The sequence below is a fragment of the Castanea sativa genome, chromosome 3, assembly GCF_040712315.1.
Source record: "Castanea sativa cultivar Marrone di Chiusa Pesio chromosome 3, ASM4071231v1".
Lineage (NCBI taxonomy): Eukaryota > Viridiplantae > Streptophyta > Magnoliopsida > Fagales > Fagaceae > Castanea > Castanea sativa.
The window spans coordinates 58,814,854-58,959,032 of NC_134015.1; the positions used below are offsets into that span (position 1 = coordinate 58,814,854).

Sequence of the window (144,179 nt, forward strand, 5' to 3'; positions counted from 1 at the left end):
CACCAAACAAAGTGGGAAAAATGAAAAATAATATTAATAATAATAATAAAAGCCTTATATGTACCACACATGCAGGAAAAAACTAATACAAATGTTTATTTAATTATTGCTACTTTCTCCAAAGTCAAAAAGATTAAGAGATGCAATCCACATGGGGTGATGATGTCTTGTTTCTCTGTTAATTAGTGGAAATCTCTAGTCATGGCACTCCAATGTTGGACTTTTGATGTTCTTGCACTCCATAACATTGCCAGAAAAGCAAATGAAAAAAAGAAAAAGAAAGACAAACAAACATTCCAGACTGTACATACAGCGAAAAAGCACTGCAAAAACTTTCAAAGAAGATAAGAGGAAAAAAAAGGAAGAAGCAGCAGCAAAATCTAGTAGATTTTCTTTCTCACAGCTTCTAAACATCAACAAGAAGTAAGAACCAAACAACAAGGGGGAAATATACAGTATATCATAGAGGACCATTGGAAATTGGTGCTCCTCTCTTGATGCTATCCATGTTGGTAGTTTCATAGACAGGCAAACCACTTGAGTAGTAACCCAAGTCATAGTTTTGCAACTCAAAAAGATCAGAGCTTGAATCACTTTCTGCACCATCATCTACCTCACTGAACTTCCTGAAGTCCTTTTCATCTGATGGACATTTTTCCAACCAAATCCTATCTTTCTGTGAAAACCCATTTCCAAGATTCTTGCATTTCTCTGAAATCCCATTGCTGAATTTGTATTTCTGATCATCCAAGACCTCATTGTGCAAGGATGTGGATCTTACCTGTCCATCATTATTGTACTTTGACAAAGAAACCACATGTTTATGATCTGAATAGCTTCTAAAATCCTTGTAGCTCTTAGTAGGAGTTTGTGCATATGGAGGAGGTGTTCTAAAACCTGAACTTGAAGAAGAGTATATGGACTTGGAATCCGTAGTACTTGAGCTTCTAAAATGACTAATGCTAATCCTCCTTTTCCTTCTTCCACCAGGGCTTTCCTCTTCATCTTTCATAGACTGTGTGGTTGATTTTGATTTCTTCTTCTTGGAAGCTGATTGACTGAAAAGTGAGTTCAAGAAACTAGCTAGCCTCCCACCTGGAGAGCTTGGTTGCTTGTACTTCTTTTCTTTCATGATCATTTGCTTTTCCAGTACTTGTACTCCATGATGAGATTGTTGAGGAAGAGAGTTTGAGTTTCTCATTGGCACATCTAAGCTCATTCTACCTCCTTTGTAACCTTGTAGCCTCTCATCTCTCATAATTTTCTGTGTAACAGCTGCACTGTTGTAGCCACCAACAGCTTCATTGTATCCAGAGAAGTACCTTGAAGCCTCAAACACATCAAGCTCACCAGAATCATTCCTTCGGTGGAAAGATTTCTTGTAAAACTTATCTGGGTCTGAAAGTGCTGTGACAGACATGGCTGAAAGTCTGAAACTTGAAACTTTTCTCTAATTGTTGATGGGATATGGAACTTGTTTGAAAGTTATGTCATAGGTGTTAAAGGTATTTAAGGGGAGGGAAGTGCGCTTATGGGATTCTATAAAGAGATAAATAAGTAAATATAGACAATAAATTTTACAATTTTTTTCACAGCTGTCGAGGTTGTAAGTTTTAATTGATATATAATAAAAGTGATGGCAATAGTGGCCTTATCTAAAAGTGATGCTACATTAATCTTAATTTGTAATCATCTTAGATGTTGTTAAAAAATAGTGAAATTTGTTGCCGTCTGTGGTACTGTTTTGAAAGAGCTTAAGGGGTTTGAAATGATTGAGTGTAGTGGGAAGGTAGCTTTGTAATAATAAATTGCTGTATCTACAATATTATATGATGAGGGTGTTTTTTATTTTTGGAGGTTTTTGGGAGAGACCCACATGATGTGAATTAGTTTTGCTTTAGTTATAGTTACAGAAGAGAAGTGGGGTACAAGGGAAACAAAGCTTTTTTCATCCTTTCCCATCCTCTGTGAAAACCAGAAGTGTGTGTTGGGCATGGTGGGGGACAAAGAGCTGTGTTTTCTTGGATTCTAGGATTTCTTGCCCATCACAGTGGGAATTTGCTTTCAAGTGCCTGTTGGCTATGGGAAGATTGGCATCTACTATTTTTACGTGTGTATTGCATAAACCACACACTAACAATCCTTTACAAAAGCCACTCAAATTCTCGAGTTTAGCGCACACAATTCCTAAATCCTAAAATATACTCAAATCATATCCAACTCACACTCAAATATCTTTCAACCCAAGGTTATTATAATACTTATACACATGCACAATGTAAGTATGGTCTTAATATAGTATAAATTAATTTATATAGGCCAATTTCATGTGTACATTTATGAGCTCCGATCATAAACACAAGACATAAAATTTGAATTGATTCCATGATGAACTCTATATTTACATCCATGGACAACACAAACAAAATTTCGCTATCAAAGCTAATGATTATAAACCCTAGCCTCAATTGATTCTCATGAACCACAAACGCAAATCAACCAAGCTCATAAGTATGACACTCTCTCAATCTCCAAATGGACATCTTCAACCCTAAAATCTATTACAAAACTCACGCATACATCTTTTAGCCTCAACATTAGGTATCTTGCCACCTCAAAAGCTTTCAAACTAGTACCTTCATACATAGGCCAAATCTTTTTTCTTAACTTTTATTTTATACATAATACATATACATATACATAATTTATTTTTAAATAACTAGAGTCTTTATGGTCTTATCTATATTTAAATCTTTGATTCCCATTACGTGTAGGATAAAAAAAAAAATACAAATTACTCTCTCAACAAGAAAAACATTTTCCTTACATAATAAGAAAATTCAAAAAAGTAATTAAGTGAAAATAACAATTTGAGTCAATGACCTAGGACTAGGAGCCCGGGGGTTTCAAGTTTCAACCAATATCATTCATGTTAGCAGTGTTGATTTTAGGCATTTTAGCACACTAAGCGATACATCTCGTAAAATTGAACAACAATAATGTTGACGTAGCGGGCTCCAAAACCATTCAAGAAGATAATACCAATCTACACTCAACAATAAGGTTCAAAGGTAGAGATAATTGATTTAGAGGATCAACATATTACGTTCCTTAATTGATTTTATATTTATTTAGTTTCCTGCTTAGTCTCCTACTTGAGTTTCAAATTAGGTTCTTAATTGATTTTCTTTCATAGTTTATCTTATCATTATCACTTTCCATTAATTAAAAATTTATGTAGATGACATTTTATTATGCAAATGGTGTAAGGGGTTTTGGAAAGAAATCATTCATTTGTTTCTTTAATCATTCATTTTATTTTGCAAATGCTCTAAAAATACTCTTTAATGTCATTCTTTTTATCTTGACCATAATAGCTTGACAATCCATAGACTAGAGGTGAATTATATGCATCATTCATTAGGAGTTGCTGTTGCGGGCCTTACTAACCCCACGTTAGACAATTTCTTTTTTTTTTTCTTTTTTTTTTGAGAGAAACGATAGAAACGTTAGAAAATTTCGAACACATAGAGATATAGAGAATTTTTGTGATAGATCCCACCTAGCTTCTTTTGAGAGCTTGTAAGTCACTCTTTATTTAATTTATTGGAATCTTTAACAAAATCAAAGTAATTTGTTTGCTAAGAAATCTTTGACTGCCATAAAATAACTATGGCCCAGTAATATTTGGCTGCCTCCTCTTTAAGGGAGATCTGGGGTCTGACCGTATTGGTGACTTAATTAGAGGCTGGTTTTCCAAACCCTACGGGTTTTACTTTGAGAGAAATCAAAAAATAACTTTGTGAGATATTGAGAATCTATAACATGAAAGAGGACAAAATTTAATTTAACAGAGCCTAATAAGGTTGCTTACAAAGTGAATGATTAACATGAATGATGATATAAACTTGGTACGAGATGACTCCTCTTAAAAGATCATTATTGTTGATTATGTAAATCAGCCTTTAATTGAACAATGAAGTCAAAAAATATATAAAAATATGAGGAAAAAATAAAAGTCACCCTTGCTTTTTTTTAACTCAAACATCATGTAACTGGAAACTGACAGTTTACAAAGTGATATCCCTCCTCAATTTACAGATATTTGAGGATCACATTGAACTTACAATGACTGCACAAAGTGTTATTTCTGTGCCATCTCTGTCTCTGGCCAGCCTATATATCATACTCTCTGAATGCACTTGAGTATAAGAAAAAACCAAATTTTATATAGGAGTACTATATAATCAATTGTAAAGCCCCACCAAAAGAAAAAAAGTAGTATTGTGGACTGTCCCTCTTTTGTATAAAGAACTAGACACATACCAAGTGAAAACAACTTTCTTTCTTCTTTCAAAGATATTGGGTTAGTCAATAGATTTGGCCCATTAAACAAAAACCCCAATTTTCAGTGTCTGAACCAATTATTTAGTATTCTAAAAATACCTTTGTTTCCTCCTGACACATAAGATTCTATGTTTTTAGAATATTGAATACTCAAAATCTATATATATATATATATATATATACCCATGAAGAAGAGCATGAAATTCTACCATTTGACACTCTATTTGATTAAAAATTTATTTAAATAATTTTTTTTAATTACTCAAGTGCCACATCAAAGATAAAAACTAATTAAAATTTAAAAAATAAAAACTCTTTATTTTTATAAATTCACTATATCAAAATATTCCACAAGTGCCACATTAGAAATAAAGACTAATTAAACTTTGAAAGATAAGGACTCTATGTTTTCTTAGGCTCATTGTTTCAATACTTTCCGCTCTCTCACAAAGCACAAAACTTTTTGTGTTTCCTCTCACCATTTTCATCTTTTGCATATCTATTACTTTATATACACGTACTCATAGCCTTTCATCTTGCCATAGGTTATGTGCCTTTTGATTTTGTTTTAGCCCTCATAATTTATAGGTTTTCTTTTAATTTTTTTACTAATATTTTGTGTGGTACTGGAATGAGCCTCGACCAAAAAAATAAAAAAAAATGATAATTATTTTGGAGTTTTCTTTGTTGTGAATCAAAATTATCTCAGCTTTAGTTGCAACTCCAAGTTTAGTTGCAGCTATTCATGAATAGTGTGCAAACGATATACATACTACAATCATATTGTTAGTTCTCTCCATCAAAGCTACAATTAAGTAGTTCTTCACATAAATTTTATGTTTTTTCTTATCTATTTTTCATGTACAATACTTATCCACATATATCTCTTTGATTACGTAGTTGTTTGTTCCGTTAATTATAGTTGTTTTGGGTTTTTAGGGTTAGTTTCAAATGATTTGATTTGTTGTTACGATTTTCATATATGATTGTAAGTCAATTAGTTCAATCTACTTCTCTATATGACGACAAAACTCATGTGTAAAATTAATAATACAAGATTAGTTCTCCCAATTTTAGCTTATACTTTTCTTGAATTTTAGCATTCTCTTTGTTTTTTTTTTTTTAAAGCATATAAAGGCACTATTAGAGGCAATTAAAAATTGATAAATGGAAGTATATTTAGCCTCTTTTTTTTTTTGATTACGTTCTCTTTATATTAGTACACAAATAATTTTGTTTAATTTAGAATATGAACAAAGTGTTTGACATTAGGGTCTTGGAATTTGGTGGTGAGAATGAAGTGTTTGATTTTAGAAATAAAGCCTACCTTTTATCTAGATGTTATTTTATTATTTTAAATATTTAATTTATAATATGGTATAAACTCCTAGAAATGTATAATAACTATGTAGTTCCAATCTCATATATATGTATATATATTAATTAATTAATTAGTAAAGAAAACTCACCCAATAGTTGGAAACTACTTCCAGCATAAGGAAGAATTATAAAATATGAATTGAGAAGATTAAGCTTCAAAACATTCAGCAATATTACATGAAATATCATAAATACTATACAACAAAACGAGTATTACATATGGGTCTTAAAAAAATAAAAATGATTTACAAAAGAAATTACCAATCATTTGCGTATCGTGCAGGATATTATCTAGCTAGTTACTTCTAACGTTAAGGTAGTAGTCATATTAATGAACATATCGAGTGTCAGCATGATGCCTAAGTAATGGATTCAAGCCAAAAAACTACACACATCAACTTGTATGTTGTCATTCTTGGGCTACCAACATGTGATGTATCTTCATCACCAAAAGAAAAAAGAAAAAAAAAAAACATGTGATGTATCAATTTGAAAGATCTTCCAAAGCCAGCTGAGTTAAATGATCATGACAGTTCAAATCATAGATATTGTGGTGTCTAGTCATTTTTTCCTCATTGATCATCATGTGAAAACATGATGGCCCCCTTTCTCTTTGCCTTCATCACCACCACAAATCCACCAACGAATCCACCCTTTGGCTCGTGAGAATCCAACTTCAAGCGTCACTATCTAAAAGAAAATTTATATGAGTCCTCCTGTTGCAAACTCCTTATAATTGATGCTTTCAAAATCACAATATCACATAGATATGCTAGTAGATAAGTTATAGTCAAATAGATATAGAATACAAGAAAGAAAAAAAAAATTCCCTCTCTTTCTTCTTCTTCTCTTTTCTCTCTCTTAAAAGATTGCTCTTAGAGCATCCACATCCCAAAATTCTATCCCATCTTATTTTACCATCCTAAAAGCCACTTTATCAATTGTACTATATCATTTTATAATACTTTCAGCATCCCAACTTTTATTTTCTAATACAACACATTAAAATAATATTTCTACACAATAAAATAATGTATCCCAAAATCCAAATAGAAACAAAAACCCAAAACCCAAAAACCCAGTGAGAGAGAGAGGAATTGATCAAGTAAGTGAATAAATTTTTAAATTTTTTTTTTTTTTAGAATTGTTAGAATTGCATTGTAGCACTATTGATTTTTTTTTTTTCTTTTTTGGGTTTTTACAAGTCTGGATGTGTAGGGGGTTTTGAACTTTTATGCTAAATTTTTCCTACATATGGCATACGCTATCCCAATGTGAATGCTAGCACCTGAACTCTGAACCTTAGAAAAAGTAATAAATTGTACTGTGATAACACTTTGGTCACTGTCACTCACTGGTAGGTATAAGAAGCATATATCAAACAAGCCAAGTCCGATACTCTGATCCACATGCTATGCCCATATAAAACAACAACAATCATTCAGTCCAAGTATTAGTTCAAAATTTTGAGAACTAATTCAAAGGTGTCATATTTGATGGATTCATCTTAAAATCAATATGTCTGTGATTTGTGAAGGCAACGACAGATGAATATTATCATTCTAGTAACTTCAAACTGTTCTTACCAAAAAAGTGTGTATATGGTCCACATTGCCCTTAAAGCTTATGACGATCATGCTTACATGATTTTTTTCATCCCAGTCCAATGGCTAGGTCATACAATAGGGTACCCTTGTAGTGCTAGGATTTTATATGAGGTAATAAATAAGTTTTCATAATATATAATTGAAAGGACTTTTATAGATTTACATTATATTGGCAATGTAAACTAAGAATTTTCCTAATTGAAAAAGAGATGATTCTTATATATCATTCTTGATAATTTTTAATTCAGGGGAGCCTAATAGAGTACCGCAAAGTTAATTAAACTCATGTATATATATGAATTATTATTGTGAGTATTATATACAACAACTATTTATTATATTGGATCATTTTCGGCGGTGACGCCACAAAGAAGTTATAATGCCTGTCACTCAAGTTTTCTTTTTTAATAACACATTTGTGTGTTATTGTGCCTTAGATTTTCTGTGGTTGTGTTAGTATTTATGTTAATCAATGCTTACAGATGTTAATTAGCTAATCATGTACGCAATCAAGCTTTAAATTGGTAGTAGCCGCAATTTTTACTTGGTCTAAATCATAATCAAGTTGAACTTGGTTGTTTTCATAAGGCCCAAAAGTCCACAAATGGGTCCCCCTCAAAGTGACAAAAGGCACCATCCATCTCTTCAATTGTGCTCTCCTCCCTTCCCCCTCCCCCGTTCTCCCTTTTAATAACACATTTGGGTGTTATTGTGCCTTAAATTTTCTGTGGTTGTGTTAGTATTTATGTTAATCAATGCTTACAAATGTTAATTAGCTAATCATGTATACAATCAAGCTTTAAATTGGTAGTAGCCGCAATTTTTACCTGGTCTAAATCATAATCAAGTTGAATTTGGTTGTTTTCATAAGGCCCAAAAGTCCACAAATGGGTCCCCCTCAGAGCGACAAAAGGCACTATCCATCTCTTCAATTGCGCTCTCCCCCCCTCCCCCTCCCCCCGTTCTCCCTTTTAGGGTTTGTTTGGTTAGAGTGAAACAGGGAGGATAGAAAATAAGGAAAAGAAAAGTGGAAAGAAAATTGATTTTATGGGTGTTTGATTGGAGATGAGAGGAAGATAGGAAATTGGGGTGGCCCATATGTTTTCTCCCTTGGCCCGCCAAAATTCTATCACTCCCATTTGGAGAAAAAATAAAGGAAAGATGAATAGTTGTAGTCAATAATTGAACTACTCCCTCTTGTTAGGTGGATTTTCTTGTTGCTTTTTCACTTCTTTCTATCTCTTTCCTTTTTTTTCTTTTTTTTTTTGGTTGTTGTTGCTTTCCTAGGCATGGACCTATTGGTTACTTCTGGACTTTTTTTTTCCCCTTTTTCTTGGGCGTAAAACAGTCATACAAGTTTTGTTCTTATTATTTTGTTCTCTTTTTTTTGGGTTTAACTATACATGTTTTTGTTTTACACTTTTTTTTTTGGGCATGACTTTTTTTTAATAATAAATTTGGGTGATTTTTTTTTTCCAGTTGTTTGACACTTTTTTGTTTTAATTGGGGGCATCATTTCTTAACAAGGTTTGTACGTTTTTAGACTTTTGTAAAACTAGATTGTTTAACTTATAATTAACCAAGTGAATACTTAGGTTTATTATTCAGATCTAGGTTAAAATAAAGCAGTCATATCATGCAAGACAGAGGAAATATAAAGAACACAATGATATGATGACCCAGGAAAACCACACGGTAAAAAACCTAAGGAGGATTTAACTTAGCTATCCATAAGGTAAAATTGAATCCACTATGAAAGAATTGAAGTTTGTACAATAGCGACTTAGACCACTAACATCCTATTGCTACCTCGAGTAGAAAACTTACTACCATAACCACGTGACAGCTCCGAGTTCACGAACTATTTCTTTCTTGGATTCTCAGCAAGCACAAGCACTCCCGTTTTTATCTTTAAGTTCTTACTGCAGCAACTGAATGATCATCCAGTTCTTGACATAGTCTTGATCCTTGATAATTCTAAGTATGTGTGAAGGCAAAATACCTCTAGGAATCACAGAAGATTCACACACACAACATTAACAACTACTGAAAATGTGGCTAGGGTTTTCTCTTTTATATCTAGGGCAAAACATAAAACCCTACACGTAAAACGGGCTTGGGCTGAGTTGGAAAAATCTGCAGAAAAACAATCTGCACGATTTTCGATCGGTCGAGTCTAATTCTCGATCGATCGAGCCAGGTAGAATTGTACAGTAAATTCTGTAGCAACTCGATTCCAACTTTATATAAAAGATACATACTTTGAGCAGTCTAACTAAGACTAAAACATTTTAATCATGGTTTGTCAACATTACAAATTAGTGTTCTAATATATTTAAACCTAATGGTCTTAGAACCTAACAAAGGTATATGAGTAAATTTACAAACTTATTTTTTTTCATCTTCCCACTTTTTCATCCTCCAACCAAACAGACTCTTAATGATCTGAGGATGCTAAAACTCATGTCCAAACAGCCCTCATAAAGAATTCTATAAATACCACCCTTCTTCTCATAAGGACTAAGGAGGGGGTCTCTTTCTAGGAAGGACAAAGTAGTAGAATTATATCCTATTCTGTTGTACCTTCCCTCCCTTTTGTTTCAAAAGATTAATTAATGGAATAAATTTAACTTTCTTTTTCTTTCTTTTCTTTAGTGTAATCTTTCGGGCTAAATCAGGAACTTGGTGTTCCAGAAATAAATTGTACCTTTTCACCCTTTGCAAAGAAGAAATGTTAGAGGATTCTTCAATTAATTACAATTTATTTTATTTTTTTTGGAAGAAATCTTATCTTTTATTTATATAAACAGTTCTTAACTTGATACTTTATTGCAATTGGATGCAATTAGATAAATACCCAAAAATGTTTTGTAAATAGAATTAACATTAAGTTTTCAGAAAATCTAAGTGGCTTCATCCTTGCTTTCCCTCACCATCATATACCTTAAAATGGGCCAACTTAGAAATAAACCACAAATCTCCTGCAGAAAGGGCCAAGCTTCAGTTACCATGTGTACTGTGTGCCCCTTATCAAAGGTCCTACATCAATGAAAACAGATGGACCTGATTGGAATGTGACCACACATGTTTGGGCCATTTGGCTTTACTTTTAGGGTCACAATGCTATTATGCCAATGGCCATCTAAGCGTTGTCGTGACTTGCACATTGCTAAGCTAACTAATAATGTCTTCATCCCCTCTAGCCAAGACCTCATAATCTTTGGTTAGATACATGTTTGTGATGTTTTGTTGCTTTCTTTGATTTTGCACCATTCATTCTAAAAGTCACCTTTCATGGACATGGTTTTCCTTTGAGTCCCATCTCTATCCCGGTACGTTTAAGTAGAACATCGAATCAAAATGAAACAAAGTTGGCTCAATTTGGATATATAGTGGTTAGTGGAGTACTTCTCTAAGATTTTAACTTATTACAAACCAAAGAAAGAGATAGAAATAGATCTTATCAAGGCTTTGTTAAGACACTGACCCAACACCATTATTTAGGCTAGTTTTGGCCCATTATAGGTTTAATTCAGGGTGAAGCAAAAGGCCCAATGGCTGGCCCCACAAGACCCTACTTTGTGTTTCCTACCCAGACAATAAGGGACATGACCCAAAGTTGTTCCCCAGACTCACCCACATAGTGGCCTGAACTCTGATTGCTGACATGCAATCTTCTCCAATGGGGTTGCATCAATTTGAGTTTAGCTTTAATTTGTATCCATAAAGTGTTCTTAGAGAAGAAGAAATGAGAGATGAGATAAGATAAGAAGATGATTTTGGATATATGGGGATAGGTGGAGATGTTCTCTAGTATGAAGTGCAATGCAATTTTTAATTAGGTACATTTTATAAAAAAGGAAACATCTTTGGATTATAAAAAATGTTTTGTCTCTACCATCTATATTACAAGAACCTAGTTCTTTAACTTTTGCATAGCTCAAAATAGACGTGGCAACTTTGGATACACATGTAGTGCTATATTACCAAATCCAAAAGTCTCTTGCAAGAATATCATTTTTAGGTTCCATAGAAGATGATCTAAGAAAGTTCAACATAAGATTTGTAATGATCATTTGGCATGTGATCTGCATCAATAATAAATCTTTCTTTTCTATCTTTCAAAAGAAGAATTAAATCTTATCCCCACAACGACATGTACTTATCTTGTATATTTTAATGATCACTTGTCTTGTATTTTTATCATGATTCAAAGAACCCCCAAGTGCTTTCCCACATTGGTTCTCTTGTGTTTTCTTATTTCTTGTAATAGGTGAAAAATATCTCTTGCATAAAGATGAAACACAAACTTTCAATGATTCATTCTTTTCTTTTTTCAGTTGCAAATAGCCATACATGCCAAATTTATAGAAAATTCTAGAAAATATTGTTATATATAAAAAGTGTAAGAGCTCAAATTATTTTTGTAATAATAGATTATTTTACTTAAGTATATGTAATAAAATTTGGAAATAATATAATATCTATAATTTGTTTTTTTTTTATTTAAGTCCAACTCTATTTAGATGCATAAATGGTTACTAGATGGTTTTAAATTGTTATAATTTAATCATTTTATGAGTATAACAAAAGTTGACATAGAATTTCATTTATGTGTATCAAATTATTAAAAATCATAGCATGATAATTATAAATAGAATTACATTTATGAAAAAATACAACATAAATTATTCATATATTAAAAAAATCCAAAAAATAAACTCAATGGAGTGGATATGCTATCTTTCTATAGGTCATTTAATATTCAAAATATTAATATGAGTGACATTTTATTGTCTATATTGACCTTAGACATAGGTAAGTATGTGTTAGTTATAAATTTTGCCCATCTAAACTAAAATACCTCTAGGGGTGTGTAGTCAACTCACCAACCCGGCAAAACCGATCTGACTTAACCCAATCAACTCAACTCATCGAGTTGGGTCAATTTTTAGGGTTTGGTGGGTTGGGTTGGGTTACAAAATTTTTTTTGATAGCAGTTGGGTTGGGTTTGGGTCATAAAATTCCAAACCCGCCAAACCCAACCTGACCCTTTATATAATTAATAATTTTTTTTAAATAACTAACTCTTCATATCCTATAAAAAAACCAATTAGTTCAAAAAAACCTTGGTAAATTACTATTGTTGTTTAGTCATTAATGTTGTTTGCTTTTAAAAAGTTACATTGATACTAATTTTTGAGTTTTTTTAATATATTTATATTTATATTTTTTATACTCAATTTAATAATAATAGTAATAAAAAAATTGTCCAACTCATGGGTTCAATTCGACCCATGTGGGTTGGGTTGGACTTATGTGATGGGTTGGGTTGGGTTGAGTTGAATTTTTTTAAACCCACTATGGTGGGTTGGGTCAAAAAATCCCCTTAACCGGACCTAATCCGACCCATTCACACCCTTAAATACCTCCACCAATAATTTTATGTTGGTAGATATATTTTAATCTGAGTGGGCAAAAAAAAACCACAAATTATTTTCTTGTCGGGTTCAATTATATAGCAATTGGGGCACCATAATAAAATTTAAGGGTTCTAGATTTTATTTATAATAAGAGAGGTAAAAGGAAACTCTTCAGTTGGAAACTTAAAAAATCTGTTGTGACTTTCCAAATTTAGCTGTTTGAACTTTTCCAAATTATTATTCAAATTGAATATTAGATTGTCCACATTGAATTATCCAAAAAAAAAAAAATTGTTCACATTAAAATGATAAATCTAAGCCATATTGAAATATTGGGCAAAACCTAATTTTTACGCCAAAAAAAGAAAATGTTGGGCATAAATCAAAGCTATATTATAAGTTGTACCGTCTAAATGATGATATTCATTATGATATCATCGCCACAGCCTTTGGGCCATATAACGAAAGGCCCTGTGCAGTTGTAACATTGTGACTTAAGGGCCAGCTACGTTGGAGCCCAAGAGCTCATAAGTAAAGATACCGACAAGTAAGTTAAGAGTCCATTGTAAATTAATTGTACGTTTTGCATGACATTAGATTTCTCAATAAAATTTAAATATATAACGGGTTTCATACTTCCTGTTAACTTATTTAGTAATGTTTTTTTATCGTCGAATAATAAATTTGACATTCAAATTCCGACTATACCAAGAACTAATTGATATCTCGACTTGATAATAAAAAGTAATCATCACTAACCGGATATCGTAGATTGAAATTTTATTGTTTTTATAGAAAAATACATTTTAAATACATGATTACATTGATCAATTTCCTTCTGTTAAGGAATTGTACCTAAATTTTATAATGCATTAAAATTTAAAAATAAGCAAAAACATTAACATTTTTTTGAGGGTTTTGTTTTTTGGGGTGGGGGTGTTTGATAATAATAATAAAAGTAGTCCTTCCTTTCATCTTTATCATGAGCTTTCAAATTGAAAATGACATTAAAAATTTGGGGTGGGGGGGGGGGGGGGGGGTTGATAAAAAAAGAAAAAGTAAAAAAAAAGCACGTAGTCCATTCCTTTCATCTTTATGAGCTTTCAAATTGGAAATGCAATGTTACATACAAAGTATAAAGCCATGCCCTATGATTAAGACCGAAAATATCACAAAAACACACTCCATGATCTTTATTTTATGTTTTGTTTTTGTTTTTATTTTGGCTAATATGATACATACATATTTATTCAATGAAAGAAAAGTGTTAATTTGTTTAGGCCCCCTTAAAAACAGATTAGTTTAACTTGATGAATTAGCCAAGTATTTATTTAAGTTAATTATGAGATCTAGGTTAAACATGTGCAAACATATTACTTAGTGCGGAAAAGTAAAGAAGATAGTTATATGATGTACCAAGAAAGCTAATGAAACCAACCATTTCAAGTAAAAATCTAGGGAGGATTTAACTTAACTATCTTTAAAGTGGTAAACAAATTCACTATGATAGATGGAAGATTACAATAAATTTAAACCCTAAATCTAAAGCTACCTCATGTAGAACTTACTAAAACGATCACGTGCAGCTTTGACTCTACGAATTCTTTTATCTTGGATTTGCTGAACACAAACTCCTCGTTTGTGACTTTAAGATCCACTCAAGGTTTCAGATTACCGTCAGTAGTAGATCTTTATGCAGCAACTTGTTTCCACCAATTATTGATTGTAGATCTCGTTCCAATAGACAGTTATAGAGTTAGAAGGTTACAGAAACCTCACAGATTTCACAAGAGTAATTCACAAGCCTTCCAAGAGCTTCTAAAATGTAATTAGAGCTTTCCTTTTATACCTTGTAATGTTGAATTGAAACCCTAAACGTTTTCGCAGGCTTAGGCCTGATTTAAAATCTGTAGAACACGATTTTCGATCGATCGAACCTATCTTTCAATTAATCGGTCGAGCTTCACAGAAACTGAACTCTTCTTTTTGCAGCTTACATGTTTTTGAATCTTGACTTGAACTAACATGAGTAATGTCTAACACCTAATCTAGACATGTTTTGATCTTGGTTTGCCAGCATACATAAATTTAGAAATCTAAATATTTAATCTTATATATTTAGAACCTAACAAAAAGTAAATAAAAGAGGGACCTTTATGAGTTCTATAAAACATGCATCAAAAGTTTCATAATCCATTTGGTTGCAAGAAAAACGGGGATAATGGAAATCTATGGAAGGAGAATGGGGGATGAAATGAGTTTTAATCTATTTGGTTGGGTTGAAATTTGGGTAGAAGGAAAGATAGTTTTCCGCATTCCACGTCCTAAGCCCACCAAAACATATCGTCTCAAATTGGAGGAATTGGAGGAAAATGACAAAAAAATATATGTTTTTTAAAAATAATTTTTTAAAGAAGGAAAAGTGGAAAACATTCATTTCGTTAACTAAAGTATCCACCAACATCAAGATTGAGTTGAGGTTGGAGAAATACCGGGACCTCCTCCAAATGCCCTATAATAATCGTGTTGTGCTTACTTTTATAATGTTTTAATTTAACCAATTCATCTAATCAAAAAAAAATTCCTTATAGTTAAAATGCACAGGTAAAGAAAAATAAATTAATATAATAAATGTGATATTTTCACTTTTATAATATGTCATATTCATTTATTAATTAAGTAATAAAATATTTTTATATCATAATGGAAAATTTTACTTCTTAGATACCAATAAAAATTAATTTTTATTTCAGGGGTCTATTATTAAATTTTGACAAATTACTTTTTTAAAAAAAAAATTTTAAACCAAATAAAAAAAAATTATATTTATAAATACAAATGATATATTCTTTTGCCTTTTAAGCGATAGAATATATAGAGCTATTTCATTTTCTAATTGATTTACCTTGCATAATATATATGCTATTTTTGCTTTTAATGTTAGTCAAGAAAGTCATCGATGACTTTTTCATAAGGGCAAGACAAGATCACAAAACTGCATTTACGTCTTCATGAAATGAAAGCACTTGGGTTTTTCTTTTCTCCCAACAAAATGAATTGAGAAAAAAGAAAAAACCAAGTGCTTTCATTTCATGAAGACTTAAATATGCAGTTTTGTGATCTTGTCTTCTCTTTTTTATGAAAGAGTCATCAATGGCTTTCTTGACTAACATTTAAAACAAAAATAGCATATATATTATGCAAGGTAAATTAATTAGAAAATGAAATAACTCTATATATTCTATTGCTTAAAAAGAAAAAGAATATATCATTTGTATTTATAAATATAAATTCTCGTTATTTGGTCTAAATTAAAAAAAAAAAAGTAATTTGTCAAAATTTAGTAATAGACCCCTGACATAAAAATTAATTTTTATTGGTATCTAAGAAGTAAAATTTTCAATTATGATATAAAAATATTTTATTACTTAATTAATAAATAAATATGACATATTATAAAAGTGAAAATATCACATTATTATATTAATTTATTTTTCTTTACCTATGCATTTTAACTATAAGGAATTTTTTTGATTAGATGAATTAGTAAATTAAAACATTATAAAAGTAAGCACAACACGATTATTATAGGGCATTTGGAGGAGGTTCCGGTATCACATTTGTGCCTTCCTTTTTCTCCCAACAAAATGAATTGACTCTCATAAAAAAAAGAAAAAAAAAAAAAGAATTGACAATGACTATAAGATAGTAGCTTGTGCAATGAAATGATTCTCGTGATCTTCATCGAATTGACAAAAAATTCCCTGAGGGGTTGACATTAAAAAAAAAAAAAAAAGTGCTAGAGTTGATGCATTGGCTAATTAACTGTTCCAACCACTGGGGCCTAATTAGGACCTCAACTTATATATATTTTTTGAGTCCTACAAAAAATTGACTGGCAATTTTAGGTTATGCAGTATATATATTCTTTCAATTCTGAGTCTCATTTCTCTTAAATGGAATATTATATATACTTGAAGCTTATTCCAATTATCTCTTTGAAGAGTAACATCATAGATTTCATTTTCATTGAATCCAAGAAAATTGATACTTATACAATATGATGGGTGCTAAAAGTTGGGTCAAAATATGTTACCCTGCTGGTCCACTCCATGCTGCTATTACATTATTTAGTTTAGTGTTTGGAATTTGGACCGCTATCTTTTAATGGTTGCAGTTTTTCTCTTTTCTTTTCATATGTTATTGAGTGACATTCATTCTCATTGGAACATGAAATGAATAGTTGCAGTACATTAATGCATGGCTATAAACCCTCCAAGCCTATATCTTCCTGTGTACTTGAGCCCTCCAAGCTCCAGCTAGTAACCAACTCCATGAGTCTTTTCTTCACCTAGCTTTCTGGTGTTACCACCATTGAGTTGCCAATAGAAAGCCACCAAAAGATTTGGATTTAGATATGGTTTCTCACATTTTTAATGCCATTCTCTTACTCACAAGGTCTGTTTTGTGGATGATGAATGAGTTTATAGAATCTCTATCAATGCAATGAAGGAGATGGAAAAGAGGGAATGGAAGTTATGGTTTTTCTCAAGGAAAAAACTCTCTTTTTTCATATAAAGGCTTGGCTTCAATATCTTCACTCTTCTCACATTTCTAGGGCTTATGCAACCCTTATTTAATTTGAAGCCCTTTGCCATGCCGCATAGCTATATGTGTGCTGGCAGATGACAGTGGATAGGTACAATACAGAATACATATATAGACGACTGCACTCTCATCCAAAATACTTGCCACATGGATCTCGGGGGCAAGCTAGGTAGCGAGATGGTCGCCTCTAGGCCATGAAATCTCTATTTGATGCTGCTTTCAATCTTCAAGTATGAAAACCCATGAAACAATACGTCAACATTACAAACAAACATTTGTCATTAAATTAAGCCAACAATAAAACATGACTTCTCAAAACTTGTTAGGAGGAGGGGCACACTTTATCTTCCAAAATTTATAATATAATATATATATATATATATATAATTGAATTTAAATTTTATTCATTCATTTAATAAGACAATTTTATATTTTCACATACAAATACAATCATAATAAATGCTTAATAATAACTATTCAAATTGTCAAATTTTATATTCAGACAAAAATAATTATTGTATATTAAAACTTTCTCATTCATAGCACAATTTATCCACTAGTTTTTAAAAAAGTCGAAATCTTTTAGAAACGTTTTTGTTAATACAAATTTATATTTATGTTAGTTAAAATTAAAAAATAAAAGTCAGGACTCATTCTTGAATAAGGAGCATAAGTACTTTTGATAATATTAAGCAACTCCATTTTAATTTATTTTTCCTTTTATTTTAGGGCCCTTATTTTGGAGGATTTTCGAAGTTTGAGGGTGGCTTCAAAGTTCAAATTAAAACTGAGATTTTAGAAGTTTCAATTACAATTTTGAACATTTTAAATTGTTTTAATTCATATTTATAGAGAATCACTGTAAAATACAAAGTAACAGAAAGTCAAATAAACAGCATTTGTTGAGATTTATATAGACGTTTTTTTTTCCTCGATAAAGTATACGGACATTAAATTACTCTTCACATGAGCATCAAATTGTAATTGTAATGTAAAAACTTATGAAATGATGGTATGTCTTCATTAAAATATACATTTTTGTTAGGAAATTTTTTATAATGGGTTAAATTCTTTATATTTTACTTTTAGATAATGTTAAGGAGATTCTTCTCAAGAAAAGATAATGTTGAGGAGATATATATCTATTGTGTGTCTACATACACATAGTAGAGCATAACATTGCCTTTAATCAACAACAGAGTTGTGATAAAAAAAAAAAAAAAAAAACAACAACAGAGTTACAAACATTCCTCACCAACACATTTTATATCAATTGGAGTAAAAATAGAAGAGAGAAAACCTAGGATGTACGGACACAGTACTTCATTTTAGGTGTCACATCTGTGTCGTAATGGTATCTTATATGCCCTATCATGTTATAATTTTTCAAAAATTGCTCGTATCACCATACCAAACTCATACTCGTACTTGTATCTACACATCTTAGGAGAAATCATAAAAATAATTACAACTGAAAAACCATTTAACTAGAAGTGGAGTTATAATGTTTTGTAAAAATTATAGTTTAGACTTTGTTAAATGCAGAATGTAGCTATTAATTAATTATCAATTTATTTCAAATATTTGATCAGCAAAATATTTTACCACCGCACACCCTTGGTGCGATGGTCACTCCACAAGTATAAATGCTTGTGGGGTGTGGGGGGGTAAGGGTCGGGGTTTAAGTCTCCAAGAGAGAGCTTCACACACATATACACTTATATTAGCGTAGAGTAGACTTTTTATTTTGTATAAAAAGAAAATTTATATTTCACCACACAATTTAGTATACATTTAATCATAAAGAAAAAATATATATATAAACAACACCACAAAATTTGGTGATGAAGTGAAAAATTGATGAAAAATGTCTGCGAAAAAAAAAATCACTTTGGATAATGTACCCTAACAAGGAATTTCACTATATAAGAAGTTTGCAAATACTCACAAAATCTTTGTGAATAGACTTTTCGATTGGACTACTCCTTGATGTCACCATAGCAATTTCAAAATCTCTTAAACTTCTTCCATATGCAGCCCTTTACAAAAGGCACATTCGCTTCACAAACCAAAACCTTTTGTGCACTTCATAGAACCTACTTGAAGAATTCTCTACAATGAACTCATTTAAAAAAAAAAATTTGTGATTTAAAACTCCTGAACATTTTGGATCACAAGCATAAATGAGGAACTACCAATGGTTTTCCAAACTCTCAGGTCGTTGGGCTCAAGTTTGTTGTTTAGAATGATGTGAAAACTGCAGTTTAAAAAGAGTTGTGAAAATACATATTTAAAATACTCATAATGCAAAAAATATGTTTAGTACCATTTTTCAAATAACATATTTTAAAATATGAAAAAACATAATCATGTGTTTGGTATGTGAATGTGTGTGTGTGTGTGTTTTTAAGTAATGAAAATAATGCTATTTTATTTAAGTAGAGATAAAAAGAAAAAAAAAAAAAAAGAGAGAAGGGCGAAGTGGTGGGCCTGTAGAAAAAAGAAAGAAAGAAAAAAAAAAGTGTTTAGTCTTGTCAATGGTTCCCACAATTTTCAACTTATTTACAAAAAAGAGCACTTAGTAACGTTCCTTGAAAACTAAAAAATGGTATGGTGAGCTTTCAAAATACATGTTTTAAATACCTTAAATTGAGAAATGTAACTCAAACAATCTTAATAAAAAAACTCCTACCAAACATAGTTTTTTTTTTGGTCTATAGTTTTCAGTGTTTAAACCTTAAACACTAAAAAATGTGTTTGAGATTGCATAAACAAGCCATCAATATTTGAAAAATCATGTTTAAGGTGCTTTTTAGAGGTGCTCTAAATATGGAATGTTATTTGAAAATTAAAAACCGGTATGGTAAATTTTCAAAATACATGTTTTAAACATCTTAAATTAAGAACTGTAACTCAAACATTTTTGATAAAAAAAAAAAAAAAAACTCCTACCAAATATAATTCTTTTTTAGGGTCCACAGTTTTCAGTGTTTAAATATTGAAAATTGTGTTTGAGATTGCATAAACAGGGCCTCAATATTTGAAAAGTCATGTTTAAGGTGCTTTATAGAGGTGCTCTAAATATGGTTTAAATGATGACTAGTAAAAGACATTATTTGTTTGTTTAGACTTCTGAACACTTAGATTGTTAATTAATTAATTAAGTTATTACGTAGGTTTATTATTTAGATCTAGGTTATACACAAATAATCATATCACATATAGCGGAATAACAAAGAAGACAAGTGATATGATGACCTGGAAAAACCAATGAAACCATCTAATTTCAAAGTAAAAAACTTGTGGAGGATTTAATCTAAACTATCCTCATGACAACAAATTCACTATGATAGAATGTAAGTTTTACACTAGATTTTCTCCTTAAAATTTAAAGCTACCTCTTTTAGTACTTGTTTACATGACCACGCGTAGCTCCGAATCAACGAACTCTTCTAACTGAATTTGTCACACACAAACACCCACGTTTGTGACTCTGAGATCTCACTTAAAACTTTAAATCATCAGTTATGAATGATCTTGTAGCAACAACTTCAGATCTACCAGTTCTAATAATATGAGATTTATTTCCGATAGTGACTTTGAAAGAAGAAGGCACAGTATCTTTTAGATCTCAAAAAAACACCTCCAAAGTCATAACAAAATGAGCTTTAGGATTTCCTTTAAATACTAGGAGAATTAGATTTGAAACCTTAATTACTTAATGGGCTTAACAGATTGTTGGGCTTTAATTAAATTCTGCTTAATATGATTCTCAATAAGTTGAACCTAGTTTGTTTTGAATTCTTGAACCTACGGCTTTTTTTTTTCTTATATTTTGACTTGTCGTACCTTGAGTATTGTCTAATAAATCCTATAGACTCTAAGATCTATATCAAGACAAGTTTATGTTTACGAATTACTAATTGTTCTAAATTTTACAACCTAACAGACATGATAGGGAAAACTAAATATGCGACTCTCGATTTAGTGAGCCTTGAGCAAGATCAAGCCAATTTATAGGTGTTTGATGACTCGCTCAACCATCGAAGACAAGCAAACTTAGTGTCTCGCACGAGCGAGAGTCGAGAAATTTTTTCCCAATTTTTACATTTTTAAACAATATTAGGCTTTTAGAGCATCCACATCAATACGTGCAAATTTTTTTCCATTTTGCATATCTAAAACTTACTTTTTCTATTTTAGATACTTATTTTTACAAAATACTCACATCAGTTTGTCTATTATACACATTTATTCAAATAAAATATTTATTTCTTTAATACTGTGAACAATAACTGTGAGAGTGAGGTGAGAAAGAAAATGAAAAAAAAAGAATAAAAAATTATTTACATGGTGAATAGTACCGTGTATGTATGCACGGTTACTATTCTTTTACAAGACCATTGTATATATTTAGATATTTTTATAAAAACTGATGTGAGATTTTTTGGATTAAAATGTACCAAACTAAATACTTTTTATATTTTAGAGAAGATTATTCATGAGCTGTGTGTTGCTTGCCATGATTCGTTCTTCAATAAATTATCAACATATTACAGACTATTTGCATATTACATTTTTCTAACGGATATTACCAGTCTAAATCCTATCAGTTTGTTAGTCTAGAAGAAGAAAACAAAACATCACTTCGAAGTTGGTTGGAAGACATCTCTCAATAGGGGCCCCAAGCTCACTATTTAGAGTCAAACTCCACAGTGAGTCTTCGGAGTTGTTGCCGCTATGCTAAGTACAGAGCCTATACCTGATGGGAAAGGCTTAGGCAATAATAGGGAAGCATAAAGGAATTTGCTTTGAAGCAGCTTTAAAACGTCTTCCTTCCCAAGTTTCAACAAAGAGAAATATGAATGGATGTGGTATTGGCTTATGAGATATTTTTAAAATTTTTTAGAAAAAAAAATTAATTTACATTTTTGATATTTTTATATTTTTCAATAAAAATAGTTTTAAAAGTTTTTAAAAATAATTTATTAATTGTTAAGTTCTAATAGTTTAGAATAATTGACAAATCGTTAGCACAAATTTGTCTAAATATAAATCTTAGAGTCTATAGGATTTATTAGACAATACTCAAGATGTTACAAGTCAGAACCCAAGAATATAACATGCTAGGTTCGACCGAGCGAGAGATAGGCTCGACTGTTTGAAACACAGGTCTACAGAATTTTAGTTAAGCTCATTAGTCTGTTAAGCCCATTAAGTGAATATGGTTTCATATCTATTTCACTAAGTATTTAAAGGAATACGTTTTGTAGAGATTTTGAAGGTACTCTTGTGAGATCTAAAATGTATTGCGCATTTCTCTTTCAAAGTCACTACCGAAAATCATTCTCATACCATTAAAACCAGTAGGTCTGAAATTGCTGCAATAAGATCATACATAACTAATGATGTAAATCTTCAAGGGTGATCTTGAAGTCACAAACTGGAGAGTTTGTGTTACTAAACTTTTGAGTGGGATCTCAAAGTTACAAGCGTGGGTGCTTGTGTGGCGCACATCCAAGAGAGAAGGAGTTCGTGGATCCGGAGTTTGCACGTGGTCATGTCAGTAAATTACCACTGGAGGTAGTAATAGATTTAGGGTTAAATCTTATTGTAAAAATTTCAATTCTCTATGGTGGCTTTTTTTTTCCCTTAAGGATAGGTCAAGTTAAATCATTCTCAAGTTTTTTACCTTGAAATTGTTGGTTTCATTGATTTTCCTAAGTTATCATATCATGTTGTTCTTTATTTTCCGTTGCTTGCATGATATGATTTATTATTGTTTAACCTAGATTTGATTAATAAACCTAAGTATTAACTTGGTTAATTAATTAAGTTAAACAATCTGAGTGTTCAAGGGTCTAAACAAATAAACATTAATAATTACCTTAACGTGACATTTTAATAAAAAGTAAAAATTATCACTCAAGGCTAGGCTGTCCATAATCATCCGAAGACCTGACTGGATCCAATCCAATGTCGGCTGACCTGACTACTCTAGTGGTCGACGATGGGTTTTCACCACCAGAAACCGATTCCGGTGGGTCGGTTTCAGTTTCCCTCCCCTAAAACCTGAACTGATCGAATGATACACAGATTCCAGCGAAAATTTCTAGATTCAGGTGAAAAATTTCTAGATTATGGTGAAAAAACCCAGATTCCAGTGATATTTCACTTAGATCTGGTGAGACCCGACCCAACTACTTCAGCGTGTAAGATTTTAAGAAAATTTTATATGGCCCACATTTAAATGATAAATGAAAACTCATGCCTTAAGGATTTTATTCATAAAAAATGTTATGGTGAATAACAATTTCTAATAAACTTTCAATTGGTATAACCCCTTTGGTTAATAAACACATTGAAGTTACAAGCTTTAAACTCCTTGATGGAAGGAGGTTATGGAACAAATCTTAATTTAAAAGGGTCCCTAGTCTAGCCTATATATATAGCCTGTCTCCATCAAAAGGAAATATGTAAAGTAAAGACCATAGACTAGAAGATACCTTTTATAAACATTATCATCATATAGTGAGTCTTCTTTTCTCCAAACACTTAAACAATTATAGCTAGATGCATATTTATGTTGTTTTGTTTCCACTGCACTCTAAATTTATCTTACATTTGGTATCAGAGCTGTCCTTTATGCTATGTTGTTTAGTGATTTTAGTTAGAGAAATCTCTATTATATCCAGTTGAAGTATATTTGTCTATTAAAAGTTTGTATGCACTAATTTAATTTTGGGATGAAATTTAATTTGTCCTGAATGTAAATATAGAGCATGTATACTTTAAATCCTAGATAACAAGTTTTGTTTTGCATCTTTATTGGTATTTGTGTAATGGATTACCATTGAGTTTTGAGATTGGAAGTATAAATTTGAAATCCACAAGATTTTTATCTATATAGAATTGGATAGGTTTAAAGGTGGATATGTTGTATCTATTTGTTTTTTTCATTACGTGTGTGACTCAAGGACTTTGTTTTCTCTAATCTTAAATTGTCCAGATATCGTATTTTACAATATACGAATGTGGACCAATGGGTAATTCGACTAAAATACATGCCAAGGCATTTAAAGTGTTCGTAAAATTTGATTTTGATTTTGTTATTCATCAAATGCTCGTTTGAGTATTTATGCTTTTTTCTTGGATTAAAAAAAAATTCTTCATTATTTGGAAAATAATTTGTGACAGTATGGTGGCTCATATGACAAACATGCCTCAATAATTTGTAAAAATTTCAATTGTAAATTGCTTTAGAGACTATTTTTATGGATCCATATATTTGGCATGATAACACAAATGATCCTTATATTTTGGAAACCATAACGTTTTACAATAAATTATTGGGATAAATGTGTTGCATGTAAGTTTGCAATTATTTTATAAAGTTTATTGTTACATATGAGATTTGGATCATTGACGTGAGGGATTTGTTTAATTTAGCGCATTTTAGGTTTCTTTGCACTTATCATGTATTGAATATTATTTATTGTCATTTTTAGTGCATATTGTCATGATCAATATTAGGATTGGTTGATCTTTATGGTGTTATTTGAAGTGGTGAATATCAAAATGACTTAGGAGTGGCCATAGCATCTTAAGCCATGATGATAATTGTGGGGGGTAACAGCACTTGAATAAATGTCTGGGCTTTGGGCCTGATTGATTGGTATAAGTCTGTTTGATTAGGGTCTCTAGGCCTATGGGTCAGTCCGCACTATGGTGGTCCGAGGAGTTGTCCGAGGAGTATCTCCTCGGACAGGCCCAGTGAGGGCCCTGGTACTTGCTAAACGGCTTAGAGGCAGAAATTTGGAAGGACTGGTGGGTAAAAGTGTGATCCAAGCACCCTTTAGAAGCAGGAATGTGTGAGAAATATCTGAGAAAAAAGCTACTACCACCACATTAAAGGCCCTGCATCTACCTCTCTGACCGCATTAATGGAGAAATGACCTCTGAAAGTAGAATTCAGCCTTCCTGCTATTGTTTGAAGACTTCAAGAAGGTGGTGGATGGGACAAGTATTTGAGAGGAAGATTTAAGTGACACGTGGATGAAACAGGGAAGAAGAAAAAGTATATAAGAAGACGAGAGAAGAAAGAGGAGGGGGACCTGCTTCTTGGTTTAAAAAGCTAAACCTTGTAATCTTTGGCATAGAAAAAAGAGAAATATTATATAAATTGTCTTTAGCTTACATTCGAGGAGGTTTCTTTGTTATATTTATTTATCACCTGCATAGATTGTGGCAATCTAGCCTGTTAATCAATTTCCAACATCCCTAAACATAGGTTTTAAACCCATACTCTACAAATTTTATTGTATAAGGCTTATTGGACCTGAGTCCATAACTTGTTTTTGGGTCCGGGTACAAATTGTGCATTTACAATAATCACATCAAGAAATTTTTACAAGACTTCATTAGGAATAAAGGCATCTAAATGGCAATTAATTCATGAAGATAATGACTTGGCCCCATAGGGAGGTTATTATTTTTATGATTTAATTGGAATAAGAAGGTGAATGTAGCATTAAGATGAGATTTTTCCTAGGCCCATAGGTATGGAAAATTTGATTCTTAGCGTTTATATTTATTAGTTTTATGAATAAAGTTTTATAGTAAATTCATTCATGATGCGCCTCTGCCCATAGGAATGTCAAATTTACTACTAAATTAACATTGGTTAATTTAGAATTAAAGTTTAAGTTTAATAGCATTAAGTTTATTGTCTTTGGGTTTGTGGATCTATGTTTTGGTACTCATGTGGATGAATCACCCATATCATTGAATAAAATATGTTAAAATGAGAAATTAAGTACGAGGGTGGGAGTGATCTAATTGCTCAAGAGTAAAAAATTAGGAATTTATTCCTTTAAGGTAAAGGTTTTGTGAAAGCTATTTATATTAGTTTACAAGATCCATTAAGGTTTGACTCCCAATAAAAGTTATACTTTGCAAAAGTTAGGCATATAGGCGTCCCACTAATAGTATATAAAGGTCCACCAACTTTGTTATGCCATTTGATTTTACTGGGCACATTGTTAATCGGTGTATATACCTTAAGATCAGTGGCAGTAAATGCATAGTTTTTACGCCTAAATATGAATGACATACTTCTTGGAAGAAGTGATTTGATTTTGTCATGTAAGATATCCTATTTGCTATGAAGCTATAAGACAAGCATTATGGATAGGTCTTAAGGTAGCTGATTTTATTATGAGACCTTTAAAGATTTTTTAAAGATAACTCGGCTATAATTTTCTTCTCTAAAGAAAATGATTGTGAAAGCTGAAATAAACATATCAACATAAAGTAACTTAGTATAAGAGAGAATTTTAAGAAACTGAAAGTGTCCATTGAGTTAAAATTATTGATCTAATATATATTAATTTTATAACTAAAGATTTGCCGGCAAAGCAGTATAAAAGTCTTTAGACGTATGGAATTTGTTAGCTCATTTGGTGTTTAATTTCTCTCTAATTATTCTATGTTTTGGACACATATTTGGTTATTTTTGGAGAAGAAAATATTTGATATTTATTTTGTGCACATAAAGTACATGAATTAAGTTAGATATATCTATGGAGATATATAAGGATGATATATCTGTGAGGATGTATAAAAGAGGACCCGAATGGCTAATAAGTAGTGAATGGCTAATAAGTAGTCAATTCATAAAGAATTAATGGCTCATAAAGTACTTATGTAAGGATTACCATGCATTATAATACATGGAAGGAAGTCCTCATTATAATTGAGCATATTATTGCCATGATTCATGTATTAGATTCTTTATTTGAAAATGAGCATTTCACAACTAGTTGACATGAGTAACCTTGTTAAAGTTAATATCATTTATCTTGTAATTTAATGTCAAGTGGGCCAAGTGGGGGAATGTAAGGTTTTAAGAAAATTTTATATGGCCCACATTTAAATGATAAATGAAAACTCATGTCTTAAGGATTTTATTTGTAAAAGACGTTATATATGGTGAATAACAATTTCTAAGTAACTTTCAATTGGTATAACTGCTTTGGTTAATAAACACAGTGAAGTTACAAGCTTTAAACTCCTTGATGGAAGGATGTTATGGAACATATCTTAATTTAAAAGGGTCCCTAGTCTAGCCTATATATATAGTCTGTCTCCATCAAAAGGAAATATGTAAAGTAAATGCTATAGACTAGAAGACACCTTTTATAACTACTATCATCATATAGTGGGTCTTCTTTTCTCCAAACACTTAAACAATTATAGCTAGAGGCATGTTTATGTTTTTTTGTTTCCATTGCACTCTAAATTTATCTTACACGACAGTTAACAGTGGGTGCAATTTTCTGCCACCCGATTCCGGCGAGTCAGTTTTGGGTTGGGCACAAACTCGACCCATGGATAGCCCTACCCAAGCTAGTGTTCAAAGCTCAAACACAACATCATCATTGATCTTTTAGAATCCTTATTCTGGTCTTAACTATGATATGGGGCTTGCTTCCCTTTAATTGTGCGCATAAACTGTTTTTTGAAATTTTAAAAAGCTGTATATAAAAATTAAAAGTTAAACAAAAAAAATTATCTGCAATCTGGCTCTAAAAGTTGACCCAAAAATATTTATATAAAAAAAAATGAAACTTTAAAAAAATTATATATAGAAAATAAATTAATGGAAAAAAAAGAAGATATAGAGACGTAGTACTCTTGTCCAGAGTCCCTCCTCTCATTAATGGGACATACTATTCATATTACAAGAAAAAGTGGGAGGACGTGGCCCCTCCTGCCCTATTGACTTAAATTACTGTCTCTTGTTTTTGAGTGTCTCAAAATTCAACAAAGTGTGTACGTATTTGCAGGGCTTAGGTCGAGCATAGGAAACTTTAACCTTGGGCCATAGCAAGCCAATAAAGAAAGAAGAAAAGGAAGCTACAGCATGCATGCTGACCAACCATTATTCGACACGCCCTTGGTGCTTCCTGTGATGGAGTGGTCTTCTTCGGAAGCGACTGCTTTCTTTTCTTTTACCTTTAATTAAGTGGTCTTAGGATAAGGGCACTTAAGAATCAATCCAAGTTCTTTGGGCTATGAGAGAGAAGATCTTCTTGATTTTTCTCTAATTTCTTAATTAATATATATATATATATATATATATATATATATATATATATATATATATACATCTATTTTTACTGAAAAGATAGAATTAATATATATCTGAAATGCCTTGAATATCGTTACTTTGGGACAAAAAGAATAACAATGAATTTAAGTATGCTTTGAGTACCTATACTTTTACTTAGATTCATTACAAACATAACTTTGATTATATATCACAACACATCTGTTGTGTAAAAAATATCGTTGTCCTAAATTTGTTATTTACTTTTTGGCACAAAATACTCTTAAAGTCCATGAACAAATCTGAAATCCACCTAACTTGATGACATTAATTAGTAGAGTCGTTTTTCTTTAGATGGTTTTTTTCGCAATATTATTCTTAGAAAACTTTAACACTTTGTTTCAACTTCTTTGCGCCAACAATAGGTAGCTAGGTTTTTCAAAATGAATGAAACAATTCACGTACATACATCTTCTACAAATTTAGCTATAGTGCTTACAAATTGCGGTCACTTACCTCTAATGGCATGGTAGCTAATCTGTTTTTAGGAGTGTATCCAAACATCATTTATGTCATGAAAGAGATAAATGTGAAAGTGCACGCGTGAACTAGAGCAGCTTTAAAGGGAAAATGGCCACTAGGCATCTTCAATAACTGGGATCTTTTGCTAAGCTAGTGGATTGCACACAGGGTTTCAAGTGAGAAACGCACTATAATATACATTTTGCCGAGCAATCATGGTAGATGAGGAAAATATACTTAGTTATATGCGGAAAATGTGATACAATGACGTTCATATATTATGAGGACGTGAAAATTTGGGTCTATCACAAGCGTTTTTCGTCTCTATAATGAAAGCAAATTTGTAAAAGAAAATGTTAACAATTTGACTACAATACGTAACATGGAAGGTGTGAACAAATTTTATAAAGTTAGACATGACAATTTTCTTTAAAAAAAAAAGAAAAAAAAGAAACAAACAAACAAACAGACATGACAAGATCAAATTGTGATATTCCTTGAAAGTCCTTGCCTAGTCATTTCAGTTTTTAAGGAACACAAATAAAAGAGCATAGAAAAGTATTTTTAAAGTGTAATGCATATATTTATATTATTCATTTTGTGAGATCTATACAATTCCTATATAAATCTCATCCAAATAATTACAAGTACGAATATGGTTCACATATGTATTCACAATTAATTATAGAGAATATACTTTGCATACATTTCTCCCTACTTCTCACCACCACATAATATTTCAATCGGGGATATAAACGGTTATAGAATCGAATTTTCTAAGATAGACACAGGTTTAATTTACATGATTTTCCACATAACATGATTCAAATTACAAGATCACACTATGCTAATTGTAGAGAATATAATTTTATCTGCATGCCTCCTAATTGTTACATACCATTTAGACAAAATCATTAGAAGTTTCGGAAAATCTTAATAAACTTTTACTATACTTATTTATGAAAAAGAACATTTTGTATATGATCAAGTGAACCAATAGTATAAGTTTGAATACACACAAAAAAAAAAAAAAAAAAAAAATCTTTAGAGAAATCTCTAATAATTACCTAGGAAAAAAAAACTAGGATACATCCAATGATAATTGATACCTATCTATGAAGAAATCAAATAATCCTCTTTTTGATTTTGACCAGATTAAGACTTTAGAACCGATTCCATTTATGTTCACGTGGTCACCAATGCAGACAAGTACTTCACATAGAGCTAGCTACACTCTTTAATACGGCATGGTGGTGACCCATTATCACTATCAAACAGAACACATAGTACTCAAGTTCTCCATTGGCTTTTCGACACGTAAAACCCCTAAAGACAGGATTGCCTAATTTTGATAGGGATGCGACACAATGCAATGCAGTCATTTCAATTGGGAAAAGTGATATTTAAGACTAGCTACTTTAAAAAGACCTCATATCACTAAGTCTGTAACCTAGTACCTAAAAATATAATTTAAAATTGTTACTAAGAACAAAAAAATATATATATTATCACATATACAGAGTCACCCCATGTCTTTATGCAGACCCTTTTCACTTCCTTTCAAGTACAAAACCAAACCTAATACCTACTCAAAGAGAGACGGTTCTTAACATAAAGATGAAGGAGATGAAACCTAAAAGCCTAAAAGGAGCAAGTTGAGGAAAGGAAAAAAAAAAAATCAAACTCTACACACACACACACATATATACACACACACAGTGCAGTTTTATAGATTTTTATTTATTTATTTGTTATTATTTAGAAAAATATAATAAAAAAAATGGGAAGGGGGAGAGTGGAGCTAAAGAGGATTGAGAACAAAATAAATCGGCAAGTAACATTTGCAAAGAGAAGGACTGGACTGCTAAAGAAGGCTTATGAGCTCTCAGTTCTATGTGATGCAGAAGTTGCCCTCATCATCTTCTCCAACCGTGGAAAGCTCTATGAGTTTTGCAGCAGCCCTAGGTACATAAATATATTATCCCTATATTTTAATCTTTATGTGTATTATCCCTATATTTATGTCTTTATTGTCTGTGTGTATATATAGATATATACATCTTCTATAGGTTCTTTTGTTAATGTTTAATGTTGTTTCTTTTGGGGGGGTTATTAATTTGGATGATGAGCTTGAAACTGTAGTAATTGTTGTGTGTTGTGTAATACATGTTGGCAGGTTTGGTCATTGATGGTGATTTGTGTAGTTGAAAGGTATAGATGGGTCATGTAGGGGTAATTTGTTTGGTCCCGAGTTTATGTTGCCAAATTTTTATCTGGGTTTTTTCCAGTTTGCGTGAGATCTGAGTCATATAAGTGAAGTCCTTTTCATGATATTATCATTGAAAAATTATGGTTTTCAATTTCGATGGTAAGTCCTCTTTTATTTATTTATCTTTTTGTAGCTTTTAATTATTATTATGGATAACGAACGTATCATTACCATATTTTGAGATTTGGATTTAATTTAATAAAGGAAATTGTCAAAAACCTTATAGTTGAATGACATAAACCGTTTTCTTTTATTAGGAGAAACAGTTCTCCACAATCTAATGATTTTAAAAAATCTACATAATTTTTGAATTATTTATTTAACTCTCTTTCTCTATAATAAGAAACTGATTCGACTCATATTTAAAGCTAACTTACATATATTCAAAAGGTAACCAAAAAAAGAAAAGGTCATCAATTTTTGTCAGGCCGAAAGGATAGGTTTCCAAGAAATATGAAGAAATAAGGACTTAGAGCCTTGGATGCAAATGTTAATCTCTCTTAATGATTGTGCTATATGTATTCATTAATTAGTTGAAAACTCCTGCAATGCGCGGTCAAGTTTATCTATATATATAATTTTTTTTTTGTTACATCATTAGACTAAAACATCAATCAGTTTTTAGTGTAGGCGGAGATTAAATTTCAGATCTCTTATTCAACTATAAATTTTTTTACCTGTTATTTACATATGAAATTTGATAATTATGATTCTTATTATTTTTTGAATGTATTATTATTGTTATTAATAGACATTTATTATGATTATGTTTATATATGAAACTATATATTTTAATATTAGACAATTTTTAAGATAGTGTTTATATATGAAATTATATATTATATAGTAAACTGGGATTTTGATGGAGAGCTATTTTTTCTTTGAGACTAAATATCACACCCAAAGGAGAGATTAAATATAGAATATAGTTTAATTTCAATTTAAAAATATTAAACTAATGACGTTTAAAATTGTGATGCTTCCAAAGTTTTATGTGGCACAAACTCATGAATTTAATAAAAAATTAAGCGCTTTTGATTTTATTATAGATATATATTAGAACAATAGCATGTGAAATTGTTAGGTTTTTAAAGCCTATGTGGCACAAATTCATGAGTTCAACCAAAAATCAAACGTCTTTTATATATAATATTATAAATATCTCCCACTAATGATTACCACAATATGGTTGCAAGTTCTTTCTTGAAAACCTAATGTTGAGCTCTCTAAATTTGATAAAAAAAATATGGGCACTAAATTTTTTTTATATCAATCTCTACCTCCATTGAGAGAGAGAGAGAGAGAGAGAGCAATGCTAGGATTTACAAAGATAATTATCTTTGCTTGTTCAAATTATCTTTGTTAGGATTTGCATAGATAATTTGAACAAGTACAATGCTAGGAATACAATTTTTTACAATGTTTTTTAACTTACTAAGATTTCAAATTTGGTTCGAAGTGACCTGATTTTGTGTGAGTCCACTAATGATATAACTTTTATTATATACTAATCATAATTTGTGGAAATAAAAAATAAAAAATTATGTGACTAAATTCATAGTTTGAACAGCCACATTTTTATAATTGTTTTGGAAGCTCTTACATTTGTCAATTGAAGTTTGTTATACAACTAAAAAAGAACATCCCTCTAATGAATATCTCTGAAATTCTTTATGCAAATGAAATTTCTCGTGTGATTTATGACGTTTAAATTTTTTATACAATTTTGGCAGGAATGCCAGAAAATTTTCTAAGTTAACATTTCTTTCATAAATATATCATAGTATAAGATGAAGTTCCTTGAATTTTATCTCTTGAACAAAGGGCACTCAAAAGAACCTTTTAACTAAATGACGTACTATATCTATATATTCATCTCTGAACAAAATATTTCTTAGAGTTTATATGCATAATTATATCTATATATGGTCTCTTTTTCTATTTCTAATTTATCTCATTGTCATGTACTAATGAATAATATTTCCAAGTTCAACTTTCCTCAGTTCTTCAAAATTTTGTCTTTTCTCTTCTCCATTGGCACACTATCCAACACAGTTATGGCGTTTCATTTTCATCATATTTTGTTGTCTCAAAAAGCGACATTCTTGTCATGTAAAACTGTGCTTTGGTTATATTCCATCATAGTGCATGAATGGCCAAAACAAAGCAATATTTTTCGGAGAGTGTTTGACCAAGTCACCCTCAAACATCCAATAGTTTGGCAAGTCCAAGATGTTAAAGGTCTGAAAGAATAATGATTAAATGATTCGTTCAAAACAGTTTTCGAGGACAAGTAGTAATTTGTTATGGGAGCACAGAGGTGGTTGTAAAACCACTAAACAACTATGTTTAGCACTTTAAACATAAAAATACAGCTTATATTAAAGGTGTTAAAGCTAAAAGACAACAGGCTATAGTGATTTGCTACTGTAGCAAACTACTGTAAAGCTAAAAGACAACAGGCTATAGTGATTCGGTACTGTAGCAGATTACTGTAGCATGCTGCTAGTATTATTTAATTCATTTATTTTTAAAGGTTGGAAAGGAGGAGAGAAACATTATAGAGAAATTAATATGTTGGATTATTTATATTATTTTAATAAATTGTATGTAAGAATAGAAGATTTCATGTATGGTTATTCTAAAGTAGGGTGTTAAAATAAATAAAATAGTTTTTTGAGTAAAAAAAAACTAAATTTTTTACTAGATTTGATGTGAATGTTCTATTAAGAATTTTTTTGTACTAGAGGTCTGTGCAGTTTTGAATGATATTGTAAAGTTTAAACAAATAAAAAAGAATCTCATTTTTACAGTTTATTATAAAATTGCTTCAATCATTATTAGTTTTCTTGTAATCTGTTGTGACTTGTGAGTGTCTAACCATTGCATGCAGACTTGGAAAAGAATGATAAGTGGAACAAAAAAACCAACCCATGACAATCGCTTACGTTGCAATTGCAGTCATTAACTGGTAGATTTGGGTGCAAACAAAGTCCCTTGTCCCCAAGAGGAGGGTTATTTGCATGGCTCAACAGTTCATTGTATTTATTTAGGAAAATTATTCATTATTCCTTTAAACTATACATTTTTTTACATTTACCCCATAAATTATGGTAGTGCAAACTTACTTTTAAACTATTACTTGTGTAACACTATGTACTTCATTCTATGAGTAATAGTTTGGAGAAGTAAATGTACATTCTCATAATTTATGAGAATAAGTGTAAAATGGGTCATAATTTAGAGAAATGTTATGTCAACAATATTTTCACAACAAATTCTAAGTGGCGGATTGTTATAAGTTGAAATTGTTGGGACAAATGGTAAGTTCAAATTAGAATCAATAACAACTAAAAACCTATGATTTGTTGTGAAAATATTGTGAACATAGCACTTCTCTATATTTTAAGAATGTAAATATAAAATGGGTCATAATTTAGGGGGGTAAAGCATGTATTCTCATGGTTTAACGGGTAAATATAGAAGGGAGTATAATTTAGCTAGGGGTAAAGTGTACATTCTCATAGTTTAGAAGGGTAAGTGTAAAAAGATATTGTTTAGAGGATAAAGTATAATTTCTGCTATTTATTCGTAAATTCCACAAGCTTCTCAACCAATCATTGCTTTCTAGTTTCTCCACAAGTACGGATTCAGAAAATTATGTTGGGCGGCCAAATTGAATGCAGCATTTCCTATATAATGGAATATATAAAAGATTTTTATGGTTGGGGAAGGGGATATAATATTTTTGGTAAATTACATTTAAACCACATAATTTATTGTTCATTTTAAATTAAATTACACACTTTTAAAAGTTTCAAGTTAACCTCTGTATTTTCAAATATGTTTTAATTCAGATCATAAACCCATTATGGGTAATGTTGCTAATGAAAATTCCTAAAACAAAATGACTCCGTATTAAATGAGTTGAAGTGAAATAATATTCTTAGTTTCATATATACCACTTTAGGCATTTTCATTACCAGTATAAGATTTATCAAAATTTTTGAAAGTCTTAGATGATACCTCTAAATTTTGGAGTTTAAAGTGTAATTTATTATGGTTTGAAATGAATCTTGTTTTTTATTGGATGATTAGTGCAGACTTGTTATGGCCTGTAGAATAGCCACATTTGCGCTAGATCCTAGAAGGACTAATTAATTTACAATTGGAATTACTTGTGATTTCTTATATAATCTAGTTCGACTTGATAAACACTGATCAATATGAGACTCAGTACATATTCACACAACACATGCTCACATGCTTACACAATCTAATCCATAATTTGGTATATTCGTTTGGCTGATTGAATGCATTTGAATATTTCCTACAGTATTAGGACAGTATCTGTCAAGTCAAGGGGTTTCTTAATTTATTTGCTTGTATACATTGGATTGAGTAATGTTAGAAATATTTCAAATTTTACTACATAGAACTTATAAATTGATGTGTCACCGATCACAAAAAAAAAAAAAAAAACATTTATTAAGTTATTGAAGCTTATTAATCAATTTGTAAATTTTATGCTATAATATTTGCCACAGCTCTAGTGGTTTCCAATATATTATGTCCATTTGTTCTTCACTTATAACATGTACTCACACATGTATGTATGTATGTATGTATGTGTATTCATAAATAAAATTTACACATGACTCAATTTCAAATATCCAATTCAAAAAAAAAAAAAGGAAAAAAAGAAAGAAAGAAGAAGAAGAGTGAATGACCTCTGTGATGGAAGACATTAAAAGAATTTAAAATATATTATTCTTTCTTTTTAAATGACTAATTCACTTAATAGTGATTAAGCTAGATTTCTATTAATTCATTCTTTTTTTTTTAAAATGTTAAAGCTATAACAAATTCTAATACAAAAATTTAACAAACTGATGTAGTAATGAATGTGATTTGTACTACTTTAAGAAGATAATAAATAAGTAATTGAATGTGTGGGGGCCCGAGGACTGAGGAAGGATACAATGAGCTGTAGTTGTCACTATTGGGTCATCATGAGCCCAAAGAGGGGATCTACCCTAGGATAGGAGGAGAAGAGACAAAAGACTTCTGGGAAGTCCGGATGAGGAGGATGAGGTGTAGAGAGAGAATCATGGAAGGTAAAGGAAGTTTCCAGTGAGAGTTAGCCTACTGCCTCTGCATTAAATAACTGACAATAGCTTTATCAGCTGCACTGATGAAGAAGTGACCTGAACAGTGGAATTCATAGTTAAGTAGTTCTTTCTACCACCTTTAACAGGAGTTTAAGGGGACAAGTGTCATAAGGAGAGTTTGGGTAGATGGAGATGAAGGGCTGGATGCAATGGTTTGAGAAGTATCTGAGGAAAGGAACTTCCAGATGAAAGGGATCTAGAGAAAAATAGTCCAAGTACAAAAATGAGAGCAAGAATATTGAGAAGAAGAGAGTGAATAGTGTATCACCCAGTGTAAAAGTTTTGTCCTCGGACGAACTTATATATATATATATATATATATATATATATATATATAACTAGGGGCTCTAACCATTCTTCTTGTGTTTTTGTTCACGGGCTAAGCCCTCCCCCTTTGTCTTACCCCACTCTCTTCACAAATATCTATTGTTTGGGCCTAGCTGAGTTGCGCTGACTCCATTGTTCTAAGTGGGCTTGGGCCACCTGATTTTTGTGCCCTTACAGAATGTATGATGTTGTGATATTATAAAATTTACAATATGAGGTTTACAAAAATGTATCATCAATCACAAAAAAATAATTCAAACATGCATTTATTATGTTGCTGAAATATATTAATTATACTTCTTACGACATCAATTTGTGAAGTCTATAAATAAGATTTTTTATGTTTGAGAAATAAATAGACACAAGGGGGAGGGAATACATAAGAATTTATAGTATCTCTAGTATTTTTCTATTTGAATTTCTTCTTGTGATTAGTGACACATCTATTTGAAGAACTATGTAATAAAATTTATATTATCTCTAGCATTACTTAATTTTTTAAGTCTTCTTAAAAGTGGAGAAAACAAATGTATAATTAACATTTTTTATACTTAAAAAAACATATTTAAAAAAAAAATTATCACTTGGTGCCCCACATTTAGGGGACTTTTTCTAGTATGGGACACTAGGCCATGGCCTAAGTGGCCTAGGCATAGGGCTGGCCCAAGATGGTGGAGATGGAGGAGGAGATGAATTAGAATGGGATAGTTAATGGATAATTAAAGTTAACAGATAATAAATAAAGATTTTTTTTTGGTAATATTCATGTGAGAGCAGTGTGATTGGTTAAGTAGTGAAACTCCGCATTAGATACAAATAACAAGAATGAGTAGTTTATTTGTTGTTGTTGTTGTTGTTTTTTTTTTTTTTTTTTTTTTACAAAACAAGAATGAGTTGTTAATATAACATAACTACTCTTAAATTTATTGACTTAAGTTTCTGGATTAGGTATATTGTTCCTATATATTATATTAACTGCTCAAATTAGTCTTCTAAAACAAAAATACTCAAATTAGAGTCTCTGCAAGGTGTCATCCCTCCAATAATTCTATTAGTTTTCTTGACTTGAAAGTGATTTGGATATCTCAAATTATAGTGATTTTGATACCTAATACATGGTCTCCAGTTTTATTTAGGGATGACCTCGCAAGTTGGGTCCTTATCAATAGGTCTTAGGGCTAAGCCCCAAAGATATGAATGGAGCTTGAAGTTAGATATGAAACATTACAAACTTCCTATTAAAAAAAAAAGACTTTTTTATTTGAAGTTATGAGAGCAGAATGTAAGTCATGTGGCCTTTACTCGGGTGGTAAAGAAACTTCATTTGCATAAAGGAGGTACCATTGATCTACCCTCGGTTTTTGACTTTCACTTTTATTTGCCTGTTTCTGTTTTTGTTTTTACATTACATAATGGAATGTAATCCTAGGCTTGTTGCCCATTCCTGACTGTTATTGTTTGGATTCAAATCCGTAACTTGTTGCCCATTCATCTATGAGTATTTGCAAATTTGAAAAATAGATTTTAAATACTTTCATATATAAAAGGGTTGTCTAGCATTTTATTCACTGCAAAGCGACCTATCTAGTTATTTTAATTTAGCAGCCTCACTGTCCACTGTTTTTTTGCCTTAATTCCAGCATGGCTAGGACACTTGAGAAGTATCAACGATGTAGTTATGCAACACTAGAGGCAAGCCAACCTGCAAAGGACACACAGGTAGTTCAATCTCTTTCTCTAACTCATACTTTAATTAATGTCACACCATAGGAAAAGAATAGTTTCTTTGTTGATTACTTGATTATACTCTCCATATTATGTGAATGATTTTCCTCTCCGCATATATATTGTCATGCTGATTCGTGACAATGTTACTTTAACTGCTTTCATATGTACTAGCAGAGCAGCTACCAAGATTATCTGAAGCTGAAGGCAAAAGTTGAGGCCTTGCAACACACACAAAGGTATCATCATTGTTTATATATATGTGTTTTAAGATTTTTGTTTCACCAAACTCTGTGAAAAATAAGAGACAATGAGAGAAAATCGACACGGATAACTGGGTGTTACTCTCTTTACTTTCTCATTAAGAATATTAGCCGCTATCTCTATTAATATGTTTTCATGATGATAACTTTGGTATATTAGTAAGTTACTTTTTTTTCATTTGTTCCAAAGCGTGCATTTTGCAATGTACACTAGACAAATGCAAATACTAGACAATGTTCACCTACAACTTTAACATTCTTTAGAAATCTTCTTGGGGAAGAGTTGGAGCATTTGGGTGCAAAAGAGCTTGATCAGCTTGAGCATCAGCTGGACCAATCACTGAAGCAAATAAGATCAACAAAGGTATTCAGAACTTGTTATGTATGTACTTGGAGGGTTTATTTATTTTAGATATGTACAGTTTTATAACAAAGTGGATTTTATATTTGGGCAACTAGCATTGGCTCCATTGAATTTATACCGGTGCGTTTTATCTCTGAGTCCTTCTCTTCTAATCATTTATATCTCTTTAACCTCTTCTTCTAATCATTTACTTTGTGTTTGTCCTCAGCTCTCCTCGTCACTTTGATTTTCATTTCGTATGTTAAATATTAGCATAGATATACTATGTTGAATATGCTAGTATAGATGCGGAAGCAAAAGCATAAAGTGTAGAACAAAATAACACATAAAGGTTACGTGGTTTAGCCTAATGACCTATATCCACGGAGGAAACTCTAAAGGGCTACATCAATATTATATTAGAGTGTAGTACAAATTCTATGTTACAATGAACCATAACATGTGTATATATACTAAACTAAATCCTAAACTAATAGACTTCTAGTATAAGTAAGAGACTTGGCTTGTACACAAAGTAGAATTAGACTTGGGCTTATACTAATGGGCTAATATATCTCTAACATCCTCTCTCAAATTCAAGATAGAAGCTTGATGAAAACTTGAGATTTGATAAGGTTGAGAAGATCCCTTAAATGAAGTTTGGCTCTGTGACAATGGTTTGAGGAAGACAATAATTTTGCAGTATTGATGCGACTTTTATCGGTGACATAACTATACCGGAGAGATTTGATGGCAGTAGTGGTAAGCTAAAGAAGATGAACACATCGAAGAAATACTGAGGAAGACAAAAATTGCTCTTAATACATCGTAAGGACAAAAAACCATAGTCATAGGAAGGTGGCTTTGATACCATGTTAAATATTAGCATTGATACAGCATGTTGAATATGTTAGTATGAATGCGGAAATAAAAGCATAAAGTGTAGAACAAAATAACACACGAGGGTTACGTGGTTTGGTTTAACGGCTTACATTCACGGAGGAAACCTTAAAGGGTTACATCAATAATATATTAGAGTGTAGTACAAATTCTATATTACAATGAACCATAACACGTGTATATATAGTAGACTAAACCTTAGACTAATAGACTTCTAATACAAGTAGAAGACTTGGCTTGTATACAAAGTAAAATTAGACTTGGGCTTATACTAATGGACTAATATACCTCTAACATCATAAGAAGATTGTTGTCTACATTTTTTAAAGACTTTATCTATCACATATCTTATAGAAAAACCCAGATGCTTTTGAACCATTATTTTATGATATTTCTATTACCAAATTAATTCTTATATATTATGGTATCCATGTCTTGCAGACGCAGTTCTTGCTTGATCAACTATCGGACCTTCAAAAGAAGGTATATATGTAGATGCCTAGAGTTTTTACTCTTGTATATCTATGTAAGTAGTTATATGACATATATTATCAAGGCTTGATGATTGTGCAGGAAGACCTGCTCTTGGAAACCAACAAAGCCTTAAGGATAAAGGTACTGAACATATCTTTAAAATTCTAGAAAAAATATTATCTTTGTATTTCAAATAAATCTATTTTATGATTTAAATTAAATATTACGAATTTTAGTGTAAATATTAAAATAAGTGATAGCATACACATTTTAGATACAAGAAATAAAATCTTACACCAAATATCTCTATGATTTAAGCTCCGTTTGGGAGTTCAGAAGGGAATGGAATGGAATGATCATAAAGGGAATGAAATGGAATGTATTTAAGTAAGGGAAAAGAATGAAAATGAATGTAATTAAGTAACCTTGATTGGATGCTTTAAAATAAAAGAATGGAAATGAATGAAAACAAATGGAATGTAAGTAATTTTGTTTGGGAGCAACATGGAAGGAATGAAATGAAATCATTGTATGACAATATTATTATTAGATATCTATTTTAAAATAAAGGGTTTAATATATAGGGGTATTTTGAGAGTTTTAGTAAAAAAATCATTAAATCTAATTTCATTCCCTCCCATTCCTCCCAATTTCAGGGAGAATAGAAATTTGAGATTTTAAGGGAATAATAGAAATTTGAGATTTTAAGGGAATAGAGAGGAATGAGTGTTCCCTCTTATCCATTCCATTCCCTCCCACTTAAACTCTCAAACAAGGAAATGAACTTTCTATTCCCTCCATTAAAACTCCCAAACAAGAGAAAGGAAGAATATTCTAAAATTATGCTTTTTATTCCATTCCAACGAGGCCTTAGGAAATTAACCAAGGTTTTATATTGTCCTTTAATTTTTGTTCAACATGAAATGAGTATTTTTAGGTTATTTTGTAGTTTTTTGTATGAGTTCTTCTACTAGCTATCTGGCACAATAAAATATTACAGTATTTTCTATAAGGAAATCTTAGATCTCTTGTGAATATTTATGTGCTCATGCTACCTTCTATATATTAGCCCCCTCCCCCCGCTTTTGTCTCCTTTTGTTTTCTTGTATAGATTTCTTATAAATTATTAGTTAATAAACTTCATATTTGTTTGTTTAGACCTCTTGTGAAACAGATTAGTTTAACCTAATAACTAGCCAAGTATTTACTTAGGTTAATTTTGAGATCTAGGTTAAACACATGCAAACATATTACTTAGTGCGGAAAATTAAAGAAGACAGTAATATGATGACCTAAGAAAAATAATGAAACCAATTGTTTCAAGGTAAAAGTCTAGAGAGAATTTAACCTAGCTATCCTTAAGGTAAACAAATTCACTATGATAGAATGAAAGATTACAATAGATTTAAACCTAAAGCTACCTCAAGTAAAACTTACTAACACAACTACGTGTAGCTCCGACTCCATAGATTCTTCTATCTTGGATTTACTGAATACAAACTTCCCGTTTGTAACTTTGAGATCACACTCAAAAGTTTTAGATCACCATTAGTAGTAAGATCTTTAGCAGCAACTTGTTTTCACTAGTTCTTGATTGTAGATCTCGTTCTGGCAAATACTTGTCGAGTTAGAAGGAACAAAAACCTTTTAAATCTCACAGGAGTAACTCACAAGTCTTCCAAGAGCTCTGAAAATGTACTTAGGGTTTTCCTTTTATACTAAGTAGTAATGGACTAAAACCCTAAACATTTTCGCAGGTTTAGGCTTGATTTAAATTCTGCAAAATTGACTTATTTGCCATTTTTGATCGGTCGAGTCTAATCTTTGATCAATCAAGCTTCACAGAACTTGAACTCTTCTTTCTGCAGCTTGAATGTTCTTGAATCTTGATTTGTACAATCTTGAACAATGTCTTACACTTAATCTATACATGTTTTTGTTTTCTGTTTGCGAACATACACAAAATAAGAATCTAAACATTTAATCTTAAATATTTAAAACCCAACACCTCAGACTTAAACCAATACTCATTTCATGATCTATCGAAGGATAATGGTTGGGGAAGGTGGAGTCATGAAATCATTGGCCAACCTTAATTACACACTTTGTGGTGTGCAATACACAATTTTTTTTTCTATTTTTTTTTATTTTTTAAAAAGAAAAACTAAAAAAAAAAAAAAATCCTAATCAACCCTAGAATGAAATGTAGAAAAATAAAATCCTAAGCAAAAACATTTTGGTCCAAAGGAATGAAAGTTATAGCACGAGGACCATTTTAGATAGACTTAGTGAAGTTGAGTCTTTTGCATCCACACTTTCTTAGATGCAGGCCTAAAGTTGGAGTTTCTAGACATATGAGATTTTTGATCAACTCTAGCATTGATATAGAGACTATGAGCCTTTACCAATTCATGAATAAGTGTCATGTGATCTTGTGCTTTTGGCACATACATTTTTTGTTTAGTTGCTTGCTTGCAACTTGAAACAATTTCGGCATGTATGCCCAGCTCCCCCATAAAAGTGACAAAACCATTGAGACTTATGTTGTTTCTTACCTATAAAATGAGTAAGTTTCTTGGGTTTTGTTTCACTGAGATCTACCTTAATTCTCCTAGTAGCTAGGACCTTTTCCTTAGGTATCCTAACATCAGGTTTAGGTATAGATACAATAGGAACAAATTTTGGAGGAGACATAACAGAAGATAAACCACTCTCAACAAACCCTAAACCTATCTTATCATATGCAGATTTTTGGAACACTTAACATGTTATCAAGTTTAGAAGTAGAAGTCCACTCAAGTTGTTCTCTAGCAACACATTATTCAGATTTTAAACTTTTAACTTTTTCAATCGAAGACATGTTCTCAATCTTAACAGCAATTATGAGTTCATTAGCATCAAAGAATTTGACGAAGAGATTTTTCTTTTCATGTCCAAGGATTTCTATCTCTTTCAATCCTAGGTCAACATTCATGGCATTTTTTGTAGCAATCTTGCAAAACTTGTTATATGCCTCTTGCAAGCCAACATTTTCAGAGAGTTCCTCGTCAGAAAGATTCTCCTTAACAATCCTAGTTTTACTTACTACAGCAATAGCAGTGAAAGCCACGAAATTTCCTTCTTGATCACTCTCAGACTCGTGATCAGATCTTTCATCATCACTAAGAGTAATAGCCATAGTTTTACTATTTTACCTAAAAAATGTGGGACATTCAGATTTAATATGACCATATCCATGACAACCAAAACACTATTGGCCTAAAGAATTGTTAGAAGATTGAACAACTTTATCTTTTGTTTTTTCAAAAACATTATTCTTGGTTGTTTAATTCTTCTTCACATTCGTAGAGTCAACATTGTTTCAATTTCTTGCCTTTCTATTATTGTTTCTTAGAAAGTTTTTAAAGTTTTTTGCAAGATAAGCAATCTCTGTAGAAAATATCTCTTCATCAACTCCACAATCATCTACATCATCTAATGATTTTAATGCCATATATTTAGATTTGTAGTCAGACTCATAGGATTGAAGAAATCCTACAAGTTTATCAACAGGAATAGTGTCAACATCCTTACTTTCAGTTATTGCAGTGACTTTGAGTTTAAAATCTTTTGTTAAAGATCTAAGGATCTTCCAAAATATCTTAGGTTGATCATATACATCACCCAAATCAAAGGGTGAGTTGACTATGTCATTCAATTTGGCATAGAACTTATTAAAAGTTTTATCATCTACCATTCTAATGCTCTCAAACCTAGAATTTAACTGTTGCAGTTTATTTATTTTCACAGCCTTAGTGCCATCATGCATAGTTTGCAAAATATTTCAGGTAGTGTGTGCAACCTCCACATTAGTAATCCTTTTGAGTTCTTCTATAGAAACAACATTGAATATTGCATTCATGGCCTTGCTATTAAAGCTTGCTACCTCCTTTTGAGTTGTAGTCCACTCACCCACAAGAGTGGTAGCTTACCTTCCAATAGACATAGTTAGTCCCATCAAATTGGAGAGGAATTACAAGAGAGTGACAGTGTTCCATGATAACGGGGGTCAAGGATCAACTCAAGGTAAAACTACCTGAACAAGAGATAATTCATTCTGATACCACTTGTTTGTTTGTTTAGACCCCTTGAGAAATAGATTAGTTTAACCTAATGAATTAGCCAAGTATTTATTTAGGTTAATTATGAGATCTAAGTTAAACACATGCAAACATATTACTTAGTGTGGAAAAGTAAAGAAGACAGTAATATGATGACCTCGTAAAACCAATGAAACCAATTGTTTCAAGGTAAAAATTTGGGGAGAATTTAACATAGCTATCCTTAAGGTAAACAAATCCACTATAATAGAATGGAAGATTACAATAGATTTTGAAGACTCATTTAGTGTATAAAACATGTGTGAATGTTTAGACCCCTAAATACAAATTTTCCAAAGTAAGCTTATATTCAAACAATATGTGTGCAACATATGAAATATAAGCAATACCCAAATTAGCAAACAACTTTAAGTCATTAATTAATCACAACTATCAGAAATTAAAAGCTAAGAGTAAGGGAAAAAGAGATGTAAACATAAGATAACACCGACAAGTATTATCGAAGAGGAAACTGAAAAATTTGGCAAAAAATCTCTCCACCGCCCCACTAAGCAGTGAATGATCCACTAGAAAATCAATTGGGATACGCAAATAGTAATAAACCCTCTAAGCCTAATTTACCTAATGCACCTAAACCCTCTAAGCCGCTTGCTCCAACAAGGTTGCGCCGAACCGTGTCTTTTCAAGCTTTCCAGATCCCACAATTAGCTTATTGCATCAACTAATATGAATTGATGCTCTCTTGAGTTGCTTCCCAAACACTAAAAACCTTCTCACAACTCTGAATTTGGTGAGGTAAGGATTTGGTTTATAATCCTCTCATGGGTATGACAATGAAGAGGGTGAGAGTAGATGAATTTAGAGAATCAAGTGTATAAAATTGTGGATGAATCAATCTTGTTTTTCTCTAGAGTTTCTCTCTTAAAATTCTTTTTGAAAGTTCTCTCTCTCTTTACATTTCATGGGTATGTTGGTATTTATAGTAGGATATGAGATGGAATTTGAAAAGTAATTTTTCAGTAAAACAAGATGCACTGCACGAGTCACTTTGCGACTAGGATGAGTTATGAGTTCTAGTCGCCAGTTACCAAACTAGGCTAGACTGTACTTTTTGTCCTGTAGTGATCCAGCTGTCTTGACTCTTCAACCTCTTGCATGCTTCACACATGTGCTTCATTTTGGTACGTCACCACTCGTGAGTTCTAGTCGCGAGTCACCTTGTTGTTGCACACTCTTGATCAAATCTTCACACTCTCTCAAACATAACCCTTACATTATTCCCACCTATATACAAGGTTTCTAAATGCTGAATTATAAGCATATTTGGCACTGAATAACGCTAACACATAGTTAAATAAATTCAACTTTATAATCTCCCCCTGTGGCTATTTTGTGACAAAACCCTAAAACAGACTCTATTCTTAAAAATGTGAGTTGGGAACAGTTGCCAAAACTCACTCACACCTAATTCTAGATCTATGAAGTATAATTTGACCATACAAGAACAATCAATATAAATAGAGACTACAATGAACATTCACACAGTAAATGAACATTCGGACTTGCAAGCAAATAAGCTCAATGCAAAGTATCATTTGCATGTCTAACACTCAACCGATGTAAGGACAATAAAGAGAGAAGCATTAGGTTTAAATTGCATCAAGGATACAAGATCTAGCAAGGGCACAAGAGTACTAAAGAAAATTCAAAATATTAACTAATAGTACTAATGTACATAAGGAAGGGTACATAAAAGCGTAGTTTAAATAACTAAAATATCTAAGTATCCATAAAACAAAGTATCCAAGTATAGAGTACTGAACTAGAGTGCTATGAAAACCATAATAAAACTATAAAAACCATAAACCATAGTCTAAAACCAATGCTTTTTACTCCCTCTCAAAATAAGCTTCCCCTCAAGAGCTACCACTACTCTCCATTTTTTACTAGAATAGCCAAAGGGCTAAGGCTAGTGAGTAAAGCTGTCAAACTTGGCTACCAACATGTTAATTTGGTCCTAGATAGCTACAAGGTTGTTGGAATGCTTATTTGCTACATCCCGAAGACTATCAATCCTCTCAAGTATGATTTGAAAAGTATCGGGAGGAACTGATGATGATGATGATGCTTTACTCCTACCTCGACAACCACCATGTCTTGGAAGAGGTTGTTGTCCTTCCACTTCAGTCTTTGTATCAGCAGGAGGTGCTTCTTCAGTCTCTTCAGCTTGTTCATCTCTAGGAAGTTGAACCTTACTTCTTAGGATTGTTTGGGAGTTGATGGAAGGAGATGGAGTCATTAGGCCTATGTGTTGTGGAGTCTCCACACCATTTTTATGAAGAATCCTCATTATAAGATTTGGGACTATAAGCTTTAATCTTGAGGTTGTCTTTGTGAACTTTGCAATGATGTTGTACAAGTGTGCACTAATGTCAATGTAGGTGTTCTCATGAAGCTCCATGAGGAATATGGCTCTAGCATTGTTGATGGTTAACAACTCCTTAACCGAATACAAGTTGAACATCATGATATATGCTAGGCATCTTAAATCTGGGGGAAATGAGGTTCTGTTGAGGCTTCTTCCTTCACTATGGTCACCAATGCGAAGTTACACAGATTCTAGAGAGAGCATTTTATCCTTGAACGGAATGAACCCTTCATGATCTTGTTTTTCAAGTTTGAGTATAGCATCAATGTCTTCAATGTCAAGAGTGAATGTACGACCTCTAACCCAACACTCTATGTGATCCTTTTTGAGTGATGCATTAGCATAGAACTCTCTAATCAAAGGTTCACAAATTTCGGGGAATTTGCCAAGGAGTTTATCCCAGTTCCGTCCTTCAAAACATGTAGGAATGAAGGAATCCTTAAGATCAGCAAGATGCACTTATCTCTCTTGAATGATTGGAGCTATTTCAAATTGAAGGGCATATCTCTCAAAATGTTGAGGGGAGCGAAACAATCTGTCATCATTACGCTTTCTCTTGTCACTGAGTTGAGCAACGGTTTTTCATAGAGCCATCTACAAAACATAGCAGCAAATACCACAAAAACAGAGTACAATGAATGGCAACAAACTTGGTTAGACACAAGTTAGTACCAACAACAACAAAAAATTACGAATTGAACCCTAAAGACTGAAATTTAAAGAGCAATTCAAAAAAATTGACATGTGAAGATGCTAAACATCAAAGCGTGATATAATCATGGCATTAGACGCACAACATGCCAAAGATTGTGTGTGTATGCATTATATGGAACAGTGTGCATATAGAGGCATGAAATCATGCAAGGGGCAAAGTATGAAACACATAACCATTAGTTGTTCCAAACATGAAAACATGATTATCCCCAAATTTTGTACTCGATGAAGTCCAAAAATACACACAAAAATATCTAAATAGATATTTTATCAACAAAATGGTATGCACACCACAACACAAAATTGTATAATGCATAAGCATGTAATAATCTTGATAGAAATATGAAAGCCAAGCATTATATCATCATTCTCAACAAAACCCATATATCAACTTCATCAAAAACTACAAAAACCCATATTCTTCAACAATATTTCAATATCTCAACAAAACCAACAAATCCATGAAGTAGAATGCTTTAAACTTGAAATAAAGTAAAAAGGAGTGAAAACCCATACCTATTCTTGGATTTGGAGTGAAGTTTGAAGAGCAAAATGGAGGTTTTTGGAGTGAAAATTGTGGTTTTGAGAGAGGGAGAGGTGGAGAAGATGAAGAGACATGTATGTGATGCGAGAGAAACTGAAAAGTTTTGAAAAACTGTTTGATTTTTAACCCTATTTTTGCAAAACACGTGTTTTTCGTGACTCACCTGACTCGCGAATGAGTTGTCAAACTAAGTCTCCAAAATCCCTTGAACCTAGATTTTGAAAAATTTCTCTAAGTCTTCTTCACAACTAGGAATTACACTCGCTAGTGAGTCGCGAATGTTTCTGGATGACCTTGCGACTCGCAAATCAGTCGCCAAAATGAGTTGCCAAAAATCCTTAAACCTAGATTTTAATTAAAATTTCTAAGTTTTTTTTCGCAACTGTATCTTTCACTTGCCAATGAGTCACAAAACTTTCGGGTTAAGCTTACGACTGGAGCATGAAAACTCACAACTCGCGAATGAGTAGTCAAAATGCAAAGTTGCAAATTTTTTGAAAATTTTCAACTCAAAATACTTTCCAAAAACAACGAATATACTCAAAAAAAAATTTTGGGTTTGATCAATGTATTCTTAAGTATATACAACACATTTAATCAAGTACAATTATACAAATGAATAAGGCATTCATTGAACATAGACATGTGTGATGTGGGTGGGTATCAAATATGAGATAATCCTTAGTCTAATGTGAAGCTACAATGATCGATTTAACCAAGTCATACACAATTAGCACTAAGTAGAGTGACCTATCTCAATTGTAAAAATGAACATATATGACCTCCCACATAAATTTGATTACATTGAGTTAGAAGCTTTTCATTTGGCTTCTTTTCTTTTGATCATTTTGATATTTACATCTCCTTTTGAGATTGATGCCTGAAATTTTTGATATTTTAATTTAATAAGTAAGTCTTTGCCTTTGGCGGCATACATTTTAAATACATGTCGCTTTCCCTTTATCCTAGTCAAATACTGGTTTGTGCGATGGCTTTTTAAGCTTGTTATCTCTTTTCGAGATTTGACATTGGTTGAGCTTTTAAGCAGAAAAAAATGAGTGGAAAGAGATGTAAACACAAGTTTACGCAAGTCTCAAGATCAGCAAAACTATTACTAATCATTCATGATAAGTTTGAAGATCTATTTAAAACAATCACATAGATGTCGAGATATTTCTCACAAAGATACAAGTGCATAGATAATAAGCTAAGCTCATTAATGCATAACACTGCCGATCAAACTTTTTGGATTTTATACTTTTTATGTGTTTTTGGATTTTTGACACAAAGCAAAGTAAAGAATGATAAAAAAAAAAAAAAAGCTTTTAAACAATAAAATTTTAAAAACATGCTAGAATGTAAAATGAACAAGCAAACAACAACGCCACATGATATAGAAAGAATTAATGCATGGACATGATATAGAAAGAATTAATGCATGGACATGTTATAATGCTTATGCATGGATACCTTTCTTCACCCACACGGCACGTGCGTTTGGGGTGATATCTTTTGAGGATTGGGTACTTAAGTCATGATTTTTAAACCTTAAGGTGAAGTTGGCTAGACATGAGGTGATGGTGTCAATCATCTTCATCATATCACTCATAACGGGTTCTCCTTCTTGCCTTTTTGGTTGCTTGGGTTTCCCATTGCCTTTTCCTTGTCTTCTTGGCTTTTGAAGATCTGCATTCTTCAATGCTAGGAGCTTGTAGCAATTTGGACTAGTGTGCCATTGGATTTCACAATGATGGCAATAGTGTTACGTTTGTGGACCTCTTTCTGTCTTAGGAAGAGACTTCCCTTTTGCCTTGGGCTTAGCCACAATTGGATTTGGAGACTTTGTCAAAACCATTTGATTCATCACAATTGGCTTCCTTTTAAATTTTACATTATCAACAAGAGGAGTTGATACTTCTTTAGCCTTGACAAACTTCATTTCCTTAGACACTTTAAAGCTTGAGCTATTTTCTCTGGTATATCCTAAGCCACTTTTATCTGAAGAAGGATTTTGATAGGCAAGCACTTCATCAAGTTTCTTGGAAGCAACATGCTCCACTTTGGCATTTGCTTAAACAACCTTAAGCTCAAGAAACTTGATCTTGGAATAGGCATTGTTTAGCTCTTCATTTAACCCTTCAACTTCACACTTGGCCTGTTTGTACCATGCGAGGATGCTTTTTTAATCCTCTTCGGCTTTCTTTATCTTGTTAATGGCTGTCTTAGCCACTCTTGCATATTCTCCACTCTTTTCAAGAAGTGCATTGTATGATTCTTGTAGTTTATTTGCTCCTCCATAAACGTACTCTTCATCATCATCATCAGATTCATCTCCAACACCAATAGATTCCACTTCGGTATGTTCACCAAGCTCTTCCTTTAGAGTACATAAATCTTCCGAAAAATCTATGGGTGCAATGGTCATAAAAGTGGAGTAGTTTCCTTCCCCATCACAGCTTTCTTCAGAATCGGAGTTTGAGTTATCCAAATCACAAAGGGTTGTAGCAAGAGGTCTACCCTTTGCCTTCAAATAGGTAGGACATTCTTTTTTCAAATGACCATGCCTGTTGCACTCATAGCAAGTGATTCCTTGAGAAGACGAGGAGTCTTTGGAATCATTCCTTTTGAATTTCTTCTTGTCTTTCTTGAAATTGGAGAATTTTCCTTTCTCAAAGGACTTCCCATCCCTTTTGAACCTCAAGAACTTGCGAAAGTTCTTTGCAAGGAATGCCACATATTTTTCAACATTATCCTCTTCCGAGGAGTCTTGAACTTCAATTCTCTCATTGATCATCTTAAAAGCAAGGGATTTGCTCTTCCTTTGAGATGGTAGAATGAGCTCATATGTTTGAAGAGAGCCGATAAGTTCTTGGACCTTTATCTCATCAAGATCCTTGCTCTCCTCAATGATGGTCACCTTGGCTTGGAAGCTCTCCGGTAATGATCTAAGGATTTTTTTTTACTACTTTGGAGTCTTCTGTCTTCTCTCCCAAGTTCAATTTCCCGATTACCGCTTCATTCAACTTTCCATAGAATGGGTCGAATGATTCATCTTCGCTCATCTTCAATTCTTCAAACCGAGTGGTAAGCATTTGAAGCTCGTATCCTTCACCTTCTTGGTGCCTTTGTTGGTAGTCTCCAAGATTTTCCATGTCTCCTTGGCAATTGACACATGAGAAATCTTGTGAAATTCAATTGGTGAGACATCACAAAATATAGCATTACGTGCTTTGCTATTAGCATTAGCTGCTATGAGGGCTGCCTTATCCCAAGTGGATTTGGCAACCTCCGGCCTTGTCTAGCCAATTTCTACAACATCCCACACACTATCATCAATGGAGCACAAAAATGCACGCATATGCACTTTTCAAAATGCGTAATTACTCCTATCAAAGAAGGGAGGTGCATTGAGACCTACCCATCCTAGGGGTCAACGATCACACTAATGATATAAAAATCCATCAAAGTGTACCTGCTCTAATACTAATTGAAAACTTATTTAGTGTATAAAACACGTATGAATATTTAGACCTCCAAATACAAATTTTCCAAAGCAAGCTTATATTCAAACAATATGTGTGCGGAATATGAAATATAAGCAATACTGAAATTAGCAAACTACTTTAAGCCATTAATTAATCACAACCAGTAGAAAATAAAAGCTAAGAGTAAGGGAAAGAGAAATGCAAATACAAGATAACACTGACACGTGTTATTAAAGAAGAAACAGAAGAATTCGGTGACAAGCCTCTCCACCACCCTCCAAGCGGTAAATGATCAACTAGAAAATCAGTTGGGACACACAAATATTAATAGATCCTCCAAGCGTAATCTACCCAATGCACCTAAACCCTCCAAGCTTATTGCTCCAACAAGGTTACACCGAATCGTGTTTACTCTAGCTTATGGTATCCCACAATTAGCCCATTGCATTAACCAATATGAATTGATTCTCTCTTGAAATGCTTCCCAAACACCAAGAATATTCTCACAACTTTGAATTTGGTAAGGTAAGGATTTGATTTATAATCCTCTCATGGGTATGACAATGGAGAGGGTGAGAGTAGAGGAATTTGGAAAATCAAGTGTATAAGATTGTGGATGAATCAATCTTGTTTTTCTCTAGGGTTTCTCTCTCAAAATTTTCTTTGAAAGTTCTCTCTCTCTTTACATTTCGTGGGTATATGGCCAGTTACCAAACTAGGCCAGACTGTACTTTTTGTCCTATAGTGATTCGACTGTCCTGCCTCTTCAACTTCTTACATGCTTCACATGTGTGCTTCATTTTGGTAAGTCACCACTCACGAGTCAGTCGCGAGTTCCATTTGTGAGTCATCTTCTTGTTGCACACTCTTGATCAAATCTTCACTCTTTCACACACAACTCTTACATTATTTCCACCTACATACAGGGTTTCTAAATGCTGAATTACAAGCAAATTTGGCATGGAATAAAGGTAACACATAGTTGAATTAATTCGACTTTATATATTTAAACCCTAAATCTAAAACTACCTCAAGTAGAACTTACTAACAAGACCACGTCCAGCTTCAACTCTATGGACTCTTCTATCTTGGATTTGGCATGGATTTGCTTGAGACTTTGAGATCCCACTCAAAGGTTTCAGATCATTATCAGTAGTAGATCTTTAGCAACAACTTGTTTCTACCTGTTCTTGATTGTAGATCTCATTCAGGCAGATGCTTGTTGGGTTAGAAAGTACATAAACCTCTCAAATCTCATAGGAGTAACTTACAAGTCTTTCGAGAGCTTCGAAACGTACTTAGGGTTTTATTTTTATACCAAGTAATGATCTAAACATTTAATCATAAATATTTAGAACCTAACACTTCAGACTTAAACCAATACTCATTTCATGATCTACCTAAGGATAATGGTTGGGGAAGGTGGAGTCTTTGAAATAATTTATAGGGATAGAACTGAAACTTGACTTGGATCCAATTACTTATGTTAAATTACGTAAATACGACTTTGCTGTTTGTTAAGTTTTAGACCCCTTAAACATAAGTTGTTTAACCTAGTTATTTAACCAAGTGATTACTTAGATAAATTAATCAGATCTAGGTTAACACATTCAAATCATATCATGTAAATAATGCGAAAATATAAAGAACACAATGATATGATAACCCAGGAAAACCTAACCAGTAAAAAACTTGGAAATGATTTAACCTAACTATCCTAAAGGTAAAAACAGATCCATTATGAAAAAATTATAGTTTTTACAATAAGACTTAGACTGCTAACATCCTATTACTACCTGGTGTAAAAAGCTTATTACAACGACCATGTGACAGTTCCGAGTCCACGGACTACTTCTTTCCTTGATTTGCAGCAACCATAAGTTCACCTACTTGTGACTTTGAGACTTCACTCAAAGGTTTAAGATCTTCTTTAAAATTCTTTTTGTAGCAACTGAAGTAACCATCAAGTTCTTGACGTGAATCTTGATTCTTGATAGCTCTATGTGTGTGTATGAAGGTAAAAACCTCTAGATCTTACCAAAGAGTTAACACACAACTCATCAAAAGACTCTAGAGAGCTTTTGAGTATAAAACCCTAGATCTACAAAAGAGGCACCCTCTTCTCTCTCTGAAAAGTCTATTAAAGACGTGCTTAAGTTTTTCTTTATATACTAGAAGAAGTAGATTTGAAACCCTAACCCTTTTTTGACTTAAACTGCTGTTTGAGCTTAATAAAAATTCTGTAGATACAACTCTCGATCGATCGAGCTTGTCTCTCGATCAGTCGAACCAGACAAATTCTGAAATCTTCTTTCTGCAGCTTACTTGTTCTTGAATCTTGACTTGTATTACTTTGAGCATTGTCTAATAATACCTATAGACTCTAGGATCTATATCTAGACAAATTTGCGTCACGATTTGTCAATTGTTTTAAACTTTTAGAACCTAATACTGTTCATTTCTTTATAGGCCAAATTTACTAATATACGAAAATGTTATTTAAAATCATTAATAAAATACTGAGCAATTCACATATAGAACGTGAGAAATCGAAGCATTTCTTAGAAATCCAACAAGATCCGTTCTTTTTCTCCCTCTAAAATATGGCCAACTATTTATTTAGATTCAAATCCTGCAGAGATGTCCACTTGAGATCAGAAATTATTGAATTTGTTCAAGCCACTGAACAAGAAAAATAAAAAAGTTAATATTCAACATAGTTATTTACAAACTATCATCGATCAATTCATCTTATTTCATTATATCTATAATGTGATTATGTATATATACATATAGTTGTAAAGAATGAATTGGATATGAATAAGTTCTTCACTAGGAAATGCAACAAGGTATGGCAAGGGATGACCAAATCATGAGTGCCCCCATTCACTCTTTGGGGTAAGAAAAACCTACACGTTGGCTGGAGTAGGGTGGGGCAGGACGGGGTGGGGTAGATGCATTTTGCTATACCTAATGAGATAGTGTCAAGCCAACAAGATTAAAAGAAATAAGAGAAAAAAAAGGGGAATGACAACGGCGAAAAACTCGGGTCATAATGATGAAGGGTCTTCATCCCTATATATTCTTGAGCATATGTAATTTCTTTTTATTTTTTAATGTGGGAGCTCAATGATTCTATCATCAATGACTGATATTATCATGAGCACAAATGCTATCAGCAGGTGGTAGTTGGGGGTAGGTCCAGGTTTCTGCTGTGAAGTGAACCTCTCTATTGTGTTGCATTTCCTCTGCTGTCCCTCTCAATCCATCTTTTAACTTCATAGGATTGTGTTATTTTGTTAATGTCCTTAATTTTGATGTTGGACAGTTGGAAGAAGGTAAAGCTGTCCTTCAATCAACATGGGAAGCTAGGGAGAAAAATGTTCCATATAGTTGCCACCCAGCACAGCAAGAGGAATTTTTTCAGCCTCTACGATGTGATAGCACATTGCACATTTGGTAAATATTTGGCCTTTGTAATTAATGCTTTAGTTCTGTCCAAAGATAGTTTGGTATGTGTTTTCCATTGTAATTTGTATTTTTGGCCTTCCTTTCTTTTATTTATTTATTTATTTTTCTGCAGTTACAATCCTTCAGTGACAAATCAGGCAAATCCTGCAACTTCAGCTGAAAATGCTAATGGCATCATTCCAGGCTGGATGCTTTGATTTTTGAAGCCATATTTGAAATTCATCATAACCTTAATCTTTATTAAAAAAAAATATATGACTGGTCATGCTCACCTACTTATCATTGTTGCAATGTTGTCTGCAAGAGTTGGCAATAAGCAGATGCTACAGTAATAGTGTTGTAGCTCAAATTGTTGCAAAGCTCAATATATTATCTGGCAACTTGAGAGCATTAGGGGACATGAGCAATAGCTAATAATAAGTGGAATGTAATAAATAATTTCTAATACTTTTTGAAACTTTTAACAAAAAAGGCTCTTATTGGTATATATTGAACATGCAATTCAAAGTTTTTATGATGTATATTTCTGTTTATAGCTTAAATACCTGCACATATTTTGTGTCGAAATGATGAATATATGTTCTGGGTGCAAGAAAAATATTTTTTATCTTGGTCTTACTATATTGAAGAAATGTTTTCTTTGCGTTAATTTCATTGGATTCTCAAACTAGTTCATAACGCTCACCTCCTCTCTAGTTTGGAATAAAATACTCGATTATTCTAAAATGCAAGTTATTTACTCTTTAATTCCCTTGGAATGGTAAAAAATGTTTTCGAAATTCAAAAATAAAGTGTTAAAAATCCCAAATTTCCTATCAGGTGTGGATAATAGATGGAGGGTAAAATAAAAAACTTAAGATTTATTAAAGCCATTTTCTGAGTCACCCTGAGAGGTCAATGTAAATATATGCATTTTAAGGTAGGTAGGTATCTTATTTTAAACTAAAGAGAATGTGAATGTATAATAACAAAAACATCATGGGAAGTCATTGCAATTTACCTATATATTCTTTTTACATAATTCTATTACCATATATCCTCCAAAACACTTGTTCACTCTCTCTCTTAGCAATCTCACGATTGACCCTCTCCCTTCTCTTCAAAGCCACCTAATTAGAGGTGAAAAAAATAGCTCCCACCCCCATCTTGTTACCAACCTGTCATGCTCATACACCATGTGGGTATCCCCCACCCCAAAGAAGGGATGAGGTAAGGACATGATACCCCTATTTGACTTCACGCTGTCTCATTTGACATCCATATTCCATGGATGAGTAACACTTTGAATAGGTATGCCATGGACTGTACGATTTTTAGACCCCTTAAAACACAATCAGATTAACTTAGTTATTTAGCCAAGTGATTAATTGAGATAAATTATGCAGATCTAGGCTAACATATATAAATCATATCATTGTAAAGTGCAAAAAATAAAGAATACAACACTATGATAACCTAGGAAAACCAAACCGATAAAAAACTTGGGAGGATTTAACTTAACTATCCTCAAGGTAAACTGAATCCACTATGAAAGAATTGAAATTTACACAATAACGACTTACACCACTAACATCCTATTGCTACCTCGAGTAGAAAACTTACTACCACGACCACGTGACAGCTCCGAATCCACAGACTACTTCTTTCTCAAATTCTTAGCAAGTACAAGCACTTCCGTTTGTGTATCTTTAAACTCTTAATGCAGCAACTGAATGATAATTAAGTTCTTGACATAATCTTGATTCTTGATAACTCTAAGTATATGTGAAGGCAAAAACGTCTAGATCTCACAAGAGATTCATATATACGACATAAAACAACTTTAGAGAGTTTTTGGGTACAAAATCCTAGATCTATAAAAGAGGCATAAGATGCACTCTAATCTCTCTAAAAAACTTTGGAAAAACTCTCTAGGGTTAGCTTATAATATCCTTTAAATACTGGAAAAAACGGCTCACGATTTGGGCTTTAAACGGTCAAGTTGTGGGCTTTTTACGTTTGTTGATTTTTGCTGATCTACGACTTTCGATTGATCGAATCTAATTTTCGATCGATCAAGCCTTGCAGAAATTGAATAGTAATTTCCTGCAATTATTCGATTCCAAACATAATTTAAACCAAACTTTGAGTAAGTCTAGACCTAGACTAAATGTTTTGATCATAGTTTGCCAACATATACAAATTGAACTTTTAATACATTAGTTCCTAAAGTCTTAGAACCTAACAATCCCCCCCTTTGGCAATCTATGACAAAATACGTCACAAACATAAAATTCTCAAAGTTACAAAAAGCCCAATCAGATTAAAAAGCCCTAAACACAATTCAACCTAACCATTATCTATCAGTTGCAAGTGTAGACAACAACCATGACTGAATTAACCTATATATTCCTGAAACACTCAACAAATGCATAAACGCATGTGTGGAAAGAAAGACATAAAAACAGTAAATCAACAAATATGTAAACTAACTCTCCTCCTAAGTTAGATACATAAAAAAAAATATTTTCTCCCCTTTCAAAAACAATTTTAACTCCCCCTAAACAAAACAAATAGGGTTCCCATATTTCATTTATTTCTCCCCCTTATTGTCACGTATTAACAAATACAACTCAAACAAAGAGTAAATAGAGAACATATGCAACAAATGATAAGAGAAAATAGAGAATCAAGGAAACAAATGAATCTAGCTCTATAGAGAATAGAGACAACTCACTCTATGAAGAGCAACAAAGATTAAAAAAAACTTTTCTCCCCCTATAAAAATAGGAAAAACAAAACAAGTTTTGGGAAAAACATTTTTGGGGAAAATCTAGGAGGTGGGGATACATAAAAAGACACAAACCAACCTAAAAAAAAAAAAAAAAAAATTGAGGATTCATTTGAAGAAAAATATTCACTCTTTCAATATATGCAAACTTAACACTATGTGACCCATAAACAGTTGCATGAGTAGAGAAAATATTTGCACATTGATTATCCATCATATCTCTTAAGAAAAATATTTTCTACAGTTTACACATAAAAAATAGAATATACTAAAATGTACAAAGGACTCAAAAATAATCAATCAATTTTTAAATCAAGTTGAGTACCCAATTTAGCAAAGTGTATGCATATTATTTGTGAAAACAATGAGAGATATGACTGCAAAACAGTAAGATGGATACAAAAAAATAGTGCAATTCATGTGAATCCTAAACATAAATGATGCATGAAAAAAAATTTGGTCAAAAACTCAAAAATTGAAAATTTTCTAGTTTCAATCGATTGAGTATCAATTGAATACCAATCGAGCCTGACAAAAAGCAATGATTAAAAATCAAGGGATTTTCAATCGGTTAAAAAACACATTCGATTGATCGAAATTCTGGAAAATTGAATTTTTTTTGAAAAACTGCAGAAGTTTATGCAGAAAACACTCAACCAAAATAATTTCATGAATGAAATGCATGAGAATGAGTTTAAAAGTTTTTCAAAAATATGAGTTTTCAACCCAGAACTTCAAAACAAAGTTTTTAATCATCAAAAACATAATTTTTGCCAACCCTTAAACATATTTTGCATCAAACACCATAGAAAATATAATTTTGGATGGCCAATCCAAATTCACACAGAATTTCATGTACTAAGTTTAACAATGAGTAACTTGTGTTGTGTGTGCAACTAGCAAAAACTTGAGATACATGTGAGGTGATAAGTAAATAGTAATCAATTACAATTTCTATAAAATCCATCACATGAATTTAAAAGGGACTATTACTTAAAGAGTTACATTGTATAACTCCCACATTTCTTAGAAAACAAGCTTGCAATCATGTAAGTTTCTTGAATTTGCCTCATAATGTACGTACTAATTTTATTTGATTTGAAACTTATTAAAATAGCCAAGATAATGTACACACCAATTTTTTTATTTAAGCCGAGACTACATCTTATATTTTTTTTGTGCATGTACTACACTTTCTTGAGCACAAAATCTTACGGTATGCACTAAGATGTTCATGATTGGTTAGTAAACAGTGGTGAGATGATTATTTATGCATTTCTCATTAAGATCAAGTCCGACAATCAAAGACATGTGACTTCAAGATCAAGACAAAGTGATCAAAAACTATAAACATCTTCCCACACAATATGCACTAAAAAGCTCAAACTAGTAAAGTGCTATAAGATAAGCTCATCCAGGCTAAACAAAGTACATAAACAAGTTATGTAAAGATAATATGGCCAACCTTGATTACAAAAATATGATATGTAATACAAAACACAAAATCTTTTTGGTTTAAAAAATATTTTATGACAAAAAATAAAAAGCACACATTATGCTAAAAGAACAATGCAAAGCTATGCATAATAGTGCTTAACTAAGCTATAGAGGGTACACAAATAAGAAATATCAATTTCTTAATTAACCCATGAGTACATGTACAAACTAGTATATACTCATACAAAATCAGAAATAGCTTAGCATTTATATAACACATACTATTCAAGTTTCTTTACAATGTCAAGCATATATCAAATCAAGAGAGAGATATTATAATTCATGTAATCCTCAAAACAAATAAAACAAGGCACAAAAAAATATATTTTTGTCTTTTTGAAAATTTTCAATGTTCTTGGATTTTTTTAAAAAACAAAACAACCTAAGAAAATAAAACAACCAAAAACTAAAAGAAAACATGTCCACAATTAATTGAAAGAGTTAAATCAAGGACAAGCAAACAACACTCACCTTAAAAAATCTTTTCTCACCCATATAGCATGAGTCTTCGGCTTTGTAGGTGAAAATCCATGTGAAACAGAGTGTATTTGAGTGATTACACCAATCTTCTAAGAAAAACTGAAATCCTGCAATTTCCTTTCACAAGCCAACAAGCTTATATTTTTAAAAAGCATATGAAACAATTTATTTGGAAAATATCATCACATATCCTAAATTGAAATACAGAATGTTTAAATTTCAATTTATAACAATTAGAACAACTGTGACCAGAGACACCACAAAAGTGACAAACAGGAAAAAATTTAGGAACATCAGTATTCCTAACAGCAAATCTAATCTCAGATTTTGATTTTTGCCTCAACAAAGAACAATTTGGTCTAATATGACTAACACCACCACAAAGGTGACAAGTAGGCATAAAAATAGATTTGTTATACTATCTAACAGTAGGTTTAGACATAAGTTGAGAAATTTCAGCGTTTACATTAGAACTTTTACCTTTGTCTAACCTAGCAAAATAAGGCTTTTCTTTATTATTCCTCTTGAAAGGAGGAATATAAACTCTTTCAGCTTTACGCTTAAGAGAAACAGAAACATTTCTGTTATTAACAGCAGGCTTGATACTAGTCAAGTTTTCAATTTTAGCTTTAAATTCAACTAACTCTTGTTCCAAGCTTTTCATCTTCTCATCTTGAGAGAAAATTTGATTTCTCAAAAATTCATTCTTTTTATTAGATTCATCTAATCTCACAATCAATTCCTTTTGTTCAAAATTAGCCAATTTTAACTCTTCTTTAAATTTCTTAGCAATTTTCAAAGATTTTGATAATTTCTTACGAAAATTTTCATAGGCATCAATAAAATCAACAGAAACAATAGTGTCATTTTTATTCAAATCTTCACAAACATGAGCAGAAAGACACTTCAAATTATCCATGATAATAGGGATTAGGGATCAACTCTTAGATCAAAGAATCTAAACACTAGAGCTAACCCGCTCTGATACCTCTTGTACAGTTTTTAAACCCCTTAAAATACAATTAGATTAACCTAATTATTTAGCCAAGTGATTAACTTAGGTAAATTATGCAGATCTAGGTTAACACATATAAATCATATCATTGTAAAGTGCGAAAAATAAAGAACACAACAATATGATAACCCAGGAAAACCAAACTAGTAAAAAACCTGGGGCGAATTTAACCTAGCTATCCTCAAGGTAAACTGAATCCACAATGAAAGAATTGAAATTTACACAATAGCGACTTAGACTACTAAAATCCTATTACTACCTTGAGTGGGAAACTTATTACCACGATCATGTGATAGCTCTGAGTCCATGGACTACTTCTTTCTTAGATTCTTAGCAAGTACAAGCACTCATGCTTGTATATCTTTAAGCTCTTAATGTAGTAACTGAATGATCATCAAGTTCTTAACATAATCTTGATTCTTGATAACCCTGAGTATATGTAAAGGCAAAGACTTCTAGATCTCACAAGAGATTCACATACACAGCATAAACAACAACTTAGATAGCTTTTGGGTACAAAATCCTAGATCTATAAAAGAGGCACAAGATGTACTCTAATCTCTCTAAAAAACTTTCAAAAAACTCTCTAGGGTTAGCTTATAATGTCCTTTAAATACTGGAAAAAATGGCTCGCGATTTGGGCTTCAAACGGTCAAGTTATGAGCTTTTTACGTTTGTTGATTTTTGTTGATCTGCAACTTTCAATTGATCGAATCTAATTTTCTATCAATCGAGCTTTGCAGAAATCGAATAGTAATTTCCTGCAATTACTCGATTCCAAACATAATTCAAACCAGAATTTGAGCAAGTCTAAACCTAAACTAAATGTTTTGATCATGGTTTGCCAACATATACAAATTGAAATTCTAATACATTAGTTCCTAAAGTCTTAGAACCTAACATGGACTTTTGCAATAGATTTCCATCAAATGAATTCTATTATCATGTATATACATTTTTGTGAATGTCATTTTTCAACGTTAAAATTTACCCATAATTGAATGAATATATGGCATTATGCCATGTGTTAAGTTTTTAGACCCTTGTAAACTAGATTGTTTAACCTAATTATTTAGCCAAGTAAATACTTTGGTTTATTATTTAGATCTAGATTAAAACAAAACAATCATATTATGTAAAGCAGCGAAAAATAAAGAACACAAAAATCTGATGACCCAAGAAAACCAAATCGGTAAAAAACCTAGGAATGATTTAAGCTAGCTATCCTCAAGGTGAAAGAATTGAAGTTTATACAATAGAACTTAGACTACTAATATTCTATTGCTACCTTGAGTAGAAAACTTACTACCATGATCTCATAATAGCTCCGAGTCCATGGACTACTTCTTTCCTTGATCTTCGGCAACCACAAGTTCTTCTACTTGTAAATCTTGATCTTCTTGAATGTTCTTTATGCAGCAACTAAAACGATCACCAAGTTCTTGATATAAATCTTGATCTTGATAACCTTAACTGTGTATGAAGGTAAACACCTTTAGATCTCACAAGAGATTCAACACACAGTACAAACAAAAAGACTCTAGAGAGCTTTTGGGTACAAACCCTAGATTTACAAAAGAGACATACTCTTCTTTCTCTAAAAAACCTTATAAAAATGTGTTTAAGATTTCCTTTATATACTAGAAGAAGTAGATTTGATACCCTAATCCTTTTTGGGCTTGAACTACTGTTGGGCCAAACTTAAAATTCTGCAGACCCGTATTTCGATCGGTTGAGCCTGTCTTTCGATCGATCGAACTAGGCAGTTTCTAAACTCTTCTTTCTGCAACTTGTATATTCTTGAATCTTGACTTGTATCACCTTGAGCATTGTCTAATAATACCTATTAACTATAGGATATATTTTTAGACAAATTAATGTTCATGATTTGCCAATTGTTCTAAACTTTTAGAACCTAACACCATCGATTATTCCATGATTTCCATCCCAAACATTCATGGAAAGGTATTGTTGCCTCCTTGACTATTTTGCCAAGCTTTGGTTTCTTCTTTAAACAATGGCCATAGACCTCAGAGACAATTTTGTGCCCCCATGACTTTGTTGGTTAATTTCATGATATACACAATCGCAACATGCTTTGTGGCCTTTTTCTTGTTCCCTGGCTTTGGTGCCGGGGTTGCTAGTTGCACTTATGTTGTCCATATACTCACCATGCTTCTTAATTCTCTGCTCCATAATCTTCTTCTTGTCCTAGTTCGATTCTTGTTCCATCATCATCTCCAGCAACAACCCACCATAAATATAGTTTTATTTTGTTTTAGGTTTTTCTAAATATTCAGAATATATTAGTTGAAAAGAAATGCGTGTGTGTTAATCCCTGTACTTTTATTTGATAAAAAAAATCTAATGTAGTACCATTTTACACTGAATCTTTATTGACCTTAGTTTCTTTTTGTGATCACTCAAATATGGCTATATATTTACTAGAGACACGACAAAGTCTTATTTTTCTTGTTAGAAGTTTCAACAATGAGTTTGGACAGTTATTTAGTTTAGGATATACTATCACTATAGGTTTTTTTTTTTAATAAAAAAATAATAATAATTCAATAGTATTATAAGAGAGGTGGAATTTAAATCTTGATTCTCCTAATAAACGAAAGTGAGCTATGCCATTGAATGTTAAGGCTCTTAGCTATTTGGTCAATATTATTATACAAGTTCTATTTCCCATAAGGAAGTCCACTGATAATTATTAAAAATATGAGCAGAAAATCATGGGTCATGTTAATAGATGCCCTTAGGGCAATTGTTAAGAATGCTATAAGCATATAGATAATAATTTTTGTATTGAAATTTAGTTAGTTAGTTAGTCATAATTCCAAGCATGTTAATCACATTTAGCATATGTTGGAATTATTAGTGCACATGTGGAATAATAGAACCAATAGGATGAGGCCATATGGGTCAATGAGATTAGAGCTAGTCTCCTATAAATATATGAATGTACTTCAATATGAGATATCAATTGAAAAAATAAACCAACCTTTTAGTGCATTAGTGCATATCTCTCTCTCTCTCTCTCTCTCTCTTTCTCTCTCTCTCTCTCTCTCTATGGAGGGTGACTACCTCGAATTAAGTCAATCTCCCTATAATTTCCATCAACCCCCCTACAATTCATACCCATCCCCATTAGGACTCTCTAGGTTCTTAACATTTGATATCAGAGCTGTTGATCTTGATATGGTTGAATATGACCGGCAAAAAATCTTAAAAATGGTGAATAAAGTTTTAAAGAATTTCATGGCTTTGTACGAATCTCACAGTGTCATTTGAGAGAAGTTCAAGGCCTTGGATGAATCTAACATGGCCATGAAGGAAGAGCTCTCAAGATTACAAGAGGGTCTCGAGAATATGACGGAAAAGGAGTTACAATCTCTTAATTCAATGAAACTCGAAGAACAAATCAAGTTCCAAGAATCTACTACTATTGTTGCAAGCCGGGATGTTGATTTTTATGTCAAAGTGGATGATGATATACATGTATATCTTGCCCTTGAAGTTCAGTTGAAAGAACCAACAAAGAATGTGATGATGATCTTCCAAGAACCAATTCTTGATGCATCAATGGAGGCTTCCATTCAAGAGTCTATGATTCAAGAATTGGCAATCCAAATGTCGGTGATCCAAGAATCCAAGATACAAGGGCCAAAAATTTTAATGGTTCTAGAATCAAATGAGGTCTTAAGGATACAAGAACATTTCAAGGTTCAATGAACCAATGAGACCTTGAAGATTGAAGAACCATCGAAGGCTCAAGAATTTGAGCAAAGTTTGAAGATTTAAGAAGAAGAAACCTTCATGTGTACAGGATCGCTTGTCAAAGAGAAATAAATGAATATGGTGATCAAAATGTTACTACGGTATTGGTCAATTGGAAGATCTCCTTTGATGAAGATGCTATTTCACAACAACACCTTGTGGGCAAGGTGTTTTCAAGGGGAGGGAAATGTTAGGAATGTTATAAGCATATAGATAATAATTGTTGTATTGAGATTTAGTTAATTAGTTAGTTACAATTTCAAGCATGTTAATCACATTTAGCACATGTTGGAATTATTAATACACATGGGGAATAATAGAACCAATAGGATGAGGTCATGTGAGCTAGTGAGATTAGAGTTAGTCTCCTATAAATACATGACTGTAATTCAATATGAGATATCAATTGAAGAATAAACCAACTTTTTAGTGCATTAGTGCATTTCTCTCTCTCTCTCTCTCTCTCTCTCTCTCTCTATAGAACCAATAGGATGAGGCCATGTGAGCCAATGAGATTAGAGCTAGTCTCCTATAAATACATGATTGTAATTCAATATGAGATATCAATTGAAAAATAAATCAATTTTTTAGTGCTTTAGTGCATTTCTCTCTCTCTTAATCTCTCTCTTAATCTCTCTCTTTCTCTATGGAGGGTGACTACCTCGAATTAAATCAATTTTCCTATATTTCCCATCAATCCCCCTACAATTCATACCCATTCCCATTAGGAATCTCTAGGTTCCTAACAGCAATTATTAATAAATAATAATAAGAAAGTTTTGATACTACTTTCATAGAAAGTATAAAAAAATTGTTAATAACATTTATTGTTTTATTATTCTTTCAATAAAATGTTTCTAAAATAATTCATAAACTAATACCCTTAGGGCATTTGTTAACATTTCCCTAAAATCAAAGCTAAGAAAGTATGTCAATTTAAAAAAAAAAATTATTTGGTATTGTAGCTGTTTTAGGTATAGTAGACCTCTAATAGACGAAGTAGTATCTGATGTAGTACACTGTAAGCAGCGAGACATTCATTACACATGCCCCACATCCAATTTGAAATTGTTTCAAATTTTCAAATTATTGTCACCCTCATCTTGTCAATCAAATTTTGAAAATTTTCCATTTTACCATGACAATTAATCTCCTCTAACTTATTATATGATGGTTCATAGTTTCACTTTTCCCAATGTAACACAATTGTGATTGGAGGCAGAGGACATTAATTTGAATCTTGCCAATTCCCTCATTGAGACCAAAACTCACTTATGTTAAAAAGGGGGGGGGGGGGGCACATGGATGAGATTGATATAATCAATTCCACCTAACCCTCAACAAGAGGGACCTTTCCATCTTTTCGACCAAGCCAAAAGGAAAAGGACATTCTTATTATTATCATCTTTTTTATTATAAATGAGAGCGTCCAAACTTTTTTGAGTATTTTACTATTCCCTTAAGTGTATGTAGTTTTTCCGTTTCATATGCACCAGATTATTACAGAAAGGAATCTTAGAGGGGATGACTCCAAGTCCAAGATGCTGCAAGAAGTTTATGCCCCAAAATATTGTTATCATTAATATTTTGTACTTTTTGAGAAAATGTTGTTGTTATTATTATAATAATCAATGATTTGATTATTTCCTTTATTATTAAAGTCATTTACTTATATATATATATATAAATTATAAAAGAAAAGAAAATAATTTGTTTAGACTTTTCTAATTTTTAGAAAGGATGACTCTGAGACTTAGATGGATTTGATGGATTTTTCTACCCATCCCAACCTTAGGTGGAATTCAAACCTTACCCAGATCAATATAAGTTTCTTTTTATCACGCTAGCTCAGGATGATAGCGATGGAACGAATGTCCAAATTAAGGAGAGTTTATGCCCCATTGATCTCTCAAGATGCTCAGGCCATGGACTTTCTGGTGCCAAGTATTAAAAGTTTATTAGGGTATGAGTGTGACACTTTTATACTGAAATATCTAAGCTTTCTTTTACTTACACATTCTAAAATTATAATTTCTCCCTCTCTCCTAAAAAAGAAATATATACATATTCTACCATTAATCAAAGTTGGATTTTTTTTTAAAATTATAAAATTTGAATATTTTATTTGAAAGATTGGATTTCTAAGCTTAAGTGCAAGTGAGATGGGTATATATATATAAAAGTGAGATGAGTTTGGAATATAATTCATCAATCTTAACCATGTTTAAGTTGAGAATAAGAACGTAAACATTTACTAAATATAATCATGGGTTGAACTAAAATAATATTGTAAATATAAGTCTAGATATGAATTGTAATAGAAATATTATGAGACCATCGATGTATATTTTTAGTCATAATACTTTTTAAATAAGTCATATGACATATTTAAATAATATATGTGGGTACTCGAATAAAAAGTCACATAATGGGTTGGAGGAGATTCCTCCAAACTAGTTTGGTTGACAACTATTTCCTTTCAAAAACATATTTTGTAGGACAAAGTTTCTCCCTAAACTAGTTTGAAAAAAAAAAAACTCTTTAAACTACTTGCTAAGGTCATATTTATATGTAGTTAGCATATCCTTTGTCAAAACACACTTTATTTGTATTTGGGTAGTTTTAAGTGGATTCAAGAATATCATGAAGTATGTTGAAAAGACTTTACAAGTGTAGTATTGAAGACATGAAGTTTGCACAAAGAAATAAGTGTAAAAAAATTGAAAATTGGTGGCTCGATACTTGCTTCTATCTAGAATAAATGAATCTCAATACCTCTCGATCTATCAAGTTTCGCAGATCCAAAATTTTTAGATTTGATTGTTAGCTTATGATGATGTGTCTTTTCTAGAGTTTCGTTCTCTAACCTATTAGACGATATAAAAGTATTATTTTATAGGCGTCATCATACACAAAGACTCACACAGAGAATCTATACGCTTCTTGTGAAGCTACTGCGTTCTTATGCATCTTAGGGTTTTGTGACCAAGTTGCTTTCTCTTCTACAAGTGTGTGGTGAAGAACTTTGCATCCAATAACAAGCTTCAAGTTGCTGGGAGTTCATCATGGATTGGAGATTTGTGCAATTGAAAAAGTCTCTATAAGATTAAGTTTAATTGGAGATTAGCGTAAAGATTCTATTGTAAATAGGTACTTTGGGATAGACCAAGAGGGTAAGATTTTTTGTACTTGTAATCACTTGATTTTGATAAGTGGATTCTTGGAAGTGGTGACCTGAAAATCAATCAGTTGGGTTTTTGCCTTGTGAAAGTTTTCTCCATTACTTAACAAATTATTGTGTCAAATTTATTTTCTGCTACACTCTAGAATAGAACTGTGATTTGTTGGCGCTTCCATGATATTGTATATATTAATTTAGATAATTGAATTAATTAACTAGGGTCAATTTATAACTCAACACTTCTCTTATATCTTTTTATTATAAGTGGATTTTGATAAACCCGCGGTTAGATTGAATTTTCTTATTATATCGTCTATGCTTGCAAAATTTCAAAAAGATCAAAGATTGATAGTTATATTATCAATAAAAGGTTCAAATTTCAGGTTTTTGTAGTTTTAAATTATGCATAAAAAATACATTTCTAGATAGAATAGTAATTAACATTCTATTTGAACAAAATTTGATATGCATGTTAAGAATATGCAATCTAAAATTTTAATTTTCAAAATATATAGTCATTTTAATTTTTTAGTGAGAGTTTGAAGGGCTTCTCTTTAAACTAATTTGGAGAAAAATTTATCCTATTTTGTACTTCCAATAGTTTCAAAAGTAACAAATTAAACCCAAAGATTTCATTTCACCCCTTAGTATTTCTCATTTTCGTCTATATCTCCCCTTAATTGAAAAACAATACTAAACTATATCAAATGGATTTATCACATGGTTTCAGGACCCCAACTAGTGAAATATTCACCAAGTGAAGAAATTCAATGAATTTCACCATCTTTTTTATAATGATGGAGAATTGGAGATTATGAGGGTAAACAATAGAAAGAACATAAGAATAGTAGGCTTAAAGGCATGGATGTATCAATTTTTTTTAATACAATATTTGCCCCCCACTTGATTGAGATGCTAAATAATTGCAAGTAAATTTAACTCTATGATACAAGTAAGCTAGATTTCCTTCCAGAAGCAAATTTAGAGAATCCTGTGAATTTCTCTAAAGTTTGCCATTAAAAAATGCTACTTGAAATGTCACTTTCGTTGATATAAGCCCTCTAAAATGTTGCATCGACTATTACTAATCGTTACAGGCTGGAAAAGTCTATTTTTTCTATCGTTTTCAACAAAGTTTTAATACGTTGTAACTATCTCGCTTGAGTACGTGGCCTTCGAATGCCAATCGAGCGAGCCATTATAAAACTCCGCCCATACTTGCTGAAGTCTTACTCGAGTAGGCTCAACTAAAGTGCCAATCTAATTTTGTATTACAAAATAGCTTAATTTATGATTCATAATTTGTGGAATTTGAGTCAAGGTGGACTCTTTTTTATAAAATGTTCCAAATTCCTATTTTACTTGGTTTGGGTATTCATGGTGTATATATAAAGAAATTAAGTCTATTCTTATTTAAATAAGTAATTGTACTCTTTGTCTACAAAGTAATTAATGTATTCATATCCACTTTGAAAAGGTAAACCTTATCTTCCAAGTAATGAATATTGAAGTATTATATAAAGATTTTGAATATGGCTTTGATTAAAAGGTCCTTCCACATGGAGAGAGACTTTAAATTAGTTTGAGAGAGGCCTAGAGAGATTTTTTTAATTTTTTTTAATTTTTTATTTGTGAGTGTTCCTTGAGTATGTAAATACTTTGTAATCTCTCTTTGATTTATCCCCTAATACCTCTAGAGTTAGCTAGGCTACTGTGGAACTATATAAATTCTTTATGTTCTTACTTTGTTTATGGTTTCTATTTTTCGTTTCTTCGCCCCAAAAGATATCTTGTATGGAAGTGCTATTTGGAGGCTATTTCCCAATAGTTTCACTCAAGGGATCCACTGAAACTCAAATTTTTATTTCTTAATCATTCTTCATTCTTTTATTATTAAAGCATGGTCACTGACATATTACAACCTACAACACTTGTATGTATATTTATACAATCAACATGGATTATAAATTTGTAATTGATGCTAATAAAAATATAACGCGTAAGTAATAAATTCATGTAAAAATGATGTTATTTCAATCACAATTTATTATATTAACTGTTTCAAAGAAATGTGTCGGTGAAGATATTATAGCAGATTTCTTTTAAGGACTTAAAAGTTAACTCATAGGATAGCCACCCGTACATGCATGATACAACTCGAGAAGGTAAAGACTAGAACACTGGAATCATTGAATTATATATGTCGACCCACGCGCAAAGATTCGTTCGGTTGTGCTTTTTTTGTTTTACTGTCACTAGCAATGCAGAATTTGTGTAGCTCTATATAGCAAAGATACCTCTCATAGTAAAATTTATTGCCACCAGAAAAAATGTATTTCACCAAAAAATCAACTTGCTATCTCGTACAATGTTTGGGAAATGAATTGATGGTTAACAATGAAATCTTTGTAGATATTTGGTCGAGCCTATCACATCCATTTCAATTTTATTAGTCAAAAAATCTCACCACAATAAAATACACAATTTTTGTCACAACTCTCTATATAGCTGATTGTAATTGCTATATAAAAAGTAGTAAGTTTATGTAAAAATGACAAACAACAAGTTAAAAAGTTGTGACATAAATTGTGAGTTAATTTGTGGTACTAGAAGAACTCTCCATTAGTCAATTCTGAAGTGCCAAACTTTCATCGCGAGCATGCGATCACCTTTTCATTGAAGTGTTTAAAGACAAGCCTTTTCCCAAAGTGTGTTTTCCCTGGACCACTTGCTAGATTGGCAACATGCCCTTCTGTATTAGGGGATGTTTAGTTTTTAAAAAATCATCACTCATCACTCCTCAATCAATTTTCATCACTCATCACTCTATAACTTATCACTGAAAATACCACAACTTCCTAAGGTGGCATGTTTGGCACTTGTTTCCAATTTTGATAACTCAAAAAATTTTACTTTTTGTGGGACTCACGGATTGACTTGGTGTAGCTTTTACTTCTTATTTCTTTTTTTTCTTTTTTCCTTCAACTCCCACTACCCAAACTCACTGAACCCAGTGAAAAGGAATGGAAAAAAAAAAAAAACCAACCCAGAAACCCAATGTGAAAAGAAAAGAAAAGAAGAAAAAAGAAGAAGAAGAAGAAGAAGAAGAAGAAGAAGAAGAGAAGAATAGAGAAACCAAGCCTAGACCCAGCGTGAAAGAAAAAAAGAAAAAGAAAAAAAAACCAAGCCCAGAAACCCAATGTGAAAAGGAAAGAAAAGAAGAAAAGAAGAAGAAGAAGTCCAGACCCAGCGTGAAAAAAAAGAAAAGAAAGAAGACCAAACTGGATTTGACTACTCTCTGACTGTGAGTCCCTCAAATATGTATGTATTTACCAAAATTCCATTATAACTTTGTTTCTATAACTCAAAAACACCTAAATGTTGTTTTCAGTTTCCTTAATTCATCACTAAAAAATCAGAGAATTGAGTGATGGAAACAAAAATTGAAAACAAATCCAAACAAACCAAACAGCCATGGGACCCACCATTTTTGAGTTATGGGTGATGAAAACAGAGTGATAGGTGATAAAAAACATTAAATCCAAACAGCCCCTTATTTTCCAACCTTTGTATATTTTCCAACTTTCTGTTTCGTTTTTGAAATTTATGTGGCAAAAGGAAAGGAACAAAAAATGCTTAAGTTCTTTAACTAGTTAATAATTATGTTCATTCTCAAAAAAAAAAAAAAAATGATAATTATGTGCCAAGTTCCAACCCGCCATATGTCAATATGCATATATAACACCGTGACCTTCCCATTTATTTGGTGTACCAAAAAGAAACACAATGTATTGACCAAATATTATACATTACAACCACAAGGTTATGTCAGGTCACACAAGTCATAAATGGTGGAAAAATGGTGATATGTCATCTAAAAAATTAGAACTAAAGAGAATGAAGATATTTATGTGTATTTCATTCTAGAGAAACAAAGTTTTTAAACATTCCTTTTGTGACACTTTCTTAAATTGGCTAAGGATTCCATTTTTTGCGGTTGTATATAAATTTTTTACTTTCCAACTTATTATGTCTATTATTTTTTCTATGCTTATTCAAATGGAAATTAGGTGTTGATGTTTTTTCCTCCAATTTTGTCCACAAAAAAGTGAAGGAACATGTCATTCTATAGCCATTAATAATGAAAGCTACTGCTTATGCATGCTTTCATTGTTCTTATTCATTGCAAGGTAGGTATAAGTACAACACCATTGCGCTTATGCTGTTAAGAAATGACATTATTATCTATGGAGTAATATGTACTGTTACTAATAACTGGAAAAAAAACATACACACAGTGCATACTTTCCCATTTTGAATTTTTTTAAAACAATATGATCAATTAAGAAACTGTTGTTACAGTACATGTGGTATCAATTTTCTAATTTCAGTCAATTAATCAAACACGACTTACTGAAATGTAACCTCAATTCATGGAGTCATGCAAATTGGCTCAAGGATATCAAATTCTTTTGCAATAGGCACGGGTAGAGTTAGAAATTTTGGTTTGGGGTGTCAAATCATATATTGAAAAATTAGTAATGAGAAATTCAAAACACATTCATACATACATTTTTTTTTTTTTAACATTTAACATTTTTAGTCTAATTCAAATATTGACAAACAATTTGAAACTTAACAAAAACGACAACGAAAAGCTTAGTTCCAAGTCATAAAGACTTGCAAAAGATTTTTTATTATTATTAAGTACTCACTATTTGAACTTGACAACTAGAACTTACCAAATAAGAGGGAAAAATAAAAGAGAAATGTTGTTCTAGTAATACTTTTTTTTGGGTTAAAAAATAGATAGTTTTTGTTATTATTAATTACTGGCTTTAGATCACTGATTAGTTGTTCAATTCATTTTTTTTATTGTTATTTGAGAGGGGGGGGGGGGGGGGGAGGCAACTCTTATTTTTTGGGTCTTTTTTTTTTTTTTTAAAAAAAAAAAAAAAAAAAATCATATACATGAAGAGAATTTTAAAAACAGTTGGGGGACCATCCCCCCAAGCTATGTTGTACCTTTGCCCCTGCCAATAGGCTATATAGCAAACGGTACTATTTGGGGATACTTTAATTTTTATCTTTTTGATAGGTTCACAGGTGGTTTGATGTCTCTTTCAAGTTTCAAAATAAAATCTGACCTTTAGGTTAAAAGGCTGAGGTTTGATATTGCCTCAAGACTTTTGAGGTTTGATGGAAACGGTGCAAGAAACACTAGAATATTGAAAGCAAGTGAATTAAATCCTAAGTTATCAAACTAATTTTGAAGTGAAGCCTATGCTGATGAACTTTCAAGTTTCAAAAACTAAGTTATCCATGATCATCCTAAAGCAAAAATATCGAAGGCGAAACAGTCAAGCTAAGCATCAAATTAATTAAATTGAAGGTGGATAAATAGATCAAGGCCTACGACTAAACACCAAAGTGAATCGAAAGTAATGAAAAATAGTAGGGTAAACTACATATTGGGTCTTTATCTTTTGCACCATATTTTAATTTGATCCATAACTTTTCAATTGTATCAATTTGATCTCTAACCTTTTAGTGCCATGTCAATTTAGTCTCTATTATTATATCTTGGATGAAAATTGATAACATGGTAAATGACCAAAATAAAATTAGTGTACTATCACATCAACGAAAGCTGAATTTTTATTTTTTCCATTAGATGTGTCATCAATTTACATCCAAAAAATAACAGTAGAGGCTAAATTAACACGGTACTAAAAAGTTAAGGATCAAATTGATACAATTGAAAGGTTAAGGACCAAATTGAAATATGGTGTATAAGATAAGGACTAAATACGTAGTTTATCCAAAATAAATTTATATAAAATAAGTACAAGATCACAAAGAACTAGAATTACAATGTTCTCTATGTAAAATATGTTAAGTTTTAGACCCAGGTTGTTGAATTCCAAGTGAAGTAACCAAGTTGTTCAATTTATAATTCATGAGTAAGGCACTTTTTTTTTGAAGAGATGAGTAAGGCAATTTAATGCATGCAAAGGCATGTTCAATAATGTGTCACCAATCGCACAAAGTAATTTACAAGGAGGTGATGATATAGCTAACGAAGTGAAAACTGATGGGGAACACTCCAAAGGAAAGCCCAATCCAAGGAAACCTTCCCCAACTAAGAAAATCCACTATGATAATAGATATTTTGAAATCAACGAAAACATCTTCGATTGATAGCAGTGATCGAAAGGCTGCCGAAACTTCGATCGATCGAACAGCAATTGAGGGTTAGTTGAACTCTGATGGACTCGAACACTTGAGTTGTATCTTGCATTGTTAAGCTATTTCTTGATCCAATTTTCAATGACACATTAACAACTCCATTTTGGCATATACAGGAGTCATGGAATTCGCCAACACTAAAGATTTCCCCTAACAAAATAAATTCTCTGGATGCGTGCGGTGTCCTTTTTTTAAGGATTGGCCCCTATCTATACTTGTGGCTTGATAGTTATCATTAATTGTTCCTTCAATCATCTATCTTTCTCTTGTTGGGTTTATATAACACTTGTCACAACTTTATATACTACTTGTAAATTGTCTTTGTTAGTTTTTAAACCTCTGAACAAACAATGTTTAACCTGATTTTATGGCCAAGTTATAAATTAAGTCAATGATGGAAGCCTTAGGTTAAACATAAATCAAACATATCATGTAGTGGAAAATCTAAATAACATAAAATATGATGATTTAGGAAAACATGAAACAAACCAGTGAAATAAACCAGTTTCAAGGTAAAAAAAACATTGGGGGATCAATCCTAAGAAGAAAAATCCACTGTCAAATAGAAGTTTATAGTCAAAAATATTTAATACGTAGTAAACTTAGCTATGATTATCAAACCTAGCTTTAAAATCCTCACACATCTTTGATATTGATATGCTCCAACATGACCCTCAAGTTCATGCTTTAGATCTCCAACGTAGACCTCCAGTCTATGATTTTAGGATCACCTTTGAAAGTTTAGATCCAGCACCTTTTATGATAGGTATGCAACAACTTTAGATCTACCGGTTCTAATAATATATAAATTGATTTTGGTAGTATTTTTGAAAGGAGAAGGTACAAAACCTTTTAGATCTCAAAAGGGCAACTCCAAAGTCTTCTCAAAACATGCCTTAGAGTTTTCTTTACATACTTAGTGAAGTAGATCTGAATTTGATGGGCTAATAGAATGATGGGCCTTAATTTAAATTCTGCATATTCGTAGTTTGATCGATTGAAGCACAGTCTGATCGGTTAAAACTGGCATATTTCAAATTCCTGAACTTGCAACTTCCTTGTTCTTGTATTGTGACTTTTAGCAGTTTGAGCAATGTCTAATATGACCTATAGATACTATGATCTATACCTAAACAAGTTTATATACTCAATTTGCCAACAAACTAAACTTTTAGAACTAAACATTTTGAACCTAACAGTCTTGATGATACTTGCCTTCATTTCGTGCACCAAAAACTGCCGCAAGAATTATCATCTTTGGCCCCCATTTTTGTTCTAGTACCCTTACAAATGTAATCCCTTTATTGTTCCCTTATCATGCTTGTAATAATTCAAGAGATTTTAAATTAATACCGACAGGTACCATTGATGTCACATGTCATTATCATCTTAGATCAAGCTAAGTTATTTTAATTGAATATGTATCTATTTGTTGGTGTGTGTGTAAGAGTCAAGACCGAATTATATCTGTTATAACTTTTTATAGATATTATATCGTTTGATAAGTTCATAAAAAAAAAAAATCGTTTGATAAATTAATTAAAAATCTCATTGTTATATCATGTCTTTTTTTAATATGCATAAAAAATTTTGTGTACATCAAATGTTATTATTTGATATGTAACCTCATGTTTTGAGTATAATGTTGAAATACAAAAAATATATATATATTGAAAAATGAAAATTAAAAATTTTATGTAAGAGGTAATTATTAATTTCAGCTTATCATGATATTTTTGCAAGTATTGAGGGCATAGGATGACAATGTAATATAATGGTGGACTTGCCAAAAAATATAGTATGGGTGGATGAACTTGAGGAATGAAAAGATCACAAAAATAATAGGCTAAAGGAAGTTGCCACGCCCGAGCACCACCACCACCACTACCACCGATTAGTTTTCCCTAAATTACAAAAAAAACTCACAAAAAAAATGTTTAAAGTTGGCCTAGTGGGGGATGACCAGAGTCGCTCCAATGATGAAGTCAGCAAGGATTGTAACCGAAAGTTTTTTTTGTGTTCTCTCTTCATATACTTATTTTGCTTACCCCCTTTTTGAAGAGAGGGAGGCCTTTAATATCATTCATTTTATCTCTCCATCTGTTAAATTCCTCAAATTTGGTAGATCTCATGGTGGCTTGAGAAATTCAGTGGTCGACTAATAGTATTTCTGCCTAATTAAGTGGCCTTCCTCGATGGCTAAAGAATACCAACGATGCTTTCATCTGTCTTTCAATGTCACCATCTTTGTCTCACGCTATCACATCCTATAATCTAAAGTCAAGATGTCTTAAAGTTTTCACCTTAATTTTGAAAGGGATGTTCGATATGTTAGTCTAGATTCATTGTAGTTATATTACTGCAATACTAGTATTGCACATTCTAATTTATACTACATCCTAATATTAGTCTATATGGTTTAGGTTCATTATAACATACAAATTTTATATAGTAGAGAGCTATGTAGTATCTTGAATCTTTTTGCTACAGATATAGGCTGCACCATATTGCATCTTTGTTTCCGCTTTTTATTTCTCTATTCTCTTTCTCACTTTCTCAGTCCAATAAACAATTTTCAACACCACAATCACAACTACAACATTATCGTCATTATCAATGACAATGTTACTGCACTACCACCCTAACATCACTTCTTTCATCGATATATCACATCACTGCTATTAATGTACAATCACTATCATCAACACCATTTAATATTTTGCCACAACATCACCATCACACGGTACATGTCTTTTTCTTTTTTCCTTTTTTCATAAAAAATTATATCTACAATTAAATATATAAATTACTCGTTCCTACTCTTGTAAACTCAACCATACAAGTAGCTATCGACTTTCCCGGACAGAGTAGTTCGTGCTTTAAAGAAGGACATCTCTCTAGTTTGATCTTTTCTTTGGTTTGTTCTGTGTGTTTTTAATGTAGCGAAAAAAAGAAGAACCTCAACCATACAAGTCTTGGAACTTACTACTTTTTTTTTTTTTTTGGGTGGCTTAATTACTCTATTAACTGAAGTATTTAATGAAAGTTTAATTTCTTTTTGCTAATGTTGACGTCTGGTATATTTGATTGATCTATGCTTAACCAGATAAATCAAGCCTTTACCTTGAATCCCCACCTGATCACTGGCATGTTTACATGATTAAACTTATAGGACGAACAAAGAATATTGGTCGCTTGACTCAATTGAAAGTGGAGTGGGTTGGATTTCCAATAAAATTTAGCTCGAGGCTTAAATAGCATAAAAAAGGAATGGAAGAAAAAAAAGAAGGTAGGGCTATAACAAGACCATGCATGCATCAGTTCTTTCCTTTATACTTTGTTCAATTATTTGAAAGGGAAAGGTGCCCTAAGATACCTCTCTTGTTAGAAAGGGTGAGAGAGAAGAAGAAAAAAAAGCTAGAGGAAATGAAGGAATCCCTTTGTCAGGTTTTCTTATGGGCCAAACATTCTCTCTCTCTCTCTCTCTCTCACACACACACACACACACATATATATATATATATATATATATATATATATATATTAAATTGGAGCTTATTTGGATGAGCTTATCTTACATGAAAATCTAATTTTGATCCCGTTGACCTATTAACCGGATTGCTTATCAATTTAATCAATAAAAGTGTACCAAACATAATGATAAAGCAGTCGCAACAATAACATCAAAATCTAAGGAAAGTAAAATACTTACCCTAAAAAGAGAAGAAAAATCAATATAGGGATTTTTTGACAAAATGAAAAACTTTAGAAGAACTTGTCATAAGAAAAAATGCTTTCAATGTAACCTATCCCACTGGAAAATCACTAATAGATTTTTTTTACAACCTATACTTACAAAATATTTGCCAACCGACTTAATGTGTAACTAAGTAAACAATTTGTTTACCTCCCATCATAAGGGCTACATGAACTTAATTGGATCTCATCTATGGAATCTCCAAAAAAAAAACAAACATGTCTACACCAATTTAGAACTTTAGTATTTCAATGAACTCAAGGTCAACCTTAAGCCTAAGGTTGTGTTTGTCATTAGCTTAAAAAGCCAACTTTTATTTATTTATTTATAATTTTTCAGTTTATTTTGCTACTATTCATGTACTCATTGTACTTTTTGATACTATTTATTAGCCTTATTATACTACTTCAACTACTTTTTAGCTTTATCTACAATATTTTTAATAAAAAAATTTCAGCTTTAGCTAAATAAATTGTTGCCGAACGAACTCTAAGCTACTTAGGTTATGGCCCTTAGGGCCCTATACTAGAGAAAGGCCCCCTTAAATATGGGTCAATATATAAGTGATATTTTTTTTATTAAACATTTTTTTCCTCCACTCATAAAAGGGCCAAAAACTATCTTTGGAAATATTTAACGATCTACCACTATTTGATCTACCACTTTTTTGAAACTAGAGTTTGTTGTGTAACTCGAATTCCAGGAACTTGAGTTCTATGAACAGTAGTCACCAATTTTTTTATGTAACTCGAGTTCCATAAAAAATAGTACAGCAAACTTGAAGGCTATTTTTTCAATAAACTTGAGTTCCTGGAACTCGAGTTTCAAAAAAGTGGTACATCCATATATATTTCCAAAACAATGATAGATCGTCAAATATTTCGGCTAATAGTGGTATTTGGCCATTTTGGCCCTTATAAAATGTCCAAGAAATAGAGTGATACTAAAGATACTACAAATTTTATAAATTAATGTATTACCAATCACAAAAGGTAATTTAATTGCTCATTTATTATCTTTTTGATGTGTCACCAATCACATTCATTACTACATCAGTTTGTAAGTGTTTTGTAGTAAATTTTGTTGTAGTTTAGACTTTTAGTATTTCCCAAAAAAACTAGGAATTACTAGCAATTCAAACCAATCATCATTAAGTGAATTAGTGGATTTTAAAAATTAAGAACAATGGATTTTAAATATAAAATATTATAATATAGAAGTGAGAAAATTCACCAAATATTATTTAAATGATATTTGTTAGGTTCTACGTACTTAGGAACTAATGTATTAGAACTCTAATATGTGCAGTTGGCAAACCATGATCAAAACAGGTGTCGAGTTATGTTTTAGACTTGCTCAAAATATGTGATATATGTAAAGTTGGAATCGAGTTAATTGCAGAAGTTACTGTGCATTTCTGTCTGACTCTATCGAGCAAGAATTAGACTCGACCGATCGAAAGTCGTGCAGATTGTTTTTTCTGCAGAATTTCCAACTCAGCCCTAAGCCCATATAACGTGTAGGGTTTTATGTTTCACCCTAGGTATAAAAGGCAAACGCTAGTCACGTTTTTGAGGTTGCTCATATTGCTATTTGTGTGAATCTCTTATGAGAGTTGAGAGGTGCTTGCCTTCACACAAGCTTAGGATTATCAAGAAGGAGATTACTTCAAGAACTTGATAATCATTCAGTTGCTGCCATAAGAGCTTAAAGATACACAAGCGGGAGTACTTGAACTTGCTGGAAAATTCAAGAAAGAAGGAGTCCGTGGTCTCGGAGCTTGCACGTGGTTGTGTCAGTAAGTTCTATTGGTGGGTAGCAATAGGATGTTAGTGGTCTAAATCGCTATTGTACAATTTCGATTCTTTCATAGTAGATTCAATTTTACCTTGAAGATAGCTAAGTTCAATCCTCCCCAAGTTTTTTACCGGTTTGGTTTACCTGGGTCATCATATCTTTGTGTTTTTATATTCCGCACTTTACATTGATATGATTATATGATTGTGTTAACCTAGATCTGAAATTTGGACTAAGTAATAACTTGGTTTGTTAATTAGGTTAATCCAATTGTGGTTTAAGGGGTCTAAATAAACTCTACAATATTTAAATATAAAAAACGGCTCATTTAAAGTTATAACTTTAGGCTCTGACTGCTGGCTCTGATTGAAGACATTAACAAGGGTTACAAAATTCTGTTGTTATCATGGAAATCAATTTTAGTTTCCAAGTTATAAAAGCATAGGAAATTATTTTCTACTTAGGCTTAAATGCTCTTGGTACGATAATCCTTAGCCTTGAAAGTCTTGCTTGAAGGAGTATTAAAGATAGGTAACGTGTTCATTGAAGTTCAAGATCAGTTGTATAAAAAGAAACTCAAGAAAGGAAATATGTGAAGATTTGACTGTCCTTCAATCACTCTCCAATTGATCAAAGTTTGACAGGACCTCGATTGAGGCTCGATCGTTCAAGAATTGGGATTGCCATGTTTTAGCTCCTGAAATCTGCAGTTTGCTTTCACTACTTACATTAAATATGAATTACATTGGGTTAAAATGAAGCAAATTAATTAATTACCCAAGTTAATTAATTAGATCAAATTAAAGGCAATAGCGTGGCAGCACAAACAAATCACCAAATTATCTAAATGCAGCAAAAAATAAATTTGACACATGTGATATGTTTAAGAATGGAAAAAACCACCGAGGCAAAATTCCACCAGATGAATTTAAGGTCACCACTCCTAAAAATCCACTATTATCAATCATAGGCAGTTACAAGTATAAGAAATCTTATCAAAGCCTTTGGTCTATCTGAAATACCAACTTACAATTGAACCCTTACCCCAATACCCAATTTAACTTGTATTGTAGCAGCAATTTTTTCGTTCAATGCACGAATTTCAGTACATGACTAACCAATCATACACGGATTCCAGTACGTGACTAACTTACTAACTTGAAGAGGATTGTTGGCCACAAAGTTCTTCAGTTCATCAACAATGAAGATCAGGAAGCACCTTGGTCGCAAAACCTTTGGTGTAAAGAAGCAGTAGCTTCTACAGAGAGAACAATGAACTAGGACACTTTTTGCGTGCATTCTCTTGTGTGACAACCTTTAAAATAAGTCTTATATTTGTCTAAAGTTGTGAGAAAAGAAATCCTATACAAATATTTCAGCATGGGCCGAAAATCAGATCTGGAAAATCTGATTTCGTAAGTCTCAATAGAAACAGCTTGTGTCAAGCTTTTGTCGAGCTTCAACATTAAATCTCGATAGAAAGGATTTTGTCGAACTTTGATGAATAGCTCTTCTTCACTTGTTTCTTAGTCAGGTCTTCATGACTTTAACACTTGACTTGAACAACATGTTTCTTGAAGTCTTAAACTCATCCTAAATCTACCCAATTACAAATAAAATGCATTTTGTCAAATGATTAGCCAATTACATAAAATATGTCCCTAACAAAAGACACTACTATACAATTTATACTTTATACTTGTCTTGATAGAGGCTAGAGAGGCTATATATTGTCCTATACCTAATCAGACATATTCAAGCCTACAATTTTCCAATACCCGTGAGTGTAGATTGAATCATTGAGAGATATACAATATGGGTTGCTATAATTGTGTGATCAAAGGTTGAAATTACAAAATCCTAGTATGTTACTGCAGTGAGAAATATTTAAGAGGTTCTTGGAATTGATAAGATGTTCTGGTCTTGAAGTGTGGATATGTCATCAATGAAGGCATCCATATTAGTATGCGTTCAGAAATTTTGAAATCATAGAAGGCTTCTATAGGAAGTTAATCTATCGGATAGAGTCTAAAGTTAAAGGTTTTATTTTAGATTGTAAACATTCTCTTATTATAATGAATTTTTCATTGGGGGAAGGTGTTAGGTTAAAATAGATTAACTCTGGTTAATTAATTCAATTACCTAAGTTGATTAATTAGATCAAATTACATGCAAATCATGGAGGCATTAACAAATCACCAAATAACTAATATGCAGGGGAAAATAAATAATATGGTGATTTGCTAACAAATGGAAAAAACTTTTCGCAAGGCAAAAACCCCCACTAGATGAATTTCAAGGTACCACTACCAAGAATTCACCAATCAATATTCAAGCGGTTACAAATATGAAGAATTTTACCACTTCCCTAGTCTACCCCAAAATATTAACTTACAGTTGAACCTTTACTTCAATACCCAATTGAACTTGATATTTCACTAAACTTCTTTGCTTTGCACAAATTTCCAATCTGTAACTAACTCCTTTGCATGGATCTTGGTACGTAACTAATTCCAGCAACTTGATTGATTGTTGTTGACTGCAAAATTGTTCACTTCATAAATGATGAAGAATATGAAGCACTTGGTTACAAAACCTTAAGGTGTACAAATGTAGTAGCTTCACACAGAGTATATAAGTTCTGAGTCTCTGTTTCTGTACTTGATGACTTTTAAAATAAGTCTTTTATATGACTAGGGTTGTAGAGAGCGAAATCCTAATAATTTAACTTATCATGGGCCGAATTTTAGATCTGAGAATTCTAAAAGTAATTCTTGATAGATCGAGCTTGTGTTGAGCTTCTTCATTAATCCTCGATAGTAGCTAGTGTCGAGCTTTAATGAACAGCTTTTCTTCACTTGTTTCTTGGATCAAACTTCATGTTTTTAATAATACCGCTTGATATGTTTGAACAACATACTTCTTGATACATTAGACCCAACTTATATATACCCAATTACAACTATTACATAGAAAATTTGACCCTAACAGAAGATTTTCCTTGTAGTGATTTTTTTCTTGGAAGCATTTTCTTCAGATTTTCTAATTGGTCGCCATATTACATGTGCATTGCTTAATTTTTTTTATTGCTTTGTGATTGGTGACTACTGAATATATTAAATAATTGGCATAGTTAGATATTAATTAAATAATTCACTGCACATTTTTAATTCTGGTTCAAACAAATATCTTTAGAGCTCAATTTAATAAGAATATAGACTCTTGAGAGATCTGTTAGACAATTGAAAACCTTCTATTGGGAAAATAGAAAGATGTGAGTCTTTGACAAAGTAGATGTGTCCTTGGATTTGGTATATGGGGTGAAGTTTGATAGCGGCTTCTATATATTGTGCCATATTGCAGTGGTACGTGTTGGTTTTTTGTGGGCAATTATTGGTTGTTGGTTGGCAATGAAATTGAAAGGTTGATTAAAAATATTACTGGCTTTGTGTTTCTTTATTTCCTTACCAAACAAGTTGTTAATTTTAATTTTCTAAAAATATGTCTTTTGAGTTATATTTGATGGGGGTACTGCGTAAATGTCTCATGAGAGTCCTGTTGAGTCATTCTTATCTTTTCTACTAGTTATCTTATCTTTATTTGAGTAGTCCTACTTAACTAGTATCTTATCTCTATTTGAATATTTGAATAATTATCTAGTAATTATATCTAGTTATATTTACTACAACAAAATGTATTTTCAGTGATGAAAAAACTTGTCACTAAAAGTCCAGTTTTTCATCACTAAGGACCTTTAGTGACAAAATTGGACTTTTAGTGACGAAACTCATTTCGTCATTGAAACCCCATAACTAAAAGTCCTGGCGATGAAAAATTTCGTCACTAAAAGTCCGATTTGATTTAAAATAAAAAAAAACTTTTAGTGACGAAAACGTTTCGTCACTAAATGTTTTCCTCGCTAAAACACTATTTAGTGACAAAAATATTTCGTCACTAAAAACGCTTTCGTTTTTTAAATCAGATATAGTGACGAATAATTTCGTCACTAAAAGTATGTTCGGGTACATATAGTGACGAAAAAGTTCGTCACTAAAACTATTTTTAAGAAAATCCAAGCACATAGCAACGAAAATTTTCGTCACTAAAATCATTTCTTACAAAATTTTGCTACATTTAGCAACAAAATATTTCATGGCTTATTAACCTGTAACTTGTCATTACATTATTAAAACCTTACATTTGAATACCTGTCATTACATTATTAAAACCTCACATTTGAATAGCACATTTATTTCAACAACACAATTATAAAAAAAATCCATACATTCCACAAGTAAAAAATAAAACAAGTATCCAATTCAAACTCCTTCCATACAATTATTGTTTGCAATACATACAATAACTCAAGATATTTTATAACAATACAAAAAGGGTAGCATAGTATAATTAGAACTAACGAAAGATGTCCTCATATATCTTCAAGTAATGCCAAAAGTAAATCCCCTAAAAGCCACCAATAAGAAATCTGCACAAATATAAAAACAATACTACATTAAAATCGTAAAGTAAAAATATTAACTATGTTATAAGAAACATTTCTAACAATGCATTAAGAGTAGCCATACCAATAAATTAAAATCACAACTGCTAATGTATAAGTTGTAGAAAGCAAATATAGATTTTCATGTGTAATATAATACAATTAGTTGACAACACTAGCTCTACTTCTTTTCCTTTTTGTATAATTGGACTGAGCATAATCCTTTAGAGAAGTTGAGATGTGCTTCAATCCCAAAGCATCAATTATCTCTTGGTTTTGCCTCATTCTATCCAATCTTGCCATCTCATACCTCGGTATATTATGAGTGTATTTGGCCTTTTTGGGCATTTTTTGAAACTATGTATTGACATGAAAGATAAATACAATTGCTACTAATTTAACATCAAAGTCCACACCATTATCCATATCAAGCAATTCACAAGTGCAAAATTTGAACCTAATTACTACTAACTCAACAAAAGCCTTTACAAACTATATACAAAGAAAATTCAATTGATGGGTCTCCTATTCACCAAACCCATATAGCCAACACTACTAACAATATCAACAAAGTGCACAAAGAGATAAACTCCAAAAACAATTCATTTATGTCACCATGTCCATCCCTAAAGTATTAAGTATTAATTTGACTTACAAAAGGTTCCTATTAGAAAGACATTCCTATAAAATGAAAAAAAGAAAAAAAAAAGAAAGAAAAGAAGATAGCAATCAGTACAGCTCAAACATTAAAAAAATTTCAACATGCATATCGCCCAAGCAAGATGGAATCAATTTAATAAAAGCTCTTAATCATATATGACAATGGCAATACCTTTCAATCAAGATGGAAAGGTCAAGTTACACCTATTATGCATCAATTTTAAAATTTTATGTTAAGTACATATATACCCAAATCCTTAAACTTCTACCTTAAAGTGCATTGGCAGTATTTAAAGTAACATTAAAGTGCTTCTGTTTAAACTAACCAATGCCATCATGATCCTCATCAATACTAGCGTTAACTTCTAATTCCACAAAACCATTCACTTCACCTATAATGTTATTCATATATCTCTATAGTCTATATCCTCATTCTATGCTAATCCCAAAAGATTTGAATTTAATCTTATGATAATTGATAACAAAGGACCCCACCCAAAAAAAAAACAACTTTCATCAACCTGGTTTTAGAGACAATGCCATCCTAATATTCCTTTCTCAGATTGAACACTCATTTTGTCATCAAAATGGATGATAGAAAAAACTAGCAATTAGGGAAAAAAAAGCTCACCTTTTGTCTTGCGAGAAATATGAATAAAGTAGCACAATGTATCTAAAACATAATCTAGAGAACAATCCCCCATTAAATCAAGTAAAATAACAATTAGAGGACACAATCCCATTGTGAAATTAGAGTATCATTACCCAAGCCATAATCAACACAAGAAAATTTAGAAGATGGGTAATCTCATTTTGAGTTCATACATTACACCTAATGTATAGGAACTTGTACACTAAAGACCGGGCTTTGTTAAGATTTTTGGAGATGAAATTCATATTTCGTCACTAAATCATATTTTTAGTGATGAATTGTGATTTCGTCACTAAAAACATATAAGTGCAAAACTATTATTACTTTTAGTGACGAATATTTTTCGTCTCTAATTCTTCTTTATAGTGACGAAAGGATTTTCGTCATTAATACTATCCACAACAATACCTACAGTGACGAAATATTTCATCACTAAAAGTTTCAACTTTTAGTGACGAAATATTTTGTCACTATAGATTAATTAAACTTGTGCCAAAATTACCCTCCACTGGCGCCCATTTTTCAGATTACAGTAGCGATGGAATTTATTTTTCGTCGCTAAATGTTATAATTTTTTTCATTATTAGTGATGAAATTTATATTTCATCACTAAAGCTGTATTTTTAGCGACGAAAAATATTTTCTCACTAATTTTCGTCGCTAAAAATACATTTTGTTGTAGTGATTAGTAGATTGTTGCTCTTTAAATAAACGTGTATGGCATTAGGCCAATTGTTGAGGAATTTGCTATTGAATTGTGGTTTGTCTTCCACCCAAAGGAAGTCATTTATCAATTCCATCTCTGTTGCTATCAATTGGTATTAGAGCATGGCCACCAACAAGGATATGATTGAGAAATTAGAGAGTAAAATGCAGGAGCTGAAAGAGAGCATGCAAAAGATGACCACAGAGTCCCAATTTCTTGGTTCATCTATGCGTGAAATTAAAGAGATACTATCCAAATCCCGTAACAAATCAAATTTTCTCTCAATCCCAAAATCAGATGAGCAAGAGACCCCATCACACATTGGAGAGAAATCAAATCAGTCAACTGGATTCAAAACTACAACACATGATCAACCACGACCCACCAAGTTGGATTTTCCAAAGTACTTAGGAGATGATCCAATAGTTTGGCTTGACCGTGTTATGCAATATTTTGATTACCAAGGGACATCTGAAGATCGTAAAGTCATGTTGGCAACCTTCATTTGGAAGGGGAAGCGAACCAATGGTGGCCATGGATGAAGGTGTATTGCGAGGAGAAGATTGAAATCACTTGGGAGAAATTTAAAAAGGAGATGCTAGTCCGATTTGGGCCAACCGAGGCTAAGGATTTTGACGAGGCTCTGTCTCAAATATGTCAAAGTGGGACACTTATGGCCTGTTTGGATGTTTAAAAAAGGAGGGGGAGTAGAGTAGAGGGAAGGGAAGTAATTCAATTACCTTGTTTGGGAGTTTTTTAAGGAAGGAGGGGGAGGGGTTTGGAGGGGTTTGAAGGGGTTTCAACTACCTCTAACCCCCTCATTTTTAATTCCCCCAAATTGGAGAGATTTGGAGGGAGAGTAGAGCACATAAAATTATTGATAAAGTAAATTACCTAATTTACCCTTATTATATTTATAAAATTACAATATTAAAAACAAGGGAAAGGGCTAATTACTCCCTTCCCCCTTACTAATTATAAAAACATTCAAACAAGGTGGAGGGTTATCATTCTCCTCTACTCTCCTCCCCACTACTCCCCTCCCCTCTACTCCCCTCTACTCTCCTCCCTCTCTAAACTCCCAAACAGGCCATTAGGGAGTACCAGCGGGAGTTTGAGAGACTTGCTAATTGGGTCGATGGTTGGCCTCAAGAGGCATTGGTGGGAGCATTCATGGGTGGACTGAAGGATGACATTGCTTCAGAAATTCGGATGTTCAAACCAAAAACACTCTCAGAAGCTATTGAGTTAGCTAGAATTAGGGATGAGAGTGTGGATAGACAGCGAAGACAATACAAGGAAAATCAGCCACAAACAAATAAGGCAGCCTTGTCAGAGTAGAGTGTCAATCCAACCAACACACCTGGATCAACGAGTCAAAAAAACGGAACTGTAAGTATAAAAACAATTTATTGGGAGGAAATGCAAAGGCGGGGGGAGAAAAGGATATGCTTCAATTGCAATAAGAAGTTCACACCAAGACATCGCTGTGCAACTTCACAAGCCTTTTTCATTGAAGTTTGTCCACATCAAGAATTCTTAGAACGTGGTAGGGGGGGGGGGGGGCGAATGATGGGGTACTACATAAATGTCTCATGAGAGTCCTACTGTTGCCCAACCTTTGGGAGTCCTTATCTTTTCTACTAGTTATCTTATCTTTATTTGAGTAGTCCTAGTTATCTAGTATCTTATCTCTATTTGAATATTTGAATAATTATCTAGTAATTATATCTAGTTATCTTAGGAGATTGTTGCTCTTTAAATAAACGTGTATGGCATTAGGCCAATTGTTGAGGAATTTGCTATTGAATTGTGGTTTGTCTTCCACCAAAGGAAGTTATTTATTAATTCCATCTCTGTTGCTATCAATATCACCCCATACACTTTCTCTTTTTCTTTTATTTTTAAAAAAACAGTGAAGACAAAAGGCAAAACATATACTTAACCTTAAAAATTATTCATAAAATTTTCAAAATTGCGTTCTCAATCATTTTAAGTTATAACTTTTGGAGTAACATAATTTGATATATAGCCAGATATAGAAGTAACAAAAATTTGACAGGAGTAAATATACATAAAAGAAAACCTAGTGCCCTAGTCCTTGAAAGTTGAGAGTTGAGAGTTGGGAGAGAGGGAGAGACCCACTTGGCCATCTTAATGAATGTTGCCAAAGACCACAAGGGGCGCCGTCAACAAAATATGCAAAAATAGGCATCACTATTATGATGCTGTAAAGTCCGTACAAACCTCCTTTATTTTCACACCCGTGAACAGTGTAGCAAGTGGTGAGTACTGAATATATAGAGGTTTTTTTTTTTTAGGAGAAAATTATTAGCGAGTAGAGCCTAGAGTCTAGAGTATACCCCCAATACAAAAGAATGATGTGGTTTCTAGACCAGACACCAACGACTAGACAGTACACTCCAACCAATCAGAATTCGACAACAAACACTGCAAAACCACCCTGGTTTTTTTCCTAAACCACTCACTATTTCTCTAAAACCACTTTTTCTGTCAAATTTCCGTAACCATTACTATTTCTATATATATGCAACCATGTTTTCTCAAATACCTTCACATTTGGCAAGAAGAAGAAATACCCACTAATAATTCTCTCTCTCTTTCAGTTTCAGGTGGTTTTGTTTTTCTTCTTTTGGGGTGTGCGTGTTTCCTTTGATTTTTGAAAGAGAAAAATGGGAAGGGGTAGGGTTCAGTTGAAGAGGATAGAGAACAAAATCAACCGCCAGGTTACGTTTTCCAAAAGGAGAGGTGGGCTTTTGAAGAAAGCTCATGAGATCTCTGTGCTTTGTGATGCTGAGGTTGCTTTGATTGTCTTCTCTCACAAAGGGAAGCTCTTTGAGTACGCCACAGATTCTTGGTACTATACTCTTCTTCTTCTTCTAACTCATATATAAATAGGTTATGTGCTTGTTTTTCACTACTATTACTTCTTCTTCTTCATCTTATTCTTCTTCTTCTCAGTTATATTATTAGTATATACTTATATGCTCAATTTTTATGAATCCAAAGAAAAACAAAAAAGAGTGCCCTACAAGGTTTTTTATTTATTTATTTTTATCTGGGGTTTTCCTGATTTTCGTTCTTTCTTTCTTTGCCATGGTATTTCATTTCTCTTTTACACCTTTGTGCTTTCTTACTAGCTAGCTCTGGGCAGCTATGTAGCTTTAACTTCTATTTTGTTGATTTTTCTTTTGTGCTCTTCTGCCTTACCTTTAGACTCTCATTTTATTTTTGGCATATGGTACTATAATTTGTGTCAGATTAGCATGGTTTTGGTAAGTAAAATATGCTATACTGATAATTTTGCAGGGATGGTTTCAGATAATCCAGTTTGGAGTTAGTGAATATATAATAGTGATTTAATATCATAGTAGTAATAACAAGTACTTCAGAAGCACTAAACAGATCCTGAAACCTTATCATAAACAAAAGCCTTGGAAGGCATGTCATATCATGCTAAAAGGAGCTTGAACTTCGGGATATGGAGTGAAGTCGTGAACTACTCTTTCCCGGTTTATCAAAATTCAAACAAAACGAAATTTTATGAATATTACTCTAAAAAGTACATAAGTACATTCATACATTTTTTTTTTTCTGTAATTGAATTGGGATCTGGGTTGAGAAAATAAATAATGGTATGTGCCAAAAAAAAAATTAAAAGAATTTTCAAGAAATTCATGAAAAACCTTGGTTCAACAACATCTGATCTGGGATTTGATTTGATTTTGTATTTGAAACCATTTGTGAGATTTATAAAAAAAAAAAAAAAAAATTTGTGTATGCTTGTCTGTCCTCATGTGCAGGGATGAAACTACTCAAGGGCAGAGGGGGGCCATGGCCCCCCCCCCAACCCCTTAACCTTTGAAAAAAAGAAGACTAGTATGTATATTAACAAAAAAAATTTTAATTCTGGCTCTCAAATATATGTACTTGGCTTCCTTTTCCCAAAAAATTTACAAACTAACTCAAGAAATCTAACAAGTAGATAACAAGAAAAATCTATAAAAAAATGTATAGATAATAAGAAATTCTTTTGACAAATCATAAATCCGGTCTAAGCAAAAACAATAATAACAAATCAATTACAAATACTAGCAAAAAAAATCACAAAAACCCAATAACTTTTACCTAATTTCTTCCTCTCACTTAAGAGCTCTATGCCCCTCTCAAATGATTCCACCCTCATAGGCATAGAGACAACTCCTATGTCATATATTGATCGCTTCATCCACACATTAGTTAGATCTTGAAAATATTAAGACGTGTCAATTGATTTGTAAAACTCTTGATTATAAAATCCTATTATTAAATTTTTGTTTTAAAGAAAATACAAATAATAATTAATAAAGTAATGCTAATATGCAACTTTGTCAACCTCTAGTATTGATATTCCAATTTTTAAAAATCTTTGAACAAAGAACTTCAGCACTCCGCTAAGTTTGAATTCTGGTTCCATCCCTGCTCATGTGTTTGTATGTATATACAGATTGTAGGGTTTGATGAAGTTCCATTTGTGTATACTTGCATGCATTTTGTAGATCAAGTGTAATATCAAAGTTTTGCGACTCTTAGCCCTTCAAGTTTGGATTTTTTTTTTTTTTTAAATCTTGTTATTTGTATGGTAGATCGTAATAGGGCAAAACTCTCAGCCTTGCACATTTGGATTTTTTGGGGGGGGGGGGGGGATCTTATTGTTATTATGATAGATCCTACTTGGGTAAGGCACACAAAACACCATTATTAATTGATTATTAATTGGCATCCTACCATAAAAGCTTGGTTTTTGGTATTCTTTTACTATATTTTTTTTTTTCCTCCTAATTTATCTAATCAATTTCTTCTAATTATGAAAAAAATATGAAAATAATTTTAAAGTGAGTTTAATTAGGAAATATTGATAAAATCTGCTTGTCTTAATCATAGCCAGATTTGCAAACTCAGCCTTCTAATTAAGCAACAAGGTGGGGAATATACAGATGTGTGAAGGATTTATGACTACTACTTGCGCGTATCACTTGATTTACTGATCTCTCTCTCTCTCTCTCTCATTGTTGAACTAAAACTATTATAATCTTTTATAGATTTTCGGCTAACTCGATGGAGAATGGAGTAATTAAGGAGAGGGGGCTTAGAAGACCATGGTCCCTGAATTTTTTTTTTTTTTTTTTTTTAAATCCACCCCACTTTAGTTTATTAATAAAATTTCAAATAATAAGAAAATTTTACATAATCTCTCAGATTTTTCGTATGGTTTAATTAAAATTATCATAATCTTTTAGAGGTTTTAGGCAAGATCTACCCTAAAGAATGGGGTAACTAAGGAGGGAGCCTAGAGGACCATGGCCCCCCTTTAAGTTAGGTAGGAATTTTGCTTAATGACCCCCTTTATATTTCTTAAAAATTGTACAAACTCTCCTTTCTCATTTAAAGTATTAATATCTCTAACATTCAATTTTTTCCCATGTATAATTTATTAACTTTAAAAGAATTTGAAGTGTGTTTCCAAGAAGATATATACAAATTTTTTTACTATAAATTTTTTTCTTAAAAAATAAACCCATTTTCATGTTGTATCTAGGAATGCATTATATATATGTGTGTGTATTAAAGAAAAGATACTATGATTTTTATGATTAAAAGATTTGAACATGTTCTATTTATCATCATTATACAAGAAAATATATAGTTTCCATTTTTTTTTCTCTTATATTAAATTGTATATGTTAGGCTAATAAAAGTGATTTTTATGATTTAATTATTCTAAATTTAATTGATTTGTATACATTTTATATCTTAATATATTATGTTACTTTGATGTGTAATCTTTAATTTATTTAACAAAAAAACCTTAATTAAAATTTAAAAAAATATTAATTGCGATCAATATAATTTAAAGGATAATACACATGAGTTAATAAAAAGAAATCCAATTTGGCCGGAATCATATAAAACTGACTTGATGAAATTTTTTTTATAAATGAGAAAATAATAAATATAATACATGTGCGTGTTTGTTATTTTGTAATTTTTAAATTATTGATATATTTAATTTGACTGCCCTTGAAAATAATCTTTGCTCCACCACTAATCATGGAATTCTTGAAATCATAACCTTTTTGGTTAATTGAATAGTTTAGATTTTGACACATCATCTACATTTTAATTAAATACAAAAAATGTGCAACTTAATGTTTATTTTATTTATTTATTTTTGAGAAACATCTTAATATTTATTTAAACGCTGATAACATGGTAAAATTTTAACCATTTTTTTAATCATGGTTGGTAAAATTACAAGAAGTCCATGGTGAATTTAACATATATATTGAGTTTATATTGTAAAATTAAATGAATTGGACTAGGATTTTTTTGGGCGTACGTCTAGACTTGGAGCCATTGTTGAGAAGAAATCAATGCCTTAATTAATAGTAACATTCAAAGCAAGTTGATACCATGAAATTTTCTTATTGTGACTAACAAAGATACACATTCTAATGCTATCAAACACTATGGACTTCATTAACATTGTGAAGATTAATATATTCTGATGATTTATTAGCCCTGAGTTACATAAAAATATCCTTAATCTTTTAAATGAAATAGTAAGCATGCAAGATTATGACACTCATGGTGTAGTGCTAGGGGATTGGGGAGAAAAAGCAAAGTCCTTTGATTCCATTTTATTTTTATTTTTTTTTTAATATCTTTTATGAGTTCTCTATATGTCTATATTAACTTTTACATTTTTTATATTAGTAGAATTTCACTAAGAAAAATAGAAAGAAAATTTTATTGTATAAATGCCTAATTTATAGGTTTATTAATTTAGTTCTATGTTTGTTTCTATATATAAACTAATTATGTTGAACTCAACTTGTAAACATACATGATATAAACTTTTGTATGTTTACAAAAAAACAATGCTATAAGCGGAGACCTTTCTCGATTTTCCTGGTTTTTTAGAATTTTACTTAACGTTTACATGGTTCTTGCATAAGGTAATGCGCTTCTTTGAGTTTTTTATCCAACCCTTCTGCTTGAGTTTCTCTTGATGTGTCCATGTCTCTGCTGCTTTACAACTTTCAAAATATCAGTTCGTATGTGTGAATTTGGGTTTACTTTCTGTTGAAAACTTGTATATAAACAAATAAGCAAATAAGCCAGCAAGAAAAAAGCTAATTAAAACACTCTAAGGGAACGTTTGGTTTGCTGTGATATATCCTTGAGATGATGCACATTATGATTATATGACATTAAGATTTTTGGTTTATTTTATTTTTTTTAACATTACTATAATTAAAATTACAAATAATATCACATCATCTTAATCTCATCACCTTCCTAATAATGTAATGTTGTATTCTTGTGTTAAGGTTACAATAATGTAATATTACGGCATAATATAATATTACGGTGAACCAAACACTCCCGAAAAGGTTGCCATGTGGATGTTACTAAGTTAGTTGCTCCCTCTTAAAGCTGGCATTAGTGAAGTTGCAATGTATGAAGGAAATTCTACTTCTGGGGTTTCTTTGAGCAGTTTGCTCTATGGGATGGATTTCTATATTATCTTATCTATGTAAGAAAGAAGTGAACAAATGCATGACAAATTTGAAAACCATAGCAGTACTGTACTTAAGAATTTTTGTTTAACATGAACCAATTCAAAACAAAAGTTCAATGAGCTACAAGGGAATTGGCCCTCTACAACTCTACCAACGAACTGGTATCTCCTCAATGGTGAGAGAGTTGATTTTCAGATATATACTCAGGCTGGCAGATACGTAGGAATAATGATTCGGCAATCTCTTCTAGGTTTTTGACTCTCAGAAATTTTTAAAGGCAATATTTTGCACATGCACAAGTATGGTTGATAAATATTCAAGCACAAGTGCAACTTTTCTTTTCTCTAAGATTCAAAATTGTAGCTTAACATCACAATATGATCACTTTGTCGCTGTAATGTTAAGAATTGAAGAATATAGTGGTTGCTTTTGAGTTAATATTTCATTTAGAATGATTTCAAAGCTTCACATATCATTCATTAGTTAGCAACAGTTTTTGTAGGGTGATGGTGGTAGATATTATTAACTTTTGTTTCTTTATGCCGTAGCATGGAGAAGATACTTGAACGCTATGAGAGATATTCTTACGCAGAGCGACAGCTTGTTGCTACTGATTCTGAATTACAGGTTTGTCATTCCATCAATTTCTAAATAATTATTTCATTCATAAATATGTGAGTGTACTATTATGCTAAGCGCATAATATTATTGAACATTTTTGAAGTGGTTATATTGTGAGTAAAAGTTTTGACTGCATATATTCTTATCCTAAGAAATTATTAATCGTTCCAAAAGATTATTAAGAAATTGTGAATTTAATCATTTAATCATTATTCTAACTATTCCTTCTGTGGGAATTTAAACTCTTCCTTAATAAATGTGGCTCAATATGTGGGGTTTTTATATTTTTAAAATAGGAATTAAAACAGAGATAAGGTTGGAGCTCAAGTGCACCTGTACTCTAATATCAAAATAAATTACCACTAGTAATTGTTTGTTTATCATGACTTACACATAAGAAAGAATGTTATAATAATACTTAAATGATTAAATTTACCATTTTTAATAGTTTAAATCTTGAAAACAATTGGTAATTTATCGTATCATCCATTGTCATGTTTGATCATAATAATTTTTTGTGTGCACTGTGTATTGAACCGTCCAGGGTAACTGGACCATGGAGTATTCTAGACTCAAGGCTAAGGTTGAGCTTCTGCAAAGAAACCACAGGTACTAGCCCAGTTCCATGCCATTGACTATGTTCTTAATTCATTGATATAAATTTATTTTGTATATTGCGTAAACCTCTTTAGGCACTATTTGGGAGAAGATCTGGACACATTAAGTTTCAAGCAGCTACAAAATTTGGAACAACAGCTTGATACTGCTCTTAAACAGATTCGATCAAGAAAAGTATGCTAGATTATTTTTATTGAGGTCCATGGACTATATTCCACTTAGGGTTGGTTATATCTACTTGGCACTGAAATATTTTCTCTTTTGCAGAACCAACTCATGTATGAGTCAATCTCAGATCTTCAGAGGAAGGCAAGGCCTTTTGCCACTTCTTGGTTTTATATTACCAGAAACTAATTCATTTCTAAATTCCTTTTCTTTTATCTTTTTATTATTATTATTATTATTTTGAAGAGTTTTAAATTCCTTTTGAAGAAAAGTATCCTTACAGATATTGAAAACCAACTATAGTATATTTTTTTTTAAAGGGCATTTTACAGATAACACTCTTGAACTTTGACATGAGTGTTAATTGTACGTTTGCATTTTTTATTTGAGCAAATAATCCCCTAGATTTTAGATTTGTGGTTAATTAGACATTCAGTTAGTATTTTCCCTTCAAAGATTAGCTAAGATCATTGCGCACCCTTGACCTGATGATCATTATATAAGTATAAGTTCTTATGAAGTGGGAGGTAAAGGTCGGAATTCAAGTCTTTATAAGAAAATTTTCAATATATATACATTTAGATTAAGTTAGAGTAAGAGTTACCAATTTATTTACATGCATAGTTCTATCACAGCCTCAATGATTTTTTAAAATGTCATTCTTCTCATAAGTGCATTACATTATTAAATACATTAGGTTTTAACAGAAAAACGTTAACAGAATGTTTGTGTTGTCATAAACATAATCTTTAAAGGGTTAATTAATTGTTAAAATTCAAAGTCCAAGGACTAAATTGGCATCCACATCATAGCCCAAGAGTGGTACTTGTCAAACTCGCTTAAAAAAAATGAAACTTATTTAGTATATCAATCTATCTATTTTAATCTCACATTGTGCTAATATATTATATGCAGGAGAAGGCAATACAGGAGCAGAATACCATTCTAGCAAATAAGGTGACCTACATTTTATGTTTGGATGTACAGCAAATTGCAATTTAGCTAATACACCAATTAAGCTCATTAGGGAGTTTTTTTAATCTATTGAATACCAGAATAATGTAATTTTTCTCTCATTTTGAAATAGATCAAAGAGAAGGAGAAAACTGTGACGCAGCAGGCCCAGGCGCAGGCACACTGGGAGCAGCAAAACCATGGTCCAAATGGATCATCATCATTTATGCTACCACAGCCACTTCCCTGTTTAAACATTGGGTAACCTTCTCTCACCTCATACTAATTATTACATCTATAAGACCTTCATGCACTCTTACATGATACTGTCTAGAACTATTCACTTACAAGTTTGAGAGTTGATCATGCCAATAAATTGGGTTACATGCCTTCTCTATTTCCTATGATTGTCTTTCATTCTAAATTTCATATTGATACATCTAATCCATAAACTTAACCTCTCTCTCTCTCTCTCTCCAGAGAAATTGAATAAGACTATAATTTTCAACATTTTATAGATGAGACATCTGAGTATATTAGGATATGAGACCAAATGAATGATTAGGAGAAAAAAACAAAGGCAATTTCCATTGATATATAGTATATTGATATTATATGTTACATAAACTTATTACTATAATATTTGTTTTGTGTTGTGTTAGAAAATGGTGACTTGATCATTTAACTATTATTTTGATACCTCTTCATACGGGGTCTAAACTCCCTTTTAGTAAGTTCAAACTTAGGGTCATCTGCATTAATATCATAACAAAATATTATTAATCCCAAAAGTTTAAATTGTTAAGAAAGAGCGAATTTAATTATTTAAATATTATTCTAATTGATTCATCCTTAAACTCTATGGCTAATTTACTGTTTGCAATTAGAAAGTAGAAGATACGAACTTGTTTGAGGCAGGTGTAATTAAGATATGCTATTTTGGAATGTCTGATGTAGGGGCACCCACCATGAAGAAGCGCCAGAAGCGAGGAGGAATGAGCTCGAGCTCACTCTTGAACCAATTTACTCATGTCACCTTGGATGCTTTGCCACATGAAGTGAAGGAAGAAAGACGCCTCTAGCTGGGTATATAACTTTGGTTTCGTTTTGAATATGGGACATATATATATAAAGTTAAGGTTTCTAATCCTTGTGTACTACCTGTGGTTTCATCCCTATTTTGATGACATGAAAAATGTAATATTATTGCTTTCTGCTTGTTGGGACTCAACCAATAAGGAATTTGAACTTCGGAACTGTTCTCTCTATTGAAATCAAGTATAAATATTTTGTACTGCTCAAGCATATATATCTGGAAGATTTGACCTTCTCCTCTCCCTCCCCATGTATGGTGTTAAAATATTTAGTATTTTAAAAAAAAAAAAATCTTGAAGATTTCTGTTTTATGCAATCTTAGCCAATATAAGAGAGAGAAGGAGAAAAGGCAAAAGCAAATATTTAATTGTTAGGTTCTAAGACTTTAGGAACTTAATGTATTAGAATTTCAAGTTGTATTATGTTGGCAAACCATGATCAAAACATTAAGTCTAGTTTTAGGCTTGTTCAAAGTATGTTTATTTGTAGAATTGAAATCGAGTGATTGTAGAATTTATTAAACTAAATCTACAAGGCTCGATCGATCGAAAATTAGATTCAATCAATCGAACCACGTGCAGATTGTTTTTTTTTTTTTTGCAAAAATTTCAATTTAGCCCAAGCCCATGTGACAAGTAAGGTTTTATGTTTTACTCCAAGTATAAAAGAAAAAACCCTAGCTATGTTTTAGAGGTCTTTGATGTGTTGTGTGTTCAATCTCTTGTGAGATTTAGAAGTGTTTACTTTCATGCATACTTAGGGTTATCAAGATTAAGATTTATGTCAAGAACTTGGTGATCGCTTTAGTTGCTGCATAAAGAACTTAAAGAAGATCTGAAATCTTTGAGTGAAGTCTCAAAGTCATAAATAGGAGAACCTGTGGTTGCAATAAATCAAGAAAAGAAGTAGTCTGTGGACTCGGAGCTGTCATGTAGTCGTGGTAGTAAGTTTTTTACTCGAGGTAGTAATAGGATGTTAGTGGTCTAAGTTTTATTGTACAAACTTCAATTCTTTCATAGATGATCTGTTTTACCTTGAGGATAGTTAGATTAAATCCTCTTCAGGTTTTTTACCGGTTTGGTTTTCCTGAGTTATCATATCGTTGTTTTCTTTATATTTCTGCATTATTTATATTATATGATTTTATTGTGTTAACCTAGATCTATGTAATTTATCTAAGTAATCACTTGGATAAATCACTAGATTAAGCAACTTGTGTTAAGGGGTCTAAAAATGTACAAGTGGTATCAAAGCATGGTATCTAAGTAATCACTTTTGTTATCAACGTACAAGTGGGATTGCAGGTGAAGCAAATGGATTCTGGGATTCACATCAACCAAGCAAAGTATGCTAGAAATCTTGTCAAGAGATTTGAACTTAAAATTGTTGCACATGCTAGAACGCCAATGGTTGCAAATGCTAAGCTAATCAATGATCCTTCAAGTGCATCTGTTGATGTTACTCTATATAGAAACATAATTGGTTGTCTTTTGTATTTAACTGCTAGTCGACCAGATATTGCTTTCAATGTTGGTGTATATTATAGGTTTCAATCTAATTCAAAGGTTTCACATTTGAATGATGTTAAAAGAATCATAAAATATGTTAGTGGAACTTGTGATTATAGATTGTTTTATAGCAAAGAGTTGAATATGTCTCTTGCTGGACACTAAGATGCAAATTGGGCCGGCAATGCCGATGATAGAAAAAGCACCACTGGTGGGTGTTTTTATGTAGGGACCAATATTGTTGTTTGGATGAGTAAAAAACAAAATTTTGTCTCTCTGTCAATTGCAGAAGTAGAATATATTGCTACTGGAAGTTGTTGTTCACAACTTCTTTGGATGAAAATGCTTTTAGGTGATTATGGAATATTACAAGACACCATGGTTGTTTATTGTGATAAATTTAGTGCTATCGACATCTCTAAGGATCCTATTCAACATTCTAAGACTAAGTACATAGAGATTATATAATCACTTTATTAGGAATCTGATTGAAAGAAAGATTGTGACTCTTGAATATATCCCTACTAAACGTTAGAATGCTAACATCTTTACCATACCTCTTGATAGAAGTAAGTTTGAGACACTTGTCAAGTGATTAGTGTGATTTTGTGTCCCTAGTCACCCCTAGCTCTCATGATCCTTGTGCTTCATCTCAATATTCTTTGTGAACATTCTTTTGTTGCTATTTTGTTTTTAAGATTTGCATTGCATTATATTCATGCATTTCATGATAGGTTGTTTTTGTCTTTTCCAAAAAAAAATAATAAAAAAAAGGGAAAGGAAAAATGTGTTTTGTATTACTTATCTTGGATTTATAATCAAGGTTGGCCATATTATTTTTACATAACATGCTTATGTATCTTGTTTAGCTTGGATGAGCTTATTTTCATTGCACTCTGCTAGTTTTAGCTATGTAGTGCATGTTGTGTGGGAATTGTTTATAGTTTTGATCACATGATCTTGATTTTGAAGTCACATGCTTTTGGTTGCTAGGATTAAAACTTAATGAAAAAGGCATAAATAACCATCTCATCATTGTTTACTAGTCAATTATGAACACCTTAGTGCATATTATAAAATTTTGTGCTCGAGAAAGTGTAGCACATGCACAAAAAGAACATAAGGTGTAGCCTCAGATTAATACTCAAATTGGTAAGTACATTATTGGGCTATAATAAATTCACAATGAAATAAAATTGGTGTGTACATTATTTGGCTAATCTAATAATTTCCAAATAAAATAAAATTGGTGTGTACATTATGAGACAAATCAGGAAACTTCCATGATAGCAAGCTTGTTATCTAGGAGATGTGAGAGTCATATGATGTAACTCTTTTGATGATAGTTTCTTTCAAACTTATGTGTTGAATTTTGTAGAAAATGTGATTGATTACTATCTACATATCACCTCACATCTATTTCATGCTTTTGTTATTTGCACACACTACACAAGTTATTCTTTACTAAACTTAGTACATGATATTGTGTGTGAATGTGTTTTGATCATCAAAGATTATATGTTCCTTGATTTTGATGCAACATGTGTTTAATGTTTGAGTTTTGCGGACAAAAAGGTTGAAAATATTGATTTTGGAAGATCTAGTTTGAATTCATGTGTTTTTGAAAAAACTTTTAATCTCATACCCATGCAATTCATTCATAAAACATTGTGCTTTGAGGAGTATCTGCATAAACTTTCTTTGTTTTTCAAAAATTTAAATTTTCCAGATTTTCGATCAATTAAAGCTGTATCTCGACCGATTGAAATTGCGATAAAAATTTTTTGTTTGAATTTGTCTGGCTCGATTGATGCTTGATTAATCGAATTTATTTTTCAATTGATTGAAGCTAAATTTTGATTGATCGAATTTCGGTCAGTGAGTGTTTAAAAAAAAAAACTTTTCTCATATGTTCTTCATTTTATTCAAAACTTTTCAAACACTCTTTTCATTATTTCTCTTCAGCCGATCCAATCTAAGCCTTTTTTTGTTGTTTTCTTCCACAAATCACTTAAGAGTTTTTATCCTCAAGCTTATGTAAGTCTCCTTTACCCTTACTCTTTCATTAAAATCACATTTTTCATGCATTTTCATTGAAAATTTCGAACAATGCATTTTTTGGATTTAAGATCATTTCAGTTGTTTTTCATCAATTTAGTTTAATGGGTTTTTGTTCTTAGATGATATAATCATAATCCTCATGCATTAATTTGAACAATTTTGTGATTTAAGAAAAATTGAAATTTCTAGGGCTTGGAACTTTGTGAATTTGGGGATGTTGTTCAATTGGGCTTAATTTGGTTAAATTGAATTGTGTAATTGATAGATTAACTCATTATATGATGTTTCCTAACTAGTATGATGATTAATTGCTCAATTTGGTTTAATTTTTGAAATAGGGTTTTTCAAAATTTGAGGTTTTTGGTCTAAAACTCTGTGTTCAAATCAATTGATAGTTTATGAAGTAAAATTGAACAAATTTCAATGCATTAGAGCATGCATCATATGTGCATTCATTACATGCATCATATAAATTGTTATTTATTGATATTTTTGTGCTCTAACACTCTCTAATGCACTCTGCCCTTGTGTTTCTTTCTTTGTTTCTGTCTTCCCTTCCAACCCTTAGCATCATGGTTAGGAAGACTAGAGCCAAGAAAACTACCACCCCCTCTACCCTTGTGTTCGATAGTGATAGGTTTAGAATTAAGAAAAACCAAGAAACCTATAGAAGCTTAACATTTTTAGACCGATTTGGGTTGAGCATAAGGTCATTCTAGATAAGTTAGATTTGGAGATACGTAGAAAATTTGAGCGTATGGGTTGGTTACCACTCTTAGAGGTTGGGCATCCTCCTCCAGCTGCCTTGATTAGAGAGTTCTATGCGAACCACTGTGTCCACTCTGATGATTTTAACACTTAATACGTGAGGAGTTGGATAAGAGGTGAAGAATATGTCATTACTCCTGCTATAGTGGCCTCTGCTCTTAGTGTACCTTTGGTACGGCAACCCGTGTACCCTTACACTGAGACCCTTCCTCTTGATGACATCATATTTTTGATCACTGGTGCTTCTATTAGTTGGAGTATTGATCCTCGTGTCATTTCCCACAAGCTTACCAGGCTCAATTATCTGTTTTTTCAAATTTCTTGTCATTCTATTTGGCCTATCTCTCATTTAAACACTATTCTTATTGAGAGATGTACATTTTTGTATGCTTTTGTTATCGATGCTTCTATGAGTTTTCCTACTCTTTTCATTCGCTCTCTTGTTGAGGTTTATAGGAGTAGTGCAAAATCTTATGGTCTTTTCTTTCCAATTTTTATCCATAAGATTCTTTTAGATTGGGTTTGGAGGACTTTTCTGCATCCGAGCCTGTTCATATTATAGCTTCTATAGGTGCCACCTTCCTTCGGCAAAGAATGGCTCAGTTGAAAGCTAGCTCTAAGCGCCCTAGAGTTGAGTCTTCTACAGGTGATGCATCTAGGCCTCCTACTAGAGGAGAGGAGCTCTAAGCTAGCTCTAAGCGCCCTAGAGGAGTTTGTTGACCTGACAGCCCCTATGGATCCTCCACCTCCTTCATCGAGCGATGCTTTTATACAGAGTATCTTGGATACTGTGATGACCGTTCAAGCGGCACATGATTAGCTTCTGTTGGATGTGCTCACTGAACTTCAGGCTTTATGAGCATATTTAGTAGGTGCTAGAGGTTCTACTCCACCGCCTCCACCTTTTAATGATGAGTCTTAATTGCCCTTTGGCAATTCATCACAAAAAAGGGGGAGTACATATGTGCATGGAGATAGGGGGAGTTTTTTTTGGAGTACATAGATTGTATCTAGGAGCTTCTTGATGAATTTCATTTTATTTTGTCTCATGATGTATTCTTTTTGGTGATGATGTATTTCTTATTTATGAGTTGTATATGTTAGGGGGGAGACACTATGCTTTTCGCTTTGTTTCTTTTATTGTTTCTTGTTTCACATATGGTACATTGGTTATTGATTTATATTTTGAGGTTATTCATGGAATATATCTTTTATTTTATGTTTTGTGAAATCAAGAATTTATTTTGGTTTACTTGTATTTTTCACACATGCGTTTATGTGTTTGTTGAGTGTTTCAGGAATATACATATTAATTCATTCACCGCTGCTATCTACACTAGTAACTGATAGATAGTAGTTAGGTTGAATTATGTTTAGAGAATTTTGAATTTAAGTGGGCTGTTTGTAACTTTGACCATTTTATTTTTTGTGATGTATTTTGTCACGGATTGCTAAAAGGGGAGTTTGTTAGGTTCTAAGACTTTAAGAACTAAATGTATTAGAACTTCAAGTTGTATTATGTTGACAAACCATGATCGAAACATTGAGTCTAGTTTTAGGCTTGCTCAAAGTATGTTTATTTGTAAAATTGGAATCGAGTGATTGCAAAATTTATTGGACTAAATCTGCAACGCTCGATTGATCAAAAATTAGACTTGTTGATCGAACCATGTGCAAATTGTTTTTTCTGCAGAAATCCAATTTAGCCCAAGCCCATATGAAGTGTAGGGTTTTATATTTTACTCCAAGTATAAAAGGAAAAATCTTAACTACGTTTTAAAGGTCTTTGATATGTTGTGTGTTGAATCTCTTGTGAGATCTAGAGGTGTTTACCTTCATACATACTTAGGGTTATCAAGATCATGATTCATGTCAAGAACTTGGTGATCACTTCAGTTGCTGCATAAAGAACTAAAAGAAGATTTGAAACCTTTTAGCGGAGTCTCAAAATCACAAGTAAGAGAACTTGTGGTTGCAGTAGATCAAAAAAAGAAGTAGTCTGTGGACTCAAAGCTATCACGTGATCGTGGTAGTAAGTTTTCTACTCAAGGTAGTAATAAGATGTTAGTGGTCTAAGTTCTATTGTACAAATTTCAATTCTTTCATAGTGGATCTATTTTATCTTGAGGATAGCTAGGTTAAATTCTTCCCAAGTTTTTTACTAGTTTGGATTTTCTGGGTTATCATATTGTTGTGTTCTTTATATTTCCACATTATTTATATGATATGATTTTATTGTGTTAACCTAGATTTGTATAATTTATTTAAGTAATCACTTAGCTAAATCACTAGGTTAAACAATTTGTGTTAAGGGATCTAAAAACATACATTTATGTAATCTGGTGTTGTGCCTATATTTATAGGAGCAACTAAGTATTTTACTAACAGGAAAAATAGGCTTTTATATATATATGGGTTGGGTTCAAGTTACACCTAGAGTGTATTTGGATACCCCTTATTTTGTTAAAAACTTATTGCTGAAAATAAAAAATAAAAACTAATAATTTCTGGGTTACTGTTTACTGCTAAATGTACTGTAGTTTTGTCTTAATGCACTGTTCATGTCCCATGAACAGTGCAAGAGGAGCTGGTCAAAAAAAAAAAAAAGAAGCCAAAAACATGAAACGTTGGATGCAACATCAGTACCTAAACGCATACCTAGTGTAATTTTAAGTAATGTTATACCACCTAACATTTTTTAATTAGATAAGAATTTTAATAAATCTACTGCTGGATTACGTTATCTTCGTATATTCTCTATGTTTACAAAATTAAAAGATGATCAAAGATCAATAACCATGTCATCAATCAATTGTTTAAATTCAGGTTTTTTGTAGTTTAAAATAATACATAAAAGATAAATTTATGGATCGAATGGTAAATTATATCCGATCAACATGAAAATTGACATGCATTTTAAGAACATATAGAATATGTAATTCAATGGTTGGATTTTCAAAATATGAATTCAATAACAAGTTATTAAGTGGTGTAATATTACATAGAGTTGAGTTTAAGTTACATCTGGTATAACTCTAAAGAGTTACATCTTTTTTAAGCTATTGGATTTAAGGAGATTCAAAAGTAATTAAAAGACTCTCATTAATGCTAATATTATAATTGATCTTGTGGGAGCAAATAATTTGAGCACATCTTTCGGCTTTGGGCCCTGTTTGAGGATGATTAAAGATCCATATGTATGTGAACCAAAAGCTGGCATGTAGGTAAGAGGTCCGAGGAGAAAAAGCGAACTGGTCCATTGACCAAGGATCCTGAGGTGCCTTTGCACCTCAGGAATACTTAAAGTAATTGCCTATACCAGAAAGTAGAGTTTCATGGAAGACAATAAAGTCGTGTAAGCAATAGAAAGAAGAAATATCTGGGAAGGTGACTACCACCTCCACATTTAATGCATTGCACCAACTGAACTAACTACATTTATGAGAAAAAGACACCTAAATAGTGTTTTCACAGCTCACAGCCCTCTCTGCCACCTTCAGAGGGGTCTTGATGGAACAAGCATCCAAAGGGCTTCCTTGAGTAGTACAAATGGAGGGTTGAGATGCAATGGAGGGGACTCTATAAGGAAAGGATCCACACAAAAATGGGGATGCTTTTCTGACACGAAGAGAGAGAAAGGAAGAGAATATAAAACCTCATTGTAAAAAGGATATCCCTGATCTTTTAATGAACAACTCCTCCTCAGACTTGCCCGATGAAGATTTTACACTGAATTTGCATCTCTTACACTTATATTAACAACGTTAACCCAGTTGTTCTCAAGTCTAAATTTCCTTGACATTGTAGTTGGCTCATTAAACCCACTCTCTTACAAATCTATTGTTTTGGGCTTGTTGTGCTGGGTCACACTGTTCTAAGTGGGCTTGGGCCACAATTCGAGTCCTTACAGATCTCATTTATTATTCCTTATTTAATACATTTCATACTTATTTCTAAACCCAAAAAAATTTATACATCTAACTCTCTTTCTCTCCCTTGCACGTCTCTCACTCTTTCTCTTTGCATGTTTCTCTCTCTATCTCCTCCACGACTCTTCTACCTCCACAGCTAGGTAGCCGGTGGCAACAAAAAAAAAAAACCACAACCGCCGAACTTTGTTGAATAACACAACTATTGCTTTTAGTTGTTCTCTCTGTCCACGTTTCTCTGTCTAGAATGCTTTCTCTTTCTCCTCCACCACTCTTCCACCTCCACACATAGGTCGAAGGTAGCACACACAAAAAAGTAAAAAGGTCGCCGGCAGTACCAAAAAAAAAAAAAAAACAGCCGTCAGACATTAACATTAAATATTTTGGAAGAAATCAGTTTAAAATTCTAGTTTGAGCAATTATGTTTCCATCATTTTGTATTCGTGAAATTTTTATATAGACTGCACTTTTCGTTGTTGCAATCCAGTTGCTACTCTATAACCATGGGCGGAGCTGTTATTGGATGCCCCCCCTAATTTTTTTTATAAAAATATTATTATATTAATAGGTACTAAGTTTAATAATTTTGTTTAATAAAATTACACTTTGCCCTCCTTAATAATGCCATTAATTCTTTTGAGAGTAATCTTATAGCCAAAAACGTTTTTACAATGTTTATACAAACTATTAAGGTAGCAAATTCTTATTAGTTCGTACACTTGCATAACTTTTTATATATCAATAACCACTTATCACATTAGCAATTTGTAAAAATTTTGTAGTTTTAGCATTTTTCACCTTTTAAAGGACATAAAAAATTAATAGATTAAATCTAAAACAAAATATAAAAACTCAAAAAAATTAGCTCAACAACAAAAATTACCAATATAATAAAACTAAAAAAATTAAGTCCAATCAATATATTTTACCCAGAACAAACTACTTGGCCATTTAAAAATTTTTTAACAAAAATCCTTAGTAGTAAAAAAATAGACTCAAGGGTCGGAGTCACCGCACACAGCTAGCAGCAAAGTCGCCCCCCCTAACTCCAAGTCCTGGCTCCGTCCCTGTCTATAACCATCATAACAAATGCTATTGCTTACAAGACAATAGTGCAATCCTAGCGAATTCATTACAACAATTTACACAGCAATAGCTTTTGGTCTGATACAGATCATCAAAACAAGGTTTGGTTTATGTGATCCACTCAGGTCATTCAAGACTTCAAGCTGCTCCGGACCTAGCCCAGCTCGGGCATGCTCTCAGCAATCAAGAACAACCTCAGCTCAAGAATATCTGAAACCACAATTAACACGATATCAAAAATTCAGTATAACGATCTTCCATAATATACAATAAACCGAATTCAATGCCATGATTAAGGTAACATACTAATTATAGAAGAATTCTTATCTTTTTTTCCAAGAAAATATTTAAAATAAACCGAATTTTTTTTAACATGTGTATTTCGTTGAAAGCCATCCTTGGAGACATTAACATGTTTTGGGCAAAATTTTTAATAGGCTTCCTCCAAAACATTTTCATTATTAGCATACCCTCGATACTAAATTTTATGACAACAATCCATCTATACATATTCAAAACTTAAAAAAATAATATGCAATCTTCAACCAAATGCTCTGAAATCAACTTGATAAAATGTGGAGATAAAGAACAACTAAAAGCAATAGTTGTGTTATTCAACAAAGTCCAACAGCTGTGGCTTCTTTCTTTTCTTTTTTTTTTTTTTTTTTTTTTTTTGCTGCCGGCAACTTGGCTGTGGAGGTGGAAGAGCCATGGAGGATATAGAGAGAGACACGTGCAGAGAGAGAGAGAGAGAATTTTTTGAGTTAAGAAATAAGTATGGAACGTATTAAATATGAGATAATAAATGAGATCGATTAAAATATTAGCATCAATGAGGGTTTTTTTTTTTTACCGTTGGATCTACTTAAATCCAATGGTTTAAAAAAAGGAGGTGTAACTCTAAGAGTTACACTAAGTATAACTTGAACCCATCTTTATATATTAGGAATGACAATTTGTATTAGTAGGGTTGTGTTCTTGTCATGTTGAGATATGGGTATTCGAATACTTTTTTTTTTTTTTTTTGAGAAAGTATTTGAATACATGGTTTAACTCTAATCCAACTTATTTATTAATCATGTCAAACCCTCTCAATCTTAACATAACCCATTAATTATATAGGTTAATAAGACGCAATCCATTTCAACCCATTTAATATACAATCTAGAAAGAAAAAAAAAATTTTAAAAATCAATGGCGTGAATTGTGTCAGATTATTTGGATTGAAAATCTTAACTACTCGAACCCAATCCAATTTGAGTGCAAAAAAAAAAAAAAATTTAAAAAAACAAAAAAGAAGAAGAAGAAGAACTAAGACTCAACTTATCAATTCACAAAAAGCAAATTTGAAGTGTGTCGTGTTGGATTGGGTTCATCGAGTTGGCAAGTTGGATGCATGTCCCCTTCTATGTTGAAGGTTGATTGGCCTGGCCTCACCATTCACCCGTCCCTAAAACTATTATATATGTCTAATTTATTTAGGTTCTTATATCTGTTAGTATTTCATTAACAATACAGTGCAACAACTGAACAAAGTGTACAAGTTCCTCCTCTCAAAAATAGAAGTGCAAGTAATGAAGAGTGAAACTTCATAACGTATGTGTAAAATACTGCCTTCACCATTCACCAAATTCCTGCAATTAATACATGTATCTAATTCTAATCTACTTAAGTTCCTAGACATGTTTTAAGCGAAAAAAAGGAGAAGTTCCTAGATATGTTCATTTACGTGGCTGCCATTAGATGAACATAAAATACAGATCAATGAGCATGGGTGAGATCCAACTTTGAAATTCAGGGATATAATATCTAAAAAATTGAAGCGTAACATTTAGTATTATTACGCTCTTTTATAGTTTTTATTTTTTATTTTAGAAACCATCCGTATAGTATTTCAGTCCATTTTGGTCTCTTTAGTCCAATTTGGCCCATTTAATGCGGTCTATTCGGTCTTGGTCTAATTCAATCAGGTTTGCTCCATTTGGTCCATTTCGTTTATTTTGATCCTATTTGGTCCACTTCAGTTTATTTTGTCCATTTTGGTCCATTTTGTCCACTTTAGCAATTTTGTTCTACTTTGATGTTGCTTTGGGAGGAGAGGTTTGTGCAGAAAGAAGAGCTATTAAATTGACAATTATGTCACATTATCATCATAATATTGATGGGTTCTTGACAAAATTATATTTTTCTTGTATCTTTTAAAGTCTTGTATATTTTTCTAATATAAGTATAGATTTATTTATGTTTGTCTCCTCTTTACATTATTCGAGATGTATAGAAGATAAAATGTTTGTAAGGAGTATTAAATACAAATTCCAACCATTTATTACATTATTTATAAAATATCTCGTATATATAATAATTAAATGTAGAAAAATCTTGCAAGATTTAAAATACTTTTAAATAACAAATATATATAGCTTTATTTAGAAAATCTAATATGTTGTATCAATTATATTTTGTTAGAAAATAATCACATCATTTTAAGAATGGTTTGGGACTAACACTAACAAGTCTCATTGACTATTTTAATTTTTTCACTTAACCAAAACAAATTATCAAATTTTTCAGTACATTGCACAAATCTGTGACTAGTATTAAGAAAAGTGAGAGTCTTGCCTCAAGGATTGTAGGAATGGCAATGAGGTAGAGCAAAGCTGGATCATGGGTACCCTACCCCTTATCCACAGGTAATTGCCTCACCTTACCCCATTTTGTATATCAAAGCAAGTTGCTCAGCCCTACGGGACCTCACAGTGCGTTGCCTTGCCTTACATGACCCCACCCCATGTTAACCCACCCCAACCTATTACAATAATATAAAAATATATTGATCGCACTAAATCAAACTATTCTTTACTAAGTAACTCAATAATATAAACCAAAGTACTTAACAAGACAATTAAAAAAATTCTTGATATCCAAGCATTTTAATACTTAATTATATAAGTTAGTAAGCATACTTGAGATATATTTGAAAAAATAAATAGAATAAAGGGTATTTTTGTGTGTGTACACTTAAATTTCTCCTTACCCTGCCCCACCACTGGGACAAATTGGGGCAGGTTGGAGTAGTGTGGAGCAAAATTGTCATCTCTACTCAAGGAAAACTTTGAAAAAACTACTCCCAAAACCTAACTTATCCAAAACCAAAAAAAACCTAACTTATCCCCCCCCAAAAAAAAAGACTTAGTTCCAAATTTTTTGTTGTTAGCTATAAATTCTCAATAAATTAGTCAAGGTCGACCACATTTGCTTTCCAATCACCATGTGCCAGCCTAAGCCTTTAAAGAATAGTAATTATTAGGTATTTTAAGAATAAAGTTAACACGATACCCTATATCAATAAAAATAAGGATTTGTTTGGATACCGCTTATTGCTGAAAAATTGAAAACTGAAAACATTGTAGTAAAATAAATTTTAAATGTGTGAATAGTGTCATGGGACCCAATTTTAAAGTTTTAAAAAAACAAGTAATTGTGGGTCCTATGAACAGTGCACGGGAACCCACCAAAAAAATGCATCAAGAAACGCAAAATGCGCTTCCCATATGGAGGCTAAATAAATAAATAGCCACCCAATACTTCAGGAGTCTAAGATGAACAAAGGTAAGACCACAATAGATTTCACAATTTTTGCCACAACTTATCATGTGGCAAGTTGTGAGTGTAGAGAAAGAGTGGTGTGGGTCCACACTTCCACCACTCACAACTTGCCATGTGGCAAGTTGTAGCAAAAGTCGTGTAATTTTTTGTGGTTTTAACATTTTTGGTTTAATAATTTTTCCCTTTAAAAGACTGCCACTAGTCTGGTTTCATGGCTTGCCATGTCTCATTTGGCGGGCACTTGCAGTGCCTAGTTGAAAATTTCATATGTTCATCTTTCCCCTACAACTTTCATTCTAGCAGAGAGTTTTACATTAATCTCATATGAAGGTGGTCAAGTCAAAATCACAAATCTTTGATTGCCAACGTAGAAGCCCGCTGGGAATGAGCCACACAATTTGCTTTTGTTAGTTGTTACTGTTGTGTCCTTCTAATTGTTGGGCGCCTTGGCTGAAGGATTTTGATTTCCAACCAAAACAACAGTTGAAGACACTTTCATGACAACAATTATTTATCAATCCACATATACCTAGGTTAGCTTCTTCAAAAATCACGACGACTTCCAATAGTAGAAGTCATGTACAATAAACACTAGGGGTGCGAAAAAGAATTCAGAAAAGAAAAAAGAAAAATAAAAAAAGTTGGTGTTGCAGCCCATCCAGTCAACAAGAACAACTGAACAAATGAATTTAACATGAGATAGAGGGAATCTCTTAGAATGCATGTATTTAGAATTTTCGGATCCTATTCTGTCCCTCACATCGATGTTGATGATGAGAACTTATCATAAACTCTGCTTAACATCATTTGCTTCGGTAATCGTAGGTTCATCTTCACTCTTTACATGCCATGAGCAATTTGAGATTACTTTGTTTCATCAAATGTCAACACCTACAGGACCAGTTCATAGATAGTTAATTGCAATGTAAATTATGGCGCTTTACTGATCATGTGGGGAAGAAGCAAAATGATTATAGAATGATGACTCTTATTTAAGAAACCCACCATCCTACTGAGAAAGTAGTATGATGAAGAAATTGTTTACCTGGCAACAAACTGGACAGGTTTCGCTTCTCTCCATCCATTCATATATACAACTAAGGTGGTAATGGTGAGAACAATGTGTCACAATCTTAGGATTTTCAGGAGTGTATTCTGTCAATAGAAAGATCATAGTAAGAGTTAAAATGAAAACCAGAACAGCCTTGACAAACAACTTTTAAGTTTCTATCCTCTAACTAAATGAAATAGCAGTCCTGTTCAGAAGTTGGACAAACAAATCAGAACAAGAGACCATAATTACCATGCCAAAATAAGGTTCTCTATCAAAAATGGTTACCTTCAAGACATGTAGGACAAACATCCTCCTCTTCTTGTAATGCATGGTCATAAACATATCCAGCTTCTCTAGTTTTCAATGATATCTTCTTTGGATAGTCTGAGTGACATTTTTTTGATTTCTCTCCGCAATCTGACTGAGTAACAAGGTCTTGGCCAATTTGAATACTATTACCTCTGAGTTGTGTTTCACTGTGCAAAACGCCTGCACCTTTTTGGTGTCCTGTTACAAGTCCATCCCATTGCATGTTGGCTTGTCTCAAATCAGAATGAAATGCCAAAGTTGCAGGAGGAGATAAAATAGTTTCAGCTGCCCCATTTGGAGTTGAAGAAGCTACCTCCTGATGGGACGAAGGGGGGGCATTCATTTGCCCCTTGCAGAAGAAAGATGCATACTGTAGATAATGGGAAATTACTTAAGAGGTAAATTTCCTGTCACCAATTTCAATTTTAAGTTGAAATGACAATAATTTAATGAAAATTAACTTGCACATCTACAGAAAAAGTTGATAGATAATTACATACTTCTGGTTGTCACAGAAAGACTAGACATTAATAAACAAAACTACAACATGCTTCAAGCAAAACTACAATCCAGACACCATGACAGGATGACAGCATTCCTCTGAATTTTTTCAAGAACTTAAGTGGGAAGTAGTTCACTCAGGTGTGGTAATCATTTCAAATTGTAAAAATAACTAACTCCTGCAAGGCTGCTAGTAAAAAATATTTCATTTCAGGAGATTATGTAGCCAGTTTGAGTGAATTTTTACAGTTTGTTAAAGTGAAATAAGTTCCTTAGGGTCATTAAGATATTCATCCTTTGATCAGACCCCTAACATTGCTTAGGAAGTAGCATAAACTATTCAAAGAAACTGGGTACTTTGAGGATATAACATTTGCAAATACGATACAAACTTTACAGAATTAGATGGTAGTTAATACTAACAAACTCACATCAACACCAAGCAAGCAAGATGAGAGGTTAACAGCATTAGTGCCAGTCCTTGGAGGTTGTGTTTCCTTATTTATTTATTTATCTTACAAATGAGAACAAAATGTTGTTAGAAAGCAAAGAAGGTATAAGCTTTAGATAGATGCAAATATGACCAGCAATTCAAATAATTGTCAGGACTGTATCGCTGGTTGCATTTACTGACATATATTCTGCTCCATTATGATTGAGTACGGTTTATACAGATAAATGGATGAGTCACTCATATTTACTGAACTATGGCTAAGATGTGTAGATAATGATTATCATGATTGGAATGAACCAAAGTAAATTGCTTCAGTAGCACCAAGAATCAGCCACCTCTCACTCGCCTCTTAAATTATAAAAGAAAAAAGTTTGACTCCAAATTGGTTTGGAGCTATCTTACTCCAACCCATTACATGGCAAATGAAGAGCCCATCCATGTGTAATTTTAGTCACGACCTTTTTAGTGAGTTACGTGACTGCCTTATGAATCGTCACGTAATAGGTTGGAAAAGATAATTTCAAACGAATTTGAAGTCAAACTTTGTCCATTATAAAAAAGCACTGAGTAGTACAGCTTTGAAGTGAGCTACAAGAAGTAGTGTGCTAGCAATTAAAAAAGTAAAGGCTCTAAATGCAAGACGGGTACTTCATGAAAAAAGCTGAGAGAGGTCCTTCTCAAAGAAGTTATGAATAGGGGAATTATGAGGGCTGATGTTTCTATTACTGGATCCATCTAAAATATCTTCAGGGTCCTTGTCTTGATAGCAACTACAAATACAAGCCATCATAAGGCTTCAATTTCGGCAGCTACTTAGACTTCTGCAAGGTATTATTGTCATCAGAAAAATACACGTACCTTTTCAAAGAAGTTATGAATAGGGGAATTATGATGGCTGATGTTTCTTTGACTGGGTCCATCTAAAATTTCTTCAGGGTCCTTGTCTTGAAAGCAACTACAAATACAAGCCATCATAAGGCTTCAATTTCGGCAGCTACTTAGACTTCTGCAAGGTATTATTGTCATCAGCAAAATTCAAATAAATTAGCAATATTAATCAAAGGACAGCTAAGAAGAAAGGGAATTTCTTGAAATGCAAAATCAACTGTGGAATAAGAGAATAAACAATTCCAGGATGAGCCATCCAACAACTTCAATTGATTAAGTTTCCATGCATTTTTTTGGACAATTTTCCTAGAAATTGAGTCCTCAACTTATATTACAAAGATATATAAAGTTAATTGCATAACTTGAAAGAAAGTTAAAATTTGTTCTTCCAGTCTTCCACATGGAAGTCTTGATTTTTTTTTTTTTTTGTTGGGAAAGAGTTTCTTTTGAACACTAGGTAAAGCCATAAGGGAACAAAATTCTTGTTTTACTTAAAGGAAACAAAATTCAGATTGAAACTGCAACAAAACAGAGCACAACAACAAAAACACTAAAATTGATGTGGGGATGTTCCATTGAGTGCACATATTGCTGCAAGCCTCTGAATCTTCAACCTTCCAAAGAAACTAGCCTCAGCCTGACATGTAATTTCATGAGTTTTAATAGAATTCTCTCCTCATATTTGTATTTGGTTGTGTGAAAGCACAAAAATATTAATTACGCCCTTGTCTAATCATTAAATCTGCATAGCAAAAATAGTTACCTACTAAGAAGAACATACAATACAATTGGATGGGAATAAAAAGATGATTGCTATGACGATGACAACAAACTACTATGACAGCTATGGCGATTATTGATAAAATAGAACAGAGAAGATACAGTTTCATCCTCTCTCTTTTTTTTTCTTTTTTTTTCTTTCTTCAACGATTACCAAACAAACAAAAAAGGATATTGGGTATCCAAGTTACCAACTTTAACGTGTCAAGAGCCCGACAGAGTAAATTAAATAAACCCCATCATGAAAGAATAACTTGTACCAATAGCAAGCAAACTAGAACAGGACTTAGAAAGCAAGTTAGCTTAGAAACCTTGAGAAGACAAAGCAAACATAGGAAACTTGTAGGAAAAAAATAGAACAAAAATTGGGACACATACTTTCTTTGACGGCTGGGGAAAATTGCACAAGGCTTAGTGAATTGTCTTCTGCAATAGATGCTGATGATGATAATGATAATAATAATTATGGTTTCTAAAAAGAAAGGGAAGAAAGGCAAAAGAATACGATGAAAAGGAAAAGAAGAAGTCCTAGTTGAAGTTGGACTCGGAGTAAACGATGATTCTAAACTTTGGAGTTGTACCTGCGCAGGATTCTTCGTCACACTTATCAACAAAAGAGCTTATATATCGCGATTCTGTGGGCGCCACCCCATTATGTCATGTTGATGTGGGATACGGGTAAGCGTTACCACCTGGTGCTTTTTTTCTTTTAATAAATATATACTTAGGCAAGTCTTTTAAATTGATGTGTGAATTTTTTTCTTTTTTTACATAATTTTTTCAGAAAAAAATTATTATACGTTATTATTATTGTCATAATAGTATATAGTAATACCATACATATTCACTAAAACGGATAATTCTACCGTACCAACTTTCTTTGGGAGTACGGTATTCACTAGTAGGCAACTTGTTATACTTAGATACCAAAACATCATATTTTATGGTACTATCCTCACATTGTGTAATACTAATATTACATGTGACTGTACTTTTGTTACATTCGGCAATTCTCTTATTTTTTTCTCACATTTGATGATATCATTTTCACATTGTACAGTACCAATATCACATATAACTGTACTTTTGTCACATTCGATAATTCCTTTTTTTTTTCTTACATTTGATAGTTTCATTATCACATTGAGCAGTCCTAACATTTTATTTTACAGTAATTTTCTCACATTCACTAGTACTTTAATTTTTACTCACTTTCACAGTTCCATTGTCACATTGGGATTTGGGCAGTACCAACATCACATGTAACCATATTTTTGTCACAAGTAAATTGCGATCAAGTAAGCATGATGTGAAATATATGAGCAACTTGATCATACACCAAAACAGTCATATGGAAATTACTACAATGATCACATAGAAAAGCAAATGATCATCTAAACATACAATCAATGAAGCACAATGGCATAAGGATGTATGTATGTGTAACATACAACTGCTGCAATAACACTAAAGCAAGAAACATTAGGTTTAGATTACATCAAGGACGCAAGATCCAACAAGGGCACAAGAGTACTAAAGAAAAATCCAAAAACATTAACTAAAAGTACTATAAAGCAAATAAGAAAACAAACAAAACAAAGTTTTCTTATTAACATAATGTCTTTTCTCCCTTGGTATATGCATCTCTCCTATGGAATATCTCTCCCCCTACAAATGTGCACAAGAAATAGAATTTCTCCCCCTAAGAATGTGCACAAGAATCATATAGAAATGACAAAACTCTCCGGTATACTACTCTAGAGTATACTTTCCCCATTTTTGACACGAATAGACAAAGGGTCAAGGAGAAATGAGAGCAAGAGATGAAGGTATGAACAAGGATAAAGATGCATGAGGAGTGTAAGATGAATGAGAAATGAAGCTCAAACAAAAGACAAAACAAAATGCTAAAAAGCATAAGGTAAACATGACATGCTAGGATAAGGCAACGAGGTATAGATCAATGCATGACAAGGGTAGCAAAAGTGTGTGCAAATGGTAGGTATGTGCAATGCATGACCAAAGCATGAAAAATGCACAAGTGGGGCAAGGCATGTTAAATACACAACCAATGAACCAAACATGTTCCTAATGAGGAAACATGAGAAACCCCAAAGTTTGGTGCTCATCGAAGTCCAAACAAGTGAGAAAATGCCTAAGATGCATTCTATCAAACACCTAGTGTGCACTCTTAATACAATGTGAAACAATGCATGAATATCATGAAAGCCACCCTTAATACATGATCTTTTTGCCACAAGGGGCCAACAACCAAAGCAAATCATCAAAAGAAACACGTGATGCGAGGGAAAATGAAACGTTTTGAAAAACTGTCTAATTTTAACCCTACTTTTGCAAAACACGCGTTTTTCGTAACTTAACTAACTCGCGAGTGAGTCGCCAAAATCCCTCAAACCCAGATTTTGAAAAATTTCTCTAAATCTTTTTCGTGACTAGGACCTCCACTCGCCAATGAGTCACTAAATTTTGAAGTCCTCTAGATGACGTCGCGACTCGCAAATGAGTCGCCAAAAATTCTAAAAACCTAGTTTTTGAAAAGAAATTTGTGTTTTTTGCGACTAGAAATCTGACTTGCCAGTGAGTCATGAAATAGTCTAGGTAAACTCGCGACTCACGAGTGAGTTGCCAAAAGGCAAAGTTGAAAAGTTTTTGGATTTTTGTGAAAATTTTGAAACAAAACACTTTCCAAAAACAACTAAAATATTCAAAAATCTTTTTGTATTTAATCAACATATGCTTGAGCATGTACATCACATTTAATCAAGTACAATCATACAAATAAATAAGGCATTCATTGAACATGGACATGTGTTATGTGGGTGGGTATCAAGTGTGAGATAGTCCTTAATCTAACATGAAGTTTTAATAATCAATTCAAGCAAGTCATATACAATTAGCACTACGTAAAGTGACCTATCAATTGTAGACATGAACATATATGACCTCCCACATAAACTTGATTACACTAAGAAGCTTTTCATTTGGCTCCTTTTCATATGATCATTTTTTATCATTACATCTCATTTTGAAATTGATGCCTGAAATTTTTTATATTTCAATTTGATGAGTAAGCCTTTGGCTTTTGGCACCATATGTTTTAAGAACATGTCACTTTCCCTTTTTCCTAGTCAAATACTAGTATGTGCGACGGCTTTTACAACTCATTTATCTCTTTTTGAGATTTGACATTGGATGAGCTTTTAAGTAAAAAAAAATGAGTGGGAAGAGATATAGACACAAGTTTATGCATGTCTTAAGATCAACAAAAATATCGACTAATCATTCATGACAAGTTTGAAGATCTATTTACAACAATCACATAGAGGTTAAGATTTTTCCCACAAATATACAAGTGCATAAAGAACAAGCTAAGCTCATTAATGCACAAAGCCATTAGTACGAAGGTACAAGGCTAAAAATGCATGTGACAAAACACAACAATGCCAATCAAACTTTTTGGATTTTATACTTTTTATGTGTTTTTGGATTTTTGACACAAAGCAACTAAAGAATGATCAAAAATAAAAATAATGCATAGAAGGAAATGCAAGATGCACAAAATGCATGAAGATACGACATTCAATGCATGAAGGGTCCTACAAAGATCGAAAGAATTAGATCAAGGACCAAAAGAGCAAAAGTTTAACCATAGAAACCCTTTCTCATCCAAACAGAACAATTGTTTGGAATGAGTGTCTCATGAGAAGTGAAACGATGATTGAAAGAATAAGAATCGGAGATGCACATAAACAATGAGTTAAGAGTATTAAACACTTTCTTTAATAACATGTTATTTTCACTCAAATCCGATTTAGCTATCTTAGCACAACTTCCTAGAAGCTCAAGTTTCTATTTTCTTTTAATTCTTTTAAGAGCATGAAACTTAGAGCAGTGAGGTCTTAGATGACCAAAAGCACCACAATAGTGACAAACAATATGGTTAGGCCCACTAGGCTTTTTAGGAAGGGATCTAGCAACATGGTTTTGTTCTCTCTTTAACTTGGGGCATTGAGGTCCTACATGACCAATCACACCACACTGGTGGCAAGTTGGAACAAATTTAGATCCATCCAAAACCTTAGGTTAAGACCTAAACGGAGGCTTTGGCTTAAGAGCCTTTCTCTTCATCTTTTGATTTCTTTTGTGTGGAGGAAGGTATACCAATTTGTCCTTTAAGGTAGAACATACAACAGGCACACAATCAGATACCACAACATGATTGCAACAAATATTTTCATTTTTTTTTAGCAATAAGTTCAACAATCAAACACTTGACATGCATCTTAAGAGATTCATTTTCACATTTTAGCTCATCAACAAGTTTGTTAGACAAAACAAGTTTAACATTCAAGTCCATATTCAAACATTCAAACTCCTTTAGTTTTTCAAGAGAATTTTCAGCAAGTTTCTAATACTTTTCAATCAATTTATTAAATTCATTGAGTTTAGCAATTAAATCATCATTTTCACCAATGAACTTGCTCAAATTCTTATGAAACTTCTTAGCTTCTTTTTTCAAGAGTTTGGTGTTTGGAATATCAACAACACCCAATGATTCAAGTAACATGTCATCACAATTATGAGGATAAACACTCATAGAGGCATTTTCACAAACACGTGGTGTGCTACAATCATCAACAACCAAGGAAGCATACAAATCACTATCCACAAGAAAAAGGTGTTAAGGATCACACTTAGGTAATGAAATCAAAACAAGTATACCCGCTCTGATATCAATTGAAAGTTCACTTAGTGTATAAAACACTAGTGAATGTTTAGACCCCCAATTATAAATTTACAAAGCAAGCTTATATTTTAAACAATATATGTGCAGAAAATGAACTATAAGCAATACCCAAAATGGCAATCTACTAGAAGAACTCGACGAAAAACCACTCCACCGCCCTTCAAGCGGTAAATGATCCACTAGAAAATCAGTTGAGATACATGAATAGTAATAGACCCCTCCAAGCCTAATTTACCCGATGCACCCAAACTCTCCAAGTTTCTTGCTCCAACAGGGTTACGCCTAACCTTGTCTTTTCTAACTTATCAGATCTCACAATTAGCCCATTGCATTTGCCATCCTTGGCATCTTCCAATGCTTCTCAAAGCTCCAAAAACACACTCAACACTTTGAATGGGTGTGGGTAGTGTTTGGGTACAAATCTCCTCTCAATAGGTATAACAATGAGAGAGGGAAGGAGAAGAGACTATAAAGATTTCTCTTTAAGAATGAGTATCTCTCTCTCTAATGAGATGGGTGTGTTGTTGAAACCTCTCTTAGGGTTTTTCTCTCAATAGCCACACTTTACATTTTATGGGTATAAGGGTATTTATAGTAGGGTATGAGAAGGAATGTGAAAAGTCATTTTTTTGCAAAACAAGGTGTTCTGGCAAGTCACTCATGATTGGGATGAGTCGCGAGTTCTAGTCGCTAGAAAATAAAATGGCCAGACTGTACTTTTTGTCCTGTAGTGATCCAGTTGTCCTGACCCTTCAACTTCCTGCATGCTTCACACATGTGCCTGATTCTGGTGGGTGGCCAGTCGCGAGTCAGTCACTAGTTGCCTCTTTGATGCACACTCTTGATCAGTTCTTCACACTCTCTCACACACAACCCTTACATTATTTCTAATTAAATACAGGGTTTCTAAATGTTGAATTACAAGCAAATTTGGTACATAAATAAAGCCAACACATAGTTGAATAAATTCAAACTTACAATCTTTAAATTGTGCAGTACCAAAATCATATGTGACTGTACTTTTGTCACGTTTAGTGGTTCAATTTTTTTTCTCGCAAATGATGGTTCTATTATCACATTAGGTAGTACCAACATCACATTTGACCATACTTTTTTTACATTTAGTTGTACTTTATTTTTTTTTCTCACATTTAACAGTACCTTCATCACATTGTGCAATACCAACATCACATGTGACTATACTTTGGTCACATTTGGTTCTCCTCTTATTTCTTTATCACATTTGATGGTTCTATTGTCACATTAGACAGTACCAATATCATATTAGAACGTACATTTCTCACACTCAGTGACACTTTTTTCACATTCGATGGTTCCTTTTTTTCTCACCAATTACCATAATACCCTCAAAACCCAAAAAATGACCGAAATACCCATAAAACCTAAAAAATGACATAATCACCCTAAAACTCAAAAAAAATTACCAAAATTACTATAAAACCCAAAAAATGACCGAAATAACCATGAAACTTAAAAAATGACCAAAATACCCTTAGAACAAAAAAAGACCAAATGACCCTGAAACTTTAAAAAAAAAAAAAAGACCAAAATTACCATAAACCTAAAAAATGACCGAAGTAACAATGAAACCTAAAAAATGACCAAAATACCCCTAGGACAAAATAAATGACCACATGACCTTGAAACTTAGAAATTGATCGAAATGACCTTGAAACCAAAAAAATGATTAAAATAACCTCGTAACCTAAAAAGTGATTGAAATACCCTTAACACCTAAAAAATGACTTAAATAGTTATAATCCACTTAATAATAAAAAACTTACAGGAAAAAAAAAATTTATCTAGTACTTGATTTCTTGAAAGTAAAGTACCATACCATAAAATAAAAATAAAAAAAGACAAATCACTCCATAGTCCATACTCTAAATACTAATTACTATCTTAAATATTTATAATTCATCTAATAATATAAAATTTACAAATGAAAAAAAATGAAAAAATTTACCCAATACTTGATTTCTTGAAAGTAAAGTACCATACAAAAAGATAAAGAATAAAAAATATAAATATAAATCACTCCACAGTCTATACTCTAAATACTAATTACTATCTTAAATATTTATAATCCACTTAATAATATAAAATTTACATAAAAAAATGAAAAAAATTACCAGTACTTGATTTCTTGAAAATAAAGGACTATACAAAAAGAAAAAGAAAAAAAAGAAGATAAATTACTCCACAGCCCATAATCTAAATACTAATTACTATCTTAAATATTTATAATCTACTTAATAATATAAAATTTACAAAAGAAAAAAAAGTGAAAAAAAATTACCCAATACTTGATTTCTTGAAAATAAAGTACTGTACAACAAGAAAAAGAAAAGAAAATCATTTCTCCGTCCACATTCTAAATTCTAATTACTATCTTAAATATTTATAATCCACTTAAAAAAAAAATTTACAAAAGAAAAAAAAAGTGAAAAAAAAAAAATTTACCTAGTACTTGGTTTCTTGAAAATAAAATACCATATAAAAAGAAAAAAAATGGATAAAGATAAATCACTCCACATTCCACACTCTAAATATTAATTACTATCTTAAATATTCATTATCTACTTAATAATATAAAATTTATAAAAGAAAAAAAAAGTGAAAAAAAATTACCCAATACTTGATTTTTTGAAAATAAAGTACCATACAAAAAGAAAAAAAAAATCATTTTGCCATCCACACTCTAAATTCTAATTACTATCTTAAATATTTATAATCCACTTAATAATATAAAATTTACAAAAGAAAAAAAAATTGAAAAAAAAAATTACCCAATACCTTTTTTCTTGAAAATAAAGTACCATACAAAAAGAAAAAAGAAGAAGGAGAAAGATAAATCACTCCACATTTTACACTCTAAATACTAAGTACGATCTTAAATATTTATAATCCACTTAATAATATAAAATTTTCAAAAGAAAAAAAAAATGATTTTTTTTTACCTAGTATTTGATTTCTTAAAAATACAGTACCATATAAAAAAAGATAAAAATAAATCACTCAACCGTTCACAATCTAAATACTAATTACTATTTTAAATATTTATAATCTACTTAATAATATAAAATTTACAAAAGAAAAAAAAAACCTAGTACTTGATTTCTTTAAAATAAAGTACCATACAAAAAAAAGGAAAAAAAATAAAGATAAATTACTCCATAGTCCATAATTTAAATACTAATTACTATCTTAAATATTTATAATCCACTTAATAATATTGTGGGGAGTAAAAGGATCCTGATGGAGATATGGGCCTTTGGGCCGTGCTAAAGAAGGCCGACCTGCTCTTGAGTTTAGAACTTGTTAGTACTACGGGTCGGCCCATACGCCGAGGATCCGAGGATCCAGCCGAGGGCGAATTTCTCTTCAGACGGACACTGGAGAACCTGAGACTTCATGATAAACGTTAGGCAATGACATGGTTAAAACCAGTGGATAAAAGGGGTAAACCCTTGAATGTCCTGGAAGCACCGATGTAATAGAAACACCAAGGATAAAGGCTGTCACCTCCACATTAAAGACCCTGCACCTACCACCCTGGCCGCATTAATGGGGAAATGACACCTGAACAGTGGAAGGGAAACTTCTGGTTACTATTCAAAGGCACTGAGAAAAGAAATATCTAGGCTAAGGGGGAGTTTGGGGCAACACGTGTACAAAGTATCAAAAAGAAGATTATTTAAGGAGCAACTTAGAACAGAAATGGGAATCCCTTCTTTGTAACCTAAAGGAAAGAGAAAAAGAGAAAGAGAAATAATATAAGAACAGTTCTCGGCTTACGTCCGAGCAGGTTGACTTACAGTATTCCTTGTTGTTTTCAAGTGTTTATAATCTTTGGCTTGTCATTTAATCCTCAAACACTTCTAACCTGGGTTTCAAGCCCACACTCTACAAATTACATTGTTTAAGGCTCATTGGGCCTGAGCCCGTAACTGTTCTTGGGGCCAAGTGCAATTGTGCACTTACAATTGGCGCCGTCTGTGGGAAATCTAGTCTAGAAGGGACAGGGATACTATGGCAGGCTTAGGTGCTCACCATGCTGAGTCACAGGGATCACAGCCGGAAGATCATTTTGAACGTCTTGAACATCGAAGAGATCGTGAGGGGAGTGTCCATACAGAATATCCAGGTGCTAGCCATATTCATGAAGGGGGTAGCACCACCCACGATGAGGGTTCTAAATCCATGTAGAAGGAAATCAACCGTTTAAAGAGAAAGCTATGCCGCGCTAAGCGTAGGTTTTCACCGTCCTCATTTAACTCTTCCTCAGAGGAGGATAGGGGAGCTGGCCACAGCTCAAGGTCGCGCTCTCCCACCAGTGCAACATCCTCCAGTGAGGAGGGCGACCAGCCAACTCGCAGACGTAAGAAGCCTCGTTCTAGGGGCTTAGGCAACGATGCTATGAGTAGGGCGTTGCACCAGCTCTCCAAATCTCCATTTGCACGGAGGATTGAGAAAGGAAGGCTTCCCAGAAGGTTTACCCAGCCCACTTTCACCATCTATAATGGCCGGACTGATCCGGTGGAGCATGTGAGTCACTTTAACCAGAGGATGGCGGTGCACTTTCACAACGACACCCTGATGTGCAAAGTTTTCCCCTCTAGCCTGGGACCTGTTGCTATGAGGTGGTTCAACGGCCTTAAGTCGGGGTCTATAAGTTCGTTTGGGGAGCTTACTAGGGCATTCCCTTCACGGTTCATCACGTGTAGCAGAGTACCTCGGCCATTGGACTCGCTGTTATCCATGACCATGAGGGAAGGGGAGACGTTGAAAGCATACTCCGATCGTTACTGTGAGATGTTTAATGAAATAGATGGCGACTTTGATGAGGTGGCACTTAATACCTTTAAGGTGGGCCTCCCTACTGATCACGACCTGAGAAAGTCTTTGACTAAAAAGCCTGTTCACAGTGTACGTCGCCTCATGGACCGTATTGACGAGTATAAGAGAGTGGAGGAAGACCAACAGCAAGGAAAGGGAAAGGAGAAGGTTATCCCGCAGGAGAGAAGAGATTTCAGGTCGGACAGATATCACAATAACAGGCCGAGGAGAGATTACGTTGGACAGTCCGCCTCGGCAGCACCTCAGGCCGTGAACACTGTATTCCGGGAACCAGTACATCAGCTGTTGGAGAAAGTTCGCAAGGAACCCTTCTTTAAATGGCCTGATAAGATGGCAGGAGACCCTGCGAAGAGGAATCACAACCTCTTTTGCCAGTACCACCGGGATGTGGGCCACACTACCGAGAACTGTCGGACCCTGTGGAACCATCTGGAGCAGCTCGTCAGTGAGGGAAAGTTAAAGCAGCACCTGTGTCAGCCCACTGGCGGTGTCAGTCAAGTAGGCTCAAACAACCAGAGGAACAATACATCTCGGCCAGCCTTGGGAACAATTAATGTTATCTTCGCTGCCCCTGGCAGGACCGGCTCAGGTCCCACTAGGGTGATGGCGGTTTCCCATCCACAGACCGAGGATGTGGGTCACAGGCCGAAGAGGTTGAAGGGCACTTTGCCCGTCCTAGATTTCTCGGAGGAGGATAAGGTAGGGACTATCCAGCCCCATGACGATGCTCTTGTGGTCACCCTCAGAATAGGGAACTATGATGTGAGAAGGGTGATGATAGATCAGGGCAGCGGTGCAGATATCATGTACCCTGATCTATTTAAGGGGTTAAGGTTGAAGTTGGAAGACCTTACTCCTTATGACTCGCCACTTATAAGCTTTGAAGGGAGAGCCGTTGTACCGAAGGGACAGATCCGTTTGCCCGTTCAATCCGGCTCAGAAACGGTTGAGGTGGACTTCATCGTGGTTGATGCGTACTCTCCATACACGGCCATCCTTGCCAGGCCTTGGCTGCATGCGCTTGGAGCCGTCTCCTCTACTTTACATGTTAAAGTTAAATTCCCCTCGGGGGAATGTGTGGAGGAAATCCTCGGCAGCCAATCGGTAGCCAGGCAGTACATATCGGCTGCAGTACTGCATCAGACAGAAGCCGAGTCTTCGGCTTTGATCACCAAAGACTTATAGCAGTTAACGGCTCCTGATTCACCTGGAATGGTGACAGGAGATGAGACACAGTGCGAGGGATTAGAGAAGTTTCCAGTGGCCGATGACCCGGAGAGATTCTTCCAAGTCGGTGTACTTTTGCCACACCAAGAGAAGATGGAGTTGTTAGAGTTCTTGAAGGATAATGTTGATGTTTTTGCGTGGGATCCTTATGAAGCTCCAGGCGTGGATCCGGGCTTCATTTGTCATCACTTAAATGTCAACCCGGCTATTATTCCGAGAAGGCAGCCACCTCGGCGCTCTTCCAGAGAACATTCCGAGGCTGTGAAGGAAGAGGTGCTTAAACTCAAAAGGGCGGGGGCTATCAAAGAAGTTTTCTACCCCAAATGGTTGGCTCATACTGTTGTTGTTAAAAAGAAAAATGGAACGTGGAGGGTATGTGTGGACTTTACTGATCTAAATAAGGCCTGTCCTAAAGATTCGTTCCCAATGCCACGTATTGATCAATTGGTGGATGCCACTGTCGGACATCCTCGGATGAGCTTTTTGGACGCCTTCCAGGGTTATCACTAGATTCCCTTGGCATCAGACGATCAGGAGAAAACTGCCTTCATTACACCGACGAGGAATTATCATTATAAGGTCATGCCATTCGGCTTGAAGAATGCTGGGGCTACCTATCAAAGGATGATGACCAGAATGTTCGAACAGCAAATGGGGAAAACCATTGAGGTATATGTTGACGATATGGTGGTGAAAAGCAAAACAATACTCTCACACGTGAAAGATTTGGCCGACACTTTTCAGATACTGAGAAGGTACAAGTTGCGCCTCAACGCCTCAAAATGTTCTTTCGGCGTGGGGTCTGGAAAGTTCTTGGGATACATGATTACTCATAGAGGCATAGAGGTAAACCCGGTGCAGGTCAAGGCTATTCAGGACTTGCAGCCTCCTCGGAACCCAAAAGAAATTCAAAAGTTGACGGGAATGATTGCCGCATTGAACAGGTTCATATCTCGGTCAGCTGACCGGTGTCATCCTTTCTTCCAACTGTTGAATAAGTGGAAAGGGTTTCAATGGACCGAGGACTGCGAGTTAGCTTTTCAACAGCTCAAGCAATATCTATCTCGGCCACCCATTCTGTCTCGTCCAGAGGCACATGAGATTTTGTTTGTTTATCTGGCAGTGGCCGTCCACGCGGTCAGCCTGGTCCTGATAAGAGATGATAGCGGGGTGCAAAGACCGGTATATTATGTTAGTAAATCTTTGGGTGATGCCGAGGTGCGTTATCAACCCTTAGAGAAAGCGCTCATGGCCGTGGTTCATGCCACGCGAAAGCTTCCCCATTATTTTCAGTCCCACACAGTGGTTGTTCTGACCCAATTGCCCCTTAAGGCAGTGCTGCGTAGCGCCGACTACTCAGGAAGGATAGCAAAGTGGGGGACCATCCTGGGGGCTTTTAATGTTAAATACAAGCCTCGCACCTCGGTGAAGGGCCAGGTTCTCGCTGACTTGGTGGCGGAATTTGCCGAGCCATTACTGGAAGAAACTCTAAAAGAAGCACACATGGATGAAAAATCAGTTGGTGTGATTACAGCTGCCATGCCTTCGATTTGGAAAGTGTATGTGGATGGGGCGGCTAATCAGAGAGGATCTGGTGTTGGACTTGTTCTGACGTCCCCAGAGGGAATTGTCTTCGAAAAATCTTTGAGAATGGCGTTCTCGGCTACTAACAATGAGGCCGAATACGAAGCGGTCTTGGTAGGCATGAAAATGGTGCATAGGATGGGTGGAAGGGAAATCCACATCTTCTCGGATTCCCAACTGGTGGTCGGCCAGGTAACGGGAACCATGGAGGCTAGAGATCCAAGGATGCAGGAATATTTGGCCCAGATTAAGCGTCAGCAAACTCAATTTGGCTCCTTCGCCTTAACTCATATCTCTCGGAGCGGAAACACCCATGCAGACTCCTTAGCCACGCTGGCAACGTCCTCGGCTCAAGGTTTTCCTAGGGTTATCCTCGTTGAGGATTTACTAGAACCCTCTCTTGTCATTACCAACGCGCCTCGTATCCATCTAATAAGGCCTGGACCTAGTTGGATCGACCCGGTCATATCTTTTCTTAGGGATGATGTCCTTCCTGAGGATAAATCTGAAGCAGATAAGATACGCCGAAAGGCGCCACGTTTCTGGTTGTCCGAGGATCAAAAACTGTACAAACGATCCTTTTTAGGACCGTACTTGTTGTGTGTACACCCTGATTTAACGGAAGGGCTTCTGGAAGAATTGCATGAAGGGATTTGTGGCAACCACACTAGGGGAAGATCCTTAGCCCACAGAGCTCTGACTCAGGGTTATTGGTGGCCCAATATGCAAAGAGAGGCCCAAGACTATGCCAGGAAATGTGATCAGTGTCAGAGGTTTGCTCCTAATATTCATCAACCTGGAGGAGTTCTTAACCCCCTTTCCAGTCCTTGGCCCTTCGCGCAGTGGGGACTAGACATAGTTGGGCCATTTCCGAGGGCAACAGGCAATAAAAGATGGCTTCTCGTGGGAACAAACTATTTTACTAAATGGGTTGAGGCCGAACTCTTAGCAAATATAAGGGATATTGACTCCAAGAAGTTTGTCTGGAAAAACATCGTTACCAGATTCGGTATACCACACACACTCATCTCAGACAATGGTGTTCAGTTCGATAGTAAGGCTTTTAGGAAGTATTGTGGTGACATGGGTATTGTAAATAGGTATTCCACCCCAGCTTATCCTCGAGGAAATGGGCAAGCCGAGGCCGTTAACAAAGTCATTGTCAGTGGGCTGAAGAAAAGGTTGGATGATGCGAAAGGCAGATGGGTAGAAGAGCTCCCTCATGTTCTGTGGACGTATCGGACCACACCGCGCAGGTCCACTGGAGAAACTCCATTCTCTATGACTTATGGAGCCGAGGCGGTGATACCTCTGGAATCTGGTTTTCCCACCCTAAAGACCAGCTCCTTTAGCCCGGAGAATAACAATGGACTCCTGGAAAAAGGCCTAGATTTGCTTGAGGAACGGCGCGAGGCAGCAATGGTCCAAATGGCTTATTATCAACAGAAGCTAAAACGGGGATATGACGCCTACGTGAGGCTAAGGCCACTTGCACCTGGTGATCTCGTACTAAGAAAAGTTGTGGGCACCTCTAAGAACCCAGCTTGGGTTAAGTTAGGACCCAACTGGGAAGGCCCCTACCGCATTGTTTCAGTAGCAGGCATAGGGTCATATCGGCTGGTTGACCTAGATGAAAGAATTGTACCACGCCCATGGAATGTAAATAATCTTAGAAGATATTATTATTAATAAAATGTGCTTTTATCAGTGAACATTTCAAAGCTATGACTACCTCTAACATTTGAAGTTACTGATCTTAAGAATCAAACAGAAACTTGGTTAAGTGCAATCCTCGGACCACAAACCTCATGGAAATTGATGTCTTGTCATTTGTTAAACAGAACCTTAGTTATGCCGGGTCTTCGGACCTCCTACTTTGGGGAAATTAACATTTGAAGTTACTGATCTTAAGAATCAAACAGAAACTTGGTTAAGTGCAGTCCTCGGACCACAAACCTCGTGAAAATTGATGTCTTGTCATTTGTTAAACAGAACCTTAGTTATGCCGGGTCTTCGAACCTCCTACTTTGGGGAAATTAACATTTGAAGTTACTGATCTTAAGAATCAAACAGAAACTTGGTTAAGTGCAGTCCTCGGACCACAAACCTCGTGGAAATTGATGTCTTGTCATTTGTTAAACAGAACCATAGTTATGCCGGGTCTTCGGACCTCCTACTTTGGGGAAATTAACATTTGAAGTTACTGATCTTAAGAATCAAACAGAAACTTGGTTAAGTGCAGTCCTCGGACCACAAACCTCATGGAAATTGATGTCTTGTCATTTGTTAAACAGAACCTTAGTTATGCCGGGTCTTCGGACCTCTTACTTTGGGGAAATTAATATTTGAAGTTACTAATCTTAAGAATCAAACAGAAACTTGGTTAAGTGCAGTCCTCGGACCACAAACCTCGTGGAAATTGATGTCTTGTCATTTGTTAAACAGAACCTTAGTTATGCCGGGTCTTCGGACCTCCTACTTTGGGGAAATTAACATTTGAAGTTACTGATCTTAAGAATCAAACAGAAACTTGGTTAAGTGCAGTCCCCGGACCACAAACCTCGTGAAAATTGATGTCTTGTCATTTGTTAAACAGAACCTTAGTTATGCCGGGTCTTCGGACCTCCTACTTTGGGGAAATTAACATTTGAAATTACTGATCTTAAGAATTAAACAGAACCTTGTTTACGCCGGGTCCTTGGACCTCCTACTTTGGACAAATTGACATTTAAACTTATTGATCTTAAGAACTAATGGGAAATTGTTTAAGTCTTGTCCTCGGATCACAAACTTGATTAAAGTTAATTGGTTATTGCGCCTGGAAATTAGTACCTTACTGGTCATTAATTCAGATCTTAAGTTTTATATCTTTAAGTGTTAAGTAAATTTGTGTAAGGAATGGTCCTCGAACCTTACATCTTACTAAGAACGGTGCTATACATTACAAGGGTTTGATCGTTGTATGAAGTCTCTTCTTCTTTTTAATCAAGGCATTGTTTAAGTACCTCAAACATGTCACCTTCTGTTAAGTCTTTAATAACATGCGCATGATTATGTGAAAGTTATGATTGTGCAATCCTGAAGTTAGATTTGTTTACTCTGAGAAACCTTTGCTATGTATTAATGGGAAATTTTTGCGATAAGTATAAAAAGAATAAAGTAATAACAGATGCAACACGAGCGAAAATCAAATAAAGTTGTTCTTCATTAATCATTTGGACATGCATTACATATAAAGGCTGAACATGGAGAAAGAGAAGCCCTAAGCTCGGTCCTAAGCTTTTGGAGGAGGATCTTGCTGAGAAGTGCTGGTTCCCTCTGTCTCTTTCAACTCCAGCTCAAAGGAAGTCAGGACTTGCTTTCCTTTGTCTACTGTCTTCGTTGGAAGGACGTTGAGTTCCACTGTCTGGCTCAAATCCTTCTCTGCATCCCCTCTTCCTTCCTTCTCTTTGTTGGAACCTGAAGGTTCTGTAGGAGCTGGAATCAGCTGTGGGACTATCGAAGGCAGAGCAGGGAGAGCTGACTCAGGGGTAGGAGTAGCAGCAGGAGCCTCTTCAATCTCCTGTATCTCCAGAGGAAGCCAAACGTTCTCGGACTTCCTCAGATCCGAGGACAGAGGAACTCCAGCCACGTTTAGGGCTTCCCCCCAGACTTTCTGGCAGTACTCCCGGCACAAGGCCGCGAAGGCCTCTGTCAGCTGCTCCTCGGTGGTTGCTACCACTTCCTCGTAGCTCATCTGCTTGGCAGTCTGTAGAGAGCATTGGAATGAGCTGGCTTCTTCTTTCATTAGCGCAAGCTCCTTTTCCAAATCCGAGCGTTCCCTTTGGGCTCGGGAGAGCTCGTCATCTTTTTCGCGAAGGAGTTTGCGCTGCCCTTCTATCTGGGTCTTCATGGTCTTCAAATTAGACTCCACCCCATTCTTTTCTCTCTTCAGATCAGCCACCTCCGCGACAAGCTTCTCGTTCTCAGCGAGGGCTGTGCCCAAGGACTTCTCAGTCTCCATCCTGATCTCCAGCTCAGTTCTGGCCTTCTTCCGAGTGTCTTCTATGAACTTCTCGGCTACGAAGACCTCCTGAATGGCCTGTAACAAAATATGAGGGAGTTAGGAATAGTAAAAAACTTATGAATATTGTTAAAAGTGGAATATTCCTAAAAAGGAGGAAACTTACCAGCGCTAGGTCCCTTTTTAGAGAAAGGAATAGTTGTGGCTGGCTCATTTTTTCCAAGGTCTCCATATCCTTGGGCAGCAGAAGAGGGCGCTCCAACACTTCGGCCAAGTGGTGGGCATGGCCTTGTTGAACCGCCCTTATACTGGATTGGCAGGAGATGGGAGCACCGTCCAATCTTAAGTCAGGGGACCAGGTGACCGGTGCTCGGCGCACTTCGGCCTCATCCCTGATCTCCCCACTCTCAACTGAGCGGGCCCTACCCTTGCCTTTGTCCAGCTTCTGCTGCTGAACCGGTGGGGGTGGTTGTCGTGGTTTTTTGGGGTCCTTGCTGATCGTCCCCTCAATATCCCCCTTTCTCTTCTTCTTGGGATCCTCGGCTGGAAGTTTTGGCTCAGCTGGAGGAGGGGGAGGTGGCAAAGATGGAGGAACTTGGGACGCCCCCGTCTTCTTCCCGGCGACCTTCACACCTCTCTTGGTTAGGAGATCCTGCATCCTATCCATATCTTCCTCGGATGCGTCTTCTAGTCGGGCAACTATGAACCCTGCAATTCCTGAGGCCTCGGTGGCTTCTTCCTCCTCGTCAGAAAGTACGACGAACTGAGTCCCTTGAGGTCTTTCGGTGTCTTCGAGTTGGAATTGATCTATCTCTTCGTCTAGCGTGTGCGAAGAAGACACCTGCTCTTCTGGAACAACAGTCGCCTGAGAATGCACAGCGAGGGGGGTTGCCGCAATGGGCTGTCCGTATAGAACGGTGTCAGGGGCGTCAGGGAGATTGTGGTCGTCCAAAAAATGGGGCCGGGCTACGTTTATCTTCCTTCGCCTTCGGTCACCGGCTACTATGGCGTTTTCTATCTCCTGGAAGTCCGAGGAGATGGGAGTGTATCCTAGGATCAGATGAGCCGCTCTGAGTTGTAGGTCCTCGCTGACAAACACCTCGGAGCGCAGTACCCGGTTAAGATCTGCAACGTTGCAGTGGCTTAGGCGTGGGCGCACGTGTCGCTTATCTGCAAAGGAAAACACCAAATCAGACTAATATGGTCAGATTCATACAATACATGATGAACCTAAATAAACGTGAATGCATGTAAGTGTGTATTTTTGTCAATATTAGAGGAGTTTGTGAGGGGGAAGGAAGGCTAATCCTAAGGTGTCGCACCTGGATCTCCCCACTCAACTGGGCAGTGGAGGCCGTCGTGCCAGTTCCCAAAGACGATCAGGTAGTCATCCTTCATGCCTTTGTTGGATTTGGGCAGACAGGAGATTAGCCTAACGACACTGGAGCGAGACTTAATGTAATAACCTACTTTGGAAAGTTTATGAGACTCGTACAGAAAGACAACATCGTGCCAGGTGAGGTTTAAACCCATTTGCTCGTTTAGAGTATCGACACTACCCAAAACTCTAAAAACGTTTGGGAGGCATTGATCGGGGCACAAACGGTGGTTGCGAAGGTACTCCCTAGTTACAGGCCTCATTGGGAGGGTCATCCCACCCTCTATAAAGGCTATCATTGGGATGATAACCTCTCCCTCCTTTCTAGAACCGGCCACGGCTTCTGCCGGGCAGTATTTCAAACCTACATCGCCGGGAATGTGATACTTGGCTCTAAAGCCTTCCATTCCAGCGGCGGTATCAACTAGACACTTAAATCTACCCATCAGAAAAGAACGAAAGGCTAAACTCTAAAGAGGAGAATGTTTACAAGGATAGTCGAGGACTATATCCGAGGAGAAAAGGTTAAAGAGAGAGAGAGTAAGAACTTACAAAGATAAAGGTGTGCAAATTTCCACGGTTTTCTGCAGGTAAAGTATGATTGCTGATGTTTTGATGGGATTAGCCCCTGGGAAATTAAATGAAGGCGCAGGTTCCCAAAGCGTCACGATGTGCGGAAAAGCGGCCTCGAAATTATGTTTATCCCGCCCAAATTTTCGTGGAGTAACGAGGACCGTTAGATACCCATCTCGCCGTTGAACGTGGAAGACAAAGTGTGGCTTACAGTCATAAATGCGCGCGTTTTTGAAAATAAAACCTCCAGGTGGCATCTTCTGGGACGCGAAACGATTTCTGCACGTGTAATCACTCACAAAGTGTGTAAAGTGGGTTCTCGTCAGATCAAAACCCTATTTTTCTCCTCGGACGTTGAAAATTAGTGTTTTGAGGGGCTATTGTGGGGAGTAAAAGGACCCTGATGGAGATATGGGCCTTTGGGCCGTGCTAAAGAAGGCCAACCTGCTCTTGAGTTTAGAACTTGTTAGTACTACGGGTCGGCCCATACGCCGAGGATCCGAGGATCCAGCCGAGGGCGAATTTCTCTTCGGACGGACACCGGAGAACCTGGGACTTCATGATAAACGTTAGGCAATGACATGGTTAAAACCAGTGGATAAAAGGGGTAAACCCTTGAATGTCCTGGAAGCACCGATGTAATAGAAATACCAAGGATAAAGGCTGTCACCTCCACATTAAAGACCCTGCACCTACCACCCTGGCCGCATTAATGGGGAAATGACACCTGAACAGTGGAAGGGAAACTTCTGGTTACTATTCAAAGGCACTGAGAAAAGAAATATCTAGGCTAAGGGGGAGTTTGGGGCAACACGTGTACAAAGTATCAAAAAGAAGATTATCTAAGGAGCAACTTAGAACAGAAATGAGGATCCCTTCTTTGTAACCTAAAGGAAAGAGAAAAAGAGAAAGAGAAATAATATAAGAACAGTTCTCGGCTTACGTCCGAGCAGGTTGACTTACAGTATTCCTTGTTGTTTTCAAGTATTTATAATCTTTGGCTTGTCATTTAATCCTCAAACACTTCTAACTTGGGTTTCAAGCCCACACTCTACAAATTACATTGTTTAAGGCTCATTGGGCCTAAGCCCGTAACTGTTCTTGGGGCCAGGTGCAATTGTGCACTTACAAATATAAAATTTACAAAAGAAAAAAAAGTGAAAAAAATTTACCTAGTACTTGATTTCTTGAAAGTAAAGTCCTGTACCAAAAGAAAAAGATTAAAAAAAAAAAAAGATAAATTATTTCACAGTCCACAATCTAAAAACTAATTAGTATCTTAAATATTTATAATCTACTTAATAATATAAAATTTACAAAAGAAAAAAAAATGTGAAAAAAAAAATTATTCAGTACTTTATTTCTTGAAAGTAAAGTACCATTCAAAAGGAAAAAGAAAAAGAAAAGAAAAATCACTCTGTAAACCACACTCTAAATACTAATTATTATTTTAAATATTTATAATCAATTTAATAATATAAAATTTACAAAAAAAAAAAAGAAAAAAAAAGTGAAGAGATAAAAATTGTGTGCTCGTCTTAGATATAAACCAAACTTTCCATATGTTGGTTAAACCCCTTCGAATATAATAATAATTGACCTTAAGATTCACATTTTGATACTAGTCTACAAGGATTCTTACTGTGCATGGGCAAATCTATAATGGGCATGGGTTTCAACGGTTCCACCACCCTGGAATTTCATAAATTACTAGTCCCAAAAATAAAATATAATTGTGGAGATGTAATTCCGTTGCCTCAGGTACTGCTTTATTTTTCATTTAACGAAGATGACAATATTATTGAGATTGACAGAGTAGTGAGAAAAAAATTATAAATCTATATTTATATAGGACATTGATTTAAGAGCTATTTTTAGAAATATTTTGTTGAGAGAATAATAAAATAATAAATGTTGTTGACAACTTTTTATATTTCTCATGAAAGTGGTATTAAAACTTTCTTATTATAATTTATTAACAATTTTTCTAAGGTCATTCGTTAACATAACCTATCTATATATCTATATCTATATAATAACTAATAGTCAAAACATTTGACTTTTTATTGAATTGCGCCTATATTTAAATATTAAACCATTGTCACCTTTAGGCTTGGTGTTCAGTTGTATCACTTTTGGACAGTAGTTACAGGATTAAAAAAAAAAAAGCTTTTTAAAATTCATGATAAATTACCAACTAGGCCTTTTTAGGAAAAATTAAAACAAAAACAATTAGGCCCAATAATTTTTTAAAACCCTCATCCAGACACACGTTCACCAAAAACTGGGTCGAAGTGCTGGTTTGTATCCAGTTTATTGCTGCGTCCACGTTTTGCTTTTTTCTTTTTTTTTCTGCTGCGGGGATAAGTGTACAGTGTGTGTACTGTTTATATATTTTTTTAGTAATTTTTTATTAAAAATAGATCTTACAGTACTATTTACACATTTAAAAATTATTTTACTATAGTGTTTTCAGTTTTCAATTTTCAATTTTCAGCAATAATTTCTATTCGAACGGACCCTTAACTCTTTCAAACGCACGCCGTTTCAGAGGATGACTACTTATAATTGTTTCAGCTTCGGATAACTCTTGACTTTTTGTTTTTCCGTTTTCTGTTTTCTGTTTTCCCTCTGCAAGAAGAAACCCAGCGAAGGTTGAGAAGAAAGAACAGAGTAGCCTTGCACCACCGGTCTGCCAGCAAAATCACTACGTTACTGTCACGCTACTGTCATTTTAGTTCCTTCCATTAAGTTGATAGAAATATTGTTTTTCCATTGTATGTTTTGATTTAGACAACTTTAGTCAATTTTTCCAAATTACACCATGTTTGCTTTGGCGATATAAAAACAAATGTTAGACATGTTGGTGAGAAATATAAAAGCCATGGAAGAGTTGGGTTTTTGGCTTTAAATTATTCATGGCAGAATTTAATTAGTTATGTAGTTCCATATAGTTAATACTCTTCAATTTGTTTGTTCTGCCTGTTTGTTCTGTTATTTGTTGCATTACAGGAACTGTTCAATTTGTCAATAGGTTGTGTATTTCTGTTTTAGTTTTAATTTTAATTTTTTAATAACAAACGTTATTAACTAAGACATTGAAATTTTGTGCACACCATGTGTTTGACAAAATGCCTTACTTACTCTTGCATTAGTTTATAGCCACTTTATGGTTTGTGCATTTTGGTTTTAGTTGCCATTGGTCATTGACTACTTTTTGTTATGTATCAATCATAAGTCATGATGATATGAAAAATATTATGTTTGTACCCAACAACCGGAAAAAGATATGTTTGGCCAAGTCGTTGCTGTCTATATTAAAGGATGAAGAGAGTCTCAGATGTAAGTTTTGCAAAATAGCCAAGTCGTTCCTGTTCTTTTCAATTTTATTTTATTTTTTTTAATTTTTTTATAAAAGCCTAATGGTCAAAGCGCAGTTTGTCATAGTTACTTTCAACTTACAAGCATTTGTATGGTCCAAGTTCTGAAAAGCTCAGTCAGATGTGTCTCTTTTTATTTTGAAAAAGTTTTGTTACTAAACGACCATATCTTATAACAAATTGATGACATTTAATTGAATCCTTTTTGTTCATGAAGGTAGTAAATAATGAATTTTCTTTGTGATCATACTTGTGTTTTTTCTTAAATGGAGGAGGAACATTATAAAATGCAAAAAAGGGTGAATGTGCAGTGCATGATATTGCTCCAATATTTATGTTGACCCTAAATAATTAGGAGTTAAAGTCTTAATTTTGGAACCTAAGAACCTGTTGTTGACGAGAAAAATAAACTGAAGAATTTGATGCTTATGACTCTTGGAGAATATATTTCCATACCTCTCTTTCTTTATAATTATTACTATAGCATTCATCTAATTGAAAAAACATAGTTTAGCTTAAGATTGTCTAATATTCATTCTTTTGATATTTGGGTGTTAATGAACAATTAGATTCTTGGACTGCACAAGATGCAGCTATTGTTAATGATACACCATATATTGAATATTTGCTTTCTACAAACACTGTAGTCTGTGAGATCATATTAACTGCAATTTCAGTCTCTAATTCATTATAAACTGTGAATGTGAAGGAGACTCATTTCTGATTTTCTCTCTTTGATTCCTTAATATTCAGAATCTAGACTCAGTATTTCATTTGTTCTTTGTTTCCTTCTAAATTTATGATAATATTAAAATTAAATTACTTTTTACTTGAGTATGTCAAAAAAAAAAAAGTGTGAAATAGTTAAATAGATCATTTACTACACTGTATGTATGTATGTATGTCCAAAAAAAAAAAGTGTGAAATAGTTAAATAAATCATTTACTACACTGTATGTATTGTATGTATGAATGTATGTATGTATAGAGTCAATATCACTTAAAATTTACGTAGACAATTTGTTTTTCCTGGGCTGAATGAGTTGTTTACTATATTAAGGTTACAACTGAGACATTACATGGCACTTACATCCATTCAAACAAACAAGCTGTACATTGAGGTCTATACAAATAAGCCAAAGGCAAACGACCGCGTTAATTAACATCAATCACTCACACATGAATCATTCTTCTTTTTTCCTTGCTTTACCCTCTTTATCTATTTGCTGAGATAGTAAATTTGTGGTTTGGTAAGAGTACTTGCAGCACACAAATGAGAATTACTATAGTTCACAATCGAATGAGTTTTACTATAGTTCACAAAGAGTTTTTTTTTGGAAAATGCGAGTACTCCTACCAACAGTTTGAAGCCATGTCATATCTGTGATGCAGTAAAGATAAAAAGCAAATGAGTGTTACCAAGTAGATCAAAGATGACTTTTGTTAATCATGTGGAACTAAAAAAAAAGTGAAAACCATAAATGCAGGGTTCTAAACTGATCATTAACATATTAAAGGGAACAGCAATAGATCGACAAAAGAGGAAGAGGAAACAAAGAGTCCTTTAATCTGTTGAAGCTTATGTTACAAATTATTTTAACTTTTCTTACAATAATGTAATCACCATTAGAAGGTGTTCTATTTTCTGTTGAGAATACAAAGCTAACCTTCCAAAATAAGTGACGAAGGAATAGTTGGTGTTATGTGTATATTTAAATTCTGAATGGTGTTTGCCATAAAGGCATATATACTTTACTACTAATACATGTATTGCACTATTTGTCTGATGCAGATAGTTTATGTATGGAATCTATATTCTTTCGTTATTCTGTTTACTTGTCGTTGGGTTATTTTGGCATTTTAGAAAGTACAGGATGTTGTATATATAGGTATATACAAAATACAAGGATAGGTTGTAATAATGATGTTTGAGTTTGGAGAATATGGTTTCATAAAGTGAAAATTCAAATTTTGGAATTTTTTAAGTGAAAGTTTGAAATATGAATTTTCTGGAATTTTCTAGAATTTTCTGCAGAATTTTTTGGTGACTATTCAGAAAGGTTGAAGAGGTTTCAATCTTTGTTAATTGCTTTATGAAAAAATAACTAACTCTTCATATGTGCTTTTTCATGAAACAGGCTTATGTTCACTTGAAAAAAAAAAACTAACTTCTCATACGTGCCTTTTTATGAAACCTAACCCTATGGGTATAAATAGAGGCTTATGCTCATTTGAAAAACTAACTCCACAAATTCAAAAGTTGGAAAGAAACACAAGAAACAAGAGAAATTCTGTGGTTATTCTTCAGAATTGCTATATGTAGAACCCAACTTCTTGGGGACAAATTTGTGATAACCCTTTAGCAACAAAAGTGTGGGGGCAAATATTGTCTAAGGAAAACAATACAGTGCCTCCAAGTTATCTATTTTTTATTTGTCTTTTATGTTAATTTTGTTCTTCTATTATTACTTTGTGTAATATCTCCAACACAGGAACGGTGGAGAAAGTAGAGGTAGAGGTGGAATGAAGGAGTATAAGTATGAGGAATTAGCTAAAGCCCTTGAAAACTTTGGAAATAGGTATTATATCTTCCTTTCCTTTTTGTTTGTTTGTCTAATTCTTTGATTAAATTTAAAAGAATTATATTCCTGTCAGTGTTTGATAGGAAGAACCAAGTAAGGGTTTCCACAAGGTATATAAAATTTGTTAACTCTAACAAACTTTAGCAATTTGTGAAAACCTTTTTTAACATTTTTGGCAGTTATAAATAAATAGTACAAAGACATGAATATGAATTTGAAATTTAATTAATTTGTATTGATATTATTCTTGAATTACAAAGTTTGAATTCAATCTGTGTTGGTAAAATTACCATCGAAATTTGGGAATTTAACTTTTCATTGTATTGTGGTTCATCTATTTGATTTTCAAATAGCTTTTATCTCTAAAGTCTCTATCCCTGACTTGGCTATGTTTTTAAAATACTTTTTTCAATCACTTTGGTCCTGCAAATCTGCTTCTCTATTTGGTGTGCACATCAATCAATTATTAGATCAAATTTGTCCAAGATGTTAGGTTGCTCCACCACCCCCCCCCCCCCCCTTCTAATAGAACCATAGTTGTTAATCTTAAGGTTTTTGTCTTGGTTCCTTTCGATCTTTTGTGCTTTTGGATTTGTGTTTGTACTCAATTTTGTTAATTATATTAGTGATTATTTCGGGAAATATATATATATATATTTGTTTTAGTTGGTTACTTAGGTGTTCCAAGTTAGAATGAATTGAACTTACACAACTGAGAATATATATGTTAGGTACATGAAACTTTCCCTTCTAATTTCAATTTGTTTTTGTTTTTGTTTGTTTTTTTTTTTTTTTGTGCTCCTTATTTTGAATTATGGCAGGGTGATGATTTAATTAAAATTGGTAACAATATTACTGCAAGGCTGAACAGAGTCCTCCAATTTTGTTAATAATATTATTGACATTAGGTGCAAAGCTCTAATTAGGTAGGATTTACATGATAATTGCTGATTAGTAAGCCTACAAGTTTCATAAAAACTTATTTGGAAACACATGGTAATGGTAGAACTTGGAAGCATTTTTTATATAAAAATTATGGGAAAAATTTACTAATAATAGAAACTTTTCTGTCGGGATTGTTTAATGCAAATTGTTTGTATAGGTTGTAGGGCTAAAAAAGCTATGAGTTATGGACACAAACGTGAGTTATGAAAACAAGTTTGAGTGATTGCTTAAATGTGAAGAGAATTAAAATAAAACAATGCTTGAGTGGGTTAACTAAGAGATCTCAGAATTTAGTATGAAGAAGAGTGATAATTTTGAAAAAATTTCAGCATATGAGAAAAAATTCTGGTGGAGTTATCATCTTGCTTTCATCACACAACATTCCTAATAATCTTAGCTAAATTGGTGTGGAGTACGTTGCGGTTAGACATTCATTACATTGTTCAGATTGTGTGTTACGACACAATCTAAATTTTATATGTTGAGGATGCTATGCTACCCTACCTTGTTGTGAAGGTCTCTGAGACTGCTTCATTACCTAGAGGGAATGCTACTCCTGTAGTGTAGCACATAGTCATATTGGGATCCATAACTTTTCCCAAGTCAGATATAAAATTGAATATAATTTATACAATTTTTTTTTGTGGAGCAATCTCTCTCTCTCTTGAAAATGATATGCACCATTTATAAGGTCAGCCTTTTTATAATGATTCAGTGCAAATCACAAACCCCATGTAGCTATAGGTATTATGACAATGTACGACAATGGAGATGACAATGGGAGAGATATTTTCCAAAGATTATCTTGAAATTTTATTGTTTAATAGATTGTGGTGATTATTTTTGGAACCAATTCTTTTAATGTAAATAATTATATTAGAGGGTGCTTATATTAGAGGGTACTTATTATTGTCACTATCCAGAATAATTTGTGCATCATATATCTTAAAGAGCTTAATTGGGGTCATAAATAGAACTGTCTTTTTAATATGCATGTGAACACTCATGGGAATCGTCGTCATAATTTCTAACCCATTGATTGCCATCATCAACCTCAAAATCCACATGATGGAAGAAAGTGTTCTAACCAATTTTGATACTCCTCCTTCAACCATACGTCCTTCTACTAGCTTTTGTACACCTTCTACCCCCTTCTTCCCCATATTTGGATGACATTATGTGACGCCACAGGAGTGTAACTTCACGTCCACAGCACCATAACCTTATTGCCCAAAAGTTATTGCAATTCCTTAATAAGCATTAGCTCTCCCCCTACTACCAGCACTTCAAATTTACTTAAGTTAATTCGCAAACTCGGTACCGTCTCAAAACAAATGAAAAAGCACAATAAATATAGAAGATATGTAGAATTTACCTCACAAAGAATAACCTCCATTTTATCACAATAAATAAATATAGAAGGTATAGTCAACAAAACGAAGATGCTTGATAAATTGTGTGTGTATATTATATATATATATATATATATATATATATATATATATATATATATATATATATATATATAATTGGTTGATTTGAATATGACAAAATTTGTCTAATTGTCTACATGTATTTATGAATCACTAGACAAAACATATAATATATCAAAATTTCAAAACCGGTAACTCCTCAAAACAAATGAAAAAAACACCATTAATATTGAAGACGTGTAGAATTTGCCTCACAAAGAATGAGGGTATAATCAACAAAAAGAAGATGCTTGATAAATTTATTATATATAATTGATTGATCTGAGTATGACAAAATTTGTCTATAAATTGACTACGTATATTTATGATTCACTATTTATGTCTAAAGAAAATAGTCAAAATACATATTAATTTAAAATTTATAAATCATTTATGACATCAAAAATTTGTTGATTAGAAGTAATTAACCATAGTTTACAACTTACCAATCAAAGAAAGTAACAAATCAACATAGATTGAACAAATAAACAAAACTCTCTCTCCTAGTGTAGGAGCTTTCTCTCTCGTGTCCCGACGAGATTATTCCCTCCCTCAGGTCTACTGAGGGCTTGTCTTTTGGCTTTTTTGGCTGGGTCTGTTACTTTACTATGGCTGAAGAGGTGATCAACAGCTTGGAGAAAATGAAGTTGATGTTGGAAGAAGAGGAGGTAATAGAGATATCGGACGAAGGTCAAAGGGAGGAAATAGATGATTGTTCACTGAGTCTTATAGGGGAATTTCTTCCATGTAAACCCTTTAAAAAGAAGGCGGCTCAAAATACTTTGAAGAGGGCATGGGGTATGGAAGTGGGCATACAGATTGTAGAAGTGGGATCCAACTTGTTCTAGTTCAAGTTCAAATCAGACTTTGACTTGGACCGAGTCTTTAGTGGAAATCCCTGGACTTTTGATAATCAAGTTCTTATGCTACGTTGATGGCAACTGGGGATGTCAGTAGCCAATGTTAAATTTGACTCTGTTGCTCTATGGATACAAATATGGGGAGCACCATTTGATATGGCATCCCCAAAGGTGGCCACGGAGATTAGGGGTTGATTGGAAGAGGTGGTTGAATTGGAGAGGAGGAAGTCATAGGATGCACAAAATTATTTTATGCGAGTGAAGGTGGCACTACCGACGATAAAGCCTATAAGGAGAGGGGCTTTTTTGAGTGGCATGGATGGACAAAGTATGTGGGTGTCTTTCAAATATGAAAGGTTTCCAATGCTCTACCATTGTTGTGGACTGTTGGGGCACGATCTCAAACACTGTACCAAGTATTTTTCTTTAAGAAAGAATAGTAGCGAAGTGATTTGCCAATATGGGGAATGGTTAAAATCCAGTGGGGGGCGGAATTGGTCACCTCCCAAGAAAGCTCCTTCAGATTCGGAGCAACATATCAGTGGAACTGATGGTGAACGGGTTGGAAGCTATTGCTGACAAGGGGAGGAGGTGAACGGTGACCACCGTGATACGGAATCCAAGAGTCTAACAAAATCCAATAACGTAAATCCAGGGATTGCTCCAGATTTGGTGGAAGTGGTAAACGTAACGGATGGAACAAATATGGAAGGCATGGGAATGTCCTCTTTGGTTTCCAATGCAGCTGGATCGAATTCAAAGTTGAATATTCCTATTACATTTGAACCGAAGCACGTGGAGACCAACTTACCCAATTCACTACCTATGCACGTAACGAGTAAAGACCAAGTATGGATTAGGCCACCAGGTAACAAACCAAGGCCCACATGGACATGGATAACATGCATGGATTGTGGGCTGAGGGGAAAAAATAAAGCAGCAGTTAAGCCTACATTGGGTAAAAGAGAATTGTAAGATGAGGAAGCCGTGTCTATGTTGGTGACTGAAGGTAGGGAGAGGAAGTGAAGCAGGTCTCAAAACGATTCTCAAAAAAATGAAACGGTAGGGGTGTTAGAGCACCCTGGCCGAGCATAATGAGGTTATTAACTTGGAACTGCCAAGGGCTTAGGAACTTTTGGACAATTCGTAGCTTTCACAACCTAGTGAGGGATCAAACTCCCACAGTGTGTTTCTTAATGGAGATGCGCCTAGACAAGGACAATTTTGATAATAAGTGTAGAGATTTACCTTTTCAGAATAAGTTGATAGTGAAGAAGCCAAACAGTGGTGGTGGGTTGGCTCTCTTATGGAAGACACAAGTTCAATTGGATGTAATCAATTATACGGATCATCATCTACTGGCAAAAGTGGTGGAAAAAGACGGGTTTGAATGGATGTTGACTTGCTTCTATGGGTGGCCTGAGGCAAGCCAAAAAAATAAATCATAGGCGCTATTATCCCACCTCTCAATGTTTGTTCATGGACCGAGGTATTGCATTGGTGACTTCAATGCTATTCTTCACTCTAATGAAAAGCAAAGCAGGTTCCCACCCCAGTTCAAACAAATGGATGAGTTCAGGTTGGCCTTGGATTCTTGTAACTTAGCGGATTTGGGTTTTGTTGGCTATCCATATACATGGAATAATAAAAACTAGGGGCAGCAAACACAAGAATGAGGTTGGATCAGGCTGTAGCTAATGTGGGGTGGAGAGGAAAATTCCCTGCAAGCATGGTAACACAGCTCTACTCTTACGCTTCTGACCACCGTCCTTTGGTTTTACAAACTAAAGCAGGGTGGAGGAAGCAAAATAGGGAGTCACGTGCTTTCCGGTTCAAAGAGGCGTGGCTTCTTTGGGATGATTGCTAAAAAGCGGTGCTTGAATCTTGGAACAATGAAAGAAGTTCTCATTAGGGTCTGAACAAAACAAAGGAGAGGATTACCAGGTGTGAGGCGGAATTGGCAACTTGGGGTTCATTAAAATCCCAACCAGAGACTGAAGAAATTAAAAAGCTCCCAAAGCAGGTGGAGGAACTTAGTAGGGAGGAGGCAATGGTGGAGAATGGATCTGCCCTCTTGGAGGCAAGTAAAAAACTCGATGACTTACGACTTAAACAGGAAATTTATTGGGCCCAACGATCTCGGAAATCATGGTTGAAACATGGAGATAAAAAATACCAAATTTTTTCACTCCAAAGTCTCACAACAACGGCGGAGGAATATGATTTAGGGAGTTAGAGATCAACAAAATAATTGGGGGGAAGAAATTGAAGACATTGCTGGTATG

At 33.3% G+C, this 144,179-nt stretch overlaps 4 protein-coding genes across 6 annotated transcripts; 2 read left to right on the forward strand and 2 right to left on the reverse strand.

Moving 5' to 3' along the window:
* Window positions 1-202: 202 nt before the first annotated feature.
* On the reverse strand, window positions 203-1,528 carry LOC142627202 (protein BIG GRAIN 1-like E). Its single transcript, XM_075801008.1, has one exon. The coding sequence runs from the start codon at window positions 1,418-1,420 to the stop codon at window positions 461-463; it is 960 nt and encodes a 319-aa protein (XP_075657123.1). The 5' UTR covers window positions 1,421-1,528; the 3' UTR covers window positions 203-460.
* Window positions 1,529-30,551: 29,023 nt separating this feature from the next.
* Window positions 30,552-55,721, forward strand: LOC142629512 (agamous-like MADS-box protein MADS2). 3 transcript variants are annotated; one of them, XM_075803519.1, is made up of 8 exons: window positions 30,552-30,962; window positions 38,405-38,483; window positions 38,664-38,728; window positions 39,017-39,116; window positions 40,437-40,478; window positions 40,569-40,610; window positions 55,069-55,199; window positions 55,324-55,721. In XM_075803519.1, exons 1-8 carry the CDS (start codon window positions 30,778-30,780, stop codon window positions 55,406-55,408), a joined length of 729 nt encoding a protein of 242 aa, XP_075659634.1. In that variant the 5' UTR covers window positions 30,552-30,777; the 3' UTR covers window positions 55,409-55,721. The 3 variants fall into 3 exon arrangements, with proteins under 3 accessions (XP_075659634.1, XP_075659635.1, XP_075659636.1); XM_075803520.1 differs by having other exon boundaries at window positions 38,667-38,728; XM_075803521.1 differs by lacking the exon at window positions 30,552-30,962 and adding an exon at window positions 31,319-31,365.
* A 33,120-nt stretch (window positions 55,722-88,841) lies between these two features.
* Window positions 88,842-97,486, forward strand: LOC142627597 (agamous-like MADS-box protein AP1). Its single transcript, XM_075801473.1, has 8 exons — window positions 88,842-89,137; window positions 94,394-94,472; window positions 95,011-95,075; window positions 95,159-95,258; window positions 95,352-95,393; window positions 96,165-96,206; window positions 96,337-96,464; window positions 97,161-97,486. Exons 1-8 carry the CDS (start codon window positions 88,953-88,955, stop codon window positions 97,258-97,260), a joined length of 741 nt encoding a protein of 246 aa, XP_075657588.1. The 5' UTR covers window positions 88,842-88,952; the 3' UTR covers window positions 97,261-97,486.
* Window positions 97,487-110,920: 13,434 nt separating this feature from the next.
* On the reverse strand, window positions 110,921-114,839 carry LOC142629399 (E3 ubiquitin-protein ligase At3g02290-like). Its single transcript, XM_075803377.1, has 5 exons — window positions 114,621-114,839; window positions 113,433-113,580; window positions 111,596-111,989; window positions 111,302-111,411; window positions 110,921-111,147 (listed from the first exon to the last, which is right to left on the reverse strand). The coding sequence occupies exons 2-5, from the start codon at window positions 113,547-113,549 to the stop codon at window positions 111,121-111,123; spliced, it is 648 nt and encodes a 215-aa protein (XP_075659492.1). The 5' UTR covers window positions 113,550-113,580; window positions 114,621-114,839; the 3' UTR covers window positions 110,921-111,120.
* Window positions 114,840-144,179: the final 29,340 nt, after the last annotated feature.

What these genes read in the sequence shown, in the direction of transcription:
- LOC142627202 (XM_075801008.1), bottom strand. Translation starts at nt 1,420, where the DNA reads ATGTCTGTCACAGCACTTTCAGACCCAGATAAGTTTTACAAGAAATCT.
- LOC142629512 (XM_075803519.1), top strand. Translation starts at nt 30,778, where the DNA reads ATGGGAAGGGGGAGAGTGGAGCTAAAGAGGATTGAGAACAAAATAAAT. An exon ending in GAGTTTTGCAGCAGCCCTAG is followed by an intron (nt 30,963 to 38,404) that starts GTACATAAATAT and finishes CCTTAATTCCAG; the next exon opens with CATGGCTAGGACACTTGAGA. An exon ending in TATCGGACCTTCAAAAGAAG is followed by an intron (nt 40,479 to 40,568) that starts GTATATATGTAG and finishes ATGATTGTGCAG; the next exon opens with GAAGACCTGCTCTTGGAAAC.
- LOC142627597 (XM_075801473.1), top strand. Translation starts at nt 88,953, where the DNA reads ATGGGAAGGGGTAGGGTTCAGTTGAAGAGGATAGAGAACAAAATCAAC. An exon ending in CTACTGATTCTGAATTACAG is followed by an intron (nt 94,473 to 95,010) that starts GTTTGTCATTCC and finishes TGAACCGTCCAG; the next exon opens with GGTAACTGGACCATGGAGTA. An exon ending in ATACCATTCTAGCAAATAAG is followed by an intron (nt 96,207 to 96,336) that starts GTGACCTACATT and finishes ATTTTGAAATAG; the next exon opens with ATCAAAGAGAAGGAGAAAAC.
- LOC142629399 (XM_075803377.1), bottom strand. Translation starts at nt 113,549, where the DNA reads ATGATGGCTTGTATTTGTAGTTGCTTTCAAGACAAGGACCCTGAAGAA. An exon ending in TTCATAACTTCTTTGAAAAG is followed by an intron (nt 111,990 to 113,432) that starts GTACGTGTATTT and finishes CATTATCTACAG; the next exon opens with TATGCATCTTTCTTCTGCAA. An exon ending in TTGTCCTACATGTCTTGAAG is followed by an intron (nt 111,412 to 111,595) that starts GTAACCATTTTT and finishes TTCTATTGACAG; the next exon opens with AATACACTCCTGAAAATCCT.